The 144,179-nt window shown below is 35.6% G+C and overlaps 4 protein-coding genes, 1 long non-coding RNA gene and 8 other non-coding genes across 13 annotated transcripts; 1 reads left to right on the forward strand and 12 right to left on the reverse strand.

The window, feature by feature from the left end:
* Window positions 1–7,582: 7,582 nt before the first annotated feature.
* Window positions 7,583–8,386, reverse strand: LOC109156317. The gene has a single exon (XM_019304158.1). The coding sequence runs from the start codon at window positions 8,384–8,386 to the stop codon at window positions 7,583–7,585; it is 804 nt and encodes a 267-aa protein (XP_019159703.1).
* Window positions 8,387–36,902: 28,516 nt separating this feature from the next.
* LOC109156318 lies at window positions 36,903–41,755 on the reverse strand. The gene is made up of 12 exons (XM_019304159.1): window positions 41,180–41,755; window positions 40,925–41,125; window positions 40,768–40,870; window positions 40,226–40,561; window positions 39,733–40,054; window positions 39,300–39,546; window positions 38,765–39,185; window positions 38,620–38,674; window positions 38,371–38,556; window positions 37,976–38,278; window positions 37,102–37,858; window positions 36,903–37,016 (listed from the first exon to the last, which is right to left on the reverse strand). Exons 1-12 carry the CDS (start codon window positions 41,753–41,755, stop codon window positions 36,903–36,905), a joined length of 3,621 nt encoding a protein of 1,206 aa, XP_019159704.1.
* Window positions 41,756–52,697: 10,942 nt separating this feature from the next.
* LOC109156320 lies at window positions 52,698–53,039 on the reverse strand. The gene has a single exon (XM_019304160.1). The coding sequence runs from the start codon at window positions 53,037–53,039 to the stop codon at window positions 52,698–52,700; it is 342 nt and encodes a 113-aa protein (XP_019159705.1).
* Window positions 53,040–70,746: 17,707 nt separating this feature from the next.
* LOC109156321 lies at window positions 70,747–71,722 on the reverse strand. Its single transcript, XM_019304161.1, has 2 exons — window positions 71,366–71,722; window positions 70,747–71,145 (listed from the first exon to the last, which is right to left on the reverse strand). The coding sequence occupies exons 1-2, from the start codon at window positions 71,720–71,722 to the stop codon at window positions 70,747–70,749; spliced, it is 756 nt and encodes a 251-aa protein (XP_019159706.1).
* Window positions 71,723–75,744: 4,022 nt separating this feature from the next.
* LOC109156350 lies at window positions 75,745–77,350 on the forward strand. The gene is made up of 2 exons (XR_002050002.1): window positions 75,745–76,054; window positions 76,642–77,350. It is a non-coding gene; the product is annotated as an uncharacterized LOC109156350 (long non-coding RNA).
* Window positions 77,351–79,347: 1,997 nt separating this feature from the next.
* Window positions 79,348–79,419, reverse strand: TRNAT-UGU. Its single transcript has one exon. It is a non-coding gene; the product is annotated as a tRNA-Thr (tRNA).
* Window positions 79,420–79,506: 87 nt separating this feature from the next.
* On the reverse strand, window positions 79,507–79,579 carry TRNAT-UGU. Its single transcript has one exon. It is a non-coding gene; the product is annotated as a tRNA-Thr (tRNA).
* Window positions 79,580–79,599: 20 nt separating this feature from the next.
* On the reverse strand, window positions 79,600–79,671 carry TRNAT-UGU. Its single transcript has one exon. It is a non-coding gene; the product is annotated as a tRNA-Thr (tRNA).
* Window positions 79,672–79,691: 20 nt separating this feature from the next.
* TRNAT-UGU lies at window positions 79,692–79,763 on the reverse strand. Its single transcript has one exon. It is a non-coding gene; the product is annotated as a tRNA-Thr (tRNA).
* Window positions 79,764–79,923: 160 nt separating this feature from the next.
* Window positions 79,924–79,995, reverse strand: TRNAT-UGU. Its single transcript has one exon. It is a non-coding gene; the product is annotated as a tRNA-Thr (tRNA).
* Window positions 79,996–80,091: 96 nt separating this feature from the next.
* Window positions 80,092–80,163, reverse strand: TRNAT-UGU. Its single transcript has one exon. It is a non-coding gene; the product is annotated as a tRNA-Thr (tRNA).
* Window positions 80,164–80,472: 309 nt separating this feature from the next.
* TRNAT-UGU lies at window positions 80,473–80,544 on the reverse strand. The gene has a single exon. It is a non-coding gene; the product is annotated as a tRNA-Thr (tRNA).
* Window positions 80,545–80,640: 96 nt separating this feature from the next.
* TRNAT-UGU lies at window positions 80,641–80,712 on the reverse strand. The gene has a single exon. It is a non-coding gene; the product is annotated as a tRNA-Thr (tRNA).
* Window positions 80,713–144,179: the final 63,467 nt, after the last annotated feature.

A 144,179-nucleotide genomic window follows, 5' to 3' on the forward strand; every position in this document is an offset into this window, starting at 1 on the left:
AAACATCTAATGTCTCCATCCTTAAGAAACATATAATCTCCAACGGGTCAAGTTGTAACGGATAGTCAACATCGCCCACAATACCACGCTCCATCCTTATCACAACATTTTCATCAAGTTTGCGAATAATTTTATATACCTTTAGACATCGAGGACTCAAAGAAGTCGGATCAGCTATATTCAGATCAGCAAAAGGTCGTTGCACACCAGAATCATAAGTCATTTGTACCTGTTCAATATAACTGTAACACCCCCCAAAAACAAGACCTAAAAACAAGTCTTAACACATGCAGATTAACAACAAAACACTAGCACAGCGGAAGATAGAAAGATAACTGGATAAAAGGAATCCAAAACGGGGTGTTATGCCACGTATACCACACTTGGCATACGCTACGACGACAATCTGCAAGTGTATCACTATCCCAAAAACAACAAACTAGAACAATCTAAAGACATTGGCACACAGGCCTCAACAACACTGTCTAAAGATACAGGTGCTAAGCTACCGGCTCTAGACATCGCGCTCGACTACGCATCACCTGAAAGATACAAAGATAAACATCGGGGCGATGCCCGGTCAGCGAAAGATGCTGGTAACCCACCAATACCGTTAAGTATCATAAATAGGTAGATATAAGATATAAAAACCATTTTCGAAACGGAATACATATATATAAGTCAAAAGCCAAGATCAAAAGACAACACAAGACTCACCACTCACAAGGATAACACTGGGAACACGTCCCAACCACAAAGGTTAACCACACACAAGGATCAAAACTCACCCAACGGCAACACATGCCAAAACACCACAAGACTCCGTGACTACACACGTCACGAGAGAAGATCACACAACAACGGCTTCACAAGCCCTCGTGACATCACACATCACGAGTTGATATGCCTTCCTTATGCCATGTTCCAACCTTATGGCTACCCCCAACCTTGTACCTTCAAAGCCAACCATTACCTCCAGAAAACCCCTGTACAGCCAAGTCCAACCTTATTCCGCCGGGACCGTCGTCCCCCACCTACAGACCATCAACGAAAACCCACCAATTCACGGCAACACATGCCCGGATAACACAATGTTATCCCCCAAACACGTGGACTCAGCCACAACTCCATAATCACGTCACGGCCACCACGAGGACCGCTGCAATACCTTGGTGACTAGCGTCCCATACCACTAATCGTGCAATCCAGGTAGAGCCACACACGCACCACCACTCACACGAAACAAGCAACGGATTGCAATAGAGGTATGAAATATACTCAATCAAGAGACGGGTCATCACCCAACGACAACAACGACGCTAGCATTAAGATAATAACTAGCAAGCTCAACAACGGGGAAACTCAAGATAGTTCCGAGGAACACACAAGACACCACACGGTTCAACGAAACACAATGTTGAACACTTAGCACGATTCACAACACCAAAGATCCTACATGGATACCTACCATAAAGCTCTAGACCTACGAAACATCAAGAAAACGCTCAAATAGTTCCACAAAAGAACATCGGGAGGCCAAAAGATCAAAGACCGAGACAAACAAATCACGGGGAACAAATCCCATCTCGACTCCAACGTGTTCCCCGCGGGTGGACCCACGGGTAGTGCCCCACCTGTGGTCCCGCCCGCCGTTTTGCCCGCGGGTACGTCCCTGTACCACAACAAATCCCTTCGAGGATTTTCTCCTCCAAACACAAATTCAAGTCCAAAACATGCCAAATCTCACCAAACACAACAAAATGACTTGAACCAAGGAACATGCCAAGCAATGGCACAAAGGAATCCTAAACACAAGCTCTAGATATGCAATATCACAAGATAAATGCATAAACTCTCACATTTCATAGCAAAACACAAATAGAAGCCAAGAAATCATATATAGGTAAGCAAAATAGGTTTTGTAGAGCATGGGTTACCTCTTGAAGACCAAAAGACTCTTCTTACACCACAACAAGCTCTCCGCTAAGCTCACTAGCCAAACCCACTTCAAGATCAAACCAAAAGATCATAAAGATCCTACCTTTAAGAAAAAGACAACCAAGATGGAACCAAAAAGACTAGACAAGCTTAGATCTTACCCTTCTAGATGCCAAAATAGAGGAAAGATTGAATCTTGGAAGCAAAACTTGGAATCTTGACAAAGGCTTCTTTTGGCTTGAAGAACAAGCTACTCTTCTATTCTAGAGAGAAGGTAGATATATTTTCTAGGAAATGTAAGGGATGAAAAATGAAGAAGTCTTCTAGGTTTAGGTTACAAAACTAGCTCTTGGTGAAAAGACAAGGATACCCTTACTAACTCTTAGAAAGTGTAAGGAACAAGGGAACTCCTCTCAAAGCACAAGATACAACACCACTTAAAGATTGACTAGTCAAATACTAGTCCTTGAGTATCAAAAATCAGGATTTTAGGAATCAATTCCTCAAAAGAAATAGAATTAATTACTCAATTAATTCATGGTTTGGAGTGTGGATTTTTGGGGTGTCACAATAACTAACAATTACTATTTTTAAAAACTAAATTAAACACTATTTTGAAATCCAAAAATTTTTAAAATACATACCTCATCAGCTTCGGTATACAACTCAACCAACTTCTTTGGCCAAATAATAAAGTTGTGCAATGCATCCCTTAACAGTTGAACCTCATCGGTAGGGAAGGGTACCTTTGCACTTGACACGAGAATTTCAGTCACGGTGACCTTCACTTGATTCGCATGTATTTGTATCCTGTGAACCCTTTCGGCCTTGTAAACTGTCCCACGTGTAACTTTACGTCTAATGGGATCTTCCAAATACAATTCACATCCGGCTCCTAACTGCATGAATTCATATTAAGAAATAGGTAAAATGTTTTTAATAAATAATAAGATTAGTTATAATTGATTACTTACGGCCGGTAAATCAGCAAAAGGGTCTGGAGAGCTTGCTTTTTCACTTTGACCATGTGGTTGGACAGCTACACGCATGTCTTCCTCCTGCCTTGATGGTACAGGTTGAGCCGCTAGAGTCCTCATACTACTAATTTCATCCCTCATCTCTCGAATGGCTGCTTGCAAGGATGTTTCATATTCCTCTCGGGCAACCGCTAACGCCACAACAACTGCTGTCTTAATCATATCTTTCACTTGTGGTGTAGACTGGATTTGACGACGTTTTGCATGACCAAAGTAGCTTTTTAAGCCATGTGCTCTACCCATGGCTCTAACACGTCTGCAATGCTCATCCGTACCTATGGCACTAGACAATATATCTTGTGTACCAGACTCAACAAATTCTCCTTGAGAAGCTTGCAATGATAGCAAATCCTAACATATAAAAACAATATTTAATAATGATTACTAGCTATCTTAATAATGTAGAAAATTTTAACATTTTACTTACAATCTTTTCCACGACTATTCTAGTCGCTTCGTTGTTGATATTTCCTGATTTGTTCATTCTTGCCCTCTTTCACTTTTCATGTCTAGCTGGCGGAGATGGAGGAACAACTACTGACGATGGATCTGATCTTGCAGCTTCTTCTTGTTCTTTCATCTTCTCATCCATCATAATCTTCTCCAATCTCTTATAGCCTCCTCGGGCTAAATGATATGGATGAACATTCTTACTCCGTATTTCTTGATATTTCTTTCTTGATTCCTACACAAAAAGAAAACATTAAGTAAAAATATATATCTTTAATATATTTGAGTTAATAAATAATTGATAGAAAAATTATAATATATACCTCAAACTCTACAGTTTTACGCCGCTCCACGTACGTTTTCCATGTATTTGGATCAACAAATGTGTATTTTTTACATGGAGTATTCTTTATCGGGTCTTCATTATGGAATATGTAGTCTCTGTTCAATCTAGCTTTAAAATCTCTCCATCGTTCACCCACATATTTCATCAAAAAATCCTTCAGATCCGCATCATCAGTGGGAATATCATAAACGCTCTGCAAGACAAGATTACTTATTAGAAACAAATTAAATACAATTAATTCAATAGTTTTATAAATAAGTTGCATACTGTGATATCATCCCACACCAACGCTTTACTCTCTTCTAGGACCACTTTCCAATCTTTATATGTGATTGGAACTTTGCTCCGTGCAATCAACGCAAAGTAACTTTTGAATTGGGTGCTCCCTGGCCCAACAGCTTCGTGTTTACTATTAAATTGAACCACCAATTTTGTGTCACCACGCCCAGAAATTAATTTTGTCATAATGGTGGCACCCCTCTTCTTAGCTTTGGTATTAGTACCTTTAGCTTGGATGGTACTATCAACAGGGGGGTCATTTGATGAATCCATATGCCTGTTTAGCAAAGAAATTATTAGTGAATTGACAAAAGAATAATATACATAAATATAACTGTAAATATTTAGATATAGTAAACACAAGAAGAAGTTAAAGCATTACAAATAATAATCAATTCTCCCATAGCCCTTCATGATGATCATCACGTGATGCATGCACTTCATCTATCTCATTATCTATAATAACTGGTAATAAACTTGAAGAAAAGGGTGGTATTTCCTCAATCTCATAACTAACATCTTCATTCCCTTCACCAGTAATTTGTCTCTTTCCACGAAGAACAACAGACCATTTTTTATCACTAGGATCAGTAACAAAAAATACTTGTTTTGCTTGAGATGCCATTATAAATTGCTCATTTTTGTGACCTTCCCTGTTCAAATAGACAAGTGTAAACCCTAACTCATCAGCTTTAACACCGTGTTTACTATCTACCCATTTACATCGGAACATCGGTACTTTGAACTGAACATAATCAACCTCCCATATTTCTTCAATCACGCCATAATATGATAACTCTGCAATGACCGGATTTTTATCTTTCGAACTACTGAAGTGCACTGAATTTGCAACCAAAGAAACTCCACTGTTTTGCATAGTGCTCTTTTCATCTTGTTTTTTTTTTTTTTTTTTTTTTTTTTTTTTGTATAAAAAGAAAATCCATTTATATCATATCCAGTATAACATATGACTTGCATACAAGGACCATGAGCTAACCATCGTACTGTTTCAGAATAGTTAGTAGCACTCAAAACTTTATTCTTGAACCAACTAATAAAAGTACGATTATGTTCGCTCACAATCCACATGTCTGTCTTTCTTGGATTTTGCTCTTTAATCAATGCCTTGTGCTCATTTAAATATGGCTCGACTTCACTTGTATTATGCAAGATGTACAAATGTGCTTCCTCAATATCTTCACGAGGCATACCAGCTACTTTGCGTCCTCGAGTACCTTTCCCAGCACTTCTTCCTTCATGTCGATACTTAGAAAGACCAATAGCTTCTACCCCCGCCAAATATTCAGTTACCTCCTCAACAATATAGCTTTCAATCTAAATATGGCTCGACTTCACTTGTATTATGCAAGATGTACAAATGTGCTTCCTCAATATCTTCACGAGGCATACCAGCTACTTTGCGTCCTCGAGTACCTTTCCCAGCACTTCTTCCTTCATGTCGATACTTAGAAAGACCAATAGCTTCTACCCCCGCCAAATATTCAGTTACCTCCTCAACAATATAGCACAATATAGCTTTCAACAATAGATGTCGATACTTAGAAAGACCAATAGCTTCTACCCCCGCCAAATATTCAGTTACCTCCTCAACAATATAGCTTTCAACAATAGATGCTTCTGGTCGATATCGGTTCCTCACATAACCTCTTCTGGTCGATATCGGTTCCTCACATAACCTTTTAAGACTTTCATGTACCGTTCAAATGGGTACATCCACCTCAAATAAGTAGGACCGCATTGTTTGATCTCTCGCAAACAGATGTACAACCAAATGAACCAGGGCCGGATTTTGAGTTTTTGTGGCCCTGTTATAATTTTTATAATTGACATATGCAAGTTTCGAACCCTTGACCTCCAATTTAAAATATATTAAATATACATTTTTACCATATCTTCATAAAACCTTTTAAGATTAATTGAAAATTTTTAATTTTTATTTCTAAACTAGCTAGGTAAAAATTAAATATTGGGCCTCTAAAATTTGGGGCCCCTCTAAAATTAGGGGCCCTGTGCGGTAGCCCAGCTTGCACAGCCTCAAATCCGGCCCTGAAATGAACCATGACATCAAAAAATGACAGTGGAAAATACATCTCCAACTGATACAATGTAACAATAATGCCATTTTGCAATTCATCTAGTTTGTCTGGATCAATCACTTTTCCACAGATAACATTGAAAAAGAAACAAAATCTTATAATAGTATATCTCAACTTTTTGGGCAATATACCTCTAACAGCCACTGGCAATAGTTGTTGCATTAAGGCATGACAATCATGAGATTTCAATCCTACCAATTTTAAATCTTGCATATCCACAAGTGTTCTAATATTTGATGAGTACCATTGTGGTACCTTGACTCCACGTAAACACTCACAAAAACTTATTTTCTCCTTTCTTGATAAAGTATGAGCAACTGGAGGCAAATATGTCTTCTTATCCCCTTGGCGTGGAGCTAATGTTGCTCTTATGTTCATTTCAATCAAGTCTAATCTAGCATTGAGTCCATCTTTAGTCTTACCTTTTATATCTAAAAGAGTTCCAACAAGATTATCACACACATTTTTCTCCACATGCATCACATCAATACTATGTCTCACATCTAATGTCTTCCAATATGGAAGATAAAAAAAATATGGATTTCTTTTTCCATGGACTCTTTTCATTTGGAGGTACCTCAACATTAGCTCTTAACCTCTTACCTCTTTGAGATTTAAGCTTTTGAGTTTTACCAAAAGTAACATTTATACCTTTTACACGTTCATAAACTTCAATCCCAGTCATTGATTGTGGAGCATCTGTATAGTCTTGTTGCCCATTGAAAGCCTTTTTTAATCTCCTGTAAGGGTGAGCTCTATCAAGAAACCTCCGGTGACCCAAGTAGACTGTCTTTCTGCCATGGACAACTTGTGTATAACATGTATTATCTTCACATATAGGGCATGCCTTATGTCCTTTAACACTATACCCAGCCAGGTCTCCATAAGCTGGAAAGTCATTGATTGTGCAAAAAAGCATAGCATGCAACTTAAAATTCTCTTTCCGGTAGGCATCAGACACTAACACACCTTCATTCCACAATTTTTTCAAGTCATCAATCAAAGGTGCCAAAAAGACATCTATATCATTACCGGGTTGTTTTGGGCCAGAAATCATCAAGGACAGTAATATATATTTGCGTTTCATACACAACCAAGGAGGTAGATTATAAATCACTACATAACTGGCCACGAGCTATGCTTGCTACTTAGGTTCCCGTGAGGGTTTATACCATCTGTACAAAGGCCAAGTCTAAGATTTCGGGACTCATTGCCAAATTCAGGAAAAACATTATCAAAGGTTTTCCATTGAGTAGAATCAGCTGGGTGTCGAAGCTTGCCATCAGAAATTTTTTGATCTGCATGCCATGTTAAGTTTTTCGCGTCGCTTGTTTGAAGTTCAGCCCAAATTTTGGGAAAAGATCAAGCCAGAGAAAAGGACAAGAAGGTGGCAGTTCCACAAGTTCAAAAACACCTCAAAGTTCAAGATTGAGATTTGCAAACATACGCTTAAATCTTGGAAGAATTGGGAGATACCACATAACTTTAGCTGGTGGCCCTTTCGAACTTGCCTTACCAACAACATGCTCTCTTATTTTGTACCGAGATGCCCCACAGATCGGACATGCATTCAATTCTTTGTAATCATTCCTAAACAATATGCAATCGTTAGGACAAGCATGTATCTTTTCATACTCCATACCCATGGGACACATAATCTTCTTTGCATCATATGTACTCTTCGGGAGTCCATTATCTTCTAGGAGCATATCGTTTATTAAATCAAGTAAAGCAGTAAAACTCTTGTCGCTCCATCCATTCCCAGCTTTTAAGTTGAATAATTTCAAAACAGCAGATAAGCGAGTATATTTACTACACCCGGGCCATAAAGGCTGTTTTGAATCATTTAATAATTCATCCAACTCATTTGATCGATTTGTGAACTCTTCTCCAACATCACGGAACATTTCGTCCAACCTATCTTCAGACTCATCATCTTCATTTGCTTCGTTGTCAACATACATGTTAGATGTACTAGTTTCTCTTCCTCCTTCACCGTGCCATATCCATTTTGTATAATTTAGATTAATTCCATCACAAATTAGATGATCATATATGTCCTTGGCACTTAATAGTTTTAGATTACAACACTTCTTACAAGGACACCAAAACGTTGCATCATTATTTGGAAGATAACGTTTTGCAAACTCTATAAATTCTCTAACTCCGACTTCATATTCTGTACTCAATCGAGAAGCTTTCATCCAACTTTTATCCATCACAAGTCAATCTAGGATAATATTAATTCCAATTAAACTTTTGTTAACATTGATTCAACTCTATCTAAAATAATTGTTGTGGTGAAAATAGACTAGTAATTACAAATATATACAAATAAACCCTAAAATGCAAATAAATTGACTAAAATTCAAAATTAATCAATAATAATTACAAATATATAAAAATAAATCCTAAAATGCAAATAAATTTTAAAAATAAAATAAGAAAATTAAAGAAACAAAAATTTATAAAAATGGAGAATGAAAATTAAAAACCTGAAAATTAAGAACATAGAAATGATGTAAACGACTTTTAAATTTTGCTATTTTGTCCAATTATAAGAAAGAAAAAAAAACATCCATTTTTTGTCCTAAATGAGACTCCTAAGGAATTAAACTCCTAAGACTTACCAGGACTATGTGGTCCAATGGTACCCGTGTTGGACTTCTATTTGGAAGATTGTGAGTTCGAGCCTCAATAGAGGCGTTATTAGCTCATTGTGTTTCAGTACGTTGAGAAAGTATATGAACAGATAGTACATTGTAATAGAGCACTCCTAAGACGTATACACTCCAAAAAACTCCTAAGACTTAAACCAATTGGTATAAAGTATACACTTTAAAAAGAGTTCAAGTCATCCCTAATACACTTTAAAAAGAGTTCAACGAGTAACATAGTTGGTTTCGTTTGCAATTCATATGAAAGGCTAGCTGTCACAGAAGTTCATAAACCACTATAAAAATAGTCTCAATTTATCTATTACTTGCTCTCTTTTTTTTTTTTTTAATTGATCGCTTGAATTCAAACACACACGTATCATTTTCTAACTCTAGCAAACTTTCAGATTAGCTAGAAATCAAATTAGCAAGCTTATGCCTTTTGCTCTGAGAACTGTTGACAGTATTTACATTTCAAGAACGCATACTTTTTGTAGCATTCTCCATAGACAACACCAATGATGATTTTAGGAAACCATACCCATCATAAACTAATACTTTGCAATTAATCAATAATAATTATAAATATATACAAATAAACCCTAAAATACAAATAAATGGACTAAAAATCGAAATTAATCAATAATAATTACAAATATATACAAATAAACTCTAAAATGCAAATAAATTGACTAAAATTCAAAATTAATCAATAAAAATTACAAATATATACAAATAAACCCTAAAATGCAAATAAATTGACTAAAATTCGAAATTAATCATTAAAACTTACAAATATATACAAACAAACCCTAAATTGCAAATCAATTTAATAAAATTTGAAATTAATTAATAATAATTAATATATATATATATATATATATATATATATATATATATATAACTTACCGGCAGTCGTCCGTCGATGCCTCCGTCGACGATGGCGTAGCGGCGGAGGGAAGCTGCCGGTCTGAGACGGTGCGGCCGCGGGGAGGAGAGGGTGAAGCGGCGGCAGCGGGGGGTTGCAGTTGCAGCGGCGGCGGCGGCGCGGGGACGACGTCGGCGGGTTGCAGCGGCGTCGGCAGCGGTGGTTGCAGATCGGGGAAGAAGAGATGAAGGAGATGGAGGAGATCGAAGAGATGGATGAGATGGTCTGAGCTGAGATCGGGTCGTCAGTCAACGCGTTGGCTATATTTTATAACGTTTATAACGTCGGCTACCTTCTGTAGCAGACGTTATAAAGAAAAAAAATAAATTTTTTTTTTTAAAGGATACGACGTCGGCTAGATACACAGCCGACGTCGTATTAGATTTATTTCTTCTTTTTGTTTTCTTTATAACGTCGGCTAAAGGGATTTAGCCGACTTTATATATAAATAATTTTTTTAAAAAAAAAATAAACGACCTACAACGTCGGCTATTAGTATAGCCGACGTTAGGTTACGTATTTCTTTTATATTTTTATGTTTTATTTATAACATCGGCTTTTACTAGATAGCCGACGTTATAAACTTAATTATAAAAAAAAAATTAAATGTTTTTAACGTCGGCTATTTAAATAGCCGACGTTAAAGACCTGACGTTGTAAGTGAATTCTGTAGTAGTGGTAATAGCAAAAAATAATCTTAATTACATTTCAATTAACATATAGAACTTAATTGAAATATTGAGACAAACCAAAATATCAATATTATCAAATGTAGTAATAGTTGGTAATAGTAGTAGATTCCATGCTCGAACAATTACTAAATGTAGTAGTAGTTAATCAATTTTATTTCTTATGTACAAGATTTGCTACCTAAGCTCTGATACCACCTTGTATCAGAGCCTAACCAATTTTATTTCCTACGCTCTAGATTTGACAACCTAAGCTTTGATACCATCATGTAACAAAGAAAAACGAATCAAGCTTAATACATCGCAAATACAAGGTATTATAAGTCACCTTTGATTTATTTACATTTCCTTTGTTGGGTGTCTTTCCCGAATCTTAAATTATTTTTTACCATAATTTTTCCCATTTCTTCTTGTTGGTTTTGTGGCAATCATCCATGGTCCAAATATCTCTCACAATTTTGGCCTATGTAAGGAAGGTACCTTATATCCATCCCCTTTATAAACAGTAATGTCTTCTTTGGCTCCTCCTTTCACCAGGGGCTTGTCAGAGTTCATCTCCTCTGCTTGTTTCCCACATTTTTTCACTCACATGATCATATATACGCATACTTACCACGAGAGACCTAGCTTCTTGCATCATCCACCCATATAGGCATGCCAATCTTCGACCCAATTTTCCAAACGAATATCTTTTTGTAGTATAACACTAGCCGGCAAGTGAACCCACATAATCACCTTTTCTGTTGTGAAGGTCATTATCTTTTTAGTATATATACGCAAACATTAAACATTCGTTAGTATATACACCATTAATGGTGTATATATACTGACGAATGTTTAATGGTGTAAGAGTAATTTTGTTTGATAAAAATAATAATACAATATTTGTAGTGAAATGTACAATTCAAATCATGAGCACTAATTTAGATTCATTCTTATAAGTTTTTAAAATTTAGATAGATAATACTAAAAAAAAAAAAAAGATAATTGCAAAGGTGAGTGTTGACCAAACGAGAGGAAATGAAAAATACAATAACATCACTAATTTAAACAAAATAACGTCATTTTGAAACATGATCTATAATACAAGGCGAACCCTGATCTATTATATAAGGAATAAGGGTCAAATAGACCACTCAACTGCACACCAAAGTGCAATTAGGCCATCAAACTCAAAAACAATGCAATTGGGTCCCTGAACAACACAAAATCATGGGTCCCTGAACAACACAAAATCATGCAATTAGGTCCAAAATGACTTGTTTTACCTGAATGACCAGTTACCAATTTTAAAAATAATTTTAACAAAAAATTAATTAAAATAATAAAAAAAAAACAAACAAACAAACCATCTTCGTCTCCAATGGCCGGAGATGAAGGTCCTTCGCCTCCAGCCATGGAGAAGAAGACGGTAAGTTTTTTTTTAATTTTAATTTTAATTCTAATTAAATTTTTTATTTAAAATTAATTTTAAAATCGATAACCGGTCTTTCATGTAAAACAGGTCATTTTAGACCTAATTGAATGATTTTGTGTTGTTCAGGAACCCAATTGCATTATTTTTAAGTTCGATGACCTAATTACACTTTGGTATGCGGTTGAGTGGTCTATTTGACCCTTATTCCATTATATAATTTACGTCTTTAATATTTTCAAGAATTGACTTCATGTGGGCTACCTCTTCCTTCATCCAAGTGCATTGAACAAGCCTCAAATCTTCTTCCTTAAGGGTGTGTTTAGAAACCCGGAAAATGATTTCTGGAAATCATTTTCCGGGTTTTTGGTGTTTGGCTGTGCAAGAAAAATGGAAGTAAAAGGAAAATGCCACATAGTCAATAGAAAATGAGGCCTCTTTTCCGGAAAATGACTTTCCCCTTTTTTTGGGAAGTCATTTTCCATTCTTTGTTCTCTCATCTTTTGGCCAGAAAATTTCCGCGACTTCACCAACACCTATTGCGCACTGTTCTCTTCTCTTCGGATTTGGTTTCCGATTTGTGGCTTTACATTTTTCGGCGAGCAGAGAGTGTTATCTACTACTCTCTGGTGTCCGACCGGACACCAGAGAGCAGTGCCGTCTGGTTTCCAGCCGGAAACCAGAGAGAGATTCTCTCTGGTTTTCGGCCGAAACCAGAGAACACGGTCGGAAACCAGAGAGCAGTACTCTCTGGTTTCTGCCGTCTCTTTCTTCTTCTTCTTCTTCTTTTTTAATTTTTTTTTATAAATTTTTAATAGATAATATGATTTGATTTCAAAAAATTAAATATTTTTATATTTTAAACAAAATAATTAATTATATAAACTGTTTAATTATATAATTTTACCTCATTTTCCAGAAAATGAACCAAACACACAAAAGACAGTTTTCCGCTGTGCAGCCAAACACGAGAAAGGAAAATGTTTTCCGGAAAATAACTCATTTTCTAGAAAATATTTTCCAGAACTCATTTTCCTGCTTTCCAAACGGACCCTAAATTCAATTTTTGTTAACAAAAAACTAACATAAATTCTTGATTATATAATTGAATATTGTAAAACTTGAATAAAATTATTTGTCCTTATTGGTAAAATAATTAGCCTACCAGTCAATTTTGGCTTATTTGACCACTATTAACTGTTTTACTTGGTTAAACAATCAATATGAGTGTTAATTAATTAGCTTTTTGTAACAATTATTGCTCCAAAATGTTAAAATTCAAAAAGTTGTTCAAAGTAACATTTTTGATAAGCTTTTTTAGAAAGTCATTTTGTATGTAATCAGCTAATAGCTAACAACTAACAACTAATTTACCAATCAGTTTTCTACAATCAGCTAATGCTATCAACTAGTCAAACCCACTAATCTAATCACGTAACAGCTATCAACTAACAATCATTTACCAAACACCACCATTATCTTTCATTCACACCACCTAGCAAGCAATGAGGTATAAGCTGACCTAAGTTGAAATAAAGCCCAATATATATCAGTGTCCAAACTGATTAGAAATGGATTCTTGGTTCCACAGAAAAATAAGACCAGCATCAGTCATCCTGGAATCCCTTTATTTTATTTCTATCAAATTAAAAGAACTCTTTCTTTTCTCATGAATTTTTTATGGCATCTGAATTTCCAAGAAAATAATGTCTTTGCTTCATTTATATGTTTGTTTGGTTGTTATCATGCTACTAATCTAAGTTTTAGATAAATTATTGGTGGTCAATTATCACCAATGTATGATTGAAAGTGATAGGCCGGTTTAGTGAACTCAAGAATTCTAATGGAGTTTATATTAGGACTCTATGTATATGAGTCTGTTTAGAACTTCTTATCCTTGTCACACTGTGACTCTCTACTTCTTATCATTGTCACACTGTGACTCTCTATTCTATATATTCACATCATCTAATCTCATTGTAATTAAGTTCAGAAAATATAATACAATCAGTTCTCATCTGGTATCAGTTAGCTAGGGTTTTGTGATTCATAAAATTAAGAAGATGCAGCGCTGCGATGGCAACCTTAATTACCGTGGAGGTCAGCAACGTGGCTTCGATGATCCGTGTCAAATCTGTAAAGGTTTCGGCCACACAGGAGTCAATTGTTTTTAGCGCTATGATGATCCGTGTCAAATTTGTAAATGTTTTGGTCACACGGGAGCCAATTGTTTTTGGCGCTATGATGATCCGTGTCAAATTTGTAAATGTTTTGGTCACACGGGAGCCAATTGTTTTTGGCGCTATAATGATCCGTGTCAAATTTGCAAAAGTTTCAGTCACACGGGAGTCAACTGTTTTCGGCGATATTCAGGGGCTCCAGGTTCTCAGGCTAATTTGGTGTTTCAGAATGGTTTAGTTGCTAAAACCTCGTCAAATTCTCATACTTGGGTTCCGGACACTGGAGCCACAAATCATGCAACTCCGAACATCGCTGCCCTTTCTACATCGGAGAAGTACACTGGTAATGACACTTTACGTGTCGGTGACGGTATGGGTTTATCTATTAGTCATGTTGGCCATGCCTCTTTTAATACCCCTTCTAGATCATTTACATTGTCTGATATACTTCACGTTCCGCGTTTGTCTAATTCTTTATTATCTGTTCAGAAGTTTGCATCCGATAATAAAGTCTTTTTTGAGTTTCACCCCTCCTTTTTTGTTGTAAAAGATATCAATACCAATGAAATACTTCTTCGGGGCAATAGTTCGGGGGGACTATACACACTTTCGTTACCTAGTTCGTCTCCGTCAGCGTTTATTTCCGCTCGTGCCTCGGCTTCCACTTGGCACAATCGTCTAGGTCATCCTCATAACTGTGTTCTTAGACATATACTTCGTTCTTGTTTGGTTAGTGGGTCTCGTGATAATATTCGTTGTCATAATTCTTTATGCAATGCGTGTCAATTAGGCAAATCTGCCCGTTTTCCCCTCCCCCGTGTTGCTTCCTCTAGTTCTCAAGTCCTAGATCTTATTTAAACAGACATTTGGGGTCCTGCGCCCACTTTATCTACTTCTGGCTTCCGTTATTTTGTGATCTTTGTGGATGACTATTCCCGTTATACATGGTTCTTTCCTATGAAATTAAAGTCTGATCTTTATGTCATCTTTGATAAATTTCGTACTCTTGTTGAACGGTCCTTTAATTGCAAAATAAAGGCCATTCAGTCTGATTTAGGTGCTGAGTACAAAAAGTTGCATTCTTTGTTTGTTCAATTAGGAATTCAACATAGACAATCCTGTGCCTATACACATGAACAGAATGGTCGTGTTGAACGAAAACATCGTCACATTGTTGAAACTGGTCTGGCTCTTCTAGCTCATGCCTCTGTTCCTTTGAAATTTTGGGATTTTGCCTTTGAGACTGCTGTCTATTTAATTAACAAAATGCCATCTTCTGTATTAAATAACTCCAGTCCTCATCTCCTGTTACATAAATCCCCTCCTTCCTATCTTTTTCTTCGTGTCTTTGGGTGTTTATGCTACCCTCATCTTCGACCATATAATCGTCATAAGATGTCATACAGGTCTTCTCCATGTGTCTTCCTAGGTTATCCTGAGTCCTTTAGGGGGTACAGATGCATGGACTTACATACTAATAAGATTTACACATGCAGGCATGTCAGATTTGATGAAGAAGTTTTCCCCTTTGCTACTAAAACTTCTTTGCAAGATCTATCTACTCCGTTTTCTGGACCTTGGACGGAATCTGTTTTCAGTCACAGCACACCTATTCCTACCGTGTCCAATGATGAGCTGCCAGAACCGCCGCTACCTGCTTCATTCGAACCAGCCGTGGATCCTGGACAGGCTGCCTCGTCGGGTGATCCTGTGGAGCCTGTTGCTCGCCGGCGAGGCCGTCCACGTGGGAGGTCCATCAGGCCCAATGTCCGTACTCACTCTATGGCCACTCGCAGCAACACAGATGCTCCTCTTTTTGCTCTAGCAGCTCAAGTGCATCCCACGGAACCCACATGTTACTCTCAAGCTGTCAAATATCCTGAGTGGCGTGAAGCCATGGACCAAGAATTCAATGCTCTCCTGCATAACCACACATGGTCTCTAGTTCCACCCACTGCAGGTATGAATATTATTGGCTGTAAATGGGTGTTTCGTACGAAGAGAAAGGCTGATGGTGTTATTGAAAGGCATAAAGCCAGGCTGGTTGCGAAAGGTTTTAATCAGGTTCCAGGTCAGGACTTCTTCGACACTTTTAGTCCAGTGGTAAAGCCTACGACTGTAAGACTCCTTCTATCTCTAGCTTTATCATCTGGGTGGTCTATCAAACAGTTAGATGTTCATAATGCTTTTCTGAATGGTAATCTGGCTGAAACAGTTTATATGAAGCAACCCCCTGGTTATATTGATACTAACTTCCCGAATCATGTTTGTTTGTTAAAAAGATCTCTGTATGGGTTAAAACAAGCTCCCAGAGCTTGGTTTAATCGACTACATACGTTCTTACTATCGGTTGGCTTTCAAGCATCCAAGACAGATGTCTCTCTGTTCTATTACTCTAAAGACTCTGCTTTGGTTTATCTATTGGTGTACGTGGATGACATTCTTGTAATGGGAAGTGATCAAGGTATTATGTCTCAGCTCTTGTCCAAACTGTCTGCTACATTCAAAATCAGAGATCTTGGTGAACCAAATTTTTTTCTGGGTATTGAAACAGTTAAGAGTGACAATGAGATTATTTTATCTCAACAACGGTATATGAATGATATTTTAAAACGGGCTGGAATGTCTGAATGCAAACCCCTTTCTACACCTATCTCTGTCTCGAAAACTGTCCCCTTCAATTCAGATCTATATGATGATCCCACACAGTACAGGAGTCTAGCTGGAGCACTGCAATATCTCACTGTCACACGACCTGACCTATCCTTTGCAATTAATTAGTTATGCCAGCATATGCATGCCCCCACCATATCACACTGGGAGCAGCTCAAACGGGTACTCAGGTATGTTAAGGGAACAGTTGATCATGGTTTACGCATACGACGGTGCTCATCTAGAGACATTCATGCTTTCTCTGATTCTGATTGGGCTGGTTGTCCTGACGATCGAAAATCCACGAGTGGTTTTGCTGTTTTCTTGGGGAGTAATCTTATATCATGGGTTTGCAAGAAACAGAGAATTGTTGCCAGGTCATCCACTGAGGCTTAATACAAAGCTCTTGCAGATGTTTGTGCTGAGGTTCTATGGATTATGTCATTATTGTGTGAGATACAGATTCCGGGTATTTCCATTCCAAAATTATGGTGTGATAATCTAGGAGCTACATATATGAGTGCCAATCCAATCTTTCATGCGCGCACTAAGCATGTGGAGATTGATTATCATTTTGTTCGTGATCGAGTAGCTTCGGGCGATATCCAAGTCAACTTCATCTCCACAAAGGATCAACTTGCTGATATCTTCACCAAAGCTCTGCCTGGACCTAGATTTTCTTCCTTAAGGGACAAGCTACAGGTTACTAGTATACACTGTGCTTGAGGGGGAGTATTAGGATTCTATGTATATGAGTCTGTTTAGAACTTCTTATCCTTGTCACACTGTGACTCTCTACTTCTTATCATTGTCACACTGTGACTCTCTATTCTATATATTCACATCATCTAATCTCATTGTAATTAAGTTCCGAAAATATAATACAATCAGTTCTCATCGTTTACACCGCAGATTTCCCAGTAGCATATAATTCACGTAAGTATACTTTAATACGTGACAATAAATGTAAAATCCTACTAACCTCCGGTCATAGTTCCCGTTGTTGATTGCTTGAATCTTTTCTTGATAAATAGGAGTTCTTTGGGCTACTATAGAATCACATGAATAAGGAAGTGTTTTCTCTCACTTCTCCTGGATGGTGTATGAGTCGTTAAACTAAACACTAAGAAGTACCTAATGCTGACCAAATGCTAATACTTAGAGCATCCACACCAAAGGTGAATGAGGGGATAATGTCAGATGAATAAACTTGGATGGAGATATTAAGAGATGTGGAGTAGAGTTAATAGAGGGAAGAATGCTCCTGCAAATACACAAACAATGTCAGAAAAAGACAAAAAAAAAAAAAAATAAGCAACACAGGCTGTGCGCGTTTGCGCACAGCCTGTGGCCACACGGGCGCGTGCAATGCACGCGCCCGTGTACGCGTCAGGCGCGCTGACAGCGCGCCTGACGCTTCACTTTTGTTATTATTATTTTTTTTAATTTCAGTTTTTTCTATTTTTTTTTCTTTTTTTTCTCTCCCCTCTCACTTTCTCTTTCCTAATCACTCTTACATTATCCCCCAATTCTCCCCAACTGATGTGGATGCTCTTACTCAACCTAAATAGTTTGCACCACATAAATTAATACTTAATATTATTATATTAATAATAATAATAATAATAATCTAAAAATATAATAAGTCTCAATCAAAGTTATATCCGTAATTTATGTCCATGTTTTTAATGCTAACCATTTTGTACATTGTACTTTTAGAGTTGTACTATACAATTTTGTGGACAAAAATATCATTACCGTTATAACTTCCGTTATCTTTTCCATTACCTTTACTATGCACATGCATCTACCATATCTTTTCTTATATTATTTAATTATAGTAATATTTGTAAAACATTATATATTCATTATATATTATTTATTAGATTAATATAATAAATAAATTTTATTTCACTTAGATTTTAATTAGTAAAAATTTGTTAGTTATTATTAAAAAAATATAAATATTGGGCATATGTTTTGCGCATAAAAAAGACTAGTGATAATAATAAGGGAAAATGACACTTTTTGCCCTTGAGTTGTTTACTTATAGCACATTTTTCCCTGTATTGTTTATGTAACCACTTTATTCCCTCAATTGTTTTTAAAGTGGCTATTTCTCTCCCTCTCCGTTAAATATATGTTTGAGCGGTTAAAAATGAGGGTAAAAATGATATTTTACTTATTATTATTATTATTGTTGTTGTTGTTATTGTTACCATTCATTTGGCGGCGAAAACAACTGCAAAACACTACTCGTCTCCTCTCACAATTTTTGTATCTTCTTTCCTTCTCAAATCTCAGTTCACAATCCTTTACTTCTCTCAGATCAGTTTCTCTACCCACCAATAATTCTTGTATCTTCTCTCCTTCTCAGTTTTCAATCCTCTCACAGAGTCACAATCTCACTCTCTGACACTCTCAGTTCTCGAATCTCTACTCCGATGGCTCATTCTTGGTGGTTCAGTAGATCGGTGGTTCGATAGATCGGTGGTGACAGGTTGAAGCCGGAAGCCCTACGTCGGAGTCTCAAATGGTTGTAGTCTCGTAGAAACCTTGTTTTCTGAGAAATTTTTGGAAAAAAAAAAAAACGAAGTAATCACAAATCCTAGTTTATTTTTATTTTTTTATTATTTATTCATCTTATTTTGAATTTTTGATATACTGTGTTCATGTGTTGTATACATGGTATATTTGTATATAGTGTGAAAACAGAATACTGTGTTGTATACGTTGAAACTTTTAAGTTTATTTACTTTTGAGTATTTTTTGTTTAAATAAATCCGAACAACACCGAAATCCGATATAATAAATCCGAATCCGAAAATGTATATATCCGCCGGTTTAGTTTAAAAAATTTTACGGATTGGGTAAGCTGAATATAAACCGAAATCCGAACGGGTTGACGGTTCGTATATCCGAACCGTCTGAACCCGTCCGATGCTCAGGCCTAATAGAAAATGAAGCCTCTTTTCCGGAAAATGACTTCCCCCTTTTTTTGGGAAGTCATTTTCCATTCTTTGTTCTCTCATCTTTTGGCCAGAAAATTTCCGCGACTTCACCAACACCTATTGCGCACTGTTCACTTCTCTTCGGATTTGGTTTCCGATTTGTGGCTTTACATTTTTCGGCGAGCAGAGAGTGTTATCTACTACTCTCTGGTGTCCGACCGGACACCAGAGAGCAGTGCTCTCTGGTTTCCGACTGGAAACCAGAGAACACGGTCGGAAACCAGAGAGCAGTACTCTCTGGTTTCCGCGATCTCTTTCTTCTTCTTCTTCTTTTTTAATTTTTTTTTTTTTATAACTTTTTAATAGGTAATATGATTTGATTTCAAAAAATTAAATATTTTTATATTTTAAACAAAATAATTAATTATATAAACTGTTTAATTATATAATTCTACCTCATTTTTCAGAAAATGAATCAAACACACAAAAGACAGTTTTCCGCTGTGCAGCCAAACACGAGAAAGGAAAATATTTTCTGGAAAATAACTCATTTTCCAAAAAATATTATTTTCCTTCTTTCCAAACGGACCCTAAATTCAATTTTTGTTAACAAAAAACTAACATAAATTCTTGATTATATAATTGAATATTGTAAAACTTGAATAAAATTATTGGTCCTGATTGGTAAAATAATTAGCCTACCAGTCAATTTTGGCTTATTTGACCACTATTAACTGTTTTACTTGGTTAAACAATCAATATGAGTGTTAATTAATTAGCTTTTTGTAACAATTATTGCTCCAAAATGTTAAAATTCAAAAAGTTGTTCAAAGTAACATTTTTGATAAGCTTTTTTAGAAAGTCATTTTGTATGTAATCAGCTAATAGCTAACAACTAACAACTAATTACCAATCAGTTTTCTACAATCAGCTAATGCTATCAACTAGTCAAACCCACTAATCTAATCACGTAACAGCTATCAACTAACAATCATTTACCAAACACCACCAATATCTTTCATTCACACCACCTAGCAAGCAATGAGGTATAAGCTGACCTAAGTTGAAATAAAGCCCAATATATATCAGTGTCCAAACTGATTAGAAATGGATTCTTTGTTCCACAGAAAAATAAGACCAGCATCAGTCATCCTGGAATCCCTTTATTTTATTTCTATCAAATTAAAAGAACTCTTTCTTTTCTCATGAATTTTTTATGGCATCTGAATTTCCAAGAAAATAATGTCTTTGCTTCATTTATATGTTTGTTTGGTTGTTATCATGCTAATAATCTAAGTTTTAGATAAATTATTGGTGGTCAATTATCACCAATGTATGATTGAAAGTGATAGGCCGGGTTAGTGAACTCAAGAATTCTAATGGAGTTTACACCGCAGATTTCCCAGTAGCATATAATTCACGTAAGTATACTTTAATACGTGACAATAAATGTAAAATCCTACTAATCTCCGGTCATAGTTCTCGTTGTTGATTGCTTGAATCTTTTCTTGATAAATAGGAGTTCTTTGGGCTACTGTAGAATCACGTGAATAAGGAAGTGTTTTCTCTCACTTCTCCTGGATGGTGTATGAGTCGTTAAACTAAACACTAAGAAGTACCTAATGCTGACCAAATGCTAATACTTACTCAACCTAAATAGTTTGCACCACATAAATTAATACTTAATATTATAATAATAATAATAATAATAATAATAATAATCTAAAAATATAATAAGTCTCAATCAAAGTTATATCCGTAATTTACGTCCATGTTTTTAATACTAACCATTTTGTACATTGTACTTTTAGAGTTGTACTATACAATTTTGTGGACAAAAATACCATTACCGTTATAATTTCCGTTATCTTTTCCATTACCTTTACTATGCACATGCATCTACCATATCTTTTCTTATATTATTTAATTATAGTAATATTTGTAAAACATTATATATTCATTATATATTATTATATTAGATTAATATAATAAATAAATTTTATTTCACTTAGATTTTAATTAGTAAAAATTTGTTAGTTATTATTAAAAAATATAAATATTGGGCATATGTTTTGCGCATAAAAAAGACTAGTGATAATAATAAGGGAAAATGACACTTTTTGCCCTTGAGTTGTTTACTTATAGCATATTTTCCCCTGTATTGTTTATGTAAGCACTTTATTCCCTCAATTGTTTTTAAAGTGGCTATTTCTCTCCCTCTCCGTTAAATATATGTTTGAGCGGTTAAAAATGAGGGTAAAAATGACATTTTACTTATTATTATTATTGTTGTTGTTGTTGTTATTGTTACCATTCATTTGGCGGCGAAAACAACTGCAAAACACTACTCGTCTCCTCTCTCATTCTGATGAACTAAGAGGATGATATGCTGCCCAGTCTCCCTCTTGTTCGCAGCAAACTCATAAATGGATTAAGCCACCTTTAGGGTGGTACAAGATTGACACTGATGCTGCTCTGGATGCTCAATCTAAGAGGACTGGGTTCGGCTACATTCTCAGAAACTATATATGAAGGCTAACTTGCACGAGCCTAAAATTGCAGAAGCTCTAGCTTTAAGAGAGGCCCTAATCTGGCTTTCACACAAGAACATCACTGCAATTTGTGTTGAGTCTGATGCACAATTGGTTATACAGGGCATTGTGTGTAGTGATGGCTCTTGTAATTCTTATGTTGATATTGTGCTCAGTGACATTAGGGAACTAGCTAGTGTTTTCCATAACATTAGTTTTACGTTTGTTAAATGATCTGTGAACTTGAAATGCTGTTTTCAATGCAGGTCGTAGGGAGTGGTTTTCTATTCCCCTTCTTTTATCTGGGATGTTGTAACATATCATCGTCTTTTCCATAACATTAGTTTTATCTTTGCATTTTGCAGCAAATTGTTGAAACAATTAGAGTTTGCATCTGATGGAAAACAAAGGAGAAAGAGAAGTAATGGTGAATCTGCACTAGCAGATCTGGAGCAGTAAGATGAAGTAGAAGAAAGAATTAAATAGTAATCTCGAACCTTTAATGGCATTATAGGAGTCTCACTTCTGGAAACATGCTATTTAAACTAACTTTAATTCATTTAATTAATGACAATCCACTTTGAAGAAAAAACTTGTTTATATTATATTATTATGCACAAGCACAACTTCCAAAGTCGATAATTATAAAATCATTTTGCCTAGCCTAGGTTAGCATTTAGTGAAAGAAAAATGAAAGAAAATCAGTTTAATATGCTAACTAAAACTGCTCTATATGAATGGAAGTCATTCACTTTTCTGTGGTTGTGACCAAAGTATTTCTAGAATGAGCATACGAAACTAGATTGCATGTAGGGATAATAATAACTCCAGAATTTACTTTTTCTTGGTTGCTTATGCAAAACCTTATATTTGCTAAAATGTCATTATTTTTATTTCAGTGAGGAGAACCACATCTTATTCTGTATTAAATTTGTGGACAGTGACTTGTGACACTGAAGTTTAGAGGCATTAGAAATCCTTGATACATGTGTTAGACTGTTAGGTAAGTTTCACTTTTACAAACTGTTGCCATTAATTCCAACTTTTTGGCTTAAATCTTTGATGGAACAGATGATCCCCCATCTCCCAGTTTCTTCATACTTAATGACTGGCAATGCATCTCTTGTGAGATTTAAATATACAAAGCATAATCTACGATAAACTTAACTCGTAGCAGCGGAAGCGGAAGCATTGTAGATCTCCAGCCATGGTTGATATCATGTTGTGTTGCCTCTTGAACGGTAGATCTGCAGAATAGGGTTAGCCGTTTTGTCTCATACTTGACTCAGAACCCTAGATGGTGTACTGGTATTTTCTGAGCAGTATGAGTACCATATAATATTTATGTATCTTGTATCCCATCAATACAAGCTTTATATAGGCACATTGGTGGATATAAGACTTAAACCTAAAGGTCCAACCCAACCAATTACTTAATGGGCCTAGTCCACTTGCACCACATAAGTAAGACCCATAATATATAATATATATTATACGGGAAAGTCTTACAGTCTCCCACTTGGTGCAAGTACTAGCACAATTCGCATAAAAGAACAAAACACACGAATCATAGTAATATGTCCTCTACTGAATAAGTGAGTAATATCTCCTATGATCACATGCATTTTTGATTCCCTAACTTGAATCCTTTATGAACAAACCCAATGTTTATTCTTGGTACCTTAAGGGATGTTTCTCAAAATAAAATATATATGCGCAACTTAAGAGAGAAAACCATCCAATCCAAATTGTACAAAAGAGTACATTGTATGATCTCTAAGATCCTTAAAAGCATGCCTTAAGTAGAGATATCTTAATTAGCATAGTGCTAACTATATATTCCATGACTTCTTTATAAGTTAACATAAGTACTACCTCTAACGGCTAAGAGCTTGGAGTTGACACGTCTGTCACTCCCACTCATCAAAATAGCCAAAAGATAGTCAAGTCACAGAAGCATTCCAATAACTTAGACAATAAACCAAAACTCTAAGTACATAAATTTGGAATCTTAAACATACACCATAACTTCCCAAATAATCTTTAAGGTCCACCTCAAAATGAACTGAACATTATGAGTCTTACTTTTATGTTTCTCAAAATTGTCTTGAGCCTTACAAACCAAAATGGCCCAGGATCAATTTTGAAGAAACTAAAGACTATTAAATGCGTGCTGAAGAATTTATTACTTAACAGTGCACCACAAGTTATATGTTTTGTTCTAATAAACTCCTCAATATTGTTACAACATTTTTCATAAATATGTTGCTAAACCAATATGAATTTATATGAACAAATACAATATTAATACTCGTGGAATCTTTTGGACTTATTGTTTTACATACAATCCAATACGGGATGCATGAAGTCAATTAAATCCAAAATCTTTAATGGAGTATCTTAATGATCTTTTTCTAAATGATCACTCCCACTGATTATGGAGTATCTTAATGATCTTTTTCTAAATGATCACTCCCACTGATTAAGATATTCTTTAGCAAAATTAATGATATACGTACTCGTAATTGATTTGACCAACTAACAAATGAAGACATAATTCCCCACCATTAGTTGGACATACTAAATAATCAATTTTTGGTTCCAATTAAAGTCCAACTAAATAATGAAGATATTAATTCCCCACCATTAGTTGGACATACTAAAATAATAAAACACACCTTCCAAAACCAAGTTAGAATTTGGCTCAAAAGGTATATTTTAGTCTTGGAATCCAAAAGAGGTATATCACATCACATAACTTACTATAGTTGATCCAAATAACCAAGTAAATTCGTGAAGCAATTAATAAAGGCGGCTAAATTTTGGGAAGTGATTGAATACATGTTTTGTCAATGCAAACCATGAAACTTAGAATTATAATTGAACTAAATTTATAAATTCTAAGAAATTGTGATAAAATTATTACCTAATGGGTTAAAGGATTTATTGACATAAAACTTGCCTATGGGCTAAAGTTTTAATTCTATTAAGTCCAACTAAACCCTTATGATAATATGTTATCTCAATTACTAAATAGACAGAAGAATCTAGTGACATAAAACTTGCCTGTGGGCTAAAGTTTTATTCAATTAGATCCAACTGAAATTTTATGATGAAACAATTATCAAATAAGTTGAAGAATCAAGTGACATAAAACTTGCATGTAGGCTAAAGTTTTACTCAATAAGATTCACAACAACTATTATGATAAAAAAACTTAAGAAATCATGTTCATTTCCTTAATCCCTGTGGGTAAATTAAGAAATATGATTTAAAAATTTACATCATAAAATTAAACTTTATGGTAGAGATGAGAATTATTTACAAATAACCATAAAGTAAATAAAATTAATTTATTTCTATCATCACTAATAAAACTACTAAACCACATTAAGAAATATGATTTAAAAATTTACATCATAAAATTAAACTTTATGATAGAGATGAGAATTATTTACAAATAACCATAAAGTAAATAAAATTAATTTATTTCTATCATCACTGATAAAACTACTAAACCACATTCCGATACATAATTGCCTGTGGGCTAAATTATGACCGTAGTCCAGTATTTCATCCTGATTAACTATACAAATATAACGAAATTGTCTGTGGGCTAAATTCCATCATATTACATACAATTAATCACAAATGATATGTCCAAAACTGTATGTGATCAAGATAAACTGCTTAATATATAATTTTAACTAATTAAGGATGCTGTGGCTACTCCCCAACTCATTAAAATTATAAGATCACTAGACAATTATCATTGCCATCTTTATGTAATTTAAACCTTAGACAATTTTAGTAAATTAAAGATGTTGTGGCTACTCTTTAATTAATCTAAAATTGTAATCACTTGGCAAAAAGAGAATTTAAAGCCTAACAAACAAATTAAACCAACACATGATAGACAATTATTAGGTATACTCCCAGGAAAGTTGGTCGAGACGAAGCTCGGTTAAATACCAACTCCTTAGACAGAGTAGTGTCGCAAGGGGACTAGTAGCAACAAGGCTTTTAAGCCAGGGCCATAGAACTAGTATTCCTCCCCAAGAAACTTCCCTAAGTCATACGTTCTCATGTTTGAAGTAAAATCGTTTGGATGATCTAAAGATTGTAGATTCACCTAAGGATAATGCTTTAAATTGATGAACTAAATTAACGAGGCTTTAAATTGATGAACTAAATTAACGGACTAAACGTGCTTAAATTCAGGCACTACCGCAACTAAAGTTTATGCATTAGTCCAACTTAATTAGGAACTAATATAATTCCATCCTAAATTTATGCATTTCTAAAGGCATAATAAGACAAAATTGCATAATTTAAAACAAAATATTATGCTTAGGACAAGCATGCATAAAATTAAACATTAAACTCATATATTTCAAACAAATTGCATAGTTTAAAGCAATTTACAATATGAGATTTCAATAATTTTGAAATTTTAAACTGTAAACTCATGACAAAATGTTTTAATGCATAAAGATCAAATTTATGAGAAATAACTGAATTTACAAATTCTAACAATATCAAACCAAAATGATATGCTGTCATTTGTAATTCAAAATCTCACAAAACCTAATTGCATAATTAAACTTAATATTATGCACTTAATTAATATGATCAAATGCATAAAACAATCTAAATAGTATGAAATCACACCAAATATTAATTTATTCATACTTAATCAAATATGGGCAAAAACATTAATCATAATTCAAAGACTGAATGAATTATGGAATAAATGTACAGTAATGGCAATAGTCAGTTGCCTTAGAATTTTTTTTTTTTTTTTTTTGAAGCATTGCCACATAAACATAATTGGAAACAAATCAGGATTCATAAATAAACCATAATAATATTGTTATTATTAAAATATTAATGGTAATAAATAAATAACCTTATAATCACCATTAATATTTGGTAATAACAACCAAAGTATGGTAATATACCTTCTTTAATGTTTCCATTTTTCTTAAAGAAATAAAATGTGGCAATTTCAAAATTATAGCAGTCAAACTATAACTATAGCACTAATTACCAAAAATGAATAATGATAAAACTTAATGACTAACCTTAATGATGCAAATTGCATCTCCCATAGTGCTATAATTCTTCCATCTTCATCGTCAGTAACCTCAATGCAACGTCACGTAACAATAAACACTAAATAGGTAATCTTTCCAAACATAATAGATTACCAAGAAATAATAATTACTATGAAAGGTAATAAACGAGATTAGCCCCTAAACTTAATAATAGTAATTAATAATGCCAAATATAACTTAATAAATGAAAAAATCGCAAAACCATAATTAAGGGGATACTGAATGCCAATCTCATATTACCACATAATAATTAACCAAGACTATAATGTCTTTCAGGGAGACTGAAATTATGGTAATAATCAAATTACCATTGTAAAGGCAATATACCAACTATATTGCTTACTATATCATTAAAGGAATTAATATTATTATTAAGGCCCTGAAAACTATTTGATAGATTAAAATATATATAATCAACTTAAACAATAGTTATAATTCTTAATGGCCAAAATAACAATTATAATCCTTAAATTCTTAATGGCTCATAAATAGACCTAATATAATAATTATAGCACTTAATCACCTCAAATTAGACTCATAAACTCAATGGTCCAAGTGAGTTGTGACATGGATATAAAATTGTCTAGTACTGAAATATATCAAAACTTAATAATTAATATTATTACCAACCAAGAATATCATTAACATAATATGGTAGTTAGTAATAATTAAGACTTAGTGAACATGTTATGCATAATAATCAATATTATTACCATAATAAACATGTTATAAGTCAAAATAAAATAGCTATAATTATTATTAAAATATCAATCAAAAATGGTGGGATCCAAACTTAATGACCCAAGATAGGTCCCAAAAAAACTTGTTCAAAATAGGTTTTAAAGCCCTAAGTCAGAAATAGGACTAAAATATGTTCAGAATTAAATGAGAAACCAAACAAGCTGTCTTAACAGACCATAATGTCAAATATTGACCTAAGGATCCTAAAAATTGAATGACATTTAATATAGAGACTATGAGTTGATAATATGTTAATCCAACTTTAATGCATGCTTTTATGAATTTATAATTATAATAAAATAATTTATGAATATACATAGCATGCTTGGATTTTTACATATTAATATATATTAACCCATAAATCCTAAATAAATTGCAATACTTCAAGCAATTTAATATGAACCTCAATATATTAAATTAAAATTCAAATTCAAATAGCAAATTTAAAACTTAATATTTGCCTAAAGTTGAATAATAATTTAATTATGAATTTAATGCCAAAAAATTAAAGAAACTAAAAGGCATCATCCAAAAATAAGCAATTACCATACACTTACCATTTGCCAATAATAATAATATACAATATTAAGGTAATATTAATATGGCAATTATTTGGTTGCATTTGCACTTAAATGTACCAGGCAGTACTCCTTCGTTGTATTTGCACTTAAATGTACCTGGCAGTACTCCTTCGTTGTATTCTTCCAACGTCACCAGAAACCACAACAATAATGAATCGAAATGAAGAATGCCGAAGCAAGGAATTAATGGCTGATGCAGGAAAAATGAAGGAGACAACGCCACATCTAATGACTGATTTCCAATGAATTCCTTTGCCAGCGGACGGCTCCGCAATTTGTTATCTCGTACCGTATTCCTCGGGCCAAAATTCGATGGCGGTGGGTTCACAAAAATCACAACATATAATTTCAGAATTCAGAAGAAATTAAAATCATGCTTAAGGCTAAAAAAAAAAAATTCAGCAGTCCAAAAATCATATACAAAATCTTGATGTATATGAAAAATAAATATTGTTTTTAGGCAAAACAATCAACCAGACAGAGATTGATAAAGGCTCTTGATACCAAATGTGAGATTTAAATATACAAAGCATAATCTACGATAAACTTAACTCGTAGCAGCGGAAGCGGAAGCATTGTAGATCTCCAGCCATGGTTGATATCATGTTGTGTTGTTGTGTTGCCTCTTGAACGGTAGATCTGCAGAATAGGGTTAGCCGTTTTGTCTCAGATGGTGTACTGGTATTTTCTGAGCAGTATGAGTACCATATAATATTTATGTATCTTGTATCCCATCAATACAAGCTTTATATAGGCACATTGGTGGATATAAGACTTAAACCTAAAGGTCCAACCCAACCAATTACTTAATGGGCCTAGTCCACTTGCACCACATAAGTAAGACCCATAATATATAATATATATTATACGGGAAAGTCTTACATCTCTACCAGTAATTTTCCAAAGTTGTGAATACTTGTTTTTTTTTTTTTTTTTAATATAAAAATTTTGGTGTGAATAAGAAGGAACTGATGGTTTTTCTGACCTTCACGCACAAGTGCACACCTGAACTTCTGTAAAGCCGCTAGCAATGTGCATCTTTGTGATAAAAATTACTTATTCAAATTGCATCGACCAACTATAGAAATTTAGCCGTAAAATTTGAAATGCCACTTTTCTTTCCATCTTTCATAGTTCATACTCAACCTTTGAATATGAAGCATTCTTGTACATGAATTCTTGCATGTTAGTTGAAACCTACTCCTTGCTTTGCTTCAAATCAAAATATTGAACTGTCAACTTCACAGTCAAAATTTTAAGGATGTTAACTCATTTATGCACGCCCAGGTTGCCATTCTAAAACTTGATTAAGAAAAAGCATTAATATCAATCAAGCTCAGCCGCTCGGGTCTTCTCCATAATGCCTTGTAGCTTTTTTTTCCCCCTCATAAACTACTAGTGAGATAATGTTTTGCTGGAGATGTTGGGGGTATTTGAAGTTAGCTTTCCTGTGGCATTAATCCACTGAAAATTATGTTTCAACATTTGCTTTCTATGTATAGTTTTCAATTTTCATGTAGAAATTTTTTATGTTCCCTTAAAGGGCTTGTTTTTTACATTTTGATTTTTGTTTCATTGTACTTCTTTAATTGATATGACCGACTACAACATTACAATTATTAGGCTACAGTTCCCGGGCTGTAGGCACAATTTTTTTTTTTTTTTTAATAACATAACACATCGGTCTTTAACAAAAAACCGATGTTAATTTTTTTGAAAAATAAAATACATAAGACATCGGTTATTTTGTAATAACCGACGTTGTAAGTTGTATTAATTAAAAAAATATATATATACGACGTAGGTTAAATACTATACAACGTCGCCCAGAACAACGTTGCTTTTTAGTCGATGTTAAATGCTCTAAATAGCCGACGTTAAAGGCCTTTTGTGTAGTAGCAAAGTGCTCGTCAGCATCCGTTTCATAGATGGCTTGTTGTCTATTGGTATAAAAATTCATCGGATGTTAGTTTGTTGTATACTCGTATACTGTCTGTCTTTATAATAATCAGAGGGTCGTTCACCGTACAATAATAATAATAATAATAATAATAATAATAATAATAATAATAATAATAATAATAATAATAATATTAATACTAATAATAAAAAATGAAATATCATTTTTACCTTAATTTTTAACCGTCCAAACATTTATTTAACAAAGAGAGGAAGAAATAACCACTTTAAAAACAATTGAGGAGATGAGTGGTTACATAAACAACACAACACAGGAAGAAAATGTGCTATAACTAAACAAGTCAGGGAGAAAAAGTGTCAATTTTCTAATTATATTGCACAAACTAAAAGGTAAGAATAGTTGTTGTTGTTGTTTTTTTTTTTTTTTTTAAATGTAAGAATAGTTTATAAGTAATCTATTTGAAGTTGATAAGTTGAGTAATTATCCATATATAATTTTGATGCAGATTATTCTTAGGAAGTGAAGTATGAAGAAGAATTGAAGGTAGCAACTAGTGCGCCAATGCCAAGATAACATTAAAGATTTCAAATCAGAGGACACATCGAGATGAAGGGGTGGCCTAACAGATCCCCGGCCGTCAACCGATTCTCAAGATTTATCTCTAAGCAACGGACAATGAAATTTCTTAACTCCGGCGAAGTGGTGCCCGGCATCAGCATCAGCATCACCGGCGTCATCGATGACTCCTCCCACATGGAAATGGCTCTCTTGACGGCGGCCAAATAGAGGAATCTATATATACAAACAATTAAATTGAAGGTTTTCCCACTCCCACCCAGGTTAGGAAAAGAATTCTATTTTGAAATTAAGAATAGATTTTTTAAAAAATATATATATTAAATATAAGGAAAAATAGCAGTTTTTTTCTCTAAAATGTTAAATGGACATATATTACCTTTAAAATAAATATTTCATTTATTTTTCTTCTCCAACAAATTATGACCACGATTTGGTTCACTACAACAACCAAATCGAAATATTCCGATTACAATTGACGGTAAATATGTTACCGAAGCATATTCAGAAGGAAGTAAATCAATTGTATTGCCTATAGTTTTAGTACGGAATATTAAGCGTGTCCCCCTACATTGTACAGGCTCAGCTTTATATTACCAAATCGTAATGGTTACAATAATTATATGAGCGGCCTCCTAATAAGTGACGCTACATCCTTAATTAATTGAGGCGCTCCCCTCCATAAGTTGTTGGCCTTCCATAACTCCTTTCATTGATGAGGCGGTGCTCTTGACCGTTAATATCATTACTCTTTTGATAGGTTATACCAAGTGCACTCAGTCAGATCCAGTACCATGTCCAATTATCCTATCACCAGTCCCCTACTCCTGAGCGGAGAGCGTAGCGGACCATGGCTAAGGACTGCCTCGGCTACCATGATCAAGATCTTGTAGTAATTTGTTTCGGCTGTCTTGTTTATTTCTTCTTGACTGCAAAAAGTGAATTGAATTTGGAGCAATGGAATTATCTTTATTGATCTGTGACGTGCCACTACTCAGAACTTCCCCATTGTCAATTCCTTTCAAAACCATCAATTCTCCAGCACTAAGTGCACAAATAGTTATAGGTACAAGATGTTCCTCTTGCATGAGTGAAGGTATTTGCACAAGTGACAACCCCAGTATTTGGTAGAGGATCCCATATCCGTTGTCTGGTATACATTCAACAATTTGGTCCGATGGGAGCACTCTTTTCAGTGTGGGTATACAGACGGTGTCATCAGAGTTTGGGGCATTGGACGGTACTAGTAGCCGTCAATCTTAGGCAAAGAACAACATGATCGATAAATGATCATATTTATTGTTATTTAGAGGTGTGTTCAAATTTTGGAAGGATATAACGTCTTGTCGGCCGTCTCTCTGTTCTCTCCACTCGTCGTGAACAAGGAGAGAGATTTAAGAAAACAAAGAGAGCGATGGCTTCACCTGCGACGATTCCGATCTCGGCTCCGCAATCCGCCGCCGCCGCCGGCCAGGCTCAGACGGCGATCTCCACTCTTTTTCGTGCGTTCATCTCCCGTCTTTCCTCCTCCATCAGGCAAGGAACACGGCGTGCTTCTCCGTAATGCGTCAGTCCGGCGGTCCACCTTGTGGCCGAGGAGCCCTCGTCTGTCATGGGCGAGGCCTCACATCGGCAGGTGGCCTCGGCCACCATGTCTGAGGACTGCCTCGTAGATCCTACTCTGTATGGTTAGATTATATTAGATTTAACATGTTTAACATGTAATCATTATTATGATATAGTTTTAAGAAATATTTGCATGTTGAAAGTTAGTAAGTTCTTATTATGGACTTAAATATTAGTTTTATAAACATGTACTTAACATTTGTCATTTTATTTCTCGTTTAACGAACTAGTTAGCCCATGCTCTCGCTAGGGACTCTGGCTCTCAGCCTAATAATCATACATGGTATGCTATCCCTCCCATTTATATTCAACATTTACTATGTTAATAATATGTGGTTTTTCCTTTAAAAAAAAAACATATTATGTACATATACTATCACGTTGTTTCTAAGTGAAGGGGAAAAGAAAAACGCCACTAAAGGCACCCTTTCTGTGAATTAAAACAATGTCATTTTAGACAATTGTCCATGATATAATGATGTTGTACCAATTGACATGACATATTAATATAGTGATGTTAATCGGGTTAGCCCAGTCACTTTCGGACTAGTCTTATCGGGTTTATCGAGTTAAAATCTTTTTACCTTAACGCCAAAACTTTAACTAAATTTTTTGATATTTTAGAAATAATCTTCTAAACTTTCAATTTCATCAATTTAATCTCCAATTTCACCTGTTAGCCTCAACTGCAAAGCATGCTTTCAATGAGATCCACAACATACTCTTATACCAATTGTCAGATCAAACGCTTACCACTATGCCAAAAGCTATAACTAGTAGTGGAGACATAACTTTATTTCTTTATACTTGCATAGCCATCATACCATATTTCAATGGTAGGATGCTGGACTTGGCTCTCCAACTCGCTCAACATTATAAAATATATTAATAAACATTTTCATCTATTTAAATTTTAAAAATAATAATTAATATATTTACATGCACTAATAATATAATAATTATAATAATTTTTTTCCATTATTTATTTTCATACAAAATTGTTTTGTAATACATTTATTAAATTTTATTTAAAATTTTAATAGATATTAAAGAAAAAAATAAAAAAGGAACTTACATACTAAGTGTCACATATATTTTGTTCTATATCATTTGTGAAACAAATAGTAACTTTGAACACCTTAAGCTATCGAACTAGCTAGCTTATTAGGCCAGCCCCTAAGTTTCAAGTGACCTTATTCAAGCGATCGAGTTTGTCAATTTTGGACAAATCAAATTGTTTCAGTCATTATATCGTGGACCGTGGTGTACGTGCACTGCGGTCAAAACGACACCATTTCTTTAAGTAAAGAAATGGTGCACCGTTACTGTTAGCAGAGCGTGAATTTATTGGTTTGTTAATTACCAACTGAAACTAAAGTGTATCTAAACCGACACTGCCTCACGTATTATTTTATATATTATCAAATGAAAATGAAGTTATATCAAAATGATACTGTAGTTGTGGTGAAATGAAACTGCAGTGTATATAAAATGAAATTGAATAACATTTCACATATTTGAGTGTATATTGTGCAATGAAACTGTAATTATATCGAAATGATCATGTAGTTGTGTTTTAATGAAATTATAGTGTATATAACATAAAATTAAATAATACATATTTGAGTGTATAAATATCGAGTTGTGTTGAACTGAAACTGCAGTGTATACAAAATGAAACTGAATAATAGAGTTACTTTTTGCGGAAAGGCGTAGAACGACGCGAAACGGGTGCCGTTTCTTTTCATTAAACAAAACGACATCGTTTTCAAACTCGGTGCATAATCGATTATGCACCGCGGTGCACGATATAATTTGCCAAATTGTTTTTTATCGGCCTAAATTGTTTTGGGCCTAAAACTTATATTTTTCTGTCTTATTGGGCCATTATATATATCAGTTTCAAGTTAAGATTAATTGAAGCAAATTATTGTGTGGACTATGGTCCAAAATGACAATCATTATGCTATGGACTCGTGTCTAGCATGTATTGTGGACACGATAATGGTGCCGGGCACCGTTATCTTCTATTTTTATTTTTTATTTTTTAATTTCAGACCGCTTCGTTATAGGAGCATATGTTCATAATTTTATCACTATATGTTCATAATTGTAAGTTCATAATGTCAGAGCTTTGTGTTCATAATTCCATAACTGTACATTCATACTTCCATAACTGTACATTCATAATTTCGTAACTGTACATTCATAATTCAATAACTGTAAATTCATAATTTTCGAAGCTCTATGTTCACAATTTTAGAGCTCTATGTTCATAATTTTATCACTATATGTTCATAATTGTAAGTTCATAGCTCTGTGTTCATAATTCCATAACTGTACATTCATACTTCCATAACTGTACATTCATAATACCGTAACTGTACATTCATAATTCAATAACTATAAATTCATAATTTTTGAAGCTCTATGTTCACAATTTTGGAGCTCTATGTTCATAATTTTATCACTATATGTTCATAATTGTAAGTTCATAATGTCAGAGCTCTGTGTTCATAATTCCATAATTCCATAACTGTACATTCGTAATTCCACAAACGAATAACGCCGTTAACGCCGAGACAATTTTTATTTTTTAACTGGAATGCCGCGTTTTCCCTAAAAACGGCGTCGTTTTGGACTCGTGTCCATAATGCATTGTGGACACGAGTCCACAACATAATTTGCGCCAAAATGATGTCGTTGAATTTTATGAGTTTGATGATGAATAATGTACATTATGAGTTAAAATATGTATTTTATGTGTTAGAATAATGTATATTATGAGTTATAAAAATGTATGTTGCAATGGGTCGCATAAAAAAAATTACTCAAAACGACGTCGTCTTTGGACCGTGGTCGACACAGCTGTGTGGGCCACAGTCCACGCAATAACTATTGGTAAATTGACATCTCTAATTAATATTTTTTTTTTTTTGAAAATCATCTCTAATTAATATCAATTGTTATACTATGTATCAAATTAGAGTCCGCCTTGCATTGTGGGCCCTGGTCTAAAAATTATGTGTTTGTAATTAACATATTATGTGTCTTTAGTTAATAAATTGTGTTTGTAAATAAATTGAAAACACATAATTTGTTAACTACAGACACATAATATGTTAAATACATGCACATAATAGGTTAAATGCATGCACATAATATGTTAGCGGGATATTATGTGTCTACAATTAACATATTATGTGTCTATACTTAATATATTATTTATCTTCCATTTCTCAGGCACATAATCTACATAATATATTAATTGCATACACATAATCTGAATGTCATTTTAGACCAGGGTCCATAATGCAAGGTAAAATCATGTCCTATAATTTGCCAATTAATATACGTCAATTTGAAAGCACTTTTGTCCATACGTTTACTCCATCCTAAGAGAGGATCAGAAGAATCAGACATTTCAATAGAAGAATGTTAGCTTTAAAGTGAATTAGGCATAAATCATGTAAATAATATGTATACAAGTAACTAAGGAGTAGCTAGAGCACAGATGCAATTCTTTATATGATTTGGGAAATAATTAATGCTACAATTAATATCACAACATCTTTTATTATTAAAAAAAAAAAAAAACACACACAACATTTAAAAAATAAAATAGCTATATATTATATAATCATATAAAAAATATACTTTTGAAAAATAAAATAGTTATATATTATATAATCATATAAAAAATGTGTTCAATTAGAGTTTAAATTTACACATACAAAATTTAAAATTTGCTTTCCAAATGTAATTATCTTAGTTATTATTCGTATTGTGAAAATTATAATATAGATGAAATACAATTAAGAATAAATCAATGTAATTATGTAAATTCTCTCTATAAGTTTATTTGAATATGCACATAATTAGAGATTTTTTTTTTTTTTTTGGTAAAATTGGCACCTTCAGATGAGAGTGCTAGCGGATCCTTGGGACCAGCCTATTACAAGAATCGGCAACCAGTAGAGAATTGAGCTCCATTGGGGGCAAGTCCAGAAAGAGAGTTCCCCAGTTAATCGTTTGTCCAAAAGTTGCTAGCCAATCGGCACACTGATTTCCTTCTCGCATAATATGAGTGACTTTAATCATACGAAAGTTGCTGATGAGATCAAGACAGTCCTTTACTAAGGTCACAACTGTTTCCTCTATTTGAGTCGCCCTATTCATGATGGCAACCACTGCAGATGAGTCCATCTCTACCCATATCTTGTCGATTCTTTCTCTCAAGCAGAGCCGTAAACCCTCCCTTAGGCCCCACAGCTCTGCTGAGAAACTATCAGTAGAACCAACCTTAGTTGAAAAACCCTTAACCCAACGGCCGTACTCGTCCCGAATTAGACCGCCTGCGCTTGCCATACCTGTACTGGACTTAGTGCTCCATCCGTATTGAGCTTCATCCATCCGTGTTGAGGGGGTTCCCAATAGATCCACTTCCAGTAGCCATGAACCACACCTTTATGTTTGATGATGAACGACGTGGCTTCCTTCGCCATACTTAAGGCCGTGTTAATTAACCGAACGTGGGACTCATAATTATTGTTGAAGATCAGCCCATTTCTCGCCTTCCATATAAGCCAGAGGATGTAGACAAAAGTAACGTTCCAAGGAATATCATCTTGCATCATCTTCTTGCTGGTACAATTATCTTTAATCCAGGAGTTCACCGGCTTGAAATTAGCCGAGATTATGCCTCCATGATCCTTCGCCAAGTCCCAGCAATCCGTCGCGAACGGGCACCTCCTAAAGATGTGATCAATCGACTCGTCGTCATCAGGGCACCGCTTGCAGGAGGCATCGGTGGTTAACCTTCTATTGCGTCTCTCCTCACCAGTGAGAAGCTTCCCTTTCAACAGCAGCCAGAGGAAAGACTTCACCTTCTCAACACAATTGATCTTCCATACCCAGTTCCAGTCTTCGCTATTAGAATTCCCTGCAATGATATTATAAGCCGAGAGGACTGAAAACGTACCTGTTGTGCTATCCGGCCAGCTTAGCCTATCTTGTGTATTTTCCTCAATTGGGATAGGAGTGGCTCGTATCTTGCAGACCAAGTCAGGCGGCAGTAGTTCTGATAAGAGATCCACATTCCAGTTGCGATCTACCGTGATGAGGTCACTAACTTTCAAGTTACAGTAAGCTTCGAGAATGTCAATATTCGACTCAAGACCAAGGGGTTTGTCACCGATCCACCAATCCGACCAGAAATCAAGCGACCTACCATTACCCACTCACCACTGTGCTCCAGTTTCAATGGTTGAACGCCCTTTAATGATACTTTTCCAGCCCCATGAGGCATTCGAGGAGGTAATGGAGGTGAAGAAATTATTGTCTTGTAGGTATTTATGCTTCATGGCACTCACCCAAAGTTTTTCAGTGTTATTCAGAATTTGCCATGCAAGCTTTGCCAAGAGGGCCGTGTTAAAATCTTTAGCCATCCTAAGGCCCATTCCCCCTTGATCCCTAGGTCGGCAGACTTCCCTCCAATTGATCAGATGAATTTTTCTTTTGGCGTCATTGGAGCCCCAAAGGAAGTCCCTGCAAATTTTATCAATATCATTGCAAATACTTACCGGAAGCGCCACCGATTGCATGGTATAAACCGGGACCGTCGCTAGGGCTGACTGGACAAGAACTCGTCGCCAGCTAAGCTTAATGTGTCAGCCTTCCACTTATTAAGCTTTCTCTTCATGTTGTCAAGGATGTAGTTGAAGTGGCTCTTGTTAATCCTTTTTTGGAGAATGGGAATCCCCAAATACTTACCAAGGTTTTCAGTGACTGGTATATTAGAAGTGTCTCCCATCCTTCGCTTAACCCTGTTGGGGGTGTTAGGTTAACAATAAATGAGAGATTTAGAAAGATTAATATTTAAACCTGACCAACGAGAGAATCTGTTAAGACAGTCCATGATGGTGGCAATTTGACCTTCAGAGGCTTCTCCAAAAAGCATCAGATCATCAGCAAAGAAGAGATGAGAAATTCCAACACCCCCTCTCGAAATATAAACCGGCTTCTACACTTTACCTCGGACTTGCTCCTGGATGAGATAAGATAGTTTTTCCATAGCAAGTATAAAAAGGTAAGGGGCAAGGGGATCACCTTGTCGCAGACCTCTTCCTGGCTCGAACGGCGAAAGCTTTTCCCCATTCCAAAGGATACTAATAGAGCTCTCTTTGAGGGAAAATAAAACCAGATTAATCAGCCGTTTGGGGAAGCCAAAATCTGTGAGCACCGTGTCTAGAAAGCCCCAGTCTATACTATCATAAGCTTTATGCAAGTCAATTTTCATCACCAAAGAACCTTTTTTCCCTTTCTTGTGATTGATGCTATGTATGATTTCCTGCGTAAGAACGATATTATCCAAGGTAGACCTCCCAGGGAGGAAGCTATTTTGGTGCGGGCCAATAAGCTTGATCATCAGAGGTCTCAACCTGTTAACCAGAACCTTTGAAACAATTTTGAAAATGACATTAAGTAGCGTGATAGGCCGAAAGTCAGCAGCACTCTCCGGACTGGGTTTTTTAGGAATGAGAGTAATGAACGATTCCAGAAAACTTACCGGTATCTTACCTGTGACCAAGGCCTCATTAACGAACATGGTGATACTCTGACCTACCTCATCCCAATAGTCTTGGTAGAAGGCAGCTTGGATCCCATCTGGACCCGGGCTACCCATCCTTTTCATCCCGAAAACTGCTTTCTTGACTTCATCAATGCCAGCCAGTCTAGAAAGGTTGTTGGCCTCGTCTTGACTTATTCTAGGACTAGAGTGGGGTTCGGGGGTGATCACGTCAGGATGGTTGACCCTGCAAAAAAAATTATAAAAAAAATGAGTAACATGGTTTTTTAGGACAGATGTCTCGGAGATCCACTCACCATTAATTTTAAGGGATCTTATTCTCCCCCTACTCCTCCGAATAATAGTGGACCGGTGGTAAAATTTGGTATTTTTGTCACCGTCCTGAATCCAAGCCTTTCTGGATTTTTGGAACCAGAGTAGCTCCTCCTGAGAGAGGGTAAGGTTAAGATCATCAATAAGCTTCTTTTCTAGAACCTGTAGCCCTCTAGACCTGTAATACCAAGGTGAAGTTTGAATCCCCTGGATCCTGGCTTGTAGAAGTCTCTTCCTTTTGAAAATGTTGCCAAACACATCTTCATTCCATTTTTTACTCAGATTAGTAACCTCGTTTATAGCTCCCACGACATTGTGGGGATGAATTGACCAAGCTTTCTTCCAGACATCTTTGTAGTCTTCCCGAGTGAGCCATGCCGCCTCAAAACGGAAGGGTTTATGTCTTCGGCTAGGAGCTGCGCCTGCCACCTTGACAAACGAAATAGGATGATGGTCAGAATGGGTTCTAGGCAAGACTCTCGCTTTGGCTTCTGGGAAGGCTTCTTGGGCTTCAAAATTCTAGAAGACTCGGTCTAACTTCCGTCTGGTAACTGTGCGTCCTCCAATTTGCCTAGACCAGGTAAAACTCGGACCTGTTGAAGGTACTTCCATAAGACCGCAGTCTTCATAAGCCTCACAGAATCTAGCCATATTACTCATGTTGATGTGATCACTTCCCCAATGGTCAGAACTAATCGCAATGTCATTAAAATCTCCAAGCATCACCCAAGGTCCTGACCTGGAGGCTCTAAAAGTTTTACACTCCGACCAAAACACTTCTTTAGCCCTCATGTTAGGCCTGACGTAGGCGAAAGAGATGTAAAACTGCGAGTTCCCGCCCTCCAGAATTTTGCAATGAATGGTTTGGGAATTACTACTGACCACTTCAAGATCCAGCATATCCTTGTTCCAAACTAGGAGGAGCCCTCCTGCAAAACCGAGGGTATTAACCATAAAAGAGTTCTGAAAGCCCAACTTACAGAGAATTTTGAGGAGTTTGTCGGCCTTATTGGTTTTGGTCTCTAGGAAGCAAATAGCACCCACATCCTTGTTGGTTAAAAGGATTTTAGTGTGGCGGATCATTTCCTGGTTCCCAACACCCCGACAATTCCAGGCCACCACGATCATTGACAACCATTGTGTGGTAAGGAAGTTTGGCCACCGCCTTCCTTATGCGTAGACAACATGACATTCCCCGACGATGAACTCCCCGGGATTTGGGAACTGTGCAGAACACCCTGTCCAAAACCAAAAACAAAAGGGGTGACAGTATTACGTTGACCGGAAGTCACCTGCCTAGCCAGAGTTGCACTCTGGCTCTGGTTAGCATGACTGCCGGCGTCCCCCTCTCCATCATTTGGAGCTGTATCCTGTGCCACGTTCTTTTTTTTTTTTCTTCCTTTTTTCTTCCCGCCTACCCCACCAGGATTTTTGTTTCTTGCGCTAGTTTCCCCTTCCACGAAAACAGGGGTTTCATGCAGCACTTCCACGTCCTGCAAAGCAGAGAACCCGTTACTAACAGGGATAGGGGGAGAAGTAACACTTACCTGTCCTCGCGACTTGCTTGTTTGTTTTGCCGCCGGAGACCGCTCCCCCGCCGCCACCGTATTCGGGAGATTGGCCTTTTCTTTTCCTTTCGGCGGTTTTCCTTTAGGATTTCTGCCATTAACTTGACCTTTTCCCTGGTGTTTGTCTGTTTTGTAGGAGACAATCATCCAAGGTCCATATTTTTCTCGAGGCTTTTCCATTGGCGCCGTGGCTTGCACGGTAGTTTCCATAGCCTCTGCTACATCTTGTGGCGTTTGAGAAGTGTGAGATTGATCTTCTGTCGCCACTTTCTTCGGACACTTAGAGGAAACATGCCCTACCTCTCCGCAGTCGAAGCAGATAACATGGAGCCCCTCGTATTCCACTTGCTGAACTCTATCACTGACCCAGACCATCGACACAAGAGGTTTGAGGAGATCGATTTCAACAGCAGCTCTCGCGAACTTAACCTTATCCACCTCGGTCGTCATTATGTCCAACTTGATCGGTTTCCCAACAAGATCCAAAATTTTTTTTACCGATCCATCTCGAAAGTACTCAACTGGTAAACCTGGAAGACGAACCCATACCGCCATCTTTTCCATCTTGGCAGTATAGGGATCAAAATCAGGCCGCCATCTTTGCGGGATGACGTAGCAATTGAAGATCTTCCAAGGTCAATCTAAAAGGACATGCTTATACTCAGACGCAATGGTAAAACGAACCACATAGTATCCACCACCAATGTCCAGCATCACAGTTTTCCCGTTGATATTCCATAAACGGAAAAGACGTTGCTGGAGGATGTTGAAGGCGGGGGGTTTGCCAAGATATTTAACGATTAAGGCCCTTTTCCAAGGCTTAATCATCTCTTCCCTTTCAGCTTGAGAGAATTTGACAACTGGGATCCCCTCCCTTACATCTTCAAGTCCTTCATCAGATCGCACCACCACCTCCTCGTCCAGCCAGTCAGCATCCGCTTCGTCCGACATGGAAGCTTCTTCCGGCATGAACGGTGGCGTAGCAGTGGCTTCAGCAAAGGATCGTTTGAGGATTTTAACCCTTTTCCCTGTGTTTGGTACCCTTCGCGGTTCCCCCTCCGTCACCGGAAGGTTGTTCGACGGCGGGTCTCCCTCCATAAAATCCATGTAAGGAAACTCCACGACCGGTGGAAGACACCGGTAACTTACCAAAAGCGAAGGAAACTAAGAGAGAAAAGATTCTAGAGAGAAGATTTTTTTACGTCTGACCCATAATTAGAGATTATATTAACCATACAAAATTATAATTTTAATTTTAATTGTGATTTTGTATTCTATAAAAATAATAAATACTTGACCAATGGAAGCTCAAAAATATTATTATATTAAATAATTTAAAATATTTTAATTTTTCTATTTTTTATTTATATTTATAATAACATAATTTTTTGTGCACCGCGCCGCTGAATTACTAGTTTAGTAGTAATAACGGCTACGAAAGATTGATTATAGGGCTATTATAATGTTAGCATATTGCATGATTACATACAATATGGGGCCAAAGACTGTTCATAAGTATATTCATTGCTCCAATGCGTAAAGTTTGAAATAATCACCCCACAGCAATGATTTAACGGTTGGGGTGTTGCACACTAAACTCACTTTTAGTATTAGGGTGGGGGGTTTGTAACCCGAATTGTTATACTACAGACCAGGGTCTACAATGCAAGGTGGATCCTAGTCCGTGGTATAATTTGTCACGAAATTCACTATAAACGATTTGGAATTGGGCTCCTTAGGTTAGAGTTGGCTCAACAGGTTAAATTATTGGGGTTGTGATTTGACGGCAAATTATGCTGTGGACTCGAGTTCAAAACGGCGTCGTATTGAAGCAAAACGACACCGTCTGAATTAATAAAAAAAAATTGATTTTTTCCTTGCAGTTTGTCTTCAGAATTCGTTCCTCTATATTCACAATTTTTGAACTCTATATTCACAATTTTAGAACTCTATATTCACAATTTTAGAACTCTATATTCATAATTTTAGAAATGAATATTCACAATTTTATATCTCAATATACAAAATTACAGAACTCAAAAAAATTACAGAACTCAGTATTCACAATTGCAGAACTCTATATTAACCATTTTTGAACTCTATATTCACAATTTTAGATTTCAATATACCAAATTACATAACTCAATATTCACAATTGCAGAACTCTATATTCACAATATATATATATATATATATATATATATATATATATATATATATATATATATCATTAGCTTAGGAAATGGTGCCACTAACTGAACTGTTATTCTAGACGTGCGTTTTGGACCTGGGTCCACCTTGCAAGGTGGACCCGGGTCCATGGCATAACAATTGGTGATTAATTGACTCTTTGTGTATATAAGTATACATTCAAGTGTAGGTCTCAACTCTAGACAGACTCAATTGACCTCCTCATTACCTTAGGAGCAAATTCGTAATTAGATATAGGAAAAATTGTACTTTTTATCCCTAAATTATATGGTAATGGTAGAATTCGTCCTTAAGGGTTGGTTATACTTACTTTTCGTCCCTAAGTTATCATTGATGTTGCATTTTTTGTCCCTTTACTAATAAAACATTAGGGACGAAATTTTCAATTTTAGTATAACTCAGGGAGAAAAGTGAGCATGAAAGAATAAAAAGTGCAACACAAATGTTAACTTAGAGACGAAAAGTATGCATGACCATTGACCAACACTCAGAAATTAATTCTACAATTACCAAATAATTTAGAGACAAAAAGTGTAAATTTCTCGATATAATATCCGAATTTGAAAAACTGGTCATAGAAAATAGTTTGGGTATATACCCTATAACGAGGAAAAAGGTAATCTTAACCTCCCTTATCAATTACGTAACCAGCACTCATGCATGATATTACTATAACTGAATTAAGTAACTATTTTCTAACTCATGGCACATTATATATATATATATATATATATATATATATATATATATATATATATATATATATATATATATATATATGATGCTAATTGGAATTAGGGCATTATTTTGTTTATCCGAATAGGCAGGTGCGGACTTGTATTTACGGTAGACTATGACTCTGTTTCTGTACATATTAGACTAGGTCTCTAGCTCTACTTACCGTATATATTATCTGTATTATTTCCTTTGCATACTCAATCACATACAATTACTCTCATCTGGTATCAAGAGTCCTGGGTTTTCATTTATTCTCTCTTCTTCCCGATGGATCAGGCCAGTAACGCTGACATCTCGGGCCTTCTACGGTGAATCTAAGCCTCTCCGCCACGCATCACTTTGTATCAATCAAGCTCACAACCCGAAACTATTTATTCTGGCGAACTCAGTTGGTTCCCTTTCTAAATGGTCAGGGTTTGCTTGGTTTTGTTGAGGGGACGCATCCTTGCCCACTCGTCGTCGCTCCTTTGCCTGATGCCGCCGCGGCTGGCTCCGTTGTAACTGGTCAGACCGCTGCTCGTACGGCGTGGATTCAGTAGGATCAAGCGATCCTCTCCATGCTGATCTCCTCTCTTTCCGAGATGGTAATGCATCTTGTGGTTGGACGGTCCACTTCCCGACAGGTTTGGCTGTCGATTGAGCACACTCTTGGGTCGACTATACTCGTGCACGCACTCTTCAGCTTCTCGGACAGCTGCAAAACCTTCGTCAGGGCAACGAATCTGTGGCCGACTATCTTGGTCGTGTGCAGGTTATCGTGAAGGATTTTGTCTTTGGCTGGTCGTCAGGTCATTTTGGATGACTAAAATTTGTATGTGTTCCGTGGCTTGCGCCCGAAATACCAGCTCCTAGCAGCGACCTTAACGACGGGTGAGTCGGTCACTCTTTCTGAGCTTGCAGACTACCAAGTGGCGCACGATTTTATTTGTGCTGATGACGGAGCTGTTGGCGGTGGCGCTTCTGGTCCAGTAGCGTTAGCTGTGCAGCATGGAGGCCGGTCTGGTGGCCGGGCTGGGCGGTCTGGCGGTCGCGGCCGTGGACAGCGCGGGCGTGGCCGTGGTCAAGACCGTGGAGGCGGTTGCTCCTCCGTTTTACGTTATCAACTTTGCAACGCACAGGGTCACACGGCTCACACTTGTTTTCAGAGATATGCTCAGGACCCGGCTCCTCAGGCACACATGGTTTATTAGGCGAGTGACGTTGGCTTGACCGGTCCTCACGATTGGTTTCCCAACACTGGTGCTACAGATCATGCCACGCCGGATGCCTCTGTAATGTCCTTCATGGTCGAGTATAATGGTTCGGATAATCTCCATGTCGGCAACGGTTCAGGTTTGCCTATTTCTGGTCTTGGTCATGTTTCGTTAACCACTGGGTCTCGTTCGTTTCAGTTATCTAATGTCTTTCATGTGCCTAATCTCTTTGCGTTGTTATTGTCTGTTCGTAAATTTGTTGCTGACAATAATGTATTTTTTGAGTTTCATCATGATGTTTTCTTTGTGAAGAATCCTATAACCAAAGCTGTCATGTTTAAAGGTCATACTTCCGGGGGGCTATACACATGGCCTACGTCTTCGTCTACTTCTGCTGCGTTCCTTGCGTCATGTGCGTTTCCCCTGGTTTGGCACAAGCGTCTTGGGCATCCTCACCATCGTGTCTTGGGTCAAGTCTGGAAGTCGTGTCCTGTAGTTCTTCTGTTAAAAATATTAGTTCATCGCTTTGTTCGTCTTGTCAGCTTGGGAAATCCTCTCGGTTCCCTTGCCGCGTGTTAGTTCGTCTAGTAGTCATGTACTTGATTTACTTTATACCGATATTTGGGGCCCGACACCTTTTACTTCAATTAATGGATATCGCTATTTCGTGTTATTTGTTGACGATTACTCTAGGTTCACTTGGTTATTTCCCATGCGTGCAAAAATAGATATATATGATATTTTTGCTTGTTTTCGTGTTATGGTTGAGAGGTCTTTTTCGTATAAAATAAAGAATATCCAATCTGATTTAGGGGGAGAGTATAAAAAGTTTCATACTACTTTCTCTAATCTTGGCATCTTTCATTGTCAATCCTGTGCCTATACACATGAGCAAAACGGTTGGGTTGAATGAAAATATCGCCATGTTGTCAAGACTGCGGTCTATCTTATTAATCGTATGCATAATTAAGTCGCTTTATCGCTCTCAACCATCGTATTCCTTTCTTAAAGTCTTTGGGTGTTTTGTGTTTCCCGTTGCTTCGTCCCCATAATAAAAACAAACTTGAATATCAGTATGCTCCCTATGTCTTTTTACGATATCCGACTCTTTTCGTGGTTATCGTTGCATGAAATTTGCCATTAATAAAGTTTGTATTTGTCGACACGTGAGATTTGATGAATCTGTGTTCCCTTTTGTGTCTACTTCTGATTCACAGGATCTGCCCATGGTTGATGTTCCTGCTCCGTGGACTGTTGCGCCTGTCCGGGTGGTTCGAACGCTGCCAGTGGCGCCTTCGGCTGCTTGCCCGCCTGCCATCCCCGCTACCAGTGGTTCTGTGCGCGATGGGCAGACTGATGCTGCCGAGTCGGTCTCGCTCGTGGCCGTACCCGCTACTCCAGTTACCTTAGAAGCTACGGGTCAAGTTGCTTCAACTCGTCGCAGGCAGCGGCGCCAGTATCCTCCCCGGGCGTATTCTATGGAATTACGGAGTATGGGGCAATCTGACGCGAAACATGTGGCGTTGGTGGTTCAAGCTTGCCCTACGGATCCGACTTGCTACTCTTAAGCGGTTTTGTTTCCGCAATGGCGAGAGGCATGGATCTTGAGTTCAACGCGTTGTTGCAGAACCATACATAGTGGCTAGTCCTGGTATATCGAGGTATGAATATTGTTGGTTGTAAGTTGGTTTTCAGGACTAAGTGTAATGCCGATGGGTCTGTTGAACGTTATAAAGCTCGGTTGGTTGCTAAGGGCTTTAATCAGGTGGCTGGCCAATACTTTTTTGACACCTTCAGTCTGGTGGTCAAGCCCACTACCGTTCATTTGTTACTATCTCTGCTTTGTCTCGTGACTGGGTCATCAGACAACTGGACATCCACAATGCATTTCTTAATGGTCATTTATTAGAAACAGTGTACATGCGTCAACCTCCGAGGTATGAAGATACGAGTAAGTCGGATCATGTTTGCTTGTTGCAACGGTCTCTTTATGGCCTTAAGCAGGCTCCACGGGCATTGTTTACTCGTTTGCATGATGTTTTAGTGTCTGCTGCCTTTAATTCTTAAAAGATTGATGCTTCATTATTTATTCATTATTCTAGCACCGCCATTCAGCTGTTTGTGCTAGTTTATGTGGACGATATTCTTGTGATTGGGTCTGATCAGGTTTAGGTCATTGGTTTAGTTACGAAGATGGCTATTGTTTTTATGGTTCATGACATGTGAGCTCCGTCGTTTTTTCTTGGGATTGAGACGGTTCCATACTGTGGAGGTCTCTTGTTGTCTCAGAAACAATATATGGGTGATATTCTGAATATGGCCGGTATGTCTGATTGCAAGGCTCTCTCCACGCCATCCTCTATTACGAAGGTGGATGAGGAGTTCGTTGTTCCTTATGCAGACCCCACGCAGTACCGTAGTTTGGTTGGGGCTCTTCAGTATCTTACTGTGACTAGGCCTGACTTGTCTTTTACTGTTAACAAGCTTTGCCAGCACATGCAGGCGCCTACCACAGCTCACTGGACTATGCTCAAGCGGGCGCTGCGTTATGTCAAAGGTACTATGCATCTTGGGTTGTTAATTCATAAATCTCTGTCTGCTTCTATTCATGCATATTCAAACTCTAATTGCACTGGTAACCCGGATGACCGAAAATCAACGAGTGGCTTTGCGGTGTTCTTTGGCTATAATTTGGTCTCCTAGGTTTGTAAGAAGTAGTGCACTATGGCTCGTTCTTCCACAGAGGCTGAGTACAAAGATGTTACGGATGTCTCTACTGAAGTCACCTGGCTTGTTTCTCTGCTTCGTGAGTTGCGTCTATCCTTTGCGGCTCCACCACGTCTATGGTGTACGTGACAATTGGGTGCAACTTATCTCTGTGCGAATCCTATATTTCATGCTCGGACCAAGCATGTCGAGATTGACTACCACTTTGTTCGTGAAAAAGTTTCAAATGGAGAAATACATGTTAATTTTATTTCTACTAAGGACCAACTTACTGACATATTCACCAAACCTTTGGCGAGCAAGCGGTTTCAGTTCTTGCGTGACAAGCTCAATGTTGTTGGTTGTCAACCTTGGTCTTGAGGGGAGTGTTAGGACTTGTATTTACGGTAGACTAGGACTCTGTTTCTGTACATACTAGACTAAGTCTCTAACTCTACTTATCGTATATATTATCTGGATTATCTCCTTTGCATAATCAATCACATACAATTGCTCTCATCGGTGCCACGTTGCTCGGACAATTCAATATGTTCAAGTCATAAATTTCAGTCTTGTTCTTACACACTTGATAGATCTCACTAAACCCAAATCTTAGTAGGGCCAAATTAAACCATGATCGAACGATAAATTATTGTGTGGTGTGGAATACGGTCTAAAACATCATCGTGAATATTATGACTAAAAATAATGTATATTATGTGTTAGAATAATGTACATTATGTTTTAGAATAATGTATATTACGTGTTAGAATAATGTACATTATGTGTCAAAATAATGTACATGACGCGTTAGAATAATGAAACATCTGGATAATATAATATACATTATGTTTTAAAATAATGTATATTATCCTTTAGAATAATATACATTATGTTTTAGAATAATATACATTATAAGTTATAAAAATGTATGTGGTAGTTGAGCGCACAAAAAAATAAAATTAAGCAAAACGACGTCGTTTTTCGACTATGATCTACACAGCTGTGTGGATAACTATTGATGATAGAACCAAGATGGGTTGTTAGGCATGAGACAACCAAAAGATTGGAATACGGAAATTTATATCGTGCACCAACGCGCACATTGCATTGTGCGCCCTGGTGCAAAACGACGTCGTTTTGAATTTATTTTTATTTTTTTTGAGAATTTCGCTTTCCTGTGTCGACAGTTAATTTTCTTAAAAAAAAATTCATGTTTCGAAAATGTACATAACTGTATACTAGAATATACATAATTGTATACAAGAATGTACATAATTGTATACAAGAATGTACATAATTTTATAACAAAATACACATACTCTTTTTTGAAAAGATAATATACATAATCTAACATAATACATAATATACATAAACTTTTAACATAATACACATAAACTCTTAATATAATACACATAAATTCCCTGTTTCGAATGTACATAATTGTATAAAAAAATGTACATAATTGTATACTAGAATGTACATAATCGCTTCAACTTCCTACACAACTTAACAAAACGATGTCGTTTTGGGAGGGCGGGGCGCACAGTGCTATGTGCACCGTGGTGCAGGGTATAACGATTGTTGGAATACTAGGTGGGCTGAAAAGCTCGCCCAATGGGTCTAGTGGCAGCACCCCAATCGTTATATCGTGCACCAGGGCACAAGATGCATTGTGCGCCCTGGTCCAAAACCACGCCGTTTTTATAAGTTGTGTGGAGAATTGACACGACGGACACCATTCCGTCCGTCCAATCCCGTTACAGTTTTTTGTTTTTTTAACACTGGTGTTTATGTGTATTCTGTTAAGAGTTTATGTGTATTATGTTAAGAGTTTATGTGTATTATGTTAGGAGTTTATGTATATTCTATTATATAATTCTGTACATCCCAAAGATGGAATTTAAATTAAAAAAAAAAAAAAAAAAAAAAAAAAAAAAAAAAAAAAAAAAAACCTTAGAAGTTAACAGTAGAAACAGAAACCGGCGTCGTTTTGGCCCGGGCGTACAATACATTGTGCGTCCTGGTGCACGATATAATTTCAACATCTGCAAGGGAAGAAAATGTAAAAAAAGAAAGAAAATTATATTAATGTTAGGACAAACACAACTCCCATTTTGAACAAGCAAAAAATCTACTAGAGAGATTTTGTTGTATCTGTATGTTGAAACTGTATATTCTTTAGAATCAAATTAAAGAGATATACAAAGAGAGTTTGTAAGGCAGACAAAAAGATTTTATGAGTAAGAGAAATGAGTAGCTAGGTAACAAGATTAATAACTTGACCTGCTTTGATATAATACTCCATGGAAAACCAATAACAAGCTAGATATTTAGATTTATTAGGTTAAAGTACCTGCTAGGTCCCTGTATTATAGCATTTTGTTCATTTTAGTCCCTGTACCTTAATTTTGTTCAATACAATCCTTGTACTTTAAAATTTAGAACAATTAAAGACAAAATTTAACACCGTTTATTTTTTCCATTAAGTTTGTCCACATGGCGTCCGATTTGCCATGTCAGATTTTGTCCAAAAATAATATTGTTTTATGTCACACCATAAAAGTTGACATGGCAATACCATATCACAAAATTTGACATGGCAAATCGAACGCCACGTGAGCAAACTTAATGGAAAAAATAAACGGTGTTAAGTTTTGTCCTTAATTGTTCTAAATTTTAAAGTACATGGGGATTGAATTGAACAAAATTAAGGTACAAGGACTAAAATAAACAAAACGCTACAGTACAAGGACCTAGCAAGTACTTTGACCGATTTATTACCAACTAATAGACAAGTCAGCATGATAGGACCAAGTAGGGTTTTGACGTCGTCCATCCAACATTATTTTTTTTTCACCAATAAATCTTTTAAAAAATTAATAATATGCGTCATAAATAATATGTTGGAAGAAAAATTAATGAGATGTTATATATCTAATCCTTTGTATTTTTTATTTTCTTTTTTTTGGTGACAAGGGAAAATCACAATTACTACATGATGGTGTGCATGGGGTAATCTGATTTTGTAATCATATAGTCGACAAAGAGTTATAAGAAGATAAACTAGCCTATATTACTCATAATTGACTGGTAAAGTAAAAGCACAGAAGATAAAGCAAGAATGGTAGAAAATGGCGTGGCTGAGGAATCTAAAGATGGACGATGATGATCCACGGCTGCATTAAACAAAGAGCTCCATTTTTTTCGGTCCGAAATATAAAATTATAAAAAAAAAAAGTTTGAACATGTGCGCGGTTCAAATAAGATCTTTTCTAAAAACGAAATAATTCCGGGGTTTATCATTTTTCGGAACCCTGAACACGCGGTTCAGAACTTGAACTAAAACATAACTGATTTTGTGACCCGATCATGCCTAACTACTTGAGAATGTACACTAGATAAACCTAATTTTATGACTCTAGTCACTAAAAAGTTATAATAAGGTAAATCAACCTAAATTAGTCATAGTCATAGTTGGTTGAATGGTGCAAATGAAGAAGACTAATATTGACCAAATTTGTTGTGTATAGCATTATTGTTCCCTACATATTTGCGGAGGTTAAGGTTTAGACGTTGTCATCATCATATGATTTGTAAATTAGGTAATCTATTTGTGCAGATCCCCATTCTTGCTTTTTGTAGAGTGGACAATGGTTTGTATTCCCAAGGTAGATCAACGAGGAATCTTTCTCTACCCAAAAACAGCAACAGAGAGAGATAGAGTCATACAGCTAGCTCGACTAGTGGCATCCATGTGATATGATGTGATTAGGGATTTGTATAATATCATCTGAATATGCCATTTTTCATTTTAAAAAATATGACAATTTTTGTGTTTTACCAAGAGGGAAAAAATTCACATCCATTATTACAAAAATATGTATTGATTAAACTCAACTCAGACCCAAAATATGTTATTATGCCCTACCTACTTTTATCATTTTCTAGACATATTTTGTATTTTGGTAGAAGTACATACGAAGAAAGTATACTTTATAAAATATAAGATATAACTTTACAAAATGTACAATATTATGGTCATGCTTGGTTATTAATGGTTGTTAGCTGATTGAGTTAATTAGAGGGTATAATTAGTTGATACATTAGCTGATTATAGAAAAATGTTTGGTAAATTAACTGTTAGCTGATAACTGTTTGGTATAATTTCTTTTCTCAAAAAGCTAATTGAACTTTTTAAATTTTAGCATTTTGAAGTATAAAAAGTTAATTAACCAAACACTTATATTGATTTTTAAACCACAAAAATAACTAATAGTGGTCAAATAAATCAAAATTGACCAGACTAACTATTTTACCAAACAAGACCTATAACTTACGACATTATATTGTAATTTTTTTCTTGAAAACATAGTGTATATATTTGACTAAAAATATATTACTACACCTCTAACCGGTGTGTATGCAATATTACTTTTAGAAGAGTTACTCCAATTGAAGTTCGACTGAAACTCAACTGAATTAGTCTCGTCTAGCATGATATGATTACCAGGATATATATAGTAAGGAAAAAGAAAAAAGAAAAATACTAAATATATGTGATTGAAATTACATAGTCTCAATCTGGACCGTACATCTGTCCTACCGATATAGTCACGTACTGATGGCAGCATAGGCAAGTGGTTGATTCAAGAATCGTCGTCGTCGTCGTCGTGGCGGTGTTTATTCCGGCGGACAAGCATGGCAATGCAGCGCTTGACAATGTAGAATTTGGCCTTCTGTTCCTTGGCCAAGTTCTTGCACTTGCGGCCGAAGTTAGTACCGGACTTGGAGGCGGAGGCGGCCGCCTCCGCCGGGTTCCTGTGCGAATAACTTCTTGGAAGAGGAGGGTGATTGGCGGAGGCGCCGGCGCCGGCGCCCCTCTGCGACATGCTCCTCATCATCGTTAATGCCGCCGGCTTGGAAGACGAGGAAGGGCTGTTTGGGTCATCCTGTGACAGTTTCCACTTCCCATCCGTGTAGTACTCCATTCAAGAACCCCCTTCTTCTTCTTCTTCTTCTTCTTCCCCAAATTTGGGTTAGTTTGTGTGGCTTAGGATCAGAGAGAGAGAGAGAGAGAGAGAGAGGGAGAGAGAGAGGAGTGTGTGAAGGTATGTAATGGACAGTGAAATGAGGGAGGAGTTGGTTGATGAGGGTAGACAAAAGCAATTGGGTGATGTGTTTGGTATTTTGTATTTATAGAAAATTGGGGAGACAATGCTGAGAGATGCTCGCAATGGTGTTGACCACCCTGTTTCTTTGCTTTGCTACTATATATCACAAAACTCACTCAAACATTACTACTCATCCTTTCAAATCATATAATTACACACAATCATTTTTATAGGATAATTTTGATTAAACTTAGATTTAGAAGATTTATGACTTAGATTTTCTTTAAAAAAAAAAAAAGAAAAAAAGATTTATGACTTAGGGTGTGTTTGGTTCAGTTTAACTATCAGGAATGTGAATCAAATTGATTGTTATTGCTTGGTTGATAGGTTTTTAAAACACTACTATGCGATTTGATTACCCCTTAATTAGAAAACTCTTTCCCTAATAAAATAAGAGTTTCATTCCATCATTATTCCCCTCCTAATTGGTAATTTGATTTTTAAGTTTGGATTAATACTTATATATATATATATATATATATATATATATATATATATATATATATATATATATATTTGTTCATATTGCTGTTTTAGGTGTTTTTATATTAGAATAAATTGTCATGATTTTTTATTCTTGTATTTTTAAAACCTTTATTTCCATTATAGGATCATACATAACCAAACAACAATATTGGTAATCATTTCAATTTCATCCTACTACCAAACATGTAAAATACTTTCTCCAAAACCCATTACCATTACCAAGTATTTGTCATTTCGATTTCGATTCTCATGTGCGAACCAAACACACCCTTATTATTGTTACTTTTTTAAAAGAGATGATTTATGACTTGAGAGTTGAGAATCACGTGTATTGCACCGAAAAGTTCTTTTATACATATATAATTAAATAATATTACTACCAACTACTAACTACTATCTAATCAGATGACACATCTGTTACCATTTCAAATATGATGATGACAGAATTATTCAATAAAAACAAACAAAAACTAGTTAAGTATTTGTTGTAATTATTACAATATTTGATTGAATTTTAATGTATACAATTTATAATTAATTTATTACGCATAAAATTATAGTATATTTCATTTTTTACTATTTTGGCTATAGTGTTATTTTCGCTTTTGATTATTGACTTTTGGTTTGTATTGTTTCACTTTTAGTTTTTTTTTTTATTTTAAAAATGTTTCATTACCTAAAAAATGTTTATTCAAGTGAAAAAGGTTTTAAACCGTTTAAACATGAGACTATGAGTTCAAACTCATATGGAAGATCAGAGCTTCTCCCGAATGATGCTAATCGAAAATTGATGAGATTAATCTTCTTATGATCTACAAGATGCTAATATAATCCAAGTATAGGCCATGTGAGAGGTCATGAAGTCGAGATTCAGTAGAGGCGTTGTTGACTCTGTGTGCTTCTTCATTAGGTTGAGAAAGTATGTTTGAACAAATATAATAGAGTCAGTAGCATTCAAAAAAAAAAATTCTACTTTTTGTTCAAAATGTCCAAAGTACCCTTATGTATAGTAGGATGGGGCTTGGTGAAAATTTTACAAAACAATTCAAGAATGTTTAAGATATTTAGAATTAAAAGTGGACCGGAACGTTCTTTAAAGTTTAAAAATTTAAAATATAAACGACCCAAAATTTAAAAAGTAATGTAACAATTTTACTAATATTTAAAAAGAAAAATAAAAAGTAAACTCTCACTAATATAATCAACATGGAAAGAAGTAATTACTGTGGATAAAGAGGGTTAAAAATTGAGATCCAGCCAGTAGTTTTACATAGGAATATTCAAACTTATTTGATATGATGAGAGTTTATGACAAGGTACTTTATATATTATTGTATGTATCATCTATCAGATGGGAAATGTGCAATATGATTTGAATAATCCTACGGATTCTTGAAACTCCATATCTCATCTGCCCATAAACCGTTGGTGGATCATTAAACTATTCTTAACAGTCTTGTTGGTTCTGATGATTTCTTTAATATTTTTTTAGTGTCATAATTTCATCACTCTTAAACTAAATTATTTTCGAGTTTCACGTGAAAAGGCTCACTGAAACATGCACTATTACTTATGATTGAAACTCAAAAGTATTATTTAGGATGTATTTGGTTATTTTGCATTTTAGTAGAAGGGTAAAATCAGAATGATTACAAATATTGATATTACATTGTAATATCTATACATGTTGAAGCACAAAGAATCAACATCGCCTCCACTGATATTTGATCTTATGACTTTCCATATGGGAAAGTCACTGCATGTCATCTGAGCACAAGGTGTTTGACAGTAATAAATATTTTAAAAATACAAAAACAAAAAATCAAAACAATTGATCCTGATATAATGACATCTAAAGCACCAATATGAACCAATAAAAAAAATCAAAACCAAAATCTAAAAACACTAATTCAAACTTAAAAATCATATTATCAATGAGATGGAATGATACTTTTTTAATTAGGGAATGATGTTTTTAATTGAAGGGATAATCAAATCACATAATTGTATTTTAAAAAATTGTCAACCAAACACTAACTATGATTTTGATTAACATTCCTAGTGTGTAAACCCATGAACCAAATACACCCTTAATATGTTGGGTGGAAGGTGATTGGACAAGTCGAACAATTGATGATCAGGAGAATTGTTGAGCGGAGATCGGTGAGAGGCCAAATTCAGCACACAATCTCTTGAAAATGTGGTGTTGATATATAAAGAAATAAAGTTGCGTATTTGCTGTGAACTATAGCTTTTAATATAGTGGTTTTAGCTCATGGGTTCATCTCCAAAGAATAGCAAAATTTGTTCAGTTAAAACTGACAAGTATGGTAGGGGGGCCAAGATACAAGTAGATACATGTTACTTCTTCCATATTTCTTTCTGCTTTAAAATTAGAAAATTTTAATGTGTTTATTTTAGTTCTCTCATTTCTATTATCGAATTTTTCATTCTCCACTATTTGTAGTGTATATATAAACTTATTTTCTTGCTTTTGTTTCTCATGTTTTTTTTATTATTATTATTTTAAATACAGAATTTTTGCGGTCAATAAACACACCATCATACTATAATGTTGGTTTATTTAACTTCAATGTAAAAAAATATTTTATTTAGAATTAGGTCACATGAATCTGGTCCAGCTATATGTGCATGATTTTATGATGTTTCTGCAATAATTAGTGGTCCTATGAAGTCAGATCACATGTATGTCAATTGTCAGTGCGAATGAAAAATGGGTCCAATAAGATTACCTTTGTTGGGCTGTTTTTATCCCAAACTCCCAATCTAATACTCACTTTATTATATGTTTTAGTCAATTGATTCAAACCTTATACCATGGACCAGTTCTCAGAGCACTGTAGTGTAGACTCTGATGCATATGTATATATTTTATGTTGTGAGTTTTTGTATTTTATGTTATGAAATTTTGTACTTTCAAAGTATAAATTATGTACCTCACACAAATTAGTAATTGTGTCTTATGTTATGAATTCATGTGTCTTGTGTTGTGAAATTCTGTGCCTATGAACACAAATTATGTACCTATAACAGATTTGAAAAATAAGTAAATGTATAACATGTGTATGTGTCTTGTGTTATAAAATTTTGTACCTTGCACGTATGAATTACGTACGTCGTTGTTTCGATTCAGGGTCCATAATGCAATATGGACCCTCGTCCATGATATAAATTTCCCTTGGCTCTAATTTAAAATTATAAAAAAAAATAAAAAATAATTAAAACTCAATGTTGGAAGAACTACTCAATGAAGCAAATGTGATTTTCAAATAAATATTTTTTAAAAAAAATTGAGAAAAGCAAAGATTCTAATGTGTATGTACTAAGGTTTGACCAGTCTTCATGGCAAGGATTTGCTATTTGTTATCATCTTAAGTATAATTAATTATTGGGAGATTCCTGATTAATATTGAAATTGTAATTAATATATCCACGCAAGTTGACTGTACTTGTATATAAAGGTGGTAAATAAATGAATAATAATTAATTTTCAATGACAAATTAATTACCATGATATACCAGCTATGCCAAGTACAGGATCCAGCTGATTTACTATTACCCATTCAAGTTTTAGCCACATGCTTTTTGTTTTTGAGCAGAATATATACAAATTCAACTTATTAATATATTGTTTGAATAAAAGTTCAATAAATCAAAATCGATAACTGTACTAAAGATGAAAATATATTTATAATCAAGAAATTAAAGGTGAAATAAACTTGAATTTCATTGATTCTATTCATACTTTTTTTGGGGTAATATTTATTGAAGCTTAAACGAATTCAATAATTTCAATTAAACCATTATTTTAACACTCAATGCCATTAAAATGCAAAATTTTTATATTTTATAAAGTAATGAAACAATTTGAATATTGACTAGACTAATATGAACTTTTTTTCCCTTCCTTTTCAACCATTAAATAAATTTATAAAATAATCCTTTTTTTCTTGAATTAACATTGTTATTTTCAATGTCCAAATGGATTAGTTAAAAATAATATTAAGACATGATTTATGACCAAATAAAAGTTATTAAATAACTTAGGGTAATTGGAATTGGATTAAGGATCAAGTAATAATTAGTAATAGCTACGGGTTTTAGAAAAATTTTATGCAAACAAATATTGTAATTGGATTAGAATCCTGTAGTAGGCAAATTATGCTATTGACCCGGGTTATATTACAATTTTTGAACTCTATATTCACAATTTTAGATCTCAATATACAAAATTACAGAATTCAATATTCACAATTGCAAAACTTTATATTCATAATTTTTAAAATCTATATTCACAATTTTAGAATTCTATATTCAAAATTTTAGAACTGAATATTCACAATTTTAGATCTCAATATACAAAATTGCAGAAGTCAATATTCACAATTGCAGAACTCTATATTCACAATTTTTGAACTCTATATTCACAATTACAGAACTCTATATTCACAATTAAAGAACTCTGTATTTACAATTACAAAACTGAATATTCACACGCTGAGTTGTTTTCAGTAATTTTTTTTAAAACATCATTGGCTGCGAAAACCGGTGTCACTATAGGCACCGTTATTTTCACACGCGCAAATTGCGTCGTTTTGGACCTGAATCCAACTTGCAAGGTGGACCCCGAGTCCATGGCATAACTATTGTCTATAGTAGGGCGCAAAAGTGTCCAACCAAACGCCAGCTTATTTTTATCTAAACTATGAAGGATGTATTATATTCAATTATGAGTTTCATAGATTTTTATAAATTTTTACGATGATAGACATTTGTAGAGTTTAAATGACTTTTGTAGAATTTTTAAAAAATTTGGTAAGGATATGTGTGTGTATAAAACTTAAATAAGTTTGTATATATATTGCAATTGAAAAAAAAAAAAGATTAATTTGGTTGGCATAAAAATATCATATTATAAATTCGAAAAAATATCAATTTTCATTAAGAAAAATAATATTACCAGAAAAATATGAATTCATAACACTCAAAAAGATGCTTCCAAAGTATTGATTCAATTATTTAATTTTTGTAAAATAAATTACTAAGAATATTGATTCCGTTGTTTATTGGGGTTAAAATGGTAAAAAAAAATAATAAATATAAAAATTAAAATATTTCTACACAATGACAATAATAATAAAAGTAAAAGACAAAAGTGTCCAATTTTACTTCCTTTTCAATTTCCATTTAAAAAAAATACCAGTCCTTCCCAAAGATTTTTTTCTTTCTCAAAACTAAAGAAAACATTTTTATGTGGAAAAAAATTTTCATGAACTAAACGGATGGAAATTCCTTTTTTTTTCAAATTTAAAGAAAAAAATTTCCATGAAAATTTTTTTCCATCAAACCAAACATGCTCTAAAATTATTAAAACATTTGGGAAAAAAAACGAACAAAAAAACAAAAAACAAAAAAATAAAAATAAAAATAAAAGAAAAAAGAAAAAAGAAAAAAGAAAAAGAAAAAAAAGGCGCTTCAAAATACATGGATTTGAAAGCCCACATGTAACCACGTGGGCTACAAAACGCGTAGCCGTGGGGAACGGCCCGTTTATGGCGTTGAATTGTGTGATTTATAGTACTGCAAAACATGATAATAACTATATAGAGTATATTTATCAATAAAAAAGTATATTGTAATAAAATTTTAAAATATTGATTAATAAATATTTTTTTTTTGGATACAATTGATAACTATGTTTATTACAATAATTTAAAAATATATTAGCGACAGTGGTTGGAGTGTTTGGAGCTAACACCATCATTTCAACTATGAGCATGTTCAAATTTCATCATTATCTCATAAAGAGTCAATATATAGAATATTATAAATAGATAAGAGTAAAATAAATTTTTGGACTTTTGTGAAAAGTATAATTAGACATCCAAACTTGGGAAGTACATAATTTGGCCTTTTAACATTTTATTACTTGTAACAGTTGGTCCAAAACTTTGGAAGAAGACGAAGTCTTCTTCTTTGTTCAAATTTGAATGAAGAAAATGACTAGGTAGAGACTTTTTTTTTTTTTTTTTTTTTTTTCACACCAACGAATGCCATGGCAACCAAAAGGTCATATTGCCATCATCGCAGAGGAAGAAATTAGTTATTAGTTGTGCTAGATTACTACTACATGCGCCCGCTTAGCCAACAAGTGATCCCGGCCAAGTGTTCTACTCAGGGTATCCATCACTAGTCCCTCATGTTCTTGAAACTCATGCTGATGACGACATGAGAAAGTAAATCACCCTAGCCCCCTTTTTGAGTGGCTAGGGTCCCCGAAAGTCTAACCAGTGATTTCTCATGCCGGTTAGTTCATCCCCCTAGCAAGCTACATTGTTGGTCTTGCACTGTGGCTGGGATTTAGGACTACGGCCGACTGGTTAGTCGGCAGTTCGTCATTATTCTATCCTGAGGCCCTCCCGGCCGATGACCTTCTCAATCTTGTAGTGTAGCTGCAATTCAAGGCCGTAGGCCCGTGGCCTATCGGCTGCCAATTAACCTTGATTGGTGTTGGATTTACAACTTTTGGGCAGTCAATAGCTGGTAACACAACCGTTAAAATAACGAGTATATGACTACATGAGAATATAGAAAGAATATATAGAGAGAACATTTTATATTACTGAGAATTGCTTGTGAATAATGTAATTTACTTCCGTTTTCCCACGAATGATGGTTTATTTATACATATTTTGGGCTAAGAACTCTATAAGGAATAGAAATCTTATACTACCTCATATTGGGAGTCTTTGTTACATTGTGGATAAGGAGTCGGATTCTTATTAGACTGGGAATAGCAGGCCTAATCCCTATTACATTATGAATAATAAGCACAATTGTATTAAGCTCCTAAGTTCTTTGTACTGGGTATCCTAGCTTCTTGGGCTTCCTTGATCTAGTTTCTTTCTTGGGCTCGTCCATATGGCTTAGTCCCTTTTGGTTGATTAGTTCTACTGGTCAGTCTAGTATACCATCCATTATCCAGTCCCCCACTTTCTTGAGATTTTGCGAAGTCGAAGTCTCAAGAAAGTATCTTAAGAATATCCTCTGATCAATTCCCCGTTTCTAATAGAGGCTTCTTCCGCCCAGTTACTTCTTGCCTAGCCCTTTTCCAATCAGATACTCCTCGAAAAGTGAAGCCTCCCTCCAACCAGTTGCTCATCCTTAGTAGCTTATTGGCAAAATACCAAGTCTCCATTTATCTCTTTACTAGTTTTACTCCTCACATCCTTAAATGGGTGTGATCGTTCGGGTGGTGGTAGTCGTTAAACCGAGCGGTCCATGGTTAGCCCCCTACGTCAGATCTAAGTATAGGGGCATGGGTTACACCGGTTGCCTCGTTAAAAACCTTAGACTAAGAAAACTCAGTGGGAAAAAACTTAGCTAAGTAAAAAAGAGTTCGACAATAAGTGCAATAATCAAATAGGGTGAGAACTCCGACCGCCATCGTGGGAAATTCAACCACGTCCATAGGAAATACGATAACCTTCCTAAGAAAATAGACCACTTCTACAAGAAATCTAACCACCTCTACAAGAAATCCGACCACTTATAGGTGAGAGAGAATACAACACTACAAAAAACCGCGAAAATAACGACGGACGAATTCCGTCGCTAAATAGTGAAAATCCGTCGCTACAGTATTTAGCGACGGATTTCGTCCGTCACAAAAACCCTCCTCGCTAGAATTTAGCGAGACAAGTTTTGTCCGTCGCTAAGTCTAGCGACGGATCTGTCCATCGCTAGACGAAATAATTCCGTTGCTAAATTCTTTTCGACGACGGATTCGAAGACAAAATTTGTGAGCAAATAACGACGGAATATTCGGTCGCTATAATTAGTGACGGAATTTTCATCGCTAGAGCAGCAAAAAATCCGTCGTTAATTGTCTACTAATACGATCCGGGGACGAGATTTGAAACGGTTTAGCTATGGAGTTTTCCGTCGCTACAAATAGCGATGGACATGTCCGTCGTTAGTATAACTTAGTGACAAAAATTTTCGTCGCTAAATTTAACTAAGGATTTTTACGTCGCTATTTCGTTGCCTTACTACCATATTTGTCCGTCGCTAAATTCATTGCCTTACTACCATATTTGTCCATTGCTAAATTCTAAAAATTAATAAAACAATTGTACGCGCTAATTAATATCAGAAACCCGCATTAAGCCTATAATATAGTAATTGAATTATATAATTATAAAATATATTATATTAAAGCATTCAAAGTGAATAACAATAACAAAAGTATAATAGTATAATGTTACATAATTAGAACTAGTACCACATATAAATAAACATAATCTAATCATCTCCTAAGTTTTCATCATTTGAATTAGCTGAATGTTCAGCTTGAGTACTTGAAGTGGATAGCATGCCGTTGCAACGCAACTCATCCATCAAACTTGCAATCTGAACTTGCATTTAAGTTCTTTCAGCTTGTAGTTTATCTTCCATTTGAGTTCTTTCAGCTTGTAGTTTAGCTTCCATCTGAGCCTCCACCTTAACTCGCATAGTCTCTAACTGTTGGCTCACCATCTCCTTCATTGCCTCTTGTTGAACTTGTGAAGTAGCAGATGAACTATAGCTATTCCCGCTGATAAATGCAGATGACTTAGTCCCTAAGCCATAAATACGCTGTTTTTTAACCACACCAACAACATCCACATACATCTGTGACATGTCTATAACTGGTGGCTCAGTTGACCCTTCCGCTTCTTGCATTACAGCATCACGTCGTGATTGTATTTCGTCCTACAATTAAAAACATATACAAAATAAGACAAGTCTATAAAGGCATATAAGAATTTTATCTATTTAACAATATTCGGTGGTTAGGTTATACTTACAGTGAAAGTTTTTGACCTCCTCATCAACGAATGTACCATCCTTCTTTTTCTGCGTATGCGCAAAGCACTCAAACAGACCAGGCTCCTTTTGAAGTTTATCTCGCTATTAAACAAGCACAAACAATAAAATGATACTTAAATCCGTAAAATATATACAAATAAAACCTTCATTAACACAACACAACGAAATTAGACCATGCATTACTTGAGAAATATTCTCAACATAGGACTCATCTAATAGTATTGATAGAGCTAGAAGTGTTTAGAGGTTGATAAATTCCAAAATCTTAGGTCCATAGCTCCTGAATCCCTAATTGAAAGAAGAGATGTGGGCTATAAACAGTAATGAACTTGCCTTATCCACTAGATGCAGGGGAAGAGACGCCGTCGACTGTGGGTGGTAGGGGAAGAGACGCCGTCGGCTGTGGACGATCGGGGAAGAGACGCCGTCGGCTGTGGGCTGTGGGCGGTCGGAGGTTGTGAGTGTGAGAGATGTGTGAGGCTGATCGATTCCAAAACCCTTAGAGAGATTACAACTCCCGTTTAGATTTATGAACTCCAGCGACGAATTACAACTTCTGTCGCTAGATTTTATTAAAAATAAACTCAGATCCGATGTTACCATTCTCCCGCTCCTAGCGACGGATTCGCATATCCGTCGCTGTCAAAGCTTAAAAACAAAATTTGGATTATAAACTTAACGACGGACACAATAGTCCGTTGCTAATGAACTCATACAAAAATCAACTTCAGACATTTTAGCGACGGATTTAACGGTCCGTTGCTATGGAACTCATACGAAAAATCTATTCTAGACATCGTAGCGACGGATTTTTCGGTCCGTCGTTATATAGCGACGAATCCACATATCCGTCGCTATGATTTCTAAACGGCTAAACCTCGTCCAAAATAGATACTGAAGTTTATTTAAGTGAATTGAATTCAATTTTAAATAAGTCATATCATGCTCAGACCAAAATGAAAGGGCTAAATGAAATATGTTATTTTTATACATATGTTTCTAAAGCATTTACCGAAGTTTCTATTTTTGTAAAAAATAGGAATATACGAAAAAATACCAATTGAAAAAAAGAAGTTAATGGAAAGGTTTTGATTAATCTATAGATACAAGGGAGAACAAAAATAAAGTCAGAGGCATATAAAACAAAATTGATTCATCATCTGTAACATCTATCCATCCCGCCATTCCAATCAACAGATTCATTGAGTTACTCATGAGTAAACTAATAGAACTGGGTTGCCTAGTTTCATTCAAAATTCAAAAATGGAATTTTTTGAAAATCATTTCGTATATTTTTTGTATTGAATCTATTTTCGATTTTCGAGGGAACGGTGACCTTAATAAAATAAAAATCAATTTTTTCTTTTGACTTTCAATTTAACTCATTAGATTCAGTAATAGGTTCGTTCACAAAAATCTTGAATGATCGAGAAGAAGAAAAAGTTATTACACAATCGTCCAACTTGATTCTAAAACTAGGAATTTCTATTCTCTTTTCTATTTCTCTTTACATATTAAAAAGTCCCATCCTTGTAGGCTTGTAGCTAGTAGCTAGATTGATAAAGAACCTTTGGATCTGAATCTAATACAACAATGAATCAAAACTATTGATTCTAATTATTTTATTTTGATTCTTCTCTTTCCCATCATCAAATATGATCTACTACTTTTTTTTTTTTTTTTTTTTTTTTTTTTTTTTTTTTTTTTTATGCGCCCATGACCCTTCTTTCATTTAAGATAAAAAGGGGGATTCCAACAACAAAACTGCTTCTACAATTATGAAAGGGAATTTTAGAGACCGCAACTCTAATGAAATTTGAATTGCAGGGCTATGAGAATCTCTTTTGTTGAACGACTTCTCTATTGAATGGAATATGATTTTACATCAACAAATCAAAGAAGAAAGAAATTCTTTAGCACTTACTTTCGATACTAATTCAAATTGCGTTTCTACATTAGAAGAAGGATAGCTATACTGATTCGGTATACTCTAAAGACGCCCTCGGTACAATATTGACGATCTCACAAGGATGTTATTTCAATGAATTGAATTCCCATTTATTGATCTCATCTTTTAAAGAATCAGCCCCTTTTAATTGTACAAGAATACGCAGAGACCGGCATGTTTGGAAGCACAGGAAAACGCTCGTTTGCTGATATTATTACCAATATTCGATATTGGATCATTCATAGCATTACTATACCTTCCCTATTCATTACGGGTTGGTTATTCCTTAGCACTGGTTTAGCTTACGATGTGTTTGGAAGCCCTCGACCAAACGAGTATTTTACAGAGAACTGACAAGGAATTCCATTAATAACTGACCGTTTTGATCATTTGGAACAACTCGATGAATTTAGTAGATTGTTTTAGTAAGAGGTCCTAATCACTATAGATCGAACCTATCCAATTTTTACAGTACGATGGTTGGCTGTTCATGACCTAGCTATACCTACCGTTTTTTTTTTTTTCTTTTTTCTTTTTGGGATCAATATCAGCAATGCAGTTCATCCAACGATAATTTTAATCCGGATTATAGAACTACGACACAATCAAACCCCAAACGAACAAAATGTTGAATTGAATCATACTAGTCTCTACTAGGGGTTATTACTCATTTTTGTACTTGTTTTATTTTCCAATTATTTCTTTAATCAAAGAAAACAAAAGAGAATTACTAAGAATTCTAGACATTCTTTTAGCCCATTTGGAAAGATTTAAGATCATAATTATTCATGACTATTTATGTCTCTAGCATAACTACTTGATGAAATGTGGGGGTAAGTGGGGTCAATGGCCGATACTACTGGAAGGATACCTCCTTGGATAATAGGTACTGTAACTAGTCTTCTTGTAATCGGTTTAATAGGTATTTTCTTTTATGGTTCATATTCGGGATTGGGCTCATCCTGTAGTAATCGGATGAATTGAGTTGTGGACATGAAAGCGTAAGAACTCAACGAGATTCTCCTTTTTTTTTTTTTTGTTTGATTTGAGGGGGAAGGGCTTGTTGAGTTCTTAAGAATCATAATAGTTGTCTAAATGAATATCTGGGGTTTCAAAAAAACCCATTCCGCTTTTTTGATGATGTTTTTGAAAAATGAACTTCAATGATTGATTTAGAACACCTGTTCTTTGATAGTATCTATCAGTACTTTAGAAAGAGGGAATTACCTAGATGCTATAATGGATCTATATATCTGTAGATTAGATATCGTGCCAATACTTTCTATAGGCTAATAAACCTTACTCTCTATTTCTTTTATTCTATTTCTTCTATTCTATTTTTCTATTTCTTTTCGTATTTCATCAAAATTGAAAAAATTCCCTCTCTTTCTCCTTCTTTTTTTTCTTTTTCTCCTTTTTTTTTTTTTTTTTTTTTTTTTCAATTCTAAATTAGACTATTAAGTAAGTTAGACAATTAAGTAAGAAGTTGATCGAAAGGGCCCGTTGGGATACGTTTGGAGAAATAGAAACCAAGGCTAGGAATCTTTAACGAACAGGATCATGAATCCTTACTCTTTCGACACAAGGCAAGAAAAAGAGAATTTTCTCCACCCCCTTTCTTGTGTCGAAGACTAAGACAAGGAAGACGAGGAATATCTCCTAAAATGATTTGTTCCCCGCATTTATCTGTTCCCCTCTTATGCTTACTTATAAACTTATATCTAGTACTAGTTTTTTACGCGCATTGAGCGATTGGGATAATGCCCAATATATTTTTTTTAAATAAGTACTTTAAAGTATATCAAGGCAAGATTACATTGAAATTGTTCATGCATAGATAATTGAATGTAAAATTTGCGTATTTAAATAGGCAATTCTAAGTTTACAAATGCAAGATAATATAGTCAAAATTGATTATAATTGTCAATAAAATAATTGTATAGGTATAGTTGAAACCAAATACGGGACATAAGGGAGAACAAATAAAAATTAAGACATAAAATATTAAATATATACTAATATTGAAGAGCTAACTGCTGATTGCCAAACAAGGACATTGCGAGATAGTTTCCCACTTTAATTTGTTGTGTGATTTGAATACACTTTTTGTCAAAAAATTTCCCAAGTACTTAATATGATTGGCTTAATTTTATTTTTATTTATTTTTTTTCAAAAAACAATAATAATAATAATAATAATAATAATAATAATAATAATAATAATAATAATAATAATTATTATTATTATTATTATTATTATTATTACTATTATTATTATTACTATTATTACTATTATTACTATTATTATTATTATTATTATTATTATTATTATACCCTTAGATCATTTTACATGTTAATTTAAACAACTAATTTTTTTAAATATCTTTTTACCAACCGTTGATATAATTCGCTGGTCAAATTCGCTAATATAATCCGTTAACGCTAACCGCTAACTGTTAATTGTCAAACAAGGACATTGCGAGATACGTACTTCTCACTTCAATTTGTTGTGTGATTTGAATACTCTCTTTGTCAACAAATCCCTCTAGTTAATATGATTGGCTTTATTAATTATATTTTTTTAATTTTTCCATGGTATTAATAAAATATTTGATAAATGAATATATAGCATTATTTTGTGTTATAACTTTGATATTCAATTAAAAAATAGTGCACAAAAAAGATAATAGACAATGTAGTGAATATAATCAATGGATTAATTTGAATGTAAAGAATTTTTACATTGGAGAAATATAAAGACAATATAACTAATAAAATTATTTCTCTTAATTAATTTATTAATAATGAATAATTTTTTAAATAAAGACATTGTAGGGACAATGTAGCGAATATAATCAATTGATGAATTTGAATGTAAAGAATTTTTATATTTTTATATTAGAGAAAAATAAATACAATATAACTAATGAAATTATTTCTTTTATTTAATTTTTTGATAATGAATAATTTTTTTTGAATAAAGACATTGTAGACACATAATTCTAAATTAAAGAAATGCATATGTATTTTTTTTTTTTTTTTTTTGTTGTAGCTACTAAATTATTATTTAATTTAATTTAATAAGAGTAAAATAGAGTACTAATTATGCCAACTTTGATTGGAATGAGGTTCGAACCTAAGACCTTTCTTATTGAAATCAATGAGTAAGTTAGCGGTGAACTAACAGAAAAGATAATATTTAACGGAAAAGTTAATGGATAATCATATTTAACGGAAAAGTTAACGGAAAAATTTGACCGCCATTTTTTCTACCCATTATAGGCCTAACTCTCTTCGGCTCTTATTAGTATAGTAGATAGTAGATTTAGACAAAATTTGCTAAAATTGAGACTGGTAAGAAAAAAAAAGAGTATATAAATTTGGAAGAAGAGTCTAAATAAGCCAAAGGTTTTTCATCATTTCAGTTTTTTGATCATTCATAATCGCTAACAACAATTTGGTCATTTTTACGAACTTGATGTCGCTAAATCTGCGAGTCTAGAAATTCATTTCGGCCAATTGAACTTTCTCGAACTGTTTCTTTTTCAGAACCAAAAAGATTTGTGCCAAAATAACAGATGCCAAAATAACAGATGCCAAAAAGAACAAAAGTCCTTGGACACGTAATGAATCTTGAAGTACTATTTATGTGTCTCCCTGACCAAATCCGCTATGGCTGAAGGCCTACCACTAAGACCCCAGGCCGATCGCTGAGGTTGTAGGCCGACCATTAGGCACTTTATCGACCTACAAAATTCAAAAACTAGTTCAAAAAGAAAAAACACATGAGGTACATACCTTCCATACTAAGGAGGTGGGAGAGTGATGCATCTCAACGCTACACTATGCTTATTTCCTAATGGGTCACTATGCTTACTGCCTAATAGGTCACCCATCCTGTGACAATTGTAAGTCAAGCACGCTTAACCAAAAAGTTTTTTCGCTATCTGGTTGCCATATTCTACTTAAAACCAATTGGTGATAAGTAGGTGGACATTAACCATTTAACCACTGATAAGTGTCAAAGATGCACACTTTTAAGGTCCATTTGGGGTGAATTCTAGGCTAAAAGCAATCCTTTGTGTAGCAATATTGTGCCAATTAACTATGTTTTGCATTATATTGGAAATTACCACCGCACTTTACGTTTTACAGGTTTTTAGGTAAGTTTCAGGCTTAAACGAGGCAAAGTGGCACAACTGGAATGAAAGCGGGATAAGAAGACAAGCCGGGACCTAGCAACGAGTCCACAACGTGCGTTGCAGCACACGTTGTGGAGGGACACAAACAGGGCTGGAATTCCAGAAACTTCCACGCCAAGCACAATGTGCGTTGTGACGCACGTTGGGCAGAATAAGTTCCCGGACAACGCACGTTGTCCGGGCGTTGAAGGCTGCGTTGAAGGGGCTGCAAAAAGAAATGAAATGGGAGGTTATTTAAAGTGTTTTAGATCAGATTTGTAAAGGAGAGACACAATTTTTGAAAGAGAAATAGATAGAGTAGCATTTTTTTTAAGGGAGTCTGTTTGGCATTTATTGAAAATATGCAGAAATAGAGTGCGGCGAATCAGAGTTTGAATACATACTAGTCAGCTGACCAAAAGCGGAAGATGCTAATGTATGCGCCAAATAATTTTCTAGTCTAGAAACATAATGTAATAAACAGTAATCAAAAGACGATAAACTAGTTCTGCAACTATCAATGGCATAACCCAAGTAAGTCCGTGACGAGTGTGTCGTAGACGATAAATATTGCTGTAGCACCAAACAATCTGTGTAGAGGTCGATTGAGTTTATTTGTCGACTTCGTAACCATGACAAGGCCTCCTTGCATGCAAAGGCCTCCGCCATTAGAGGCGAAAAACAATCTATCATAGGGACGGTCATAGCCGACACGTATCCTCCTTGCGAATCCAGAATAATAGCCCCCACTGCTGCCTTGTTCGTCCGTGGGTCGTAAGCCGCGTCGAAATAGCATTGATCCCTCATGCCTTGCATAGTAGGATGTAACATACCTGTAGGAATCAATTGGGGCGATGGCACTGCAGTTTCGGCCCCTTGCCTCGGCACAGTCATTGCCGCAACGGTTCGGGCAGTGGTGACTGCCGTGTTTCTGCCAGGTGGCGGCGTGGTAGTGGCCAGGAGATTTCGTCGTTCGGGGTGTACTGTCCTCCACGCATTCATGGCTGATAACGCCATTACCACTAATTTTCGAGGCCTGGGCAAATGTGCTTCCCATACAGCTCCATTTCTTGCACGCCATATGTAGTATAAGAGGGCCACTGCATAAATAATCCCATCATCATCTAAAATATTCATCAAATCATTAAACCAATCACTGAAAATATTTGTGACACTATTGAGGATTGGAAGGTTAGATAGTGTCCAAATGTTTGCCGTATAATCACATGTGATTAAAGAATGCACAAGATTCTCATGCCCAACACCACACATTGCACAAGTTGGATCAATATCCACTCTTCTTATAAGTAAGTTCTCCGTGGTGGGTAAAATATCAGTTAGGACTCTCCATAAGAATGTTTTCCACTTTGGGGGGACTTTTAAACTCCATAATTTTTTCCATTCATCAAAGGTCCCCACTGGCTGGGTGTAATTGCCTACCACTGCTTTATATCCATTTTTAACAGAATATTCCCCATTTGGATCCCCATACCAGTACCACATATCTTCATAATCAGGGGACACAGGTATTCTTAAAATTCGCTCCACATCCTGAGGTATGAAAATATCTGTGAGAATATCTTGATCCCAGGTTCCAGTCTGCTGGTCCATTAGACCCACCACTTTTGCCTGCGTCAACTGGGGCGGCATTTCTGTTAAAATTCTTGATTGGTTCTCATCATGCAACCACGGGTGGTCCCAAATCAGAGTTGATTCGCCGTTCCCAATTCTGCGCCTTACTCCCCCACAAATCAATTCCTAGCCGCCAAAATACTCCGCCAACAAAAACTTGGGTTATTCCCCAAGCATGCCTCATAGAAAGAATTAGTCGGATAATACCTGGCTTTATATACTCTTGAAACAATTGATTGTGGCTGTGTCAGGAAACGCCATGCTTGCTTACCCAGCATTGCAAGATTAAAGGCCCTCAACTCTTTAAAACCCAGTCCACCAAACTTCTTCGGAATACACAGTCTGTCCCAGGCTTTCCAATGAATACCCTGATCATTTCTCGATCTCTACCAGTACCGATTCATAGTTCTCTCAATGGCAGTGCACAGATTCATAGGCAAAAGGAACACACTCATTGAAAAGGTAGGCATAAACTGAGCCACACTTTTCAAAAGAACTTCCTTCCCTGCCTGTGATAACAGTTTCTTATTCCACGAGCCAATTCTCTGTCTTATTTTATCTTCAATATAAGAAAATGCTTCTCTTCTATTCCTGCCCACAAAAGATGGAAGCCCTAAATACTTTCCAAAATTTTGAGCCTGCACTACTCCCAATATACCAGCATTTTCCTCTCGTATTTCGCCCCGTGTATTCTTACTAAAACATATACTCGACTTGTGGTAATTTACCGCCTGACCAGACATCATTTCATAATCTGTCAAACATCGTTTAACCACTCCCGCTTCCTGTACATTTGCTTTGAAGACTATCATCAGCAAAGAACAAGTGGGAGATGGAGGGCGCTCCTCTGGCTACTCTACATCCATGGATTTCTCGATTCATCTCTGCTCGCTGTAATAATATTGAAAGGCCTTCAGCACAAATAATGAATAAATAAGGGGACAACGCATCACCTTGTCTTAAACCACGAGTTGGGATTATTTGATCAGTCCTTGAACCATTCACCAATACATTATACGACACAGTGGTCACACACATCATCAGTAACTTCACCCATCTGTCATCAAATCCCAGGGCCTTTAACATCTCCTGCAAAAACGACCACTCCATACGATCGTAGGCTTTTGCCATATCCAATTTCAAAGCCCCCCAGCCAGCTAGTCCACATTGTTTTCTATTTAAATAATGGCCAACTTCCGCGGCTACCAGGATATTGTCCGTAATAAGTCTTCCAGATATAAATGCACTCTGGGCCTCAGATATAATACTCTCCATCAGTGGCTTCATCCTACCCGTAATAACTTTCGCCATAACTCTGTAGACGACATTACTCAGAGCAATTGGCCTATAATCAGAAACCATTTCTAGGCTCTTCTTCTTTGGGATCAAAATAATGTTCGTGTCATTTAGTCCATCCGGTAATGAGCAATTATTTAGATAGAGTAGCATTTAGAATTAGAGAGAAACACTTTTGTAGAGAAGATTTGATAGATCCAAGCTAGTTCTTGAGAGATTGATAGAAGGAAGAGCTTGACAAACTCCATTTCAAGAGATCTTGCAAGGCTTGATTTCATTTTCCTAATCTACTTTTGGATATAATTTCTACTCTTTTCTATTTCTACTTGCTTTGCTAGGGTTAGATCTATGAATGCTTTTATGATTTCCATGTCTATTGTAGATTTGTAGGCTAGTCTTGTTAGGGTTTGGTTTGTGAAAGTGTGTGTTGATGATGCTTCCATGACTTAGTTCTCAAATTAGGGATTGATTGATAACATGGCTTTTATGTCTTGTTGTTGAAGTTTGTTTTGTATGGAACCTAGGAACTTGATCACCTCCTATGGTGTTTGAGGGATTGACCTATGCTAGGTCAATCCAAGCTCCTATCCTTAGCATTTCCTAGCTCAAGGAACCCTACAGGGATTGGTTAGGAAGGGGTTGAAGGTAAGGTATTCGAGGAAAGGCTTAAGTGAAAACCTAAGTAAAGTCCTAGTAGTCTAAGTTACGAAAGGACGTAAGCCACTCCATAGGCTTAGCAATGACATCCTCTTTACCTATGTCAAATGATCCGCTTAGCATCTTCATCCATACTAAGTAATTCAACGCTACTTGTTTATTATTGTGTTCTTTGTTGTTAACATTCATATCGTTCATCCACTACGACGTTATTCAATTGTGTGCGCATGACATGCTTGCAAACATTACCGATGTCTTTACTTTCCAACCTTAGTAACTTAGGGTAACTCCGAGTGGCCATCCCTTGAGAACGACAAAATTCGGGATTCATCCCAACACAATTAAACTATCCTAAAAGAAAAACAAACAAAAGGAGAAAGAGAAAAAAAAAAAAAAAAAAAAAACGCAACACCATCAACCACATCCTTCCATGGTCAGTTAACTCGCACCCACTCGGCCTACCTCCACCCGAAAGTAGTCAACCTTTCACCCACACCCAACCCGTGTGTATAACGCTTTATCAAGTAAATCAGCAAAGGAAACTTATACTAATAATCATGGTTGCAATAGGCGCTAGGCGCTAGTCGGGCGGTAGAGTAGCGCCTAGCGCCTAGACGGCCTAAGCGGCTAACTGAAAAAATGGAAAACAGTGCACGTGTGTAGGTGCATATATGTCATATTATACATACATACATACATACATACATACATACATACATACATACATACATACATACATACATACATACATACATACATACATACATATATATATATATATATATATATATATATATATATATATATATATATATATATATATATATATATATATATATATATATATATATATATAAATGAAAAAAATTAGCAAGGTCGAGTCGGCCGGGTTAACTCGGCTAACTTGACAGAAATTGACGAGTTAACTCGGCCGAATGAAAAAAATTAGCAAGGTCGAGTTGGCCGGGTTAACTCGGCTAACTTGACAGAAATTGACGAGTTAACTCGGCGTAATCGGCCGAGTTAGGCGTTAGGCGGCCAAATTAGGCGCTAGGCGGGCGCCTAGGCGGCCGATCTCCTAGGCGGGAGCCTAGGGGGAAAATCGCCACGGCCTAGGGGCGCCTAGCGCCTAGGCGCCGATTACTCGGTGCCTAGGCGGGATTTTTGCAACCCTGCTAATAATAGTTCATGGGTGACATTGATAATTGACATATTAGGAAGGGACAGCTAAATTACAATTTTCTCTTAAATTTATATAAATATGTACAAAATTTTAATTTATACATAAATTTAAAATAATTTGGCCCGTACAGAATTTTAATTTACACATAAATTTAATATAATTTCCCCCCCACACAAAACGTAAGTTTATTAATCCCACAGCCCCCTCATCTCATGCACATGATTGCCCCCATGCAGGATCGAAATGGGGCGGGGTGGGTGCGGGGATATATCCCCCGCCCCAGCACCCGCATTCCCAACCCACTCCCCGCAACCGCACCCGTACACGTGTGGGTAATAAAATTTCTACCCCATACCTGTCCCCGCGGGGATTTTGCGGGTGCGGGTAATAACTAACTAGCAACTCTAATTATTAATATTACATTTAAATCTAACAAATTTTATACTATAATTCTAATTATCGCATGAATTTTTTAATAAGTTTGAATATAACACTAAAATTTAATAAGAGCCAATGAAGTTAATTCTTAATAGGAATTAAAATTGTGTTGGTAGTATAAATTGTATTAAATGTTTACTCAATATGTTATTTGTGTTGTTCATATTCAATTTTCATTAACAAACCACTAAGAAGTTTAATTCATTATGCATTTTTAATTATAAAATATACATAAACTTATATAATAAATGAATACTAATAACAATATATATAAGTGCGGGTGCGGGGTGGAGATACCTCTCCCGCACACGCCCCCATACCCGTGTGGGTAACAAAATTACCCCCATACCCGCACCCATTACCCAAACTGTGTGGGTATTTTAAAACCGGTAGGGGCGAGAATGCGGGGAACCCATTGGGTGCGGGTAACATTGTCGTCCCTAATTGAGAGAACTTTTACAACAATAATAATTCATGGGTGACATTGATAATTGGCATATCAGGGAGTGGCATAAATTACAATTTTCTCTTAAATTTATATAAATATGTACACAATTTTAATTTATACATAAATTTAATATAATTTGCCCTGTACAGAATTTTAATTTATACATAAATTTAATATAATTTGCCCCCCACACAAAACGTAAGTTTATTGTCATCCCTAATGAGAGGCAACATTTACACCAATAAAAATTTAAGGGTGACATTAATTATTGGCATATTAGGGAAGAGTATAAATTACAATTTTCTCCTAAATTTATATAGATATGTACAAAATTTTAATTTACACATAAATTTAATATAATTTCCCCCCCACACACCCCACACCCATTATCCAAATTGTGCGGGTATTTTAAAACCCGTAGGGCGAGAATGCAGGGAACCCATTGAGTGCGAGTAGCATTGTGGTCCCTAATTGAGATGTAACATTTACACCAATAATAATTCAGGGGTGACATTGATAATTAACATATTAGGGAGGAGCATAAATTACAATTTTCTCTTAAATTTATATAAATATGTACAAAATTTTAATTTATGCATAAATTTAATATAATTTGACCTGTACAAAATTTTAATTTACACATAAATTTAATATAATTTGCCCCCCACACAAAAATAAGTTTATTGTCATCCCTAATTGAGAGATAATATTTACACCAATAATAATTCAAGGGTGATATTAATTATTGACATATTAGGAAAAGAACATAAATTACAATTTTCTCCTAAATTTATATAAATATGTACAAAATTTTAATTTACACATAAATTTAATATAATTTGTCCCGTACAAAATTTTAATTTACACATAAATTTAATATAATTTGCCCCCCCCCCCCCTCCCCCCCACCCCGCACTCATTACCCAAATTATGTGGGTATTTTAAAACTCGTAGGGGCGGGAATACGGGGAGCCTATTGGGTGCGGGTAGCATTGTCGTCCCTAATTGAGAGGCAACATTTACACCAATAATAATTTAGGGGTGACATTGATAATTGCCATATTAAGGAGGGACATAAATTACAATTTTTCTTAAATTTATATAAATATGTTTTAATTTACACATCTACAATCTACATCTACAATACATACAATACATACATACAACTTTAATAAGAGCCAATATTGTTAGACCCTTAACGGGTACTAAAAAAAATGTCGGTACAACCCATGCTCTAAAGAATTGTACTTTGTGCCTTTCTAATTATACAATGCCAACTTGAAATCTTAATATAACCTCATTCTTCTTAATTTTACCAAACTTTCAAGGTTAAATTTAAAGATTCCGTCAAATTAAGTCGCGCCGTGGCAAAACTAAAATTTTCCCGAAATTTAATGGCAATAGGAGAAGCACAGCCAACCGCAAACAAATTAGGGTAGCAGTTCGGAGAAGCACGCCCGTCCGCGACGAAGGAGAATCAAACACCAGCAAAGGGCAATTAGGAGAAGCACAATCGACCGCTACTAAGGAGAAAGCACAGCACGACCGTCCGCGACTAAGGAGAATCACACACCAGGGAAGAAACACAGCAAACAAATTAGTGCAGAAAAAGCATCCTAAGGAGAATCAAAACTAAAGCGAGAGGAAAGCTGATTTGGTCTCTTTGCGTCTGGTATGCAATTATGCAGAGATTGAATTACATCTATTTGAGAATTTTCCTTTTTTTTTTTTTTTTTTTAGGGGTGTGGGTGGTGTGTTGGATTTTTAATTTGGAACTGGAAAAGAAGGATTGGCTTGAGTGGTGGGTGGGTGAGCTAATGGAATTAATTGAATGAAGAAAATGGTCCACCTAGCTTGGTGGACCAGCATACTCCATGACAGTTCCAGTTCCACGACTTGTCACAACATTGCCATTCACCTGCACTCTCGATTCAACAGCATTTGCAGAAGATGACAGCTGATCCATGAAAGATGGGTAACAAGTTGCCTGTTAAAAACAAAGGCACATAAGTCCAGATAAAAAAACCCTCAATCCAAATTGGATGGCTTATGATTATTTTCATGCTTATGGTTTAGGTTTTATCACATTGCCCCCATCTTTGGGTTTGTCAAACTGCTCAAGTGCATTTCCCCACGGCTATGTTGTTGCTTGTCCATTCTGCTACTTGTTATGCCTGTGTTTCAGTGTTAGAAGTGATCAGTCTTACATGATCCCTACTGATTAGTATGTTACTCCTGGAATGTTTCATTGAATTGCAGGGAGGGATGCCTGGTGCATCTACACTTAGAGACTGCAAGACTTTGGAAAGCATCATTAAAAAACAGGCTGAAAGAAAACGATTATATGCTGAAATATGTGCCTCCCCTGCAGTAGCTCTTGGATCGTGGGGACTGTTGAAGGGGCTTAAGGTAATAATTTCCACTCATTGAATGTGGGTGGTGTGTTGGATTTTTAATTTGGAACTGGAAAAGGAGGGGGTTTCTTGCAGCAACAGTCCAAAGCTTTGTTAAGTGGAAGATGTTGCGGCCATGGGGTGGATCTCAAAATGGGAAATGAAGCCTTATGTTGAAACCGACTGGGCAGTATTATACACTAGATGGATGGGAAATGCTTGGCTTGGTGAAATAAAATAAATGGAAAGGATTGGCTTGAATGGGTTGTTACTGAGTCTATTTGTTGATTTGGAGCAATCTGAGTATGTTGAATGGTGGCTGGGTGAGCTAATGGAATTAATTGAATGAAGAAGATGGTCCACCTAGCTTGGTGGACCATTGGAATAATTGATTTACATAATGGGATTGTTTGGTAGAGTTCTGGCATTGCTAATGGGATGAGCTACTGGAAAATTGTTGGCTTCGACTTTAATTTGTTTTGCTGCTCTGTCTTTAATTTGCTTTGCTTTCAAGTGTGGTGATGTAAATGCACATTGGTGAGTGCAATGTTAATACTGATTTTGTCATTTTTCTGTATTTGTTCTTCAATCAGTAGTTACGTATTCTAACATGCTTTTTTGGTTTTCATTTTTTGTTAATGTAGAATATTTATTTATGTTATTGTAGAAAGATCAGAATTCAAAATTGTATTCTCATTCATGAGTTTGAATTTATTGTTTATAAACCACTCTACTATGGAGTCTAGCCATTCTGAAATCCCTAAATCCAGTCGTGATGAGAGGAATAGAAAACATAGGGAGCGGTAGGCTTGTAATGAGACTCGACGGGCAGAGATAAACTTGAGACGCCGAAATGCTTCCTGTGAAATATATGGTACCTTCCTATTAAGGCTAGACTAATTTATTTTTAAGCATTGTTTTTTTAGAGTTAATTTCTTAGTTATTTTTAAAGTGTCTTTGTTCATTGTTTTTATGTGAATCTCTTCAGCTTACCGTCGTGTGGAACTCCTTATATTTATTTGTTAGATTATTAGAAGTTTTTCCATTAATTCATTGATTCTGTGTTTTAAGTTTCCAGCTTTAATTTTGATAACTTAGAAGGTTTTAGTGGAGCTATTAGAGAAATTTTCTTATGAATTTCAGCTTTCTGACCAGTTTTATTTATGGTGTTTCCCAGCTTTAATTTATTAGTTTGTGTGGGGTTCATAGTTTATGTGGCCCAATGTTCAAACTATGTAGTATATACCTATCTAGCTAAAGCAGTAACAACCAAATTTGATGATTCTTATGAATGCCTCTGCAGGTAGTGATTAGGATAAGTCCTTAACAGGATTGCTTGATTTGTCTAATGCTAATTTTTGTGCATTTTTTTTTTAGTTCTGGATCATTTCCTAATAGACAGAGGATTATTATGCCTTGAACTTGATTTTTGATCCTCTGTCTACTATTTTAGTTATGGATCCTCTGTCTACTATTTCCAAAAAATCAAGTTCGTTTTTATCTCTCATTATTATACATTGAACAGTAACGAAGAATTGAGATGCTTTTTTTTTTTTTTTTTTTTTTTGGAAATAAGAAACTTGATTATCAAAGAATGATGATCCAAAGGGAAATTTGCAGCTGCGGACGAGTCAAATGGGATAATAAGGGGTTGAGGGCTAAAAGTGTAATTTGAGATGGGTAATAAGCTTCCTGGTACTTGGGTTTAACAGATTAATTAAGGAAGAGATTTGGTGTTTGACCGTTGTGAGCTTTGAGTGAGATTTAAGGTACCGGAAAAGATCGATATTTTTGGATTTCCTTGTTTGATCATAATTTTCTTACCTAATATTCTATATTTTACATAATTATTTCGTAATAAAATTAATCAATACACAAATAGGAATTTATTTCCATATTACGATACTTTCTTATTTACTAATGCCATCTTCGCTATATCAAATATATATACTTGTCATGTCATTATTACCATATTTATACAATTGTAATTTATAATTAGAATATAGAATACAAATCTTAATAGATTCCTAATTTTGAATTAATATAATAATATTGATGTCTTAATTAATAGGGTTCTATAATACAAATCTTTATAGATTCCTAACTATACCCTTAATCTATCCAGAACAAGACTATATTAACCCCTGTTCACTGGTATTCAACAAACACAAATACTCTTTCCATGATAGATAGTTAGCTTTAGTTAATGGTTTCTTTATTTTTTACTTTAGTTATAATTTAGCTATTTCGAATTTCTTTATCTTTTTAGTTTTTATTCTAATATAAGCACAAAGACTATTTCTTTATCTTTTATTAATTTCATATTCATCTTTCTCATTATTACATGAATACTTTAACTAATTAAAGAACACTACTTTATAAATACACATTGGGCATTTATAATCGCGCAAAGCGCGTGTACTAACTAGTAAATTTAATAAAATTTGGCCCGTACAAAATTTTAATTTACACATAAATTTAATATAATTTCCCCCCCCCCCCCCCCCCCCCCACACACACAAAACATAAATTCATTGATCGCCACACAGCCCCCTCACCTCACGCAAATGATTGCCCCCATGCAGGATCGAACTACAAGCCTTCAGTTTACAAGACCGACGCTCTACCACTGAGCTATAGGGGCCAGTTGTTTCTTATTTAAATTGAAATTAACATAATGTTTCCTCCACACAAAACTTAAATTCACCGATTGCAAGCCCTCTCATATGATTGCCCCCCATGCAGGATCAAACTACAGGCCTTCAGTTTACAAGACTGACGCTCTACCACTGAGCTATAGGGGCCCCCATGCCACGCAAATGATTGCCCCCATGCAGGATCGAACTACAAGCCTTCAGTTTACAAGACTGACGCTCTACCACTGAGCTATAGGGGCCCCCATGCCATGCAAATGATTGCCCCCATGCAGGATCGAACTACAAGCCTTCAGTTTACAAGACTGACGCTCTACCACTGAGCTATAGGGCCAGTTGTTTCTTATTTAAATTGAAATTAACATAATGTTTCCTCCACACAAAACTTAAATTCACCGATTGCAAGCCCATGCAGGATCAAACTACAGGCCTTCAGTTTACAAGACTGACGCTCTACCACTGAGCTATAGGGGCCCCCATGCCACGCAAATGATTGCCCCCATGCAGGATCGAACTACAGGCCTTCAGTTTACAAGACTGACGCTCTACCACTGAGCTATAGGGGCCAGTTGTTTCTTATTTAAATTGAAATTAACATAATGTTTCCTCCACACAAAACTTAAATTCAGCGATTGCAAGCCCTCTCATTTCACGCAAATGATTGCCCCTATGCAGGATCGAACTACAGGCCTTCAGTTTACAAGACTAACGCTCTACCACTGAGCTATAGGGGCCAGTTGTTTCTTATTTAAATTGAAATTAACATAATGTTTCCTCCACACAAAACTTAAATTCAGCGATTGCAAGCCCTCTCATTTCACGCAAATGATTGCCCCCATGTAGGATCGAACTACAGGCCTTCACAATTTACAAGACTGACGCTCTACCACTGAGCTATAGGGACCCACAGGATCGAACTACAGGCCTTCAATTTACAAGACTGACGCTCTACCACTTGAGCTATAGGGGCCAGTTGTTTCTTATTTAAATTGAAATTAACATAATATCAACGATTGCAAGCCCTCTCATTGCACACATACGTTTGCCCCCATGCAGGATCGAACTACAGGCCTTCAGTTTACAAGACTGACGCTCTACCACTGAGCTATAGGGGCCAGTTGTTTCTTATTTAAATTAAAATTAACATAATGTTTCCTCCACACAAAACTTAAATTCAACAATTGCAAGCCCTCTCATTTCACACATACATTTGCCCCCATGCAGGATCAAACTACAAACCTTCAGTTTACAAGACTGACGCTCTACCACTGAGCTATAGGGGCTAATTGCTATTAGTTCTATTTGTTATCCATTCGACAGTTGTGGAACCTGTGTCAGAAATCCAAAATCCTTATATATATATAGGGTCACACTTTCATGAGAATATGTTCTCATGAGAAAAAATTAAAAATTAATTTTAACCCTATATTGTAAAAATGATCGAATCAAATCAATTTATTTATTTTTTTTTAAAAAAAAAACGTTGTAATTATCACTAACTTTACCGTGCAATTCAACTTTTAAAATTATATAGTATACTAATTTTTAATAATAGACAATACATTTCTAGATAACTTTAAAAAAATGTCAACGAAAAAAACTAAATTTTACACCTACATCGTAAATACTAAACACTGAGCAATAAAATAAACGTAGAACTAAAACATCAAATACACTTGAAGGATTTTGAAAACTATCGCGAATGATTAAAGCAACCGAGAGGTAGCTTTAACTACTCGGTCAGAATGCGCAACGGAGAAATATTTATTAATCCTTTTTGAAATTTTTTGCATGTTAGTTTAGTCCTATCAAATTTTTAGGTTTGGTTAAATTATGCAATATAAAGCAATAAATAAAGAGTGAGCGAGAGAGAGATTTTTATACTGATTAGGCTATAAATGCATCATCCTCTACATTGACATTTATTTCTAAGTTTATTTTGTTTATTTGGCTTGCTTACTTGCAGGAACGTAAGCCACATATTTAAAATCTAAAATCATGGCTTTAAGGGATTACCTTCTGTCATCAGCAATTTCTGATACACCGGATTGTCTGCAGAAAAAAGTGACAAAAATAGTTAAGTTAAATGACAAAATAACATGTCAGCATTTTGTTTTAATTTTATTTTTTCATGTCAGCAAATTATATGAGTTACTTATTCGAAACATGTTAAAAATGCTAGATGATGTTGTAGTTTGGCCTATCAACTAGCTCAGTTCTCACGTGATGTTTGCACGGTAACTCGCCCGGAGGTTCATATATATGTATGCATGTATACGTAAAGAAGAAAAAAAGGAGAAGAAGAGGAAGAACACCAAATGTAGGGCACAACAATATGTGTGTCATTTCATTAGCCTTCACTCCAATATATAAGGTTTCATACAACCTTTCACATACTCAACATCAATACATGATTAAAGGTTAAGCTATTGAAAGGTCTAATGGTTTAATGACCACTAATAAAATATTTATAACACTCCCCCTTGGCCATTAAATAACTATACTCATGCCTCGTTAAAAACCTCGCTAGAAAAACCCAGTGGGAAAAACCTATACGAGGAAAAGAGTACACGAAGTATGTCAAACCACTGTGTTGCACTGGTTGCCTCATTAAAAACCTTAGCCTAAGAAAACCTAGTGGGAAAAAACTTAGCTAAGGAAAAGAGTACAACCATAAGCCTTCCGGGCATAATCTTCAAGATTTCAAAGGCCTTCAGGACTATCCACTCAAGTGCACCATCATCGATTGCCTCATTAAATACCTTAGCCTAAGAAAACCCTGTGGGAAAAAACTTAGCTAAGGGAAAAAGAGTACAACCATATGCTTTCGGAGCATAATTTTCAGGATTTCAAAAGCCTTCTAGATTATCCATTCCAGTGCAGTTAGGGGTTGTCACTCCCCCTGAAGATAACAATCTTCTAAGCCCACGCATCCCAATTTTATGAACATATTACTCAAAAATGGATGTAGAAAGAAATTTAGTGAGCATATCTACCAGATTGTTCACTGGGACAAACTTTCTCAACAAGAATTTTACCACTCTTCTGGAGTTCATGTGTGTAGAAAGACTTATGTGCAATATGTTTTGTAAGGTTCCCCTTAAGAAACCTATTACTTGAATTGCTCGTGCAACACAATCTTATTTGTCCTCATATGGGATATTGGGAGGGTAAACCATAGCATAACCAGTTTGGGACTTAGCATCATATGGATCAAATAAAAGAGCCAGCACCCAAGTAGCCAGCAAAACCACAAATTGTTTGCTCACATAAATGTCAAAATCTTTATACCTCGAAAATGCTGGAGGATATGTTAAACACAATTCCAATATTTCATTGTAGAGGGAGCACTAAACTTTGCTAGCAAATTCATCGCAAATTCAATATCAGGCCTGATGCGACTATAGAACTTCTAGTTCTATAATAGTGCTCCAATAAAAATATCAAGTAATGGACTTCCAGTCCCAAAATATCCTCATTATCATCTTCGAGTCTAAATTGTCCTTTATCTACTTTAAGAGGTTATTGGATAACCGTTAGTGTGATAAGTAAATAATACTTATCCATATAAAACATCTTCAAGACATTTTTCAAATAGGCTAACTGGTGTATAAAACTTCTTCAAGGAGAAGCTCCATCTTCAGGTCGAGACAATACTTGGGTTTCCAAGCCTTTTATTTCAAAACTCCGTCTTTCAGCATGAGCTGATATCACCAAGCTCTCTATGTGTTTCAATGATATTTAAACCATCAATATCGACTATGATAATAAACAAATAACTCCATTAGCAATTCTTTAACGAACACATAATGGTACATATTTGCATATTCCTTCTTCGGGAGGAAAAATACATAGTCAACTCAATCATTCAATGTGCATTCCTTCTTAAGGAGGAAAAACACTTAGTCAATGATATTCAATTCTTACAAAGACTTTTGTACTTTAATGATACACGTTGTGATTTTCACTTTCCACATTCCAAAAGTGTTGAATCCATCGGGAATTTATAAATAAATATTAGCGTCTAATGACCAGTAAATTACGGTCATGACGTTCATCAACTGCATATCTAAATTCATAATTCACTGCCAATAATGTTAATTTGCAGAACGTAATGCCATATGTTGTGGGAGAGAATATTTGATCAAAATTAATTCAGGGTCTCTGCGAAAACCCTTAAGCTACCAGTCTCGCTTTATATCAGACCACCGTATTGTTTGTATTTCTCTTTCGTACAAACACCCATTTGTAACCTACAGGGTTAACATTAAATGGTGTACGTGTTATAAAGAGAATACAGTTTTAGCGAGCTGAGCTGTACATGCCTTAATTGCTCCGTTATACATAAAAAAATACCAAGGCACAACTGGTCCCTAGCTCTGGATCCAGATTCTCATATAACGAGAACAATTTGTAAAGGCAATTTTGTTGTCGACAACTATAACATTTTTCATAAATTTCTCCCATATATATAAAATAATGGCAATTTCTAATTCAACCAGAGTCTAGACATTTCCCAAAAATATTTTTATCTGGTCGTTCCGCATCCCCAGTATTATGATTTTGGGTGCACCTAAAATTTTACTGGGATTTTTCGCCTTCCGGACGAATGTCTTCTGGACGAATATCTGCAGGACATACTTCTTTAAGCGATTTCAAGAGTGACACCATTTTCTACTAGATTTAGCTTTCCGCGGATTATACCAACATGTCTCCACGCTTCTGGCGTCAAGGAGCATTGGTAGATACATATGGTCCAAGTTGGGGAAGATATATAGGACCTAGTCACTCTTTTTATGATCAATATATATATTGGCAGATTAATTATCTTCTGAACTTCCAGTTCAGTTTACTTCTTCTGAACTTCTAGTTCAGTCTACCTAGTACGTGGATTCAAATATTGAAGATCAATCATTCATAGAATTTCCCGGCATTCTATAAAATTTGAGCTCTTATATCCCCCTAATGCCGTGAAATGATCTTCATAAAGTGTGCAGTCAGCGTACCTAATTTATATATTGATATCTTATCATGGGCTCTAAGGATTTAAATAACAGACGGAGGTTTATAATCAACATATACATGCCCACAAAGGTACGCTATGGTGGTGATATAGGAAAAAGACTGCACACTGTGAATAAAACGCAGATGGGAAATGTTGGTTTTATACCACGTACTAGGTTCTAGGGGGGGATAATTATGATATGCAGTAGGTTAGATTGCGATAACCACAATAGAAAATAAAACTGATGTCCCCAACAAGAAAATATATAATCAGATATGAAAGCATACATATCAAATGATATTATAAGGGTACACGACAATCGTAGGGAAGCTATGGAGCTTGTCAAATAAAATAGATCTTCAAGATCTCTCAAAAATCTTTATCCTCAACTTTCCATTAGTTTCATTCACTGGTTTGCTTCGTGCAAATTCACATGATATAATTCGCTCCCTCATTTGCTTCGGGCAAACTGATATGATATAATTCATTCCCTCGTTTGCTTCGGGCAAACTGATATGATATCATTTGTTTTTATCTTTCAAACTAATAATATCTAAATCAATCATATCATGTATGGCAATAAGTCAAAGATCATTTTTTATAAAGGAGTATAACACTCCTTAAACAGCACATGATTGTACTAAGCCATATTCGAAGAGGATTTTGTCATGTTGACATCATAAATTTGGTCAAAAGAGGATTATCATAATTTGTTGATAATAGCAATCCTTCCGGGATTGATACAGAATTTATGGAACAAATAATAATTTAATTTTGAATTGGAAACCAGTCAATTGCATACGAGAGTCATGTTGCATGCATGAGAACAAAATTGAGTAAATAAGCATGCAAATTAAGAGAAGTAACTCTGAGAAGTAAACTTCCCGAATAGTACATTTCAGATAGTTAATCCGAGTAGTAAAATCAGCAAAGTAAAATCACATTGCCCTCAAAATAATTTGCGTCCAAAAATAACTTAACTTTTCGAATATTGCGGTCATGAATTTACTTTTCGGATGCTTCAGGCATAAACTAACTTCTCGAATGCTTCAAGCATAAGCTAACTTCTTGGATGCTTCAAGCATGAGCTAACTACTCGGATACTTCATGCTTCAGGCATGAACTAACTTTTTCGGCCATGAATATATTTTCATGCATTGTTCAAAAACATTATCATGACACCAATCATTTCTTCATCAATACCTCATCATTTCATTATCATCATTTATCGCAATATTTGCTTCAGGCAAATTAGCTAGAATCATCAAGATGATGTTCATTCTCCGATGACCAAATGCTTTGGTGTGCGGCACGTAGGGATCAATGCCCTTCACACCCACATTGTTAGCAAATCTGCTTCTGGCTAAGATTTTGCCTCGATAAGTTTGGTCGTCCTTGAATATCTTGATCACTTTGTTTCTTATTCTGAGCTCGAAACTTATACCACACTGGTTATAATCTCGACCACATCCCATTATAACGTTACTCAACTAGGTAATATTATGTGCTTCAGGCACCTTTGCAAACCCAACCAGGCATGCATTTTGATTCTTCGTAAACAACTATTTATGTTTTTTAGCAACAAGGAGTGCTAAAATCAGCTTAGGATACTTCTCATAATTTTGTGTCTTGTACTACTGCTGGAGTACAAATTACTCTCATGAAAAGTTGGCAATGTCTTTCCAATTAAATATTTATCTGAAACTTCTTGTTTAGAGTTTCAGTTGCGAGACTATTTTGTGCATAACTGAATTATAGTTAATCACTGACTTACATTATAATCTCAAAATTAAACATGAGATTAAACTAGTCAAAATGAGTCTAAGGAAGAACATTTGATGACTTCTGGTCGGAATAGTCCTTCAGGGACTTCCATTAATTCAAGGGGTTCTTTTTCAATCAGATACTCATTTTTTAAGGTTGTGGTTCAAGTGGTGACGTATGAAAATGAGAGCTTGTGCCTTCTGGGCATCGGTGCTCTGTGACTTAGCAACAAAAGCTTGGCTCAATTCTTTGGATGCCAAATAAATTTCAATATCTAGAACCCAACAATTGCTTCATTCATAAGTGAGTTCAATAAATTCACATTTGACAATTGAATACGTAATCTACAAAACATATATCATATGTTCTCATATACATACATAATATCACATGTTTATAGAAAAATAAAGAATTTAACATCTTCTAGATGCAAAATGAACTTTCTGAGATGAAGTCAAAAGATAAAATCAGAAAACAAATTGATCTTTCGAATATACACAAAAACCGAAATGGTGCAATACGAATTGGTGAGGCAAACACCAAATTGATGCAACAAGCATCGACTCGTGTTTATACCATCAACTCGTGCTACAAGCAACAAGGCACGAATCGGTGCGAAAACACCGAATTGATGCAGCAAGCATCGACTCGTTTTATAGCATCAACTCGCGCTACAGGCAACGAGTGGTGTTTCATTCTCCAATACACCGAATTGATGCTCCCAAGTCATTAATTAAACTTTAAAGTCTTACTCACTCTTAAGCTTCCACAAAATAAACTTTAACAATCTTAATTAAAAATCATTCACAATTTTCAATGAAAGGCATGATCTACAAGATCATCATTTGATGCAACTTTAGGAAGCAATGTGACAACTTGGAAAAAAAATCAATATTTTGAATACATGTTCAAGCAATGGATGAAGAAACATATTTTACATAAATATGCATACATGTTTCTTAGCATTCTAATACAAACACAGCAATCCGATGCAAACATATAATAAGGACCGATTATGCATTCGATATCCATAGTCATAGAACATACATGGATACATATACATACAATTTGGCATATAACTACATGTATTTACCATTTCAAAGCACCATGGATTTGTGGTTCATATAGAGCCTAACTCATATACAAGAATTGAGAGAATAAATAAAGATAATATGTATTTACAAATTCAAGTATTTACCGAAATTCTTAACAATGTCTTGATGAGGGGTTCATCACTCAAAAGTTGTTAACAAACCAGAAGAATAATCACTCATTTCATAGAAACAATAATTGAAGGTTCCAAACCAAACTCATAGCCATATATACACATAATATTTATATATAAACAATGGCATATGATTCAAAAAAAAAAAAAAAAACAAAATGTACAGGAAAATGAACCAATAGTACCGTTCACCAGAGATTACAATAGAGACTCGTGCTGATAACGTGTTGTAGTTTGGCCTATCAACTAGCTCAGTTCTCACGTGATGTTTGCACGGTAACTCGCCCGGAGGTTCATATATATGTATGCATGTATACGTAAAGAAGAAAAAAAGGAGAAGAAGAGGAAGAACACCAAATGTAGGGCACAACAATATGTGTGTCATTTCATTATCCTTCACTCCAATATATAAGGTTTCATACAACCTTTCACATACTCAACATCAATACATGATTAAAGGTTAAGCTATTGAAAGGTCTAATGGTTTAATGGCCACTAATAAAATATTTATAACAGATGAAAAATAATTGATAGTATAATAGCCTAGATGGATCATATTTTAATTCATATGCTAAATGAACAATCAGTGTGAGTACATAGGCCTATTTGACCCTATTGCGATTAAAATTAGATTTTTTTGAGAGAGGGGATATATTAAAGATCAACAACCAAAGACGAGATACAGGTGGGTGACATAGAAAACCACGAACCAATGGCAGATATAGAATCAGAAGCCCGTGCTAGAACATGAGCTAAATGATTCGCTGACCTGTTGACATGGCGAACTGAAACGTTCCCGATGTCACTAGCAATCTTATGACATTGCTTTACTACCATACCAACATATGAAAGATCCAAACGACAAGAGTTAAAAGCTAAACAAAATTCAAACAGTCTGATTCAAGAATAATGTTATTGAAACTATGTGTCTTCATCCAAGTGAGTGCCTCCTTAACTGCCATAGTTTCCGCCATATACGGATCATCAGCGCGGTGCAGTCTTCCAATGCATGCTGCCACGAACTTGCCCTTGGAATTGCGTACAATAACACCAAAACCAGCACCAGAACCAAACAAAGCTGCATCCACATTACATTTAATGAAACCCGGCTACGGGGGAGTCCTGTTGTTGGAGGAGACCTAATTGATGAAGGCAAAGAGGGTACCATTAAAATTAGATTGAAAAGGAAACAATGGGTAATTGACATTTACAACCCTTAACAACATTTTAAAAACAAACAGTGCAATTAATGAGTGAAAACTACGAACCATTGGATCAACTAAAATAAAAGGTGTGCACAAGTCCTCAAGTTCACACGGTAAACAAGGTTCTCACATAAAGGGGATCATTTTTAAATACAGTATCCGACATGTCAGGAAATAAAATTAGGAAAACATGACATTCAAGAAGATGTTCAAATGCTTAGTACAATAATAGAAAGAATAAAATATACACAGGCCGGCAACCCAAACCTATTGTTAACCTGCTAAAAATGCTAATTGCACTTTTTTTTTTTTTTTTTTTTTTTTTTTTTAGATTCATGGATGAATTTGAAGCTTATTCCAGTTCAATGACTTAATTGTTATTCCCCAAATAATTCAATGACCTATTTAATTTGTACCTTTTTTCAAAATAAAAAGAAATATTTACGTATAGTAAAAAAAAATTGTGAACAATAAATTTGTCCAAAAGTTTGAGCTATATGTATGTGCAGAAAACGATCTGATTGGCAGAAAATTTTGCATGAGATTTAGTGCACAATAGGATGGTAAAAAAAAAAAAAAAAAAAAAAACCATATACAGTGTCATTTTCTATTCGTAACATTTATTAGTTTGATACTTCAAATTTTTATGTAGACACATATAGGGACCCACATGAGGAAAGTAGGCTATGCGTGGACTCCACATTAGAGATTAAATTTGAGACAGTAAAGAAAAAGTTTTACTACATGAACTCTCAAATTCTACTCCTTCATTTGTATTCTCTGATGTGGCAAGCTAGGATTGGTTATTTTTAACATCTGGATCCATAAAAAAATGTCTACATTAAGAAAATGTGAGAAAAAAAATACAAATTGGAAGTATAAAATAGGAGCACACCAAGTATTTTCCGTAAAGAAAACCTTTTGTTTTGTTTAGATTTGGTGCTGCAGTGACGTATTTAATTTGTATGTGTACATTTGAATGAGTGCATTAAAAGGCGCGAGGTAGTGTTTTGCGTGCTAAAATGTCAAGTTATTTTTTTAGGTATACTCAGGGTTCTCCTCGCTGAATTGTAGGCACTTCTTTTGGATAGGATAGCTGGTTTGGAAATTTAAGACTGTTCCATTCCTAAAGCCAATGATTGAACCCTTGACCTTTGGTTAAGGATGGATGAGTCCCTTCCACTCAACCACATCTTCCAAGTTACAAAATGTCAACTTATTACATGAGTTGGATCATAGCCTTTTATGGCAAACCATATATTTAAAAATTGACCTTTTAGATTTGTCATATTTTTTTAGGTACGTGGTTTGTGTTTTTAAGGTACTTTGTTTGTGTATTTAAGGGTGCGTGTTTGTATATTTAAAGTGCGCGCTTTTAATTAAGTGCATGATTTTTGTTCTTAAGGTGCATGCTTTGTATACTTAAGGTGCTCACATTTTTATTTTTCACATTCCTCCCTATTTTACATAGTATTTGAATGAAATATTAATTCCTATTAATTTTATGTTTTAAAAGACATTTTTAATTATAAATGCTATATTTGATATGATTTTTAAAGGCGTAAATTTTTTTTTTTTAAATAGTTAATGCAAAAGATTAAATTATACGGAGTAAATAGTTTTGAAATAAACATATATATATATATATATATATATATATATATATATATATATATAGAGTTCTTAAGGAGCGTCATTTTAAAATTTTAGGTGCGTGGTTTGTGTTCTTAAGGTGCTCTGTTTGTGTGATTAAAGTGAGTAGTTTATGTACTTAAGATGCGTCATTTTAATGCTTAAGGTGCTCACACTTTTATTTTTCACATTCTACCATATTGTACATATTATTTGAATGTAAAACTAATACCTATTCATTTTATGAATTTTTTTTTAAAAAAAAAATAGTTAATACAAAAAATTAAATTATACGGAGTATTCTATATTTGATATGATTTTTATAATTGCTAATTTTTCCCGCACAATGAAAATTAAATAATTTTGTATTCTTTTTTAGAATGCACTAGTAAGTGTTCGTGGATTATTAATTTAACAAATGAGTAAATTACATTTTTGGTCCTATGGCTATAGGGGGAGTGTTAGTTTCGCTCCATGACTTTTAAAACTAATAATTTAGTCATTTAGCTATGCTTTTTTTAGCAGATTTGGTCCTTTCGGCCAAATCACCGGTGAAAATTGGCCGGAAAAACATAAACTTTTTAAAATTTTTTATTCATGAGGACAAACTAGTCTGTTTACGTAAGTTGCTTCTTCTTCTTCGCATTCATGAGCTACGGCTAACAGTTGCCTCTGCTTCCAAGAAAGAACAGCTCCAAGAATCGAAGCCCCAGGTTCAGAAGCAAGGTATGATTTTTATCCTCAGCTTTTTCTTCATGTCTACTGCGCATTTCTTGATTCATCTTCCCCAAATCGCACGGTATAAAACTCTATAAGAGATCTAAACTCCCAGAAATATTCTTCTCCTTATTTTAGCGACAACCATCCTCCCAATTCCAGACACGACCAAAACATAATTGTAGTATTGGTTGTGGTTCTGTGGATGATGGTTTATTTATGGTTTATAACTTTATATATAGAGATAGAGATTTTTCCCTAATCATTTTGCTTTAAGATATATAGAGATAGAGATAGAGAAGAGAAGAGATAAAGATATGATATATAATATATAATATATGCAATATTTTATAAATTAATGATATAGACATATTATGTTGATTAATTTAATAATTATGTTGATGTTGATTTGATTAGTAATTAAAATTACATGAATTTATAAATTAATGTGAATACAATAAATGCTTTCACATTTTGGAGGGAGGGAAATTTTTTCCCTAATCATTTTGCTTTAATATATATAGAGATAGAGATTTAATAAAAATAAAATATAAAAAATCCATTTTCTGTCCAAATGCATGCAGCGGATGCATGCAGCACATGTCCAGCAATGCAGCCTCGATACAATCATTTGGCTCACAGCCAGACTTGAGAATAAACCCGTGAATCTGTTTACTCGACTTTCTTTCCATCAACAACCCACAGGCATTTGCAATACCAATCAAGGTAAAATCAGAAAACTCTAGGCGAAAGTGAGCCTAACGGCGGCGTTCCAGTGCGTGCGGATGAGGTCGGTGGACGACGGGGACGATCAGTACGCGTACCAAGCGGTGGTGAATATAGGCGGCCACGTTTTTGGTTCATCAAGCGACGGCGCTGACAGCTCCAGTATTGGTCGGCACAGCGAGTTATGGTTGACGGAGTTGTGCGTTCGTCGAAGTTGAACGCTCGCGCGGAGGATATACGGCGGTGAGCTCATTTCGACGAGTAAAGATGAGATGGAGCTCCCTCCGGCGAGCTTGAGCTTCTTCGGTGAAGCTTGGTCAGAGTTAATGAAGAAGAAGGCGTGAACAGACCAAAATGCCCAGGACAAATCGGAGCTCTCGCCTGAGTCTTGACGGAATACGGCCATAGGGACTAAATTGACGAAAAATAATTATTTTCGGGGACCAAATCGATGAATACGCGATTGAGGGGCTACATTGACAAGTCGCTAATAACTAAGGGACCAAATCGTTGATTCACCCATAATTTTAACTTAGATAACTAATTAACCAACCAAACGATAAACTAAAAAGGGTGTCACCGCCACAGTCACTACTCACGGTAACTGCATAGGCTACAAAATATCTATCAAAACTAGAGTCAAAAGCTCTACAAAATATCATAACGGGGGAAACAAACCCCGTTGTCTACGCACCAACAAAAGGTAGTTCAAACTAAAACTGTCAAAAGTATTACTAAGGGTAGAAATACTAATCTAGTAACTACCACATTAAAGCTACGCACTAAACTATCACGTGCGCTCTCAAGAATTGGGTCCACCTGAAAGGGGTTATAAAACAAGTAGGAAAATAAACCCGTTAGCAAATTAATGCTAAGTATAAAGCCACTCAACCCTGTAAAGTACTATAGATATATGTTGGAAAACATTTTGCATACACATACAATCTCAAGTATGAATATAAACAGTTACAACACTTAGTCATAGATCTCAACAGATATACATAAACACTTCTATATGCTCGCAACCTATAACTCATATAAACATGCTTTAACTCATAACTCATACTTGAACACATTCACATGCTATAAACATATATAAATCAACTATAGTCTATTATACACTACTCACAAACATGCTGATAGATAAGGCAATAGCTGAAGTTTAACAAGTAAAATCATGCTTTCATGCAACACTTATATAATGACGAAACCGTACTTCTCAAATCCTCTAAATGAAACATATGCTATGTCATGATACAAGTAAGGATATGATGCTATAGATATATAGATAGATATATATACTTATACTCTCGCTCTTATTAAAAGAAATACTTTGTCTATGGAGGATCTCTATTGAGTCACTTGATCCGCTTTTCTCTTCTTTCTCACTTGCTATCTTTCTTCTTTCTCAATCTTTCTCATGATTCTCTTTTCTCTTCTTTCTTTCATTCTGGGTAAGCGAGGCAGGTACTCCGCTGCAGCGAAGCCCTAGCGAACGGTGCATCTCTTTCAACCACCACATCCGTATCAACGGAACCTCAAACTTGTGGGGGAGGTAGGAACTTCACGATTAGTGAATGGACCTATCCGGGCTCGGCAATCTAGTTGGCCTAATACTCATCTCACCCACAGAACCGGTACTCATGGTTCTTAATCTTTCTTTCTTTCTTTCTCTGTGGAATCAGGTATCGTACTTTCAGTGTGCACACCCCCTAACTAGGATTCCAAGCCCAGCGGGTAGTATCCAACCTAGTAACTCGGGAATATCGACCAAGTTACTTCTAAAACAACTGTCGGTGCTCTGTAACCGTTCCATCTTGTCGGATCTTTTCACTGTTTTGTCGGTTTCTATACCGATCTTTTCTCATTTCTTCTGAAAGGATATAGTCCTAATGGGGACCTTCAAAACAAGGGTTTTTCCTCACCAAATAAATAGTAAATATATCTCATGTAATTTCTTTTCTCATGCGAATACATTAGATGTCATGCAAGCTTCTCAATGCACAAATACAACTCATATAACTTCTCTTTCACGTTTTGGAAATCAATTTATCATGCAAACTTCTCAATGCAAATAGATATAGATTTTTCAAATAGATATAAGGTTTTGAAATATGACTTAGGCTTTACTTAGAGCCTTTATTGTACTTAAACTTTAAAACATGTTAAAATGCTCTTTTACTGTAAAGCTTGGAAATACACGGCCTCATACATGTAAGACACATTCATTAAGAGGTGTAGTGTAAAGTTGTGCCTTATATATCATTTTTGTAGTAGTGTTAGAGAGTGAGGGGTCGATGATGTGGATATTGGAAATGACCCAAGAATATATGCCCGAGGTCTAGGAGCCTGTAACTCTAGGACACAAGAGCCAATGATCTAAAACCTGGGACTTCACGACCCAAGGACTAAGAGGGAAGGGTGCTTTGGAAAGAACATGAAGGATCAAAGCATGATGTAAGAGCTAAAGGACGGGAACCGGGAAGTGGGCAAGGGCCCCTGGGGCGGCCGACCTTGGGTCGCTAGCATTTCCCGCTCCAAGGCATGCCTTCGGGCCTAGGTTTTGGGCCATGACTTGGTTTAATTTCTTGGCCCATACCCCGATATTAGAAGTTTGTTGGGCTTTTGACTTTGTATAAATTGACATTGAATTAGCATTACAAAATCATGTTCACTTTAATACACAACATTCTTTATAATATTTAGGCATTCATTCGCAAATTATTACTACATTTATCTTTTCTTACGCTTTTTCCCTTATTATTTATGTAAACTTATTGATTCGTATACACCCCGGTCCAATTAATTCCATTATTAATCTTTATCTAACTAATTTAATTTAATATTAATAAGTAAAATTTGTAACTTGAAAACTAAACGTCCAATAAGAATTTTACTAAACGTGGAAAATTAATTTTATGAATTATACAAAATAATTGGTAAAATAAATAAATATAGAACGTCATTCAATTTTTATTATTTATAAAAACAAGAAATTTACTTTTGATGGCGTCACGGGATCCCGGGGCCCTATTTTATTAGGAAAATCATTGCCCAATGCGGCTGGTAGAGGAGCATGGTGACCTAAGAAGGAAGAATTCATGATGGGCTAGCAAGGTGAAAGACAAGGTAGCTTAGGTGAGGGGTGGTGTTGATTGGACCAACAAAACAAAGAGGAAAAGCTGCCACCCACTGGCTACTCCTGGCCGCGGGGCGCGGCTAGCGCAGACAGTGTGCCCCCGGTGCGTCCTATGGTATAGCCTTACATGTCTGAATGGCTTCATAGTCGTGGGGGGCCAGGTTGTCCATAGCCCGCCGACGTTCGGTAAGAGTAAGGGCCCGCAGACCTCCTCCGGCTATGGCGTGGTCTCACACCGGGGGGGGGAGGGGTGGTAGTTTAGGTTGGCGTAGATTTGGGATTGTGGTATAAAGACATGGGCATATATACATACGTAGCCAGCATGGATGGGGTGGTGGTCGTCCCCTGCTAGCTGGCGCATAACCATCAAGTTTAGCCCATCAGACGTGGCGTGGTTGGCGGCGGTCAAGCACCCCCCTACCCCCCTGCACCATCGGCTCCCCCACCGACGGTGGTGTGGGCATGCATACGTGGGAAGGAAGGGGAAATAAGGGGGTGAGCATGGTGGCATGGAGGGAATCATGCATGAACTGCCCTTGACGTCCGGCGCTTGGCCGGCGAGGTGAGCCTGCTAGATATCTCGGGCTTTTGCGTGTGGAGTTTGGGTCGAGCGCCTTCGTCGACGGGACCATGGAGGTAGCTTGGCGTGAGGGTGTTTGGTCGAGGGGTAAAGGGGTAGGGAATGTGAAGACGTGGAACATGACATAGGGGCTATATGGACGGTAGGATTGAAGGATGAAGCATGTCCATACACTTGGCAAGAGAGAGGGTGTGGGGATTACTAAGTACTATAAAGGGGGAGTGTAGCACCCCCGATTTCCATGCCATTTTATACTTAAATAAGCAAGATATCTAACCACAATATAAGCATACACAGCGGAAGTCTAACTATATAAAAACTGGAAAACGAAGAGTGTTATGCCACGTCCACACTAAAGTGAACGCACAGGCAAGAACATCAACATTATCAGTCTACAAAGGACAATGTCAAACCAACCACAAGCTAAAGTCAACATGAAAAAGCACACATGCCCATATCAAGGCTACAAAGTCTGAGGGATCTATACTATCCATCACTAGATCGCGCTTGCCATTACTCGGGACCTGAAAAGCACATAAATAAACGGGACGACGCTCGGCCAGCAAATGATGCTGGTAACCCACCACTACATGTTAAGTATCATACATAGATAGCATATACAAAATCATTTTCGAAACGGAATACTGTATATATAAGTTCAAGCCGAAATAGAAGTAAACCACAAGACTCTAAATCACTCACAACGAGATTAAGGGAACACATCCCAAGACATCAAGAAGTGACAATGACAACACAATTAATGCTCAAGGCGTACTCTACCGTCACTTAGTAGAATATCACCCGACATACTCAACACGAGAGAATAAAGAGACACACATTGGCAACACATGCCTTTGTGACAACACATGTCACAACTAGAGAAACACACATTGTAACACCCCGTGTTACGATCCCAAAAACCAGTTAATCATTTAACCAATTACCCAAAAGAAAGAATTAAATCACAATAATTAATTAGGAGAGGCCCACCATAGTCCATGGGCCCTTATCCCTAAACCCAATCCTTAGTCCTAAAAGGAATAGAGTTAGCAAACCTATAGTAATTAGGCCCTAAGTAAGACTCTTAGATATATAAATAGGGAACATAAGGAGGCACCTAGAACTCCCACCACAATAATCTCTCACCACACCAAGAATTCCAAGAATTCCCCTAGGAGAAATCAAGAAAGAAGAAAAGCTCAAAGAAAGACCCTTCATAGCCAATAAATTAATTAAGGCTAAGAGGTAACCCATGTCTCAACAAAACCTATTTTCATAGCTATGATTCCCCTCTTAGGATTTCCCCATATTATTGTGTATTGATGATTTGTGATATTATTATTGATGATTGGTGTGATGATTCCATGGGTGATCTTGATGATGAGAGGTTCTTGATAATTATGGTGTTCTTGATGATTATATGATGTTCTTGATGATTATATGATGTTCTTGATGATTGTAGGATGTTCTTGATGTTTATGTGATATTCTTACCGAATCTTGATATTAGAAGATGAATTGTGTCCTTGTTGATTTAAAAGTGATTAGAACCCTAGGTTGTATCGTATGATATTATTCTTGGTGTATTGGGTGGGAAATCGCATGTTTGGGTGTTAATTATGTTTAGAAAAGCATGATAGGTTATGTGCCGTATGTTCCTCGCTTTGATCCGTTAATTGTCTACGTGTTGTTGTCAATTGTGTTTAAAAGTGTCTAAGCATGGTTCTGGGTTCCACAAAGGCTCCCGGGGCGTTTTTGGTGATGAAAGAGTCAGTGGGGGGTAGGTGGGGGTAGGGGACCCACCACCTACCCGCGGCTAAAGATGGCGTCGCCAGCGGGCGGGCAGCTGGCCGAAAAGGCTGCAGCCGGCGGGTGAACCCTCACCCACCGGCTACCCGCTGGAAAAATACCCAATTTGGGATTTTGACTTCCCCGTTTGATGTTCCCCCGATCCCGGTGGTGTCCCAACGGACTCCGTCTATCGTGCCTATGTCTAGTTTGATATTTCGGGTACCGTTCGTAGGTTTTATGAGTCTTATATATTGCATGCTAGTTGAATTGGTATCCCGATGACCTAGGTGAAAGAAGTATGAACCCCTTAGGATTATTCTTAGTATGTGAAGGATCACGCATAGGTTTTGTTATACGTTTTCTCCCCCTTCCCAATGTGTTAATGTGGGTTGCATGTGCTTGCTATGTGTTATGTGTGCATGATACCCCAATTCGGTTGCGATCGGATTGGTTATTCCTGAGCTGCGATCAGATTTACACTCTTGGGCTGCGGTCCACTGTTTGGTTGCGATCAAACTATGATGAGCTGCGGTTCATCGGTCGGTTGCGCTCGACCCCTCCGTGTTGCGATACGGGGCAGGGTGCTGCGGGGCCGTGTCAGAGCTATATGCGCTGACCCTCATGTATGGGCATGCGATTGGTCCTGTGGCGCCAACAAAGTGTGCTATGTGATGAAATATGGATGAGTTGTTGTTATGAGTGTCTTGGGGATGTGACTATGGGATTTATACTGGGAATCGTATATGTTGGGTTATGATTATTAATTGTGCTTATCTTTACCTGTCTTGCCTGTTGTAAACTGTATATGCTTGGTATAACTGTTGTCTGTGCTTAGCTCTATCTGTCGAGTCTATCCCTGTTTTAAAAGCTAGAGTCTCGTAGGATATATCTTCATGCTTCAAAATGGTTTTCGTATATCTATATATATGTCTATATGTATTGTATTTCAACGCGTTGGAGTGGGTTACCAACATCTCTCGCTGAACAGATATATTTGGCTTTCAGGCACAGAGGAGTAGACACTGGAGCGCGCTAGAGTCTTGAAGCGTAGAAGTAGATAGTTTTCCCTTCGGCCTGCGTGCCATGCTTATATATTTACATTATTGAGGATATTAGTTAGTTAGCCTGTGCACCTGAGTTTTCTAGATCAGGTGTGGCATAGCACCCCGTACTCTTTATATTACGGTTTGGGATTTAATAAGAATTTACCTTTATTATATAAGCTTCAAAAAGTTTAAAAATTTCGGGGTGTTACACACATCGGCAACACATGTCTTCGTGACAACACATGTCACGATCAATATTCCTTCCTTATGCCCGGTCCCAACCTTATGGCTACCCCCAACCTTATAGCTAGTTCCAACCATTAGCTCCAGGGCCCCTGTACAGCCAAGTCCAACCTTATCCCTCCGAGGACCGTCGTCCCCATCCGCCAATGACCGCCAACAATTCTACCAATTCAAAGTACACGAGGGTACCGATCACACACTTTGGCAACACATGCCTCCCAAGAAATACGTGAACCCGACACACAGGTCACAAACTCCATAATCACGTCATGGCCACCACGAGGACCACTGCCGTACATTGGTGACTAATGTCCCATTCCATTAATCGTGCAATCCAGGTACAACCACACACACCACACCATTATAGGAATCAATCAACAGATCACAACGAAGATATGAAACCATACTCAACAAGGAAAGGATCACAACCCGACAACAACGATGATCAACACAAGTCATCATCCACAATAGGAAAGAACAAACCACACACGCTAGCATTTAAACACCGAACTAGCATGCTTATCAAATGGGTAAACTAAACATAGTTCCGAAGAACACTCAAGACTCATCATGGTTCAACGAATCACAAGGTTGAACACTTAGCACGATTCAAGACACCGACACCTACATGGAATCCTACCATATAGTTCTTGACATACGAAACATCAAGAAGACACTCAAATAGTTCCACAAAAGAACATCGGAAAGTCAAAACATCAAATACCGAGTCAAAAGAATCACGGGGAACAAATCCCCGCCCAAGTCAACATTGTACCCCGCGGGTGGGGCCACGGGTGGACCCCCACCTATGGTTCCACCCGCGGGAACCATTCCCACACACCAACGTACCCCGCGGGTGGACCCCTACCCGCCGTTCCGCCCGCGGGTACAATACCATGTACCAAAATGTCCCTTCGGGGATTTTCAACACCAAACTCAAATTCAAGTCCAAAACATCCAAAATCTCACCAAATACAACAAAATGACTTGAATCAAAGGAATAGCCAAGCAATGGCATACATGAACCCTAATAACAAGCTCTAGATATGCATTTTCACAAGACAATGCATCAACACTCACATTTCATAGCAAAATCACAAGTAGAATCCAAGAAATCATCATATAGGTAAGCAAAATAGATTTTGTAAAGCATGGTTTACCTCTTGTAGACTCAACCTTCACTTATAACACTTCTCAAAGCCCCTAACAAGGTTCACCTTCAACACCCACTTCAAGAACACACCAAAAGACCATAAAGATATCATCTTTAGAAGAAGGTACATTAGAAAACACTAAAAACACAAAAGGAACATAGATCTTACCCTCCTAGATGCTCAAGAGTAGGAAAGGTAGAATCTTGGAGACAAACTTTGAAGATTTTGGAAAGCTTAAACTTAGCTTGGAGAGAAAGCTAGCTAAATTCTAGAGAGAAGGAAGAGTTTTATGTTTTGAGTGTGTAAGGAGAAGAATGAGAAATGACCTTAGGTTAGCTTGGATACCAACATGAGGTGTAAAGTCATCTTTATCCTTACTAAGATGAAAAAGTGTAAGGGGACAAGGGAACTATTTACAAGGCTTTAAGTACAACACCTTGAGTTGGGTTGACTAGTCAATTACTAGTCCCCGATTATTGAATTTTCAGGAATTTAAAGAATAAATTACCAATTAGATTAGGATTAATTACTTAATTAATTCCTAAATAGAATTTGGATTTACGGGGTGTCACAGGGAGGGGGGGGGGGGGGGGGGGGGGGTCTTGCCTCACTTGGGACAACTTGGTCTAACCATTACAACACTCAACCCATACACCAGGGTTCGATTCCTTGTAGTAGTAATATTATTTTTGGATTGGCAATATGGGTCGTTATCTCGGGGTTTATATGCATTCTATTAGCCCTAGCGCCTTGAGTGATAAAACTACTATTTCCTACCCCATTCTGTACTTTCATACCCGGTTTATGGTAGACCCGGTACTAACAAAATCATCAACTTTTATGATCTGATTATCTAGATCTTATTTTATGCCCTAAATATTGTCTTTATTAAAGATTTTGAAATATTTTTGTTGTATGAGAATATATTTTCTTTAGTTAGGTTTATAATTTTAGGTAATTGATTTAAAAAGTTGAGAAAAAAGTGTAGGGGGTGTTTGGTAAATGGCTGATAGTTGTTAGTTGATTGAGTTAGTGGGTTTGACTAGTTGATAACATTAGTTGATTGTAAAATAGTGTTTGGTAAATTAGTTGTTAGTTGATAGCTGATTATATACAAAATAATTTTTTCAAAAAGCTTATCGAAAAGGCTACTTTGAGTAACTTTTTGAATTTTAGCATTTTGGAACAATAAATTGTTACAAAAAACTAATTAATCAAACATTCATATTGATTATTTAACGAAGTCAAACAACTATATAATAATGCATGGTCAAATAAGCCAAAATTGATAGATAGAATAACTATTTTACCAAACACGGCCTGTATGTTTATATTTTCCACGCTCTTCCTCGATTCTCTTAAAACATATCTAACTTAATTTATTCTTCCCATTTTTTTTTTTTACTAGAATTATTAAGAGGGAAAAGATAAAAACCATACCAATATAGAAACAATTTTAGTAGTTGTGCTCCAATAATAAAAATGACACTAAATTTGTAGAATTAAAAGTGACACTTGTAACTACAAGGTTACGAAGTTGAATTTCAGCTTTCTTGATTTGGATCCAGTTAACTTCCTTTTGTCCGCTAAGGTCACAAGTCGAGTTTACCCGTGCACATCCTTAAGTAGTCTAGTGATTGCGGATTTTCCTCGTCACCCTAAAAAATAAATAGAAAAAAAAAGTGTGACAATAATGCATTTGTAGAATTACCGTAGCACTCCGAGCAAGGCCCGCTGGATTTTATAACATCTGCACGTCTTAGCTTCTTTGATCTGAAGAGCAGCCCAGCCAATGTCTCATAGTTCTGACCCGACAAAATCATAGTATATAGTCATATGTTCGATGATGCAGCATCATCAAGATTCCCATGTATACACAAAGGGCACCACTAACTATCATCATCTGGATCTGACGATGAAGAACAACAGATCTTCCCTGCAGCCTGCAGTGCCCTTAGATTCTGTATATGTGAATCTTGATGCTGCCGCATCCCCAAGCATTGACTGATCATGCCAGTGATAACATATTATCTGATCTGATCTCCCCATGCAAATTTATCAAGCTCAAGGGTGTACTATATATGTGTGCCCAGTAAAAAAAAAAAAAAAAAAAAAAAAAAAAAAAAAAGTTGGAAAGAAAACACCCAAAAAGCTAGCAGATTAGCCAGCCATGGATAGATGAAAGTGGAGATCTAAGATGAAGTAAAGAGCAGAAAAAAGCAAAAAAGAGAGGCCATAGCTTTGCCCACTTCTGTAAATCATTATTATTGCAATGACCCATTTAAAGAGGACTACAAACTACCAACTAAAATTCCAAGAAAAAATGAAAACCACACAGCCTCGAATCCCGACCAGACCAGACATCTATCTATCAATCCTGGGATGACATGGAAAACAAGTTTGATGCGTTTGGGTACCTTGAATTTGTTGAAAAGAACAAGCTAGGTAGGGTAGTGATCAAATTAAAGACCGACGACTATGACCAAACAGAAAAGTGTGTATAGACAGGATATCTATTTAGTGGAACCTTGGAGGCTAGGCTTGGACCCAGGAGGACTCAAGAAATTATGGCTTTATATACTAGTTTATTCACCCCCAAAAAAAAAAAAAAATTGAAACTATCTAGTGCTTGAATGAGACCAATAAGATATTGAAAGTGCATTTCGTAATCAGGTATCCATCTCGTTCATAAATATTCTATATGGTGCAGTGTATTATTATTATTATTTGTAAATGATTCTTTGTGTCTTTCAAGGTAAACGGGCTTCTAATATTTTAAAATTAATAATGATAATAATAGTTGTATTGTGATAATATAAGTCACTGTCTTACTTAAAAAAATTAAGGAATAATTTTTTCACTTCAACAGGTGTTTCTATTTTCGTACACCAAACTAGGATCGATTAGAACATTTACTAACTCAATAGATTTATGGAGAGATTATGGAGATGAGAGAACAGAGAAAGCTCATATATATCCATCTTTCCATCAAAACCATTTTTTATTACATTTCCAAACATGTTTGAATAATTGAGTTGCATTAAATTTTGATTAATTTAAGATTACTTTATTATTGAATTCGTGACGTATATACAAACTAGTCTTTTCTATGCGCGATGCGCAAAAATATATGCCCAATATTTATATCTTTTAAAATAACTAACAAATCCCTACTAATTAAAATGTATATGAAATCAAATTTATTTATTATAATAATTCAATATATAATAATGTCTACAAATATTATTATCATTAAAGAATATAAAAAAATATATGGTGGATGCATGTGCATGGTAACAATAATAGAAAAAATAAAGAAAGTTATAACGGTAGGAGTATTTTTGTCTAAAAATTTATATAGTACAACTTTAAAAGCATAATGTACAAAATGATTAGCATTTAAAACATGGACATAAATAAGGGATATAATTTTGATTAAGACTTATTATGTTTTTAGATATGGTGATATGACTTAACATATGAGTTCGTACAAATTGCCAATTTAGAGTCGAAAGGCCAAGTGAAATATAAAAGAGCTTAGAACTCAAATGGACATTTAATTTGATGGGTGGATTTCACTATGGGGAAGATGAATGAGTTGAGGAGCCCATCTAACATTATACCAAGGGTGTTTTCATATATGTTGAAAGCTTACAACCAGTGAGATTTAAACTAAATGCAATGAGGGTTCGATTAATCGGTTCTTCCTTAATGAGTAAACTCTTTGATATGTGAAAAGGTGGAGGTTTCTCTTAATCTAGGAGCATATCCTGAGACTCTTGTAGGTAGAGCTTGATCCCATTACATATGGTATCAAATTTTAAAAAAACTAATTAAACTACATAAATATAAATAAATAAATAAATAAATAAATAAATATATATATATATATATATATATATATATATATATATATATATATATATATATATATATATATATATATATATATATATATATATATATATATATATATAGAGGCGGGTTCATGTGCGGCAGTGTCTTACGGTGCGGTTATTTCTTACGGTGCGGTAACACCAATAGTTCACCAAATATGCACCATCAACGTTAGGAAATACACCACACAAAACAGAGTAAACAGAGCCCTGCATCACCAAACACACACCATTAGGTGTGAGTAAAAACACCATACACTGTTCGGAAATACACCATTGGGGGTGGTGAGTTATATGGTGTGTTTTTTTGAGTCTGTGGTGTATTTTGTGATGTTTTATTACATTTCATTGGGGTATGTTTTTATTACACTATTAGTGCATATTGTTAACACTGTTGGTGTATTCTGGAATTTGACCGCACCGCCGCACCGTAAGACCTCGCCGCATATGATCGCTCTTCTATATATATATATATATATATATATATATATATATATATATATATATATATATATATATATATATATATATATATATAAGGGGTCGATGGGTGAGCGGGGTAACTGGCCCCATTGGACCCCCCTCTCCTCTGAATCCGCCCTTGTTTCTTGCTACAAGAGCTTGTATGTATGTATGTATTTATGTATGTACATACATATGTACATATGTATGTACGTGTGTGTGTGTATTCTAGTTTATAATGCCCAACGATTATTTTTAAATGTGTACTTCAAAGTATATCAATGTAAGGTTATAGAGGAGATGTTCATGCATAGGTAAATGAATGTTGAATTTGTTTATTTAAATCAGTAATTCAAAACATATGAATGTAATATATTATAAGAGAGATTGATTATAATTGTCACTAAAATAAATGTTTGCAACGTTGTAATAACACTAGTCTAAATACTTAGTCTAAATACGATAGTATAAATAAATACTACTTTTGGTTTGAATTTTTCTAAGTCTTCTTAATTCTCTTTTGGGTAGCATTGTCATTGTCTTCATCTTCAGTACGTGTCCTCTTCTTTTTTATTGGTATTGTGTCATGTGTAATTGGGTTACTGGTGGTAGCATAGAGGACATTGTCATGCAATAAGATTATGGTGTAGGAAGTTGTAGATTTGTCTTGCTGTGTATATGACTGAGATCTTAGTTGTGTACTATGAACTCTTTATCTTGCAAGCGCCTGTTAATATTTGGTAGTTGTAGTTTTTTCCCTTATATGTTTCATGTGTTGTGAGATGTATCGTAGATTCTCATGTGAAAGTATTGAACAAAATATTAATATTTATTATATTTGTAGAAGGTTTATGACTAGTACCTCTTGTTCTAGTTCCATAACTTGTTTACTTGATAGTAACAACATGACTCTGCAAGTAGTCCAAATACTAAGTGTTTTTGTTCTCAAGGTTGATGCTGATTTTGCCTTTAATCCAAACAGATTGAGTCCAGAAAATGGAATGAATTGTAAATTTATATTAGTTCTAATATATTTAAAGGATGCATAATATTTATTTTACATACAAGATAAATAAATGTTGCAACGGTGACTATTTTTGAAATTTCTTCATTTTCTGGATTTGCTAGATTGATTGTAGCATTCTTGTAGTCTTGGTATTTTTTCGATGCATCAAGTGCATCACGATGTTCTATTGCCCTACATTGGCATTTTTACTAGTGAGTTTTAAATGTAGCTACGTTAGATAATGATCTAATTACCATTTACATATTATTATCATCATAAAAGTATATCAGTCATTTAGGTGTTTTGCTCGAGATACTTTTGGTTCACCATTATTGTTGAATGAGTTTTTGTGGATAGAGAAATTCATAGTTTGTTTAAGGAATAAAATTAGATAAGGTAGTAAAAATTAATACATTTTAAATCATCTTAATAAAGAAATATTTTTTTTTGAGTACTACTACCGACTATATGTTACAATGTAGTATCTGTAAGGGTGTTAGCGAACAGAGCTTTCGGCAAACTACTCGTGTTCGTGTTCGTGTTCGGTAAGCGTTCGTTTATATTCGTTTGTTAAGGTAAACGAACATTAACAAACAAAATTTAGAGCTCGGTTAATAAACGAACAGAGCTTGAACAATTGTAAGCTCGTTTGCTAAGAGATCGTGAACAAGCTCGTTTGTGTTCGTTTACTAATGTTCGTGAACAAGCTCGTTTATGTTCTTTTAATAATGTTCGTGAACAAGCTCGTTTGTGTTCGTTTAATAATCTTTGCGAACATGTTCACAAACATATATATTATATTATATTATATTAGTTTTGTAGTTGTGTTGTGTTTGACTATTGTTCGTGAACGTAAATTATTTATTGTTCACGAACGAATTGTGATCATGAACATGTGAAGGTGTTTGTTTATTAAGTGTCCATGAACGTAAATGAATATGTTCGTGAACGTGGTTGTTAATGAACATGTTTGTGAACGTGTTTGTTAACGTTAACGAACACGTTTGCGAACGTGTTCACGAACGTTAACAAACATGTTCGCGAACATGTTCGTTAACGTTAACGAACACGTTCGTGAACGTGTTCGCGAACGTTAACGAACACTAACGAACGCTTAACAAACGAACACGAACAGGATTTTCAAAAACGTTAACAAACGAACACGAACACGAACACTCCAAATTCCTTATCAAACGAACACGAACAACCTCCGTTCGTTTATGTTCGGTTCGTTAACAGCCCTATGTATCTGTTCATAAGAGAAAATTGCATTTTTGATCCTGTGACTATTATGGTCTTGTTAAATTGAATACTTGACTTTAAAAACTATCAATTTAGTCCCGTAACTATGTAATTTTTAACACATTTGGTCCTATCGGCCAAATCGCCGGAAAAACGCAAATTATGCTGTGGAAACGTGTTCACCATGCGCATGGTGAACACAGGGGTAGATCCATAATTTTTATACTATAGATTCATAATTTTTTTTATTTTTTTTTAAATGTAGATTCATAATTTTGTTTTTCATTTGTTGTTAACGGGATTTTACCGGCTATGAAGAATATCCACCACTAAATTGATAGTTTTTAAAGTCTCAAATTAACAAGACCATAATAGTCACAGGACCAAAATTGTAATTTTCTCCTGTTCATAATTACTTTCTTAACCTACCGAAGCACAAAGAGTCAATACTGCCCACTTAATAAAGAAATATGATTTACCTTTAAAGTGAACAAGTGTGATGTAATCCAAACATATTACGGGGTAGTTTCCTGCTTCAATATCTTGGATTATTTGAAGACCCTCTTTGTCAACAAATCCTCTCGAAGTAGTTAATATGATTGACATCAAACTGTTTTTTATTTTTTCCATGGTATTAATAAAATACTTGCTAAATAAATATATAACAAATATTTTATTATAACTTTGATATTTAATTACAAGATAGTGTAAAAAGGAGACAGTGCACAATGTGGTGAATATAATTAATTAATCAAAAAAAATGTATTCATTATCAATAAATGAAATAAGAGAAATAATTTCATTAGTTATATTGTCTTTATTTTTCTCCAATATAAAATTCTTTACATTGAAATTCATCAATTGGTTATATTCGCTACATTGTCCCTACAATGTCTTTATTAAAAAAAAAAAATTATTCATTATCAATAAATTAATTAAGAGAAATAATTTTATTAGTTATATTGTCTTTATTTTTCTCCAATGTAAAAATTCTTTAGATTCAAATTCATCAATTGATTATATTTACTACATTGTCTATTATCTTTTTTTGTGTACTATTTTTTAATTAAATATCAAAGTTATAATACAAAATAATGTTATATATTTATTTATCAAGTATTTTATTAATACGATGAAAAATTTTTAAAAAATATATAATTAATAAAGTCAATCATATTAACTACTTGAGTGATTTGTTGACAAAGAGTGTATTCAAATCACACAACAAATTGAAGTGAGAACTATCTCGCAATGTCTTTGTTTGACAATCAGCAGTTAGCGTTTAGCTTTAGCGGATTTGACCAGCGAATTATATCAACGGTTGGTAAAAAGATATTTGAAAAAAATTAGCTGCTTAGATTAACATGTAAAATGACCTAAGGGTATACATAATAATAATAATAATAATAATAATAATAATAATAATAATAATAATAATAATAATAATAATAATAATAATAACAATAATAATAATAATAATAATTGTTTTAAAAAATAAAAGATAAAAAAATATAATTAAGCCAATAATATTAACTACTTGGGAGATTTATTGACAAAAAGAGTATTCAAATCACACTACAAATTGAAGTGAAAAACTACCTCGCAATGTCCTTGTTTAGTAATGAGTAGTTAGCTTTTCAATATTAATATATATTAAAATTTTATGCCCAAATTTTTAGTTGTTCTCCCTTATGTCGCGTATTTGGTTTCAACCTAACCTATACAATTATTTTATTCACAATTATAATCAATCTTGACTATATTATCTTGCATGCATTTGAAAACTTAAAATTACCTATTTAAATGCGCAAATTCAACATTCAATTATCTATGCATGAGCAATTCCAATATAATCTTGTCTTGATATACTTTAAAGTACTTATTTAAAAAAAAAAAAAAAAACATTGGGCATTATCCCAATCGCGCAATGCGCGTAAAAAACTAGTAAGTTAATAAGAGTAATAAAGTGGTGTACTTACTTTTCATCCACAACAATGAAGTTATTGATTTTTTTTTTATTTCCATTCGTTGTTGAGACCAATTGTTTTGGGAGTTTGTCAATGACAATTGGTATAATTGCTGTCAATTGAGGATGATAATAAATAATTCGAAATATATGGTTACAATAGATACTGTTATAATAATATAGTAAAAATTAACTTACAAATTTGTTTAGAAGTTCCATTCATCGATAAAAAATTCCGAGAATGATGTGTAAACTTGTTCAATTGGAGTACTGAGATGTCAACATTGTCAATTCTTTGGACAATGGTCTACCGTTTAGAGTTCAGGTGTAGTTGTATTTCTATCAACAACTTTGTAGTTAGGTTGCGCATGTCTAACAATGATGTAAGAACAATTTTTTCTGATAAAAAAAATAATAGTACAATATTTGTAAAGTAATATACAATTGTACCATTATAGAAATAAATACAAAAAATATTAATACCATAATGACCTAATTAATCATTCCAATAATGCAAAAAACATAAATCATTACAATATAATTGTACCATTTTCGTGTTGAACATTTATTTAATTGCACAATGCGCGCCGGATAATTAGCAATAATATATATATATATATATATATATATATATATATATATATATATATATATATATATATATATATATATATATATATATATATATATATTCGTACTGATTGTTTTGTTGGGATTGGGTCCACCATAAACCAGATATCGAAGTACAGAACGGGGATCGAAAAGTAATAGTATTATTGCCTGGCCCAAAGAATGCATAAATAATAGACTAGAAATAATAATGTTGTTGTTAGAAATCAAACCCTGATGTATAGGTTAAAGGTTAGAAACATAAGCCACTAAACCAGGGGGGCTTTAGTGAATTAAGGGATGATGATTTAAGGGAGACAAATGTCACGGACTATTTTTCCGTGATCGTGCGAAGACCCAAAAGAGTGTGAAAAATGCCAACTAGTTAGCAATGCCATGCGGGTGAATGGGGCGTCAATAGCGTTAAGGGTTGTTTTGCCTTAGACGCTAAGGTCCGGCCGAGTTAGGCACGCCGACCCGATTGAGTTTTGGGAGCTTGTCGTTAGTCTTGGACTTGACTATATATGAAGGGGACCGATGCGATCGAAAGGCACAACTGGTTGGGAGCTGTTGCCGCTTCCCTAATGAGCCCATGACAGGGCGAAACCAGTGTGGTGCGTATGTGGGTAAGGCTGGTCCGCGGGGCATGAGGGGCCTCGGGACGTCGTGCGCTGCGCCAGACTCTACGCCCGTGTCAAAGTGGTATCAAAGCGGGACGTATTTATATTGCTGCGGGTTATGGTGGGATCCTCAGGGGTGAGGATTATGCGAGCACGGTGGCGCGCGAGGGGATGCGCACGTGCTGATGACAGCTCTACTCCCTTGGTTCGTAGGGGGCGGATGGGTCCTGTCGAGAAAAATGGGACTCGGGTGGCCGCCAGCTCAGTCGGACTACTCTTGGTGAGATGTCCTGATGTTAGCAGCGCGTATGCAATATTAAGTACGTTGATCCTTGGGCAGAGTCCTTCCCCCCTAGCACGAGGGCGTGCTAGATGTTGGGTGGGGGAAAATGTCACGGACTGTTTTTCCGTGACCGTGCGAAGACTCAAAAGAGTGTGGAAACGGCCAACTGGTTAGCAATGCCATGCGGGTGAAGGGGGTGTCAATTGCGTTAAGGGTTGTTTTGCCTTAGACGCTAAGGTCTAACCGGGCCGACCCGATTGAGTTTGGGGAGCTTGTCGCTAGTCTTGGACTTGACTATGAAGGGGACCGATGCGATCGAAAGGCACAACTGGTTGGGAGCTGTTGCCGCTTCCCTAATGAGCCCATGGTAGGGCGAAACCAGTGTGGTGCGTATGTGGGTAAGGCTGGTCCGCGGGGCATGAAGGGCCTTGAGACGCCGCACGGGCGCTATGCGTTGCGCCGGACTCTGTGCCTGTGTCACAAAGCACTCTATTTATATTGTTGAAGACTTCACGGATGTTTGACAAATGTATGGCACTAGCTTGCCTTCATTCCTTGTCATACATGTGTCTCCCCCACTACCTAAAGATATATGCTAGCAATTTTCACATGGATAAATAGAGTGTCTTACCTTTTTGAAAACAAGATGCATTGAAGCTTAGTGGTCTATAATGTGTATTATCATGTTAGAGGTTTTGAGTTTGATACCCATTTGTAGCATATCATTTAAAATTTTGCTATATGCTTCATTCTTCGGCCATTGGACCAAGACTTATCCAATAAAATGGTTGATACCCTTTTGTAGCATATCCTTTAAAATTTTCTTTAAAATATTTATCCTTTGCTGTCTCACCCACAATTATGGAGGAACAAAAACTTGCGATCTGACGTAATCATATGTTGTATTTCATAGTTGTATAGTTGCATCTCTTTCACCTTTACGAAAACTTAAATAAAAGTAGGAGCTCCGTTTGCTCTCTCCACTATCTAAGGTTTTCACCTTTTTTGTTATTCAAAAGTTGATACACGTATAAAGTTTTTTTTTTTTTTTTTTTTTTTTTTTTTTATCAAAATTCGATATCATCATATACTTTTACTAATTCTAGAAACATAATTCTAGAATAAATTGTTTATATATATATATATATATATATATATATATATATATATATATATATATATATATATATATATATATATATATATAAAAGTATTTTTCCCGTTCTTCTGGTTTTTGAAATTTGAAATAATGAATTTTCTTTTTGGATGCAGTAAATAATAATATATGATATGTGTTAAGTTTTGGCCTATGAACTCGTTAGTTGTCTCGCGGTAGTAGCCCGAGGTTTGTATCTATGTGTATATGTGTGTAGAATAAGTAATAAGAAGGGAGAAGGAGAAGAACACAATTGAGCACCACAACCATGTAAGGGGGCATTTGGTTCACGGAATGTTAGATTACATAATGGAATGTTATATTACCTAAGGGAATGTTAGAATGCTGGGAATGTTAGATTACTGCGTTTGGTTTAAAACTAAGATATGTAAATAAGACAATGGTAATAAGATAAATTGATTAAAACGTCCAAAACCCAACATTAGTAATAAGACAAGGGAATGTGAGATTACATAAGAAATTGGAGGGTATCTCACATTCCCTTCCTATAGCTAAAAACTTAATTCAGAGGTTATCTGATATTCCCTGGGAAAGTTACATAACCTGAACCAAACATGGGAATCTTATATTACCAAGCAAATATAACATTGGTTATCTTATATAACCTGAACCAAACACCCCCTAAGTGTGTTCCTTTCATTCAGCTTCACTCACTTTGTATAGTGGTTCATACAACTCTTCAACTACACAATCATGAACAGTACATTCAATGAAAACATATGAAGAGTCTTTATATCTTAATGGCCATAAGTATAATAATTATAACACTCCCCCTTTGTCATTAAATGACTATACTCATGCCTCGTTAAAAACCTTAGCCTAAGAAAAATCCAATGGGAGAAAAACTTAGCTAAGGGAAAAAGAGTACAACAATAAGCCTTTCGGGCATCATCTTTAAGATTCAAATGTCTCTTGGGTCATCAGTTCATTTAAACTTTAGAGTTTATCGCTCCCCATGAAGACAACAGCCTTCCTAGCCTCGGCATCCCAATTTTATAAACATACTTCTCAAAAGTAGATGTAAGCAGGGGCTTAGTGAACAAATCCGCCAGATTTTCACTAGAGCGAACCTTTTCAATGAGTATTTTACCACTCTTCTGGAGTTCATGTGGGTAAAAGAACTTAGGAGCAATATGTTTAGTAAGGTCTCCTTTAACGTACCCATTACTCATCTGTGCAACACATGTCGCATTGTCCTCATATAGGATAGTCGGAGAATCAACATTTCTCATTGTTCCGCATGAGCGATGGATATGCTGTATCAGTGATCTCAACCATACGCATTCGCGTGCGGTTTCATATAAAGCAATTATCTCCGAGTGATTAGATGAGGTAGCAACTAAGGTCTGTTTAATGGACCTCCAAGATATAGCTGTACCTCCACAAAGAAACACATAACCAGTTTGCGATTTAGCAGTATGAGGGTCAGACATATAACAAGCGTCTTAATACCCTGTCAAAGTAATGTCCTGATTGTTTTCAAAATAAAGACCAAGATCTTTTATCCCTTGGAGATATCTAAAGATATGCTTTATTCCACTCCAATGTCTCTGGTTGGAGATGCACTAAATCTAGCAAGTAAATTCACTGAAAAGGCAATATCAGGTCTTGTGCAATTAGCCAGGTAAAGCAAGGCTCCAATAGCACTTAGTTAAGGAACTTCAGGTCCTAGTACCTCCTCATTATCCTCCTTAGGTATAAATGGGTCCTTTTCCGCGTCAAGGGACCGGACTACCATTGGGGTGCTAAGGGGATTAGATTTATCCATATAGAATTTCTCCAATAATTTATTAATGTAGTTGGCTTGGTGAATGAAAATTCCATTTGGAAGATGCTCGATCTGCAGGCCGAGGCAGAACTTGGTTTTTCCCAAGTCTTTCATTTCGAATTATGCTTTTAAGCATGAACATGCTTCTATAAGGTCTTCCTTTGTCCCAATAATGTTCATTTCATCGACATAGACAGATATAATGTAGAAGCCATTAGATGACTTCTTAATGAATATACAAGGGCAAATATCATTTTTAACATATCCCTTCTTCAGGAGGAATTCACTCAAATGGTTATACCACATTCTACCAGATTGCTTCAAGCCATATAATGACCTTTGAAGTTTGATGCTATACATGTTTCGATCTTTCTCCCTCATATTGGAATTTTGAATACCCTCGGGTATTTTCATGTATATATCAGCATCTAGTGACCCATAAAGATAAGCTGTCACTACATCTGTAACACCCCGAAATTTTGAAACTTTTAAAGCTTATATAATAAAGGTGAATTCTCATTAAATCCAAAATTAACATAAGAGTACGGGGTGCTATGCCACATCTGAGCTGGAAAACTCAGATGCACTGGCTAAACTAACTAAACAACCTCAAAGCAATGTCAATACATAATCATGGCACGCAGGTCGAAAGGGAAACTAACTAGTCTACGCTCCGGATCTCTAGCGCGCTCCGGTGTCTACTCGTCTGTGCCTGAAAGCCAAATATATCTGTTCAGCGAATGATGCTGGTAACCCACTCCAACGCGTTGAAATACAATATAGGTATATATATATATACACGAAAACCATTTTGAAGCAGGAAGAGATATACTTAGGGGACTCTAGCTTTAAAATCAGGGTTAGACTCAGCAAGTAGGGGTAAGCACATTCAATCAGGATAAACAGTTATATAGAGACAACATCATAATGAACATATATTTAAGGTCACAGTTTACTTTCAAATCATCCACATCATTATTCAATCATCATTCATTCGTCATTCAAGTCATCATTCAAAGCATCATCATTCAAATCATCATTATTCAAATCATCATTCAAATCACATAAGCACACTTTGGTGGCGCCACGGGAACAATCACATGCCCCGAACATGCGGGTTAGTGCGTATAGTATTAACATGGCCCCGCAGCACCCTACCTCATACCGCAGCATGAGGGGGTTGATCGCAACCAACCATACAGACCGCTGAAAGCTCGACGGCGGATCGCAGCCCTACACACCGCTGACGCGCTCAGTCGGTGGACTGCGATCCTCTTATAGGGACTACGACCCTACACACCATTGATGAGCACAGTCGGTGGATCGTAGCGAATCAAGCCCTACACACCGCTGAGGGACTCAGTCGGTGGGCGAAGATTCTCGGAGACTACGACCCTACACACCGCTGGCCCTTCACTCGGTGGATCGTAGCCAACCATAGCCCTACACACCGCCTGATCACTCATTCGGTGGGCTATGGTCTTCCTCAGGCTGGTGGCCCCACATACCGCTGGCGCGTCCAGTCGGTGGACCATCCGCACACGAGGCCCGTCGGCTGTAGCCCAAGAAGTGAATCACTGACTGCAGCCAGGAAAATGAACCGCAGCTCATGTGTAACCAAACAGTGGACCGCAGCCCTATATAATATTTATATACCTGACCGATCGCAACTGGCCTGGTTAACAGTTGGTATGGTTCTCAACCCATCCAACTGCCCGTATAGCCAATTTGATTGCAACCAAATTGGGGAATCATGCATCACATAACACATTGTAGCACATAATAGCATATTGGGAAGGGGGGAGACATATAAATAAGCTTACGTGTGATCATTCACATACTAAGAATAGCCTTAAGGGGTTCATACAATTTCCACCTAGGTCGACGGGTTACCGATTCATTTAGCATGCAATTCCTAAGACTCTTCTATCCTACGAATGGCACCCGAAATATCAAACTAGACTCAAGCACGACAAACGGGGTCCATTGGGACACCACGGGGAATGAGGAACATCAAACGGGGAAGCCAAGGACCCGGGGTGGGTACGGACCAACGGGTAGCCGATGGGTGAGGGGTCACCTGCCGGCTGCCCGCCGGTGGTGAACTTCCGGGCAGCGGGTGGCCGGCAGGCAAACGCCTGCTCGCCGGCTGCCCGCTACCTGGCGGTAATCTCAGGCAGCGGGTAGGTGGCGGGTACCCCTACCCCCCACTGACTCTTTAACTCAATAAACGTCCCGGGATCCTTTGTGGAACCCGAAACCATGCTTAGACACTTTTAAACGTAAATAACGACACCACGTAGGCAATTAACGGATCGAAAGCGAGAATTATATTGAACATATCCTAACATGATTTCTAGACACGAACAACACTCGAGCATGCCAATTTCCACCCAAATATAAATCAAGAACATCACAATACAAATTCTCAAACCAACCTAGGGCTCTAATCCCATCCAATTCATCAAAATAATATTTTATCTCTAACATCAAGATTTATCAAGAATCATTGCATAAACGTCAAGAACCTCTTTTTAACATCAAGATCATCAAGATCACACATAAAACCATCACATCAATCAACAAGATCATATCACGAATATCATAAAGAAATTCACCAAGACACAAGTATATAGAGGGAGCCAAAGAAGGAGAATATATCAAGGAAAATAGGTTTTGTTGAGACATGGGTTACCTCTTAGCCTTAATTAATTTCCTTGGCTATGAAGGGTCTTTCTTTAAGATTTCTTCTTTCTTGATTTCTCCTACGGGAATTCTTGGGAATTCTTGTGTGGTGAGAGTTATTGTGGTGTGAGTTCTAGGTGCCTCCTATGTCCCTATTTATATATCTAAGAGTCCCAATTAGGGTCTAAGTGGTATGGATTAGCTAATTCTATTTCCTATAGGATTAAGGGTTGGCTTTAGGGATAAGGGCTCATGGACTATGGTGGACCCTCTTTTAGCTAATTAATGTATTTTAATTCCCTTTTTAGGGTGAGTAATTAATTAATTGATTTGGCTTAGGGGTCGTAACACGGGGTGTTACAACATCCATCAACTGCATATCTAATTTCATACTTACTGCTAATGATATAAAATAGCGGAATGAGATGCCATCAATAACAGGAGAGTATGTTTGATCAAAATCAATTCCGGGTCTCTGTGTGAACCCCTGAGCTACCAATCTCGCTTTATATCTAACCACCTCATTGCTTTCATTCCTCATCCGTACGAATACCCACCTAGATCCTACTGGGACCACATCTTTTGGGGTAAGTATGGTGGGACCAAAAACTTTTCTTTGATTAAGCGAGTTGAGCTCTACCTCAATTGCATGTTTCTACTTCAACCAGTCAGAGCGCTTCCGACACTAGGTTATTGACTTTGGATCTGGATCCAGATTATTTTGTGGAATATTACAGGCAACTGCATAGGCAAAAGTGTCGTCGACGACTATTAAATCTCTGTTATATTTTTCTCCTGTATCAACAAAATTTATGGTTGTTTCTATATTGACATCAACCAGATCATCGTCATTTCCCAAAATATTCTGATCTGGGTGTTCCGCATCCCCAGTGTTCATATTATTTAGAGCACGTGCAGGTTCACTGGGTTCTCCATCTTCGAGGCAGCCATCTTCAGGACGGTTAACATTTTTCTGGAGTGACTGAGATATTTTACCAATTCTCGTCTTCCGCGGATTTAAATCTTTTGCACCAAGTTGTCTCCTGCGCTTCTGGCATTGGGGAGTGTTAGTCTGTATACTTGGTCCCTCAGGGACTTCAACTCTTGAAGGAGCATTCACAGCAGGGATATGGGACCTAGTCACTCCTCTGTTGTCAGTAAAAGCATCTGGCAGATTATTTGCTAAATTTTGCAAATTAATAATTTTCTGAACTTCTAGTTCAGTTTGACTAGTACGTGGGTCTAGATGTTGAATATCCTTTTCATCCAATGAGATTTCTCGGCATTTCGTTAAATAAGGTATTTTAATGCTGGGAAATGATCTTCATAAAAAATGCAGTCAGCATACCTCGCCGTAAACTAATCTCCTGTCATGCGCTCTAGGTATTTAATGATGGAGGGAGATTCATAACCAACATATATACCTAGTTTTCTCTGCGTATTAAAGTTATAGCATGTAATACTGCGTGTCCCCAACATGCGCTCTAGGTATTTAATGATGGAGGGAGATTCATAACCAACATATATACCTAGTTTTCTTTGCGTATTAAAGCTATAGCATGTAATACTGCGTGTCCCCAACATGAGACTGGTAAAAGCTATAGCATGTAATACTGCGTGTCCCCAACATGAGACTGGTAAACCGGACTTCTGCAGTAATGGTCTAGGGCGATTAATTTTATACGCTTAATCAGGGGCTTGACCAGGCCAATCATGATATTCACTAGGTCGTATTAAAGCTATAACGTGTCCCCAACTAGGTCGTATTAAAGCTATAGCGTGTCCCCAACATGAGACTGGTAAACCGGACTTCTGCAGTAATGGTCTAGGATGATTAATTTAATACGCTTAATCAAGGGCTCGGCCAGGCCATTCTGAGTAAACATGAGACTGGTAAACCGGACTTCTGCAGTAATGGTCTAGGATGATTAATTTAATACGCTTAATCAAGGGCTCGGCCAGGCCATTCTGAGTATGGACATAAGGTATAGGATGTTCCACTTTGATGCCCAAGGCCATACAATAATCATTGAAAGCCGCTACTGAAACACAAAGAGCCAATAAGGCCTCAACTGAGGCTCGAACTCACAATCTCCCATATGGGAGTCCAACCCGGGTGCCATCTGTGCACAAGGTGCTTGGCCCATTCTTATTGATTTAATAGGATAATCTGGGAATTGGGCATTCAACTCAATAATTTTCGCAACAAATTTAGCGAAAGCTTTGTTCCTCGTAGACAGTAGACTAACATGAGTCCAACGAGTGGAAGCATCAATAAGGACCATAAAATATCTAAATGGTCCAGAAGGTGGACTAATAGGTCCACAAATGTCGCCCTGCAATCTCTACAGAAATATAGGCGATTCATGTCCAACCTTAGTACGCGACGGGCGTACAATATATTTACCTTTCGCACAAGCCACACATGAGATCTCGACAGGTTATGTCCAGTAGAATTAGATATGATCCGACCCATCATATTTCTGCCCAGGATGACCCAGACGGTCATGCCACATTTGAAAAGAATGTGGATTTTTAAGTTTCATGGTTAGTGCAACAAATGAATCATTGGGTGTATATAGGTATAATATAACCCAGAGGATAAAGAGGCAAGTTCCTCAACCTCCCGCTTTTGACCAGTGATCAACTGAGTCATGATCAAGAACTCCTCTTTGTTCTTAGTCTTGGTTTCAATATGGAAACCATTTGAACAAATATCCTTGAAACTCAGCAAGGTTCGTTTAGATTGAGGGTACAACAAAGCATTTTCAATTAGTAGCTTTGTACCCTTAGGGAGGATGATGGATGCTCTTCTGGAGCCTACTATTTGTACCTCATCGTTAGTAATAGTAGTAATATTACTACTTGATTTGTTTAAGGTACACAAAAAACCTCATATCCGTTAGGATAGTATGCGTGGTTGCACTATCCACCAAACACAATGTTGGTTCATGCTTCATTGTGCGAACAATAACTTTGCAATGTTGTGAGATCTTCGGGGTTACTTCTCAAATAGTGGTTGTTCGTTACTAATTAACCTATATGTCATTCACCGAAGAGCGTGCTGATAACGTGTTAAGTTTTGGCCTATCAACTCGTTAGTTGTCTCACGGTGTCTGCCCGAGATTTGTATGTATGTGTATATGTGTGTAGAATAAGCAATAAGAAGGGAGAAGGAGAAGAACACAATTGAGCACCACAACCATGTAAGTGTGTTCCTTTCATTCACCTTCATTCACTTTATATAGTGGTTCATACAACTCTTCAACTACACAATCATGAACAATACATTCAATGAAAACATATGAAGAGTCTTTATATCTTAATGGCCATAAGTATAATAATTATAAAAATATGTTAATTTTTTGGTAACATATTTCATTTGAGATCTTCTATCTAATTTAATTTAGTATTCTAAAATTATTATGTATATATTGAATTTATTTCTGTCCGTAACTATATTATTATCCTCATAATAATTAGGGAAAATGATGGTTTTAGTCCATTAATTATAGCTATATTGTAGACTTAGTCCATTAATTATTACTCTATACAAAATTTTCACTTTAATTATATGTAATGTGGTAGTTTTAATCCATTATTTATAGATTTTGTTAACATTGACAAATTATTTTGAATTTATAAATTATTAAAAGACATCTTAACTATAATAAAGCTATATGGTTTGGGAAGTAATTAATGTTACAATTAATGCCACAACATCCTTTATTATATATATATAAAAAAAAACACAACATTTGAAAAATAAAATATCTATATATTATATAATTATATAAAAAATGTACTTTTTAAAAATAAAATAGCTATATATTATATAATCATATAGAAAATATGTTCAATTAGAGTTTAAATTTACTCACACAAAATTTGAAACTTGTGAAAATTATAATATAGATGAAATACAATTAAGAATAAATCAATGTTATTATGTAAATTCTCTCTATAAGTTTATTTGAATATGCACATAATTAGAGATTATATAAACCATACAAAATTTTAATTTTAATTTTAATTGTAATTTTGTATTCTATAAAAATAATAAATACTTGACCAATGGAAGCTCAAAATTATTATTATATTAAACAATTTATAATATTTTAGTTTTTCTATTTTTTATTTATATTTATAATAACATAATTTTTTCCTGTGCATCGCGCGGGTGAATTACTAGTATTCATTATTTCATAAATTTTCTCAAATTTCATCCACATAATGTTCATATATACACTACTCTTACCACAAAATCCTTATGGAATAATTCTCTGTCTTGATTGAAGAGAAATCTAAGGAGCAAAAATGACAAGCAGGAGATTACTTAGGATTAAAAATACATCGATTTATAAGTTTAATATGTTAGTTTATTACAATTTTTCCTTTTGTTATAAGTAAATTACTCTTTTTTTTTATATCTCATTGTATTCATACCTTAATACGTAATATATGCAATTTAGTTATTGTAATATGTTAACTGATTGTGTGTAGAGATTTATTCAAAAAGTGAATGCAATAGTTTACTATTTTAATCTAAATAGTATTTGTTTGTATTATTATATATCGGTGGAGATGCATATCATTTTTCACCATATCATGACGTTGGTTTTAGATTTGCTTGGCTTTGGGTGGATGAGATGATTATCTTTAATTTATTGATCTTTAAGTGTAACAAGTAAGGAAAAAAAAAATAAATAAATAAAACAAAAACAAAAACATATAACTATCTAGCCTGTAACATTGAAATTAGTATGCAAGGAAAATAGCTAAAGCATGCAATTGAAACTAGTTGGTAGGCCTGAATGTACTAAAATAATTGAGAACCAATAGAGAAAATGAAAAATGAATTCTTAGTAGTTTTTTTTTTTTTTTTTGAAAAGGGTATGGTAATTTAAATATTTTTAGATAAAGCTTGTTTTTATGCAGAGTTTTTTCCCAAAATGGTCCCTCGACTATCGCTTATTCTCAATTTTACATTTCGACTTTTAATTGCACCCAATGTGGTCCCTTGACTTTTAAAAACTCCCTCAAATTGGTCCTCCGTTAGAAATTCCATCTATTGAGTGTTAAAATGAAGGGCATTTTCGTCCATTCACCTATTATATGTCTAATATACTCTGAAAAAATAGTCGAGTGACCATTTTGGGAATATTCGAGGGATCATTTTGAGAAAAACTCATTTATTTATTTCTATTTTTTAACACTATCAAATTAGAATTTCTATACAATTTTTTTCTTAAAAATATAAATAGTTAAAATCCACAATCAAATCTCAAAATTTTAAAAGTTCTCTGCAATTTTTTTCCTATTGTCTAGACGTACAAATTTTTCCCCTATCCCTATCAAGTTTTACAATAAATTTCGTAACATTCATTAATACTCATATATATATATATATATATATATATATATATATATATATATATATATATATATATATATATATATATATATATATAATCATATAATCATATAATCATATTAAACCTTCAAAAGACAATCAATCACTATGTATTACATTAAATATTATTTTTAAAGTTAAAATAAAATTATTATTTTTTTACGTACTTTGGTAAACAAGTTTAAATTTCAAATTTAAGTTTATTAACATTCATATATAAAATACAAACAAACTTCAAAATGACAAGAACTTGTAATATTGGTAAATGATGAGACTTTAGGTTTAGAATTGTTTGTTTTGTGCTAATTATTTTTGCATTTAGTTTATTTTACTTGTCCTTTAAGACATAAAATTGATAGCCATAGTTCTAGACTCTCTTTAGCATGATGTACTTCTGGGTAGATAGGCTTTTGGAAATGGTAGCTATGGTTTGTACTAACTTTGGAATGAAACTAATGGCCTTACAGGCTAAGTTAAGCCAACTTTCCAAAAATATTTTCTAAGATTTTGTCATTGACCGAGAAGTGACGCGTACTTCTCAGTTCGAAGGAGTGCCAGAGCATAGCGATTGATTGTAAAAATAATAATTTTATTTTCAAAATGCATAGTGACCGAGAAGTGAAGAGTACATTTTGGGTGTCTAAACTGATAAAAATAGTAATGTTATTTTCAATGGTAAAAATAATATTTAATATGATACATAGTGATTGATTGTCTATTGAAGTTTTAGTGTGTGTGTATGTATGTGAACATAAAAACTATATGAGTATTATATTTTTGAAATTTACAGAACTTATTGTAAAACTTGATAGGATTAGAGGAAAAGTTTGTATGCTTAGACAGAAGGAACAAATTTGTATAGAAAGTTTAAAATTTTGAGGTTTAATTTGATTGTGGATTTTAACTATTTATATTTGTAAAAAAAAAAATGTATAGAAAAACTCTAATTTGATAGTCTTACAAAAATGGAAATAAACAAAAATGAAATAAATAAATGAGTTTTTCTCAAAATGATCCCTCGACTATTCCCAAAATGGTCCCTTGACTATTTTTCAGAGTATATTAGGCATGTAATAGGTAAAAGGACGAAAATGCCCTTCATTTTAACACTCAATAGACGGAATTTCTAACGGAGGACCAATTTGGGGGGGTTTTTAAAAGTCAAGGGACCACATTGGGTGCAATTAAAAGTCGAAATGTAAAATTGAGAATGAGCAATAGTCGAGGGACCATTTTGGGAAAAAACTCTTTTTATGCATGTTAAACCATGTAAGTTAAAATATAATTTTGATGTTTTATTGCCAATTAAACCATTTGCAATTTAGGTTACTATTTTGTGCAACTCAATAATATTTTTGGTAATTTTGGTGTCTGTTAGAAGAAGTGAAATCAAACTATTATTTTGTGCAACTTAGGATGTTATTTTGTGATAGGAGTAGCATATATACATACATACATACATACACACACACGCACGCACGAACGCACGCACACACGCACGCGCACGCACACACGCACGCGCACGCACGCACACACACGCACGCACGCACACACACGCATATATATATATATATATATATATATATATATATATATATATATATATATATATATATATATATAATGTTTGTAACAAATATCCTAATTATTACCTTCCTTATTACTTTCCTTTGTAAAACTTGTAATATATTCTTCCCAAAAAAAACTTGTAATATATATAGCAAGGCATGGTGATAATGATATTGGGATCTTTAGGGGGAATTCAATTCCCTGATCTCTTGTCTATTATTCTCAGCATCTTCCATTTCTTGTATATGTTGGATATTTCGTTGGAAAAAAACACAATAATAATCTTACGAGAAGATTATTATTTTATGGAAAAAATTGGGAAGGAAATGGTGAAGAGATATGACTCGGGTTTGGCGTAGGTGGTTAGCACGAGTCAAGCGAATCACTCTTTCCTTAAAACCTTATTTGCTACCTCCCACAGGTACTAGAAGCGTTGTAGCATAGGTTTCCCAGGATAAAACGTGCTACGGTTCAACGTTTGAGCACCCAAACTTTGAACCCGGCGAACAAGAGCAAGGCTTAGAACACAGTAGGCTTAAGAAAATAGTAGAAGCAGAGAGTTTCGAGAGCTGAAACAATCTATTTTCGTAGTTAAAAATTCTGCTGCCCTACTCTTTCTTATATAGGGTTGAAGGAGTTCAATAGCTTTTAATATGGCTTTTAAAATTGACATAATGCCAATTTTGTAATACCTGAAACAGCAATGCCATCACGTGATACTTAAATTCAAATTTTAAATTTGGAATTATTAGAGAATTAATTCTGTAACTGTAGAATTTAATCTTCACAACGATCTAGTTGCAGGTGGCTGTTGGCCTACTGTCATGGTTCAGCCCCAAGGCCGAACCATCATGGCTCGCTGCTCAATTTCGTGAACCTGCTGGTTCAGTTTCGGCCACAAGCCGAACTCTCTGGAACTCTATGGCTGTTAAGTTTCGGCCCCAAGGCCGAACTCTTGTGGACTCTTGTGGCTGTTCAATTCGGCCTCAAGGCCGAACTCTTGTTCAGGCTGTTCAGTTTCGGCCCCAGGACAGAACTCTTGTGGCTATTCATTTCGGGCTCAAGGCCGAGCCCGAACTCTTGTTCAGGCTGTTCAGTTTCGGCCCCAATACCGCATTCTTGTGGACTCTTGTGGCCGAACTCTTGTTCAGGCCGAACTCATGAGGTGAGGCCGAACTCATGAAGCCTTGGTCAAATTTAACAGCCTGACCAAACTCTTGTGGACTCTTGTGGCTGTTCAGTTCGGCCTCAAGGCCAAACTCATGAGGCCAGGTCAGCCTCAAGGCCGAACTCTTGTTCAGGCCGAACTCATGAAGCCTTGGCCGAATTCAACAGCCTGGATAGGTCCAGGCTCTATGTTGGAAAAGGTATATCGAGGCCTACCAATTTCCGAACACGAGTCAAGCCTGAATCAAGCCTTTTTAGGCTCATCTTGGGATATGATTTGCACCCCCGCCCCCCTTGTGCACGAGAAAGAGCCTCTATGCTATACAATTCAATAAGCCTTAGAAAGACTCTTGTATAAATAGTGGTGTAAATCCACTTCCCAAAACCAATGTGAGATAAAAGTTTCCCTTTTTCCATTCACTTTTCCAACTCAAATTGGTCTACTTTGAGAATCAATTTCTCATTCACCCATTATCCGTTTTGAAGCGTACAATATATCAATCTATTCGTCTCACTACGAAGAACCCGAATTCACTTTCACCCGACCAAAATCGGAAGTGGACCCCACTAATAGTTGTACCACAAAATAGCCACTTAATATGCCATCTTATGTCATTTTAAGCTATTTTTTCCAACAATCCCCCACATGAATGAACAATTGATTTTCAGTGTATTTTGAAATCGGAAACAACTGTGTTCAACAGTCGATCCCTACATAGGATAGGCAAGTGTTACCCTTTTAACCTTCCCTCATGAAGATATATTTACTCTACTGGCTGTACGGTAGAATGCGATGTCTTTAAACCGACTGCCGTTTGTGTAGACGATGACATATCTCACACAGGAACCTCCCAACCATGCTCTGTTTTCATGACTGTGCCCGTTTTGGTCGTGGGTCACCGTTCCAATTTCTACAAAAGTTTGTGAAGAATTGAGCCCTATTCAATTCTCCTTTGAAGCGACCCTCACTTCTCTCTCACATAGGTGATTCTTTTCCGAGTATCCCGCATACTCACACATGTCAACCGACATTCGAATCATTAAAGCATCAACGTGCTAACCTCATACGGGAATCCCTGTTCTAACGAGGAGTTGTAGGGAGTCCGAGACCCCCACAGTTACACGCTCCGTTCCATAATTTAGTTGTCCCATTGAACCTAGGTGCCAGCTAGGTTGGGTATCCACTATTGAACTTTTTAGTCCAAGGGTTTTAGACCCATTCCTCGTGTCAGCTTCTCCACAACTTCTTTGTCTACCCTTTGGTTAGTGGATCCGCTATATTGTCTTTTGATTTTACGTAGTAAATCGAGACAACTCCAGTTGTGAGAAGTTGTCTAATGGTATTATGTCTCTGACGCATGTGTCTAGACTTACCATTATACATGTGACTCTGTACTCTCCCGATTGTGGTTTGACTATCGCAATGCACACATATTGGAGGTACTGGTCTTTCCTAGTTAGGAATATCCTCTAGAAAATGGCCTAAACATTCAGCCTCTTCACATCCTTTATCACGGTTTACTTAGAGGATTTCCATGCAACGGCTGCACCGGCTAATGTAAACACATAGCCGCTCGTGGACTAAGAGTCCTTGATGTCTGATATCCAGTTTGCGTCGCTATACCCTTCAAGTACAACATGATATCTCCCATAGTGCAGTCCAAAGTCACGAGTATACCTCAAGTATCTCATAACCTTTACTATTGCCTTCCAGTTCATAACATCGGGGTTACTCGTATATCTACTGAGTTTACTAACCGCAAAGGCAATATCCGGCCTAGTACAACTCATAAGATACATCAAACTACCAATAACCCGAGCATATTCTACTTGAGAAATACACTCTCTGTGGTTTTTGGTTAGATGAACGTTCGTATCAAACGCTGTTCTAGTCAATTGATCATCATCCTTGTTAAAATTTTCAAGGATTTTGTCAATAGAATGTGATTGGATCAACACAAGACCATCAGGTCATCTAATGATTTTAATCCTGAGGATTAAATCAACCAATCACATATCCTTCATGTCAAATCTCGCATTTAACATGTTTTTGGTAGACTTGATCACCCGATCGTTACTACCAAAGATGAGCATATCATCTACGTATAAACAAAGAATGACATAACTGTCTATCGTTTCCTTAACGTAGACACATTTGTCACTTTCATTTATTTTAAACCCATTAGTTAACATCGCATGGTCAAACTTCTCATGACACTGCTTAGGCGTTGTTTTAAACCATAGAGCGATTTAACCAACTTACACACTTAACTTTCTTGGCCCGGAACCACGAACCCTTCAGGTTGTTCCATATAAATTTCCTTATCTAATTCGTCATTTAGGAAAATGGTTTTAACGTCCATTTGATGAACTTTCAAGTTCCACAACGTGGCTATGGCAAGTATCATCCTAATGGAGTTTATTTTTGTCACGGGAGAATACGCGTCGAAGTAATCAAGGCCCTCGTGTTGCCTGTAACCCTTGATTACAAGTCTAGCCTTATACTTCTCGATGGAACCATCTAGTTTCATCTTCCTTTTAAAGACCCACTTGGATCCTAAGGGTTTAATACCCGGAGGAAGATCAACAAGTTCCCAAGTGTGGTTCTGTAGAATAGAATCCACTTCACTCTTTATAGCCCCTTTCTACATTGGTCCTTCCATAGAAGTCACGGCTTCTACATACGTTCGAGGCTCGTTTTCTATCAAACAAGATAGAAAATCAGGTTCGTTTTCTAATAAACAAGTTAGAGTATCCGAATCATACTCTAACAAGTAAGTTAGAAAATCAGGACCAAATGATTTTTCAACTCTTGCCCGCTTATTGAGTCTCGGCTCGAGCTCGGGTTCTTTCTCAGATTCCCCACTATCATTTTCCATAGTTTCGTCAAACGTCCGTTTTGACGTAATCGGTCCCTCGTTGGACCTACAAGGAAATACATTTTCAAAGAAAGATGCATTCCTTGATTGTATTATCGTGTTCTTATGTACGTCCAGATTATGGGACTCATGTACTAAGAATCGATAAACACTACTGTTATGTGCATAGCCAATAAAGATACAGTCCATCGTCTTTGGACCTATCTTTACTTTCTTATCTTTACTTTCTTAGGTGTTGGCACCAATACTTTGGCAAGACACCCCAACACTTCCTACCGTTCCACAGCTCATAAGGAGTCTTATCGAGCTTCTTGGGGGATACCTTATTTAAAAGGTAATTACTTGTCAAAATTGCCTCACCCACATACCTTGAGGTAGGCCGAACTTATAAGCATCGCATTCATCATATCTTTCAATGTACGATTCTTTCATTCGGCAACACCGTTCGATTGAGGTGTGTAAGGTGTCGTACGCTCGTGTATGGTACCTACACCTGCACAGAAGTCACCAATTGGTGCTTCGTACTCACCACCTCTATAGCTTCTAACTTTCTTAATCTTACGATTAAGTTGGTTTTCAACTTCTTTATAAAGAATGAATTTTTTCAAGGCTTCGTCTTTGCTCTTTAGCAAATACACATAGCAATAATGTGTGCTATCATCGATAAACGTGATAAAATATTTATTACCACCTCCCATTTGTATCGATCTAAAATTGCACAAATCAATATGGATTAATTCTAGTGGTTTAGTTTGCCTTTCAACCGATTTGAAATGTACTTTCGTTAGTTTTGCCTCAACACAAATTTCACATTTGTTATTTGTGTTAATTTGAAAATTAGGATTCTGGTGCATGCTAATTAATCTACCTATAGAATTAAAATTAACATGACCATGCCACAAACTGGAAGACTCAAGCAAGTAAACAGAAGTAACTTTGCTTTTATTCACGACAATAGGCATTACATTGAGCTTAAAAAGCCCATCAGTTACATAACATTTGCCTACAGACATTCCTAACTTAGACAAAACAACCTTTTCTGACTCGAACACCATGCGGAACCCATGTTTATTCAGCAGCGAGCCAGACACAAGATTCTTCCTCAGCTCTGGAACATACAACACGTTGTTCAACATCAGTTCCTTCCCGGAAGTCATCTTCAGAACCACCTTGCCCATGCCTTCCACAGCAAACTAAGCAGATTTTCCCATCCACACCTTTTCTCCCTCAATGGTCTCAAAGGTGTTGAACATCTCTCGGTTGCATCACAAATGCATTGTTGCACCGGTGTCGATGAACCACTCGTGCGGGTTAGACCCCACTAGGTTCACCTCGGTCACCATAGCCAAAAGGCTAATCTCGACCTCCTTCTGACTGCTTTCTCCAACCATGTTGGCTTCAGAACTCTTGTTCTTCTTCTTTGGAACCTTGCATTCAAAAGACTTGTGGCCAGGCTTGCCATAATTGAAGCATTTAGCATGAAACGTTTTCTTGGTAATGCCTCCATTCGGACCTAGCTTTCGCTTGTCCTTCTTGTTCTTCTTGGAGCTTTTACCGTGCTCCACAACGTTGGCCTTAGCATTACATCTCCCGTCATTCTTCCTATTCCCCTCCTCAATTTTGAGTCGCTGGATCAGGTCCTCCAAGTTAATCTCCTTTCGCTTATGCTTAAGGTAGTTCTTAAAGTCTTTCCAACCTGGAGGCAACAAGTGGATCAAAGATCCCACTTGGAAGGCTTCACTCAGCACCATGCCCTCATCATGGATCTCGTCAAAGATTAATTGCAAATCTTCTACCTGGCTTAGCATAGTCTTGGAATCAACCATTTTGAAGTCAAGGAATCGGCCAACCACAAATTTCTTTGTGCCTGCAACCTCGCTTCTATATTTATGATCCAAGGCTTCCCACAACGCTTTCGATGTGCTTATCTTTCGATATACATCGTACAACGCATCACTCAATCCGTTCAGGATGTAGTTTCGGCAAAGGAAGTCCGAATCCTTCCAAATGCCAACCGCCATCACGGATTGAGCATCTTGTTCCTTAAACTTAGAAACTTTCTCAGTCAAGAACCTTCCCAGACCGAGAGTTGCTAGGTAGAACAGCGTCTTTTGCTGCCACCTCTTGAAGTTCGACCCAATGCCGGTGAACTTCTCCAGCTTTTCAACCGATCCGCTTGGTACCAAAGGTACCCGAGTCATGGAAATGTATCCCTCGGTGCTCCCGCCATCTTGTGAACTTACATTCACTGGTGGTGCCTGGGGATTTGCAAAGTTGATACCATTCCCACTACTGTTGTTCTCAACAACATTTTCCTCCATTGATTTGGCAGTACGGGGATCTCCATTTCTTCTAGGAAATTAGAAACAAAAACCATTGAGAAAATGAAGGAATAAGGTTTTAAGATTGTTGGATATTTCGTTGGCAAAAAACCCAATCATAATCCTACGAAAAGATTATTATTTTATGGAAAAAATTGGGAAGGAAAGGGTGAAGAAATATGGCTCGGGTTTGGCATAGGCGGTTAGCACGAGTCGAGCGAATCACTCTTTCCTTAAAACCTTATTTGCTACCTCCCACAAGTGCTAGGAGCGTTGTAGCCTAGGTTTCCCAGGATAAAACGTGCTACGGTTCAACGTTTTAGCACCCAAACATTGAACCCGGCGAACAAGAGCAAGGTTTAGAACACAGTAGGCTTAAGATAAGAGTAGAAACAGAGAGTTTTGAGAGCTAAAACAATATATTTTCGTAGTTAAAAATTCTACTGCCATACTCTTTCTTATATAGGGTTGAAGGAGTTCAATAGCTTTTAATATGGCTTTTAAACTTGAAATAATGCCAATTTTGTAATACCTGAAACAACAAGGCCATCATGTGAGACTTAAATTAAAATTTTAAAATTGGAATTAGTAGAGAATTAATTCTATAACTCTAGAATTTAATCTTCACAACGGTCTGGTTGCAGGAGGCTGTTGGCCTACTGCCATGGTTGAGGCTGAACCATCATGGCTCGCTGGTTCAGTTTCAACCTCAGGCTGTTCAATTTCGGCCCCAAGGCCGAACTCATGAACCTTGCGGTTCAGTTCGGCCAAGGTTCAGTTTCTGCCTCAAGACGAACTCTCTGGCTGTTCAGTTTGGCCAAGGTTCAGTTTCGGCCTCAGGCCGAACTCATGAACCCCGTGGTTTAGTTCGGCCTTGGCCTAATTTAACAGCCTGGATTCGACCTGCCAGTTCGGCCCTTCAATGCCGTACTCTTATGGCTGCACCCCCCCCCCCCCCCTCTTGTGCGCGAGATAGAGCATCTATGTTATACAATTCAATTACCCTTAGAAAGACTCTTGTATAAATAGTGGTGCATATCCACTTTCTAAACCAATGTGGGACAAAAGCTTCCCTTTTTCCCTTCACTTTTCCAACTCAAATGGGTCTACTTTGAGAATCAATTTCTCATTCACCCATTATCCGTTTTGAGTGTACAATATATCAATCTCTTCGTCTCACAACGAAGAACCCGAATTCACTTTGACCCGACCCAAATCGGAAGTGGATGTGACAACCCAAAATTTAATTTTATAAATCCGATTTTAAGAAATTCCAAAATAGCTATTTTTTATTCCCTAAAAATTTTTGCAAAAAGAACAGTGTTTGAATGGATTATTTCGAGTGAAACTTTTTAAAATAAATTCAACACCGAAAGTTTTAATTCTAAAATCCTAAACTTTCGGGTACTTTACGTTCCACGTTTTAAACTGAGAAACCTATCTAAGTGAGACCGGAGAAATCCGAGAAGCCTAAATCAAGTGCTTGACTAGAAAACATTTTTGGGAAAATTACCTTTCAACCCCAAACTACCTTAAATATCAATTCTAGCCCATGGTCCATGTAGTATGGTGGACCACAAGCCATCCAAAACATGTCTGATGCCATTTTCCTACCAAGTCCTATTTACCATTTTGCCACCCACCAATCATAGGGAATCCTCCTAGGGTTTTGCACCCCTATATAGTGATTGGTAAGCTTATTTCCATTTTCCTGATTCCATTCTTGGCTTCCCAATCTTCAGCTGCAAACAAGAGAAACCACAGTAAGCATTTCAACAATCCCTTGCCATCCATTCATCTGCTTCCTTCTAGTCTTTCTCCTAGTCTATTCTCTGAGGTCTTGCAGTGAGTTGTTGTTTGGTTTGCTTGAGTTGTTTAGGAGGTGAAGAATGAGATATCTAGCTTGGGACAAAGGTGGAATCCCAGCTCAAGGAAGAAAGCTACAAAGGTATAACCCCATGGATTCCCAATCTCTTTGTGACTCTGTGAAGTCACTATTTCATAGGTACAAATGAGTAGGAATGCTAGAATATTGTGTCTTTGAGCTATTAGATGACTTGTTGATGTTGTATAATGTGTTGTTGATGATTTGGAAGTGAAAAATTGTCTGAAAATGCTCTACATGTGAAGAAGAAGTCTCTGGTGCACAACACAGTGTGCACCAGCTAGAGTCACGGGGCTAGCGAACGGCCCACGAGGGGAGCCGTTGGCTAGAGCCGTGATGGAGCGGCCCTAGGGCACGGCCTTAGGGAAGGGTCGTGGCCCTAGGCTGCCGCCTGGCGGTCCAAGGCGGCGGGGCTCCTCAAGCCCCGCCGCAAGTTTCGCCTGGCTTTGTCTGTGTAGTGGCCGGGCCCTTGTGGCTCAGCTACGTGTCATTTCGGACTGGGAGTCGCGGGCCCTTGTGGCTCGGAACCTTGGGGCCGTCATGGCGCACGTTTGGACTTTGATTTCGTTAAATTTGGATTAGAAATGAGTATTATGTGATAGATTTTGTGAAGCAATTGTGTTACAGTAATGTTCCAGTGTATGAATTTGAGAAGTATCAGCCTTGGTTTTGCCTATGTGAACTGCATATTGTTATTTGATTGTTAAATTGAGAAGCATGATCACTAATTGATTAAGTTTTCTTAGTAAAGCATGCCTAAAGTGTATATTATGATTCATGGAGACTATTATTAAGTTCCAAGTATTGAAGTGTACAGAGCATGTTAGTCTTGAATGTTATTACCCAGTGAGCGAGTCTAAATTGAGCAATTTGAATTCCAAATGCATGATAATTGTTTGCTAAGTGTTTGATGAGAGTGTTTGTCAAGTTGTGAATTTCAAGCATGATCTAAGTGTTCTTTGAGAGTTCACAGTAATATAGAAATGAAGTATGTTTTACGATAGTTTGCATTTCAACATATCATGTTTTAAAAGTGCATAAGTGGCTAACGTGAGCCTAAGTATTATTTTCCAAAGCTCATAAACATGGGGAGAGTCATTATCTTGTTGCATTGAGAATTTGTTGAGAAGTTACGTGCATAAGCTTGCATAAGTAGAGGAGTTGCATGAGATATATATGTTATCTATATAAGTGAGGTTTTGGGGGACCCGTTGGGACTATGTCCTTTGGGAGGGTAAAGGAAAGTAACAGATATTGCGATCCGATGACATGTAACGCGGTGTATTCCCACGTTACGAGGTTAGAAACTTCCCGCTAGTCTTGGAATCCTGGTCAGGGGGTGTGCACGTTGATAGTTCGATACCTGATTCCACCGAGTTTGAGAATAGAACCAAGAGAGTGGTTCTATGGACGAGATGAGTATTAGGCCGGCTAGACGCCATGCCCGGATAGGTTCGTTCACGCTACGATGAAGTTCCTACCTCGTCCACAAGTAAAGCAAGCGAGTCATTGCGACTCTAAGAAAGTGAGTCATTGCAACTCTAAGAAACCGAGTCATAGCGACTCTAAGAAAGAAAGAGCAAGCGAGTCCTTGTGGCTCTAAGAAACCTCCACAGAAAAGTATTTTATTTACAAACGAGTGTATATGTACATCTATCTATACTTATCCTATAGCATCTTATTGCATTTGAGTATCGTTGCAATAGATTGCATATTGAGAATGATTGCACGAGATTGCATAATGAGAATGTTTGCACTAGATTGCATATTGAGAATGATTACCCGAGATTGTATATTGAGTATGATTGCCTTAGTTTGCATATTGATGTATGATAATTCTAGATTGCATGATGAGAACTTGAAAACATGAGATTAATTTCTTATTAATTGATAGCACGAAATTTCTTGATAAGTTTATGTGTTAGCATGAGATTGTTATTGAGATGTTATATAGGATTGAGATTTGGTATGTTAAGTATGTGATAGTGTGAGCCTGTTGATAAGTTAGATATTGGTAAAGTTTGCCTATTTGATATTATAGGTTGTAAGTATATAGAAAGTTCTGTTGATTATATTAAAGTTTTGCCTAAGTGGTAAGGTTGAGAATGCTTAATTTGGGAATGTGAATCAAATGTTTTTCCAAAGTATATACTGTAGTATTTTACAGGCTTGAGTGGAGTTATACTTAGCTTTGTGCTAACAGGTGTTTTCTATTTGTCTATTTGCAATACTCCTTTCAGGTGGGCCTAGCTCTTGAGAGTGCTCGAGTTAGACTAGTGTAGTTAGTTGCTATTTAGTCTAAACTCTTTTGATCTATTACTGTTTTTTTTGAGATTATGGATGTAGACATCTTTCGTTTTGTTGGTGATACACACCGGGTTACTTTTCTCCAAGTTTACTTTAATGTAGTAAGTTATGACTGGTTAGTTCCTTTTAAGCCTGTGCAATAACCGTGTATGGTAATTGTGGCGGTGACACTCCTTATTCAATGATTAGTAAATTAATGTGAATGCTTAGTTGCTTTATTTAAGTTAAATATTTAATTATAAGGTTTTAGAAATTTGGGGTGTTACAGTGGACTCCACTAATAATTGTACCACAAAATAGCCACTTAATATGTCATTTTAAGCTATTTTTTCCAACAGTATATCCTATATTTTAATATGAGTTAATTCTATCAGAGGTCCATTGTCTTTGGTGGCAATTCTAAATTTAGTCCCAGACTATCATTTTTGTCATTTAACATCCCAGACTATTATTTTTTTGGACACTTTTAGTCATTCTCATGACTTTTCCTATTTTTAGTAAGGGCATTTTTGTCTCTTCATATTTTTCTTTTGTTATTTTTCTGGTTTCAACCAATTTAATTGGTTTATAACTTTAGGTAACCTCTAATTTTTAGTAACCATATTTTTCAACCGGTTTTTAGTAAAGTCCTAAACAATTTAAAACGGTTGAAATCGGAAAAATAACAAAATAAAAATACGAAGAAACAAAAAATGCCTTTACTAAAAATAGGAAAAGTCATGAGAAGGAGTAAAAGTGTCCAAAAAATAATAGTCTGTGAATCTTAAATGGCAAAAACGATATTCTGGACTAAATTTGGAATAGCCACCAAAAACAGGGGACTTCTGGTAGAATTAACTCATTTCAATATTGTTTATTCTGCAAAGTTCATTGGTTAGGAGCTAACGGCCACAGGCATAACCAATTACAACATAAACGCCCCTAAACTTTTTCTTCGATTTCTTTATTTTAAAATTATTATATTTATCAATTTATGTATTTTTTTTTATATAAAAAGTTACAAGTTAAAATTACTTAATTACATCTTTTTATTATAGGTATTATTAATTTTTATAAGTATTATAAATTTCATTTTATAATTTTATTTTAATATAAATAATAATTATTATTATCATCATTAAAATAATTACTATTTTATAAGAAATAACTTTGTAATATATTTTTGTTCATGCTTTTTAAAAAATTAACCAAACAAAAAAAATTATACAATTTTATGAGTTTCAATTAAACAGAAAAAAAAAACATTTGTTTTCTAACTTACAAAAAAAACGCTTAAAATAAAAATATTTTCCAAAAAAATAATTTTTTTTTAAAAAAAATCTTTTTCTATAAAACTTTTTTCGTATTTTCAAATACATTATTCCGTGTTTTTTTAAGGTAGCCTAAAAGCATGCCTATTTGTAGTTTTTAGAGAGATTTTTGCAGACAGTGAAGAAAAAATAAAAATTAAAGGGTAAGATGCATAACTGCGTCTCACGGGCACCCGCTCGGGCAATCTGAATAAATCTTTGTTTATTTTTTTTCCTTATAAAAAGTGGCTGTTGCAAAATGGAACACCCAAGGCCTTTGTTTATTTTTTTTATTATGTTGTTTTTTAAATATTTTTTATTTAATTTTTTAAATTTAATTGTATAACGTACTCAGTGTATTTATTTAATTTAATATTTTTACTAAATTTATAATTTATCAATTAAATTAAATTTTAATAATTATCAATAATATTATTATTAATTTTATAATTATCAGTAACATTGTTATCAAATTTACAATTATAATTTTACTCCATTATATTTTAATTATTTCTTTATTTATTATTATTCTAATTTTTTTTTTGTTTAAAAAAAATAATTTTTAGAATGATAATAAATAAAGAAATAATTAAAATATAGTGGAGTAAAATAGTGGATCCACAAAAAAAAAAAAAATTAAAAAATTAAAAAATTTTAAAAAATCAAAACTAATGAGAAAAATGATTTTTGATATTGAGTGAGATAATAGATGATGAGGTAGACGTTTAAGCCTACAAAAAAATTTGGAGAAAACCCTCAAGGTTGCTCTAAAGTATAGTATCATCTAAAGCAATAATAAAGCATCTAATGTGAAATGACATATGTGCGTGATTAGTAACTATAACAATTTAATTAATTTAGATCACTTATTAAGAATCTTATTGATGTGATTATTTAATGATTTTCTTGATTAGTGACTGATGTGTTCAACGTTGAATCTCATCCAATTACGCTGCATTAGTACATATTCTTCACCCAAAAGATATTCCATACTTCCCATATAGGTCAAAGGGGCATCAATGCATCATGTACCCAAGTGGCACGTACAATAATGATTAAAATCACCTTGAAAAGGATGGACAAGTGAATGAATAATGAATTGAAGCACAATTTTTATATTTAAATAATCACAAGATTGGTTTTTACCAATATCTTTTTGAACAAGTTTGTCATGCACATATAGTTTTCTTAATATGAATTGTAGAGTAATACATGAGTGAAATAACCAAGATGTGACTCTGAGTTTCTTTCGTTGTCTAAACAAATGATAAATATACTTTAAGTAAAACTCTAATACATATTCTAATTTTATTAAAGAAAAAAATCATGAGATACTTTTTTTAGGTGATAAGAAAAACTCGCAATAACTACTCTAGGGTGTGCATGGGAAAAATCCGTCTTCATGATACACTTTTTTGAACCAATAAGAGTATGTCGTGAAGTAAAAATAAGAATATGTATTATTATTATTATTATTATTATTATTATTATTATTATTAGAGTTAATACCACAAATGATTCTCTAGCTATTGGCCTAGTACTCATTTTAGTCATCGACTTTCAATTCGACCAAATCATATACTTTGACTTTCATTTTTTACCACAAATAGTCTTTTGTTAAAATGTATGTTAAATGGGTGTTAAATCTAGTTGTATTATCGTCAAATTAGTTAATATGATTATGATGACATCTTTTAGAGAATTATGTGGGTTAATTTAAGATGACTATGATTACTTCTTTTACAAGGCGTTTGGTTGGAGGGATTTTAAATTCCTTCCCACTTAATTCACATCTAATTCCAAAGGCCATTAAATTCCGTAGTTTGGTTGGAATTAAAATCTCATGTCCCCCCTGGGATTTTAATTCCTGGGAAAAAAAGATAGTGATGAATCAAAATTAACTCTTCATTTTTTTACCTAAAATTAATGTCTAACAACAATAATGGACATTTTTGACTTTATACTACTTATTCCCTTTCAATTCTCATGTATACCAAACATTGGAATTGAAATTCCCAGTAATTCTATTCCTGTCAACCAAACACTCGAATTTAAATTCCCACTTTATTCCCAGTAATTCAACTCCCATGGAATTACAATTCCTTTCCCACATAATTCCCCCACCGCTCCCCCCCCCCCCCCCCCCCCCCCCCTCCAACCAAACGCCCTGTTAGAGAATTATATAGCGACATAATTATTTTAAATATTAATAAATATTAAGTTAATAAATATAAAAATCATATTGAAAAATATAATGTAAAGTAAAATTATTATAAATATATAATTTATTCTTATATTGCTTAGCTAAAATATTATTCTTCTTAGATTAAAATCTCTAAAAAAAAATAATTATTTATCATTATTTCAAAAGAACAATTATCTGATAGTTATAGATTCATAAATGATACAATTTTATGGTATGTTGATAAATTACAATAAAAAATACTTACTTTGAAAAGCTAAAAATATAATTTATTGTTGACCAATGAAGATTAACACACAAGCTATAAAAACCCCTTTCACAAATAATAAATGATTAGCACTACACTCTCATCTTAAATTTACCTTATAATATTCATCTCCTTATGTGGTAATATTTTTATTTGATTATTAAGCTGATTCCCTTTTTAACTTGTGGTAGGATCGACGAATTAATGAACAACCAGTGTATATAAAGAATTTTATTACCACACTCAGGAGGTGAACACTAGAAGGTGATAGAATTCAAGAGGAAAAAATAAAATATATAAATAAGAGTTAGTAATATAAAGTTAATTTATAAATTGTAAATATATAAAGTATTTATTAATTATATATAATTACGATGAGATCACATCTTTATTGAATTAAAATCTACGAGATAGAATTATTTTTTAATATTGTCAAAATACATTTTTTTTAAATGAAATACATTTATTTTTTTAATTTATTGAAAGTTAGCATCAAATACCTTGAGTGTGCTCTGGATGAAACTCATCCCGTGACCTAAAAGGAAAAAGATTATCTACAATGAGGTAATTAAACCGACCTAGGTAGGTTGCCCATAACTTATCAACTCAAACTAGGAAGACCAATAAGGCTCTGTTTGGCAAACCTAGCTGAAAAGCTATAAGCTAGGAGCTGATAGCTGAAAAGGAGCTGAAAGCTGAAAAGCTATAAGCTCGGAGTTGAAAATTGAAGAGCTGTTAAGCTAGCTGTTATGATTGAAAGTGTTTGGTAAAATTAGCTTTTTGATAAGCTGATAAATGTAAAAAGACTAAAAAGGACATCTTCATAAAATTTAAATTAGTTTGTTTACATATTAAAATTTAACATTTCGTCTTCCAAAAAAAGTAAACACTTTTTAAAATAAAACTATTAGCATGATCATGATCTAGCATCCCATAATGAAGTAGCAATATTGTTGCGAATCTCCTTCATCTCCATAGAGGTGTAACTTAAATTTTCGTTGATGGAGATATTACTACTTGAATTTGAGATATTAGAGGTATGACTTAAATTTTCGTTGGCGGCTCTTGTTCAATTTGAGAATGAAGCCATATTGCTAATTTAATAATAATAATAATAATAATAATAAGCTAAAGTTTCAACATAATTGTTTAGCAGGAAACATGACTAAGGAAGGGATTGACGTGAAAGTTGAGATAGAGGAAGAGAAAGGGTTTTAATTCATAAGGTTAAAATATGTCATTACTTTAAAATAATAAGGGTAAAGATGGAAAAAAAAGTTAGGAAGCTAGGAGCTTATTTTGAAACGCTACCTAAAGTAGCGTTCCAAAATAAGCTCTTATTTTAAGCTAGGAGCTTATTTTGGGAACATTACCAAACAGAGCTTATAGCTTATTAGTAGCTTAAAATAAGCTATAAGCTCCTAGCTTAGCGTTGCCAAACAGAGCCTAAGCAGCTCCTACCGAGAATCAAACTTGAAAACTTGTCGTTATCAGGCTGAGAAATACTTCCCCTTCCCATTGTATCTATCATGTTTACCATTCATTGATCGAACCAACTCTTTATTCATTATTTAATTCTTTATTAGTTTTTAATAAATTTTTAATTTAGTTTTTTTTTTTGTGTGTGTTTTATAGTTGTAGTTTTTAAATATATAAATTTTACATAATAATAATAATAAACTTAATGTTATGAAAAAATGAATTCAAATTAATTTTAGTCAAGTCTCGTTAATCGAACCAAACATATATATTAAACAGAAGGAGTACTATTTTTTTATATAACTTTTACCTCTAAATATGAGATAATACCTCCAATGATTCTCCGAGTATTAGCGATTTACCAGTTCTGGTCATTCGAATTTTAAATGATCTCCAATAGTCCTCCATATTTAAAAAAATAACCACCCGGAAGACCACTCCTCTAAATATTCACCAACTGGCTTGATAATAAAAATCTTTATATTCATTCATTAGGTATGAATGAGCTTACCTAACCTCATGTTAAAAAATAAATCCATTTATATATATATATATATATATATATATATATATATATATGTATGTATGTATGCGAGTTCAGGTGCGGCGGTGCGGTGTCACCAATAGTTCAACAAATATACACCATCAACGTAAGGAAAATGCACCACAAAAACACACAATAATTATGTACGCATCACCAAAAACACACTATTAGGTGTGAGTAAAAACACCATACAGTGTTCATAAATACACCATTGGGGTGTGGTGAGTTATGTGGTGTATTTTTGGGTCTGTTGTGTATTTTTGGGTTTTTTTTTTGCATTTCATTGTGGTGTGTTTCCCTTACACTGTTGGTGTATTATGAAATTCCGCCGCACGGGAAGACCCCGCCGTATTTAAACTTTCTTCTATATATATATATATATATATATATATATATATATATATATATATATATATATATATATATATATATATATAGCTTTCCTGCGGTTTTGCATTTGACGCACCTTAAGTACACAAACCACGCACCTTAAGCACACAAACAAAGCACCATAAGAACACAAACCACGTGCACCTAAATCTTTTAGCTGACGCACCTTAAGTACGCAAACCACACACCTTAAGCACACAAACAAAGCATCTTAAGAACACAAATCACGCACCTAAGGTTTAAAAATGGCACACCTTAAGCATACGAATCACGCACCTTATGAAGGAAAACAACGCACCTTAAGAAGGAAAACCACGCACCTTAAGTTTCAACGCTGACGCACCTTAAGCACACAAACCACACACCTTAAGAAGGCAAACCACGCACCTTAAGCTTTAGGTTGACGCACCTTAAGCACACAAACCACGCACCTTAAGAAGGCAAACCATGCACCTTAGCAACCGCACCTGAGAAGGTCAACCGCACGGGAACCCATATATATATATATATATATATATATATATATATATATATATATATATATATATATATATGTGTGTGTGTGTGTGTGTGTGTGTGTGTGTGTGTGTGTGTGTGTGTGTGTGTGATGAGTTCTGGTGTGAAAATGGCTTCCCGTGCGGTTGTGTGGTTGACGCACCTTAAGCATTAAAATGGCACGCCTTAAATACATAAACCACGCACCTTAAGCACACATAAAAAGCACCTTAAGAACACAAATCACGCGCACCTAAAGCTTTAGGCCGACACACCTTAAGTGTAACACCCGATGTTACGGCCTTCAAACCCGAATTAATTATTAAATTAGTTCTGTTAATTAAAATAATTAAGAAGGATTTAATTCAATTATAATTCTCTTAATTAATCTATGTGGTCCTCAATGGATCATGAACCTTTACCTGAACTAGAAACCTTAAACCCGTAGTGAATAAGGAAAGTGGGTTTATCATCCAGACCCTGAATAGGTTTTCCCTTAATCATATAAATAGAAGATTAGGAAGAAGTTAGAACCCGTCCTCACCTTCCTCTTACTCGAAAATCTCTTAGGAAATCCAGCTAAGGAAATCCCCCACCATCAAGCTTAGGAAGATCGATTGGGAGAAGAATCTTAGGGAAGAACCTTAGTAGCCAAGGAAATCGATTAGGGCTAAGAGGTAACCCATGTCTTACCAAACCTATTTTCCTTGCTATTGTTTATTGATTGGTTCCGATTGAATGATTGATTGTGTGACTTTGTATGTATATCTTGTTAGAGCTTCTCTTTAGGTTTATATGGTGAATTATTGTTATTCTTGATATTTTTGATGGCCTTGTGTGGTTATTGGTTTGATCTTGTATTTAATTATGTCTAGAGCTTGTCCCTAGGGTTTATATCATGAATCTCGTGTTGTGATATTCTTGGTGTTCTTGGGTGGGTATATGCGTGCTCGGGTGTTGATTCTAGTCTAGGACTTGTCTTTAGGGCTTTGCATATAGATTTCTTGATGTTCTTGAGGTTCCGGATGCTCCTAAACCATTATGTGATTGGTGTCGAGTCTTGGAATGTTTAGGAATTGTGTTAGAATATAATTGGAATGATTCTTGGTTCAATCTTTGTTAATCGAATCCATGTTGTTGTTGATACGTGTTGGAATGTGTTTGGACATGGTTTTGGATTCCACGAACGAACCCCGAACCGGTTTTCTACCTTCGTACCAGTGGGGGTAGGTGGGGGGAACGAGTCCCCACCACCTACCCGCTGGCCGGTCTGCCCAGTTCCAGCGGGCAGCCGGCAGGCAGTGGGCTGCCCGCCGAGCACCCGTTGGAATCGTGGCTGCCCACGGGCGGGTGGGGCACGTAGTTGCTCCAGAGGGATAAGGGAGGCGATATAAGGGTGGCCTGGAGGTACAGGTTGGAACTGATATAAGGATGGAGAGGAGTAAAGGTTGGAACTTGGTATAAGGTTGGAAGATGGATTGTGTGCTTTGATGATTATTCGCTAATTGATTGTTATTGGATCCCATTTTTGTCTTTAATTGTTATTTATGAGCTTACTTGTCTATCATGCCTTGTCTTGTGTTCTTAGGATGCATGCTAGTCTTTATGATTGTTCTATAGTGTCAAGTCTGTTGTTGTGTCTTGAGTCTTGATCTTGGTTTAAAGCTAGAGTTGCTTAGGTTATATATGTATTCCGGTTTCAAAATGATTTCCTTATATCTACATATATTATACTTAACGCGTGGGAGTGGGTTACCAGCATTATTCGCTGACGGTTGTTACACCGTATGTTTTTCAGGTGACGACTTGTAGCTTCGGAGCATGTTAGACGGACTCGTGGATTTAGCTTAGTATTAGTTAGATGGCCTGTGAGCCTTGAATTGTATTATGGATATTAATTATAGTTTATGCCTTGTTTAGTTAGTCTAGCATGTGCATCTGGGTTCTCAAACCTGGATGTGGCATAGCACCCCGACTCTTATGGATTGTTTATGCTCTGTTTGGGACTTTCAATGATAGATTGCCTTTATTATATAAGCTTTTAAATGTTTTAAAAATTAGGGGTGTTACATTAAGTACACAAACCCTGCACCTTATGAACACAAACTACGCACCTAACATTTTAAAATGGCGCACCTAAAGTTTCAACAACTCACGCACCTTAAGCATACAAATTATGCACCTTAAGAAGGAAAACCAGGCACCTTAAGCTTCAGGTTGACGCACCTTAAGTTTCAACAATTACTCACATTAAGCACACAAACCACGCACCTTAAGCACAAAAATCACGCACCTTAAGCACAAAAACCATGCACATTAAGCACAAACACCACGCACCTTAAGAAAGAAAATCACAGACCTAAAATTTGACCTAGATGCAAAAATTACCAAATTGACATCGTATTTTTTTTTTTTAATTTTGTTAAATCCTGAACGTTAATTTAAGCAAAATCAATTGCTCAAATTTAACCGCACAACCGCACGGTACACACCTAACCACACGGGAATTGAATTATATATATATATATATATATATATATATATATATATATATATATATATATATATATATATATATATATGTATATCTAAAAACATAATAAGTATGAATGAAGGTTATACTATTCATTTATGTCTGTTTTTTCCGTTAAGTTTTATTATACAGTATGCTATAAAAGTTGTACTATACAATATTTTAGACAAACATACCCCTGTTATAACTTCCGTTATCTTTTCCACTATTGTTACCATGCACATGCATCCACCATATATTTTCTTATCTTTTTAAATAATAATAATAATAATAATAATAATAATAATAATAATAATAATAATAATAATAATAATAATAATAATAATAATAATAATAATAACAACAATAATAATAATAACAATAATAATCATAATAATAATAATGATGATAATAATAATAATAATAATGATAATAATAATACTAATAATAATAATAATAATAATAATAATAATAATAATAATAATAATAATAATAATAATAATAATAATAATAATAATAATAATAATAATAATAATAATAATAATAATATACACATTAAGCACAAAACTCATGTACCTTAAGCACAAAACTCACGCACCTTAAGCACAAAAACTACACACCTTAAGAAGAAAAACCAAGCACCTTAAGTGTCAACAAATACTCACAGTAAGCACACAACACACTTTAAGCACAAAACCGACGCACCTTAAGAAGGAAAGCCACGTACCTTAAGAAGGAAAGCCACGTACCTTAAATTTGACCTAGATGCAAAAAATTATCAAATTGTCACCGTATTTTTTTTTTTTTAATTTTGGTAATCATGGACGTCGATTTAAGCAAGATCTATGACTCATATTTAATCGCACAACCGCACCTGAACCTAATTTTATATATATATATATATATATATATATATATATATATATATATATATATATATATAGAAAATCTTAATTATAGATTTAGTGCTGATCAGATGCTAATTATCATGATTAGGATATGCCAATGCCGGTAGAAGAACGTGTACTCTACGTGTTAAAGTAGTACACATCAGAAAGTGACCCCCAGCATCTGGGTAATTAAATTAATCCCATTAAATAATTATACTCTAAAACAGGGTAAGAATCGGATATCCATAATGAGGAGAAATTATTCGACCAACGTTAACTAAAAAAGTGATATCCCATAAAATCGTTTTTAAGGTAGGCAATGATTGTTGAAATAAGTGGGAATCAATGTCCAAAATATATAGATCATTCCATAGGCCCTAACCCCTTTGTATGTTTTCATTTGGAAAAATTATTACACTTTTCGCAATAACAAATTGTATATTTTACTACTTTTAATTCTTAAATTATTAGCAAAATAGATTTTTGGTCCTGTTGTAGGACCGAACAGTCAGTGTGGAGAGCTACGGAAAGAATTGAACGATTTTTCGACCTAGCTAACGCCTCCTTGCAGGCAAGTGTCGTGATGAGGACATTAGCGCAATATGGCAGTCTTCCATTTCCAGTCGCAAGAAAGTGGCCCCCGGCCGAAAAGAGAGCCACGCCAAAAGGTCGTTGATCCCGAATTTGCAGCATACGCGGCATCGAAGAAGCAACGCGGAACACCAGGAGCAAGTTGCGGCAGAGAGGGCTGTTGTGCGGGTGGCGTAGTCGAGGGCGTAGCGGCCTCTCATGTAGCAAGAGTAGCGGTAGCTCGGCTCCAGATTCGTCGTGGTGTCTGCAAACACGCATCCCAAACCGCACCGTTTCTTGCACTCCAAATATGGTAGAGAAGTGCAATAACTTTAACAAGAATATCTGACGTTAACATACACATAGCATTTCGGAACCATTCTGCAAAAGATCCACCAATCACACGAGAAATGGGGAGATGGGATTCATGCCAAACAAGTTTAGCATAATAACACTCACTGAGAGAGTGCATAACATCTTCATGAAACATAACACACATTGGGCATGCTGGGGACACTTCCACTCTCCTTATAAGGAGATTTGTAGTAGTAGGGAGGATACCACAAATAGCTCTCCAGAGAAAGGCCAGGTCTTCCACTTGGAAGGAACTTTCAATTTCCATAATGAGGTCCATTTATCGAAAGCATTAG

Source organism: Ipomoea nil, unplaced genomic scaffold, assembly GCF_001879475.1.
Source record: "Ipomoea nil cultivar Tokyo-kokei standard unplaced genomic scaffold, Asagao_1.1 scaffold2705, whole genome shotgun sequence".
Lineage (NCBI taxonomy): Eukaryota > Viridiplantae > Streptophyta > Magnoliopsida > Solanales > Convolvulaceae > Ipomoea > Ipomoea nil.

What these genes read in the sequence shown, in the direction of transcription:
- LOC109156317 (XM_019304158.1), bottom strand. Translation starts at nt 8,386, where the DNA reads ATGGATAAAAGTTGGATGAAAGCTTCTCGATTGAGTACAGAATATGAA.
- LOC109156318 (XM_019304159.1), bottom strand. Translation starts at nt 41,755, where the DNA reads ATGGCGGTATGGGTTCGTCTTCCAGGTTTACCAGTTGAGTACTTTCGA. An exon ending in TCTCAGGAGGAGCTACTCTG is followed by an intron (nt 39,547 to 39,732) that starts GTTCCAAAAATC and finishes TTTTTTTTGCAG; the next exon opens with GGTCAACCATCCTGACGTGA. An exon ending in GAGCACTAAGTCCAGTACAG is followed by an intron (nt 37,017 to 37,101) that starts GTATGGCAAGCG and finishes TTCTACTGATAG; the next exon opens with TTTCTCAGCAGAGCTGTGGG.
- LOC109156320 (XM_019304160.1), bottom strand. Translation starts at nt 53,039, where the DNA reads ATGGAGTACTACACGGATGGGAAGTGGAAACTGTCACAGGATGACCCA.
- LOC109156321 (XM_019304161.1), bottom strand. Translation starts at nt 71,722, where the DNA reads ATGGTTTCTGATTATAGGCCAATTGCTCTGAGTAATGTCGTCTACAGA. An exon ending in CTGTGTCGTATAATGTATTG is followed by an intron (nt 71,146 to 71,365) that starts GTGAATGGTTCA and finishes GCAAATGTACAG; the next exon opens with GAAGCGGGAGTGGTTAAACG.